This window comes from Panulirus ornatus, chromosome 14, assembly GCF_036320965.1.
Source record: "Panulirus ornatus isolate Po-2019 chromosome 14, ASM3632096v1, whole genome shotgun sequence".
NCBI lineage: Eukaryota > Metazoa > Arthropoda > Malacostraca > Decapoda > Palinuridae > Panulirus > Panulirus ornatus.
The window spans coordinates 2524874-2644873 of NC_092237.1; the positions used below are offsets into that span (position 1 = coordinate 2524874).

The window sequence follows — 120000 nt, forward strand, 5'->3', positions numbered from 1 at the left end:
CCAAATGTATTTAGAAGAATATGAAGATATACATAAGATGATGAGAGTATCCGGTGTGAGGGGTCTGTACTCAGTGACTCCAAGTGCGACCGGTTTGTTTGTGTCCGAAACTGTTCACATTGGCCTCGTGTCCAACTTACTTATACTGTCGAAAGGTGTTCGGACTACTGTATAATTGCACTGCTTCTCATCAGAAAATACCTCACTGTATATCATTTATCATATCATAATTCCTACTGAATCTTATATTATATGTAGCGAATACTTGAAATGTTAAGTTTATATATTGAGTATCTGGTGATTGTATGAACTAACAATTTGTTAATGTTATTGTATTATCAGTGTTAAGACGTAAGTATGCTATTCTGGGTATAATTGATTATGATGTAATTAACAGTTAGCTCTGTTACAGGTGTGAGTTACGGGTCCTGATGCGTCACAAGCTGTGTTACGGGTCCTTATGCGTCACAAGCTGTGTTACGGGTCCTTATGCGTCACAAGCTGTGTTAGCGTTATTATAGCTTTGCCCAGGGGAAGTGGGGGAGAGGGGGGGAGAGGGGGGAAGGGGGGAGACTTGCTTTAGAAAGGTTACTTGTCCAGCTGGGGGAAGGGGGGGTGGACGGGGAGGTTAGGGGGGGAGGAAGTGAAGCACGAAAGTCGTTGGAGAGAAATTTGATGTGGGGCGAGGAGGAGGGGGGGGCAGGGGGAAGGGGGGAGGTTATTGACCAAGGTCAAATCGTAAATAAGCAAAAAAGTCAATAATTAGATTACCTTATTTACTTCATTTGATTATTTACTGTGTATATTTTTCTGTACTTCCCTCCTCTTGCTTCCCTCCACCATATCGATGTGTCATTATCATCACTATTAATACTTAGCTCCACCTCAGCTGCTCCACCTCAGCTGCTCCACCTTAGCTGCTCCACTCTGGTCATTAATGTTAAAAAGAAATTGTCTTCCTGTTCGAGATTCAAGAAAGTTTAGAGCTATGAATATTCGAGCTATGAATATTTTTGGATAGAGGTGCGCGCCTATCATCATCCGCGGGCCAAGGCTTTCTTTTTCTTCATGTTGGAGCTCCAGTCACGGATAAAAGTCCACATCAAGGCCTCTCCTTAATTAGAATGTAGAGAGTTTGATGAAAGGGAAAATAAAGAGACAAAGGAAAGTATTCACGAATTTTGGAGGAAGTGAAACACTTGTGAAATATGCCAGGTCATACCTGTTGGGAAAGACATAAGAGAGTTCCAAAGCTTGGAGATGTAAGGAAAGAAACAGTTATCAAAACGGCCCACCCTTGAGCTGCCAGTGACCACAAGGTAATCATGTGACGCAGCAGCTGACCGAGGATCAACATTTTTACAGACAAACCATCGTCTATTTATGTACCACACGTTTTCTTTCGGGGGAGTCGCGTTTTCTGACGCTTGTGATTCCGAGAGAAAACCCGACATTGTCAGCCATATTGACTTAATGATACTTCAAATGTTACAGTCACATACATGAAGATAATCATTGGAAAACATGATCAAGAAGAAGATTGGTTCAGAGACGTTGCAGAGAATGACCGTCATGTGGTAGTGTACCCTACGGTTGTGTACCGCCGCAACCCGACCGTCGTGGTACAAGTCTGTCTGTCTGTACCTCAGAGATTTGCTAACCTCGCTCTCTGTGTACCATCCCCCCACCCCCAACCCCCCACACCCACCCTCATACCCATAGCACACGGCCCTGCACCGTCGCGCGACCCTGAAATAACTGTAACAAAATCTGGAAGTTTAAAGTCGAATCATTTCTGTTTTTTTTTTTTTTCTAAGCGACGTAACCCGGATGTAGATAAGACCGAACTCAGACCACAAAAGTTATCATGGTAGAGTTATCGTCAGATTATATCAGGGTTATGATTATCTGGTGTGCCTGCCGAACACAGGCCTCGGAATGGCATTTGCACATAGATACAATAACTAAATATAGTTCACATGAGAGATAGTATCCCTGCCAGCGGCTACAATGACGTGCTCAAGGGTCGTACCGTCGTGCTCAAGCAGTCGTACCGTCGTGCTCAAGCAGTCATACCGTCGTGCTCAAGGGTCGTACCGTCGTGCTCAAGCAGTCGTACCGTCGTGCTCAAGCAGTCATACCGTCGTGCTCAAGGATCGTACCGTCGTGCTCAAGGGTCGTATCGTCGTGCTCAAGCAGTCGTACCGTCGTGTTCAAGCAGTCGTACCGTCGTGCTCAAGAGGGACACAGGAAACTAGCGAACGTATGTGAACGCGTGCTAACGTAGACGACAATCACCCACATCGTCACGAAAGATCGTACACGACGCTGTGGTTCGTTGACCAACACCTGCGTCATCAAGCGTCGTTGACCAACACCTGCGTCATCAAGTGTCGTTGACCAACACCTGCGTCATCAAGTGTCGTTGACCAACACCTGCGTCATTAAGTGTCGTTGAGAAATATTCCGTCTTACTGACATTTACGTCTTGTGTTCAATATTGGTTTAGGGTGACTATATATATATATATATATATATATATATATATATATATATATATATATATATATATGACCCATGAGTATGATGGCTTGGTCTTTGACCTAATACCAAAGGGTCAAAGGTCAGGCCATCATACCCAGAGGTCATACAGTCGTGCTCAAGGGGTTAGACACCAGTAGAGTTACGACCCCAAACACCAGACAACGTCATCCCATCTTCTGTGAGCGAATAAATCAGGCAATCAGGACCAGGTAAACCACCTAACTACCCAACTAACCATTTGGACGAGAAATAACAACCCATTGCCTCATCCATAACCCCCCACTTCTCCCTCTCCATGTCACACTTGGAATCCCTCCTCACTCAGTCTCATTCATGAGTGTGTCACGGGCGGACTTGCGTCTCATACACACGTGAATGTCTTGCTACGTCATCTGTGCAAGACAGAGACACACACAGGGTCAAGACACGTAGGGTTCTGCTGTGTCTACGTATAGGTAGGTGGTTGGGTTGGATGTCAATAGCCTGTTAATATTAGCTTATCTTTCTATTCATCTTTTCTTATTATTGTTTCTCTGTATAATTCCTTCACTTTTGTACTTTTTTAATCGGCAAGTTTCCCTGATGTTTACCAAACGTATGTGATGATATGATTCTTGTATTGGTTTATGATGTTATGTAATAACCAACTGCAAATGTACTGTATTATATATATATATATATATATATATATATATATATATATATATATATATATATATATATATATATATATATATATATATACTTAACTACCTGGCCTTTGACCTGACCCGTAAAGGTTAGATAAGAGAACAGGTCATCATACCAGCGAGCAGCATCGTCTTGTTCTAGGGTCACATTGTCATTCTCGACGGCATTAAGTTACAACATGAGCCTTTTGGAAAGTATTGTTCGCTGACAAAATTGTTGAAGGTTTACTGCTCGCCAGCCGCGTTCGCCGCCCGCCCGTCCGACATTTTGTGGGAGCGACCGAGTTCAGCGACCAGAACCCTGGCAATGATTATTACATCAGTCTATTGAAAAACCAGACCCACAGAACTTAATTGTATTATTTGACCCTTAACCTATTATACCTAGCACTAATTAGTGTCGGTTTTAGGAATTCCTTTGGAGAAATTGGATATTATTTCAATAATAAGAACTTTAATGTTTTGAAAATAATCTGCCAGGGCAGGGCGGGGAATGAGGACCCTAAATAATTACTTTCCATCAAGACGCACATGGCTGCACTATACAACACCTCGACCACGAGAATAGTAAAGATGTCAATAATTTCCGGGTCGTCTTCATTATTACAATTTTCATCCATTATTTCTCAGTGAACTCATTACTCATTATGACCTCAGATCTATGCACTCATCTGGACTCATCATCTGTTCCTACACTCACAATTCATGAGGCACAGTGATCAGCCACCCCCCCCCCCCCCAACCCTCACACTTGGCCTATCAGATACATTCTCGTTCATAATCTCAACAAGGCACTTACAACCTTCTTCGTTATACTGAAGTTCGTTTACAACAAAGTTGCTGAACATTAATCAACTAAACATCATCATTAATGTTAGCACACATTCAATAAGTTATTTTCACATAGTCTAAATACATTCATATTTTCCATAGATATCACAAGTGATTTACACGTGATAGAGTGAATGAAAGCGATGTGATATACAAGGGTCAACGTGCCATCACTGGACTGAGCCAGGGCATGTGAAGCAGCTGAGGTCAACCAGGTACAGGACAGTGAGGGTTGGTTGTTGGTGGGGCGTTGTGGTCTCAGTACATTACACTTGACATCAGGAGAACCATTGTGAGCAAAGGAGGCCTCATCTTCGTCTATTCCTGGCGCTGCCTCGCGAACACGGGAAACGGCAAACAAGTGTAAGAGTAAAAAAGAAAAACTTTAAAACATTTGATTATAAGATTAAATCATTACGAATATCATTGACTGCAACACTTTCCATTCCTTGCCAGTACAGTGACATTTGTATACATTTATATACTTATCATTCATACTTTCTTCCTATATGTAACAGAATAACAAAGTATTTATATGAAATTTTCAACTTCGCTAAAATCATTTCCAAAGAGAATACGAAATTATCGTAAATCACATACATTACCAGAAATGTTATTGGTATATGATTGATACCTTTCATTATTATGAATTCAACAATGGAAGAATTTGAATAGAAACATTAAATGAGCATATGTTGAGTATGCTTAATGTTTTGTGCAAATTGTTTGTATGAATTAATATCATTGTTTATGTTCATACGACTTGGCAAGTTCTATTCGTACAGTTGCCAATCAGTCAATTCCAACAAAAGGCATAAACAATTGTCACTAATGTCTCTATTTATCTTTTTATATGTATATTTACAGAGTAATCATCAGGTTTTATACAGAGAACAGTATAAACGTATCATTATCCCAAAGCATTTTTGAGGCAATTTAAAATGTTGATTACCATAATTATTGTACCTTTCATAACGTATTGTACAGATATTGTCCAAATAACCTTTTGTTGTTGATAGCCAATACATCCAACAACGTGATTTATATACTGATGGTGGACCTCTCTCTCTCTCTCTCTCTCTCTCTCTCTCTCTCTCTCTCTCTCATGTTACCACCCCCAACACAACTCATTTGTTCACGTACGTCTGTATGTACGAGCAAACACTAATTTCTCCTCGTTGTTTTCCTCCGTTGACTTGAAGCCTTGATTCAATCCCTAAGAAGGTTAACTCCTTAATCATCCGCCAAGACAACCATGACCTCTATACGAGATAGTTTTCTACTAGGGAAGCCAAGTCATCCCCCTGGACGCCCTTCAGGATAACACACTACTTACCAACTCTACCCATCGATGCCAAATGCCGCCACACCGTTCAATCGCGATTTCTTGGCCCACACTGGACCACTAGTAACTTAATATTCACTAAAATCATAATTTGCGATTCCAACTCTCAGATTTCATGTGACAAAATATGATACTGTATTTTTAGATGCGTTTAATGAGTGATTACCGCCTCTTAATCTTGTAATCGTGTTGGCTTATTTCCCCGTGATCCTCGCATACATATATATACCTTTCAAGTTATCAACAAAACCCCGTTTTCTAATTTTGTGAACATATATAATTTTTGATAAAGAGACAGAGAGCAGTTACTCGTCGATCACACTCACTCTCTAAACTACGAAAAGTAGTTGTTAACGAAATATTGAAAATAGAAAACATAGGAAATAGAAAAGGTTGGATAGAGATAGACATGAAAAGAATATATATGCACTTTGTTCATATATATATATATATATATATATATATATATATATATATATATATAGATAGATAGATAGATAGATAGATATACGTATGTGTTCGTGTGTGTGATGGTAGACGCACATCCACCCATTCAGAAATCGTCCAGCAGAGGGGAGTGAGGGCAGGAGAGAGCCCACGTACCAGTATGTTCTTCGTGCAATTATGGTGGGTGTGTGAGCCTGGAGGGGGAGTCCTGCATGGGGGGGAAGGGGGCTACGCGCAGCAGGTGCAAAAAAAAAAAAAAAAAAACGCGCTGCTCCGCCCGCTGGAGATGGAACTTTCCTCTGCTAGACACGCCAAACCCATCACTAAGAGAAGATGTTAGGTTACTCTTAGCCTTGGTCGAGGGAGGGTTACAGTGTATGGTGTGGTCGGTGATAAACGATGAAGAAAACCCCTCCAAGGAGGGAGGTTATACTGGGTCTGGGGCTTTTTTGTTTTTGTTTTTTTGTCTGGTCAAACAAGGCTACAATCAAGTTCTCAAATGGCGAAGTTTTCTCTCAGTATATACACTCGGACAACTTCCAAATATATATATATATATATATATATATATATATATATATATATATATATATATATATATATAGTGACAACAGTGAGTGACGTCCATATTGGTGACATGCGTGAGTGTTCTCTGTTCGTTGTAAATACCGATTCGGTTTCTTAACAGATATCAACTTTGAACGAAACAAAATGTCATAAAAAACACATAATTACAGACATAGGAGGACCTTAGCGTTCCCGTAGCGAAGGTAAAATAATCTTAATTTTGACCCAATATTACAATATTTGACAAAGTAATGGTAATTCGAGAAAAATCAAGTTTTCCTTCCTCTCTATAAGTTCCTGGGTCCCTTTGCGGAATATATGTCACGCAGACAAGTTGAAGGACAATATTACGAAGAACATATAATTTATTATACCTTCCGAGGCCCCATCGCTCAGCTGGGGATATATAAAAGACGATGAGGCAACAGCCAATGATGAGATGCTTGCCTCCCTGTTTTCATGAAAGCTATCCATAATCGATTCAAAATAGTTTATTGCTTATACAACAAATTTAGAAAAACTTTGTGCCTTCTAGATCTGAATAGCTTTATTAAATCTCCTCTTGCAATTATTCTAATTTGAAATAAATTTTTGTATTGAAGTATCAGGATTATCTGTTTATCCGGTGATGAGTCTTCAACTCGTTGTTCCCGAGGTTGAAGTGACGAAAGTGTTCGATTTCTTAAAGCGACCCTTCTTGTAAAGTCTACATCATGTATTACTCCCACACGATTCTTATTCAAACTATGTCTATATCTGTGATGGAAATGATATTCAAAGAGGAATCTTGCTTTACTTGCACATAATGTCTTTTCTACTTGACGTCATTTACGAAGACTAAGCTCAGGTTAACACATTCGAAGCTAGTTTATGGGATGTTGCTGGGGGGCATTCTGCATTCGTTATCACCACATTTAGAAATGAATATTTTCTTTTTCCTTTATAATTGCAAACTTATGTGTAGATATAAGTCCACTTATAAACTCATGAAATTATATATGTTGCCTCAGGAGAAAATATCTGTTACTTTACCGACTTCGTTCATTTAGAAATAAGTAATAAAAACTGAAATTATCGTACAGGGTCCTTTGTACAGGCGTGAGGCGGACAGGTTTGGAAAGTCGAATAATATTTTTTCTCTCCTCCGCTGTCAGCGGCAAGATCGCTCCGGGCTTTAATGATGGGAAGCTGTAAAGTTAGAAAACAAAGAAGCTTTGGGCGTGTCGCTAGACAGACAGACAGATATACAAGAGAGAAAACTTATTAAATACAAGAGAACAAAGGAAGGTAATGATTAGAACCTTCTGATGTCATTATGTTTTTTCTCGGTCATGTGACCTCAGGGGTAACACCTTTGTCATGCTACCTGATCAGTAGCCTCTCATTGTTCAGTAGCCATCAGCGCTACCTGCTGCCTCCTCAGTAGCTACTGACTCTTCAATAACCTGTGTTGACTTCAGTAGCCCAAATGTTGACTTCAGTAGCCCGTGTTGACTTCAGTAGCTCAAGTGTTGACTTCAGTAGCCCAAATGTTGACTTCAGTATCTCCTGATATTCATCATTCAATGCTGATGATTCTAGTAACAGTAAAGTAGTGATAAGTGTGCTAGTAGTGGTAGTAGTAGTCTTAGTAGTAGTAGTAGTCATAGTAGTAGTAGTAGTAGTCATAGTAGTCATAGTAGTAGTAGTAGTTCTGTAATACTAGTAGCAGTGAGTAGCCTGAAGGACAGTGACCATACAAGTCACTGCCCCAGGCGTCACGGTGAAGTGTTCAGCAGTGCTACTGAATGGACAGTGCCTGGTAATCACGCCCTCTCTCCCTGTATCCAAGGGGGATACAAGGGTTCGGTGCCCCCCTGGCCTGTAATGGATGATGGGGGAAGACCAATCATGTGCCTGCAGTGTATGTGGATCCCATCATCCTCTCTCCTCCACGTCCCATCATCCTCCCTCCTCCACGTCCCATCATCCTCCCTCCTCCACGTCCCATCATCCTCCCTCCTCCACGTCCCATCATCCTCCCTCCTCCACGTCCCATCATCCTCCCTCCTCCACGTCCCATCATCCTCCCTCCTCCACCAGGATGACCAGACTGGGTTACGCCATCTGTCAGGTGGTTATGCGAGTGGAGGTGGTTGCCCCCTCTTGACCACGTCAGGCGGGGGGGGGGTCTCCCTTTGTAGCCAGGGGAAGGGAAGGAGGGAGGGTTGGGGTGGGGGAGGGGGGAGGGGAGGGGGGAAGAAAGGGGTGTTATCTCATGTCCTCGTACCCCCCCCCCCCCCCGGCTACTGGTAACAGTACTACGATGTCGCAAGGTCAGTCAGGTGTGGTGGCGGGGTCATATCAACGCACAACATCGTCCTCTGTCCTGGAATAGAAACGGGTGACAGAGCGAGCCAGATTCAATGGGTGGTCAGCCAACCTTCCCAGCTACTGTGAGGAGAGCAAGACACCAGCACGAGATACCATCAACATAATCTATAGAACATATATGTATATATATATATATATATATATATATATATATATATATATATATATATATATATATATATATATATATATATATATTTTTTTTTTTTTTCATACTATTCGCTATTTCCCGCGATAGCGAGGTAGCATTAAGAACAGAGGACTGGGCCTTTGAGGGAATATCCTCACCTGGCCCTCTTCTCTGTTCCTTCTTTTGGAAAAAAAAAAAAAAAAAAAAAGAGGGGAGGATTTCCAGCCCCCCGCTCCCTTCCCTTTTAGTCGCCTTCTACGACACGCAGGGAATACGTGGGAAGTATTCTTTCTCCCCTATCCCCAGGGAATATATATATATATATATATATATATATATATATATATATATATATATATATATATATAGATATATAGATAGATAGATAGATAGATATGATCCTTTGAGATTTGATGGAAACAAACGTTCCCAGTTGATGGTTAAGATTAACTGATGAAAATGAAGGAATCAGTAAAAACAGTTGAAGATTTGAATGAAACGAGCTCTCGATTGTTGGGGAGGGGTCCGCCAGAACGTGGGGAAACGTTTATGCTGGAGGTCCTCCAGAACGTGGGAAACGTTTATGCTGGAGGTCCCCCAGAACGTGGGAAACGTTTATGCTGGGGATCCCTCTGAGTGTAGCAAACGCTTTTGCTGGGGGTCTCTTTGAATGTAGTAAACGTTTATGCTTGGGGTCCCTCTGAGCGTAGCAAACGTTTATGCTGTGGGGTGCCTCTGAGTGCAGCAAACGTTTATGCTGGAAGTCCCTCTGCGTGTGGTAAATGTTTATGCTGGGGATCCCTCTGAGTGTGGTAAACGTTTATGCTCGGGGTCCCTCTGAGTGTGGTAAACGTTTATGCTGGGGTTCCCTGTGAGCATAGCAAACGTTTATGCTGTGGGTACCTCTGAGTACAGCAAACGTTTATGCTGGAAGTTCCTCTGAGTGTGGTAAACGTTTATGGTGGGGGTCCCTCTGGGTGTGGTAAACGTTTATGCTGGGGGGCTCTTAGTGTAGCAAACGTTTATGCTGTGGTGGCTCTGAGTGTAACAAACGTTGATGATTCCTTGCTCGTCAGTCCTGAGCACGTGGATCACATTCCAGTTTACTCGATATACCAACATGTACCACCGTACAATGATGGTAGCCTACACTGCAAGCTGTACAGCCGGTCACTGTACACTCAGGAGGTCACTGGACACTCAGGGGGTCACTGTACACTCAGGGGGTCACTGGACACTCAGGAGGTCACTGGACACTCAGGGGGTCACTGTACACTCAGGAGGTCACTGGACACTCAGGGGGTCACTGTACACTCAGGGGGTCACTGTACACTCAGGGGGTCACTGTACACTCAGGGGGTCACTGTACACTCAGGGGGTCACTGTACACTCAGGGGGTCACTGTACACTCAGGGGGTCACTGTACACTCAGGGGGTCACTGTACACTCAGGAGGTCACTGGACACTCAGGGGGTCACTGTACACTCAGGGGGTCACTGTACACTCAGGGGGTCACTGTACACTCAGGGGGTCACTGTACACTCAGGGGGTCACTGTACACTCAGGGGGTCACTGTACACTCAGGAGGTCACTGGACACTCAGGGGGTCACTGTACACTCAGGGGGTCACTGTACACTCAGGGGGTCACTGTACACTCAGGGGGTCACTGTACACTCAGGGGGTCACTGTACACTCAGGAGGTCACTGGACACTCAGGGGGTCACTGTACACTCAGGGGGTCACTGTACACTCAGGAGGTCACTGGACACTCAGGGGGTCACTGTACACTCAGGAGGTCACTGGACACTCAGGGGGTCACTGTACACTCAGGGGGTCACTGTACACTCAGGAGGTCACTGGACACTCAGGGGGTCACTGTACACTCAGGGGGTCACTGTACACTCAGGGGGTCACTGTACACTCAGGAGGTCACTGGACACTCAGGGGGTCACTGTACACTCAGGGGGTCACTGTACACTCAGGAGGTCACTGGACACTCAGGGGGTCACTGTACACTCAGGAGGTCACTGGACACTCAGGGGGTCACTGTACACTCAGGAGGTCACTGGACACTCAGGGGGTCACTGTACACTCAGGAGGTCACTGGACACTCAGGGGGTCACTGTACACTCAGGGGGTCACTGTACACTCAGGGGGTCACTGTACACTCAGGAGGTCACTGGACACTCAGGGGGTCACTGTACACTCAGGAGGTCACTGGACACTCAGGGGGTCACTGTACACTCAGGGGGTCACTGTACACTCAGGGGGTCACTGTACACTCAGGAGGTCACTGGACACTCAGGGGGTCACTGTACACTCAGGAGGTCACTGGACACTCAGGGGGTCACTGTACACTCAGGAGGTCACTGGACACTCAGGGGGTCACTGTACACTCAGGAGGTCACTGGACACTCAGGGGGTCACTGTACACTCAGGAGGTCACTGGACACTCAGGGGGTCACTGTACACTCAGGAGGTCACTGGACACTCAGGGGGTCACTGTACACTCAGGAGGTCACTGGACACTCAGGGGGTCACTGTACACTCAGGAGGTCACTGGACACTCAGGGGGTCACTGTACACTCAGGAGGTCACTGGACACTCAGGGGGTCACTGTACACTCAGGAGGTCACTGGACACTCAGGGGGTCACTGTACACTCAGGGGGTCACTGTACACTCAGGAGGTCACTGGACACTCAGGGGGTCACTGTACACTCAGGAGGTCACTGGACACTCAGGGGGTCACTGTACACTCAGGAGGTCACTGGACACTCAGGGGGTCACTGTACACTCAGGAGGTCACTGGACACTCAGGGGGTCACTGTACACTCAGGGGGTCACTGTACACTCAGGAGGTCACTGGACACTCAGGGGGTCACTGTACACTCAGGGGGTCACTGTACACTCAGGGGGTCACTGTACACTCAGGGGGTCACTGTACACTCAGGGGGTCACTGTACACTCAGGGGGTCACTGTACACTCAGGGGGTCACTGTACACTCAGGGGGTCACTGTACACTCAGGAGGTCACTGGACACTCAGGGGGTCACTGTACACTCAGGGGGTCACTGTACACTCAGGAGGTCACTGGACACTCAGGGGGTCACTGTACACTCAGGAGGTCACTGGACACTCAGGGGGTCACTGTACACTCAGGAGGTCACTGGACACTCAGGGGGTCACTGTACACTCAGGAGGTCACTGGACACTCAGGGGGTCACTGTACACTCAGGAGGTCACTGGACACTCAGGGGGTCACTGTACACTCAGGGGGTCACTGTACACTCAGGAGGTCACTGGACACTCAGGGGGTCACTGTACACTCAGGGGGTCACTGTACACTCAGGGGGTCACTGTACACTCAGGGGGTCACTGTACACTCAGGGGGTCACTGTACACTCAGGGGGTCACTGTACACTCAGGGGGTCACTGTACACTCAGGAGGTCACTGGACACTCAGGGGGTCACTGTACACTCAGGGGGTCACTGTACACTCAGGAGGTCACTGGACACTCAGGGGGTCACTGTACACTCAGGAGGTCACTGGACACTCAGGGGGTCACTGTACACTCAGGGGGTCACTGTACACTCAGGAGGTCACTGGACACTCAGGGGGTCACTGTACACTCAGGAGGTCACTGGACACTCAGGGGGTCACTGTACACTCAGGGGGTCACTGTACACTCAGGGGGTCACTGTACACTCAGGGGGTCACTGTACACTCAGGGGGTCACTGTACACTCAGGGGGTCACTGTACACTCAGGAGGTCACTGGACACTCAGGGGGTCACTGTACACTCAGGAGGTCACTGGACACTCAGGGGGTCACTGTACACTCAGGGGGTCACTGTACACTCAGGGGGTCACTGTACACTCAGGGGGTCACTGTACACTCAGGAGGTCACTGGACACTCAGGGGGTCACTGTACACTCAGGAGGTCACTGGACACTCAGGGGGTCACTGTACACTCAGGAGGTCACTGGACACTCAGGGGGTCACTGTACACTCAGGGGGTCACTGTACACTCAGGAGGTCACTGGACACTCAGGGGGTCACTGTACACTCAGGAGGTCACTGGACACTCAGGGGGTCACTGTACACTCAGGGGGTCACTGTACACTCAGGGGGTCACTGTACACTCAGGAGGTCACTGGACACTCAGGGGGTCACTGTACACTCAGGGGGTCACTGTACACTCAGGAGGTCACTGGACACTCAGGGGGTCACTGTACACTCAGGAGGTCACTGGACACTCAGGGGGTCACTGTACACTCAGGGGGTCACTGTACACTCAGGGGGTCACTGTACACTCAGGAGGTCACTGGACACTCAGGGGGTCACTGTACACTCAGGGGGTCACTGTACACTCAGGGGGTCACTGTACACTCAGGAGGTCACTGGACACTCAGGGGGTCACTGTACACTCAGGGGGTCACTGTACACTCAGGGGGTCACTGTACACTCAGGGGGTCACTGTACACTCAGGGGGTCACTGTACACTCAGGGGGTCACTGTACACTCAGGGGGTCACTGTACACTCAGGGGGTCACTGTACACTCAGGAGGTCACTGGACACTCAGGGGGTCACTGTACACTCAGGGGGTCACTGTACACTCAGGGGGTCACTGTACACTCAGGGGGTCACTGTACACTCAGGAGGTCACTGGACACTCAGGGGGTCACTGTACACTCAGGGGGTCACTGTACACTCAGGGGGTCACTGTACACTCAGGGGGTCACTGTACACTCAGGAGGTCACTGGACACTCAGGGGGTCACTGTACACTCAGGGGGTCACTGTACACTCAGGAGGTCACTGGACACTCAGGGGGTCACTGTACACTCAGGGGGTCACTGTACACTCAGGAGGTCACTGGACACTCAGGGGGTCACTGTACACTCAGGAGGTCACTGGACACTCAGGGGGTCACTGTACACTCAGGAGGTCACTGGACACTCAGGGGGTCACTGTACACTCAGGGGGTCACTGTACACTCAGGAGGTCACTGGACACTCAGGGGGTCACTGTACACTCAGGGGGTCACTGTACACTCAGGAGGTCACTGGACACTCAGGGGGTCACTGTACACTCAGGGGGTCACTGTACACTCAGGAGGTCACTGGACACTCAGGGGGTCACTGTACACTCAGGGGGTCACTGTACACTCAGGAGGTCACTGGACACTCAGGGGGTCACTGTACACTCAGGGGGTCACTGTACACTCAGGAGGTCACTGGACACTCAGGGGGTCACTGTACACTCAGGAGGTCACTGGACACTCAGGGGGTCACTGTACACTCAGGGGGTCACTGTACACTCAGGGGGTCACTGTACACTCAGGAGGTCACTGGACACTCAGGGGGTCACTGTACACTCAGGGGGTCACTGTACACTCAGGGGGTCACTGTACACTCAGGAGGTCACTGGACACTCAGGGGGTCACTGTACACTCAGGAGGTCACTGGACACTCAGGGGGTCACTGTACACTCAGGAGGTCACTGGACACTCAGGGGGTGGTCAGAGGACCATAGAGCCAAAAGGCCATAGAGTCAGAAGGCTACAGTGTCAAAGGACCATAGAGTCAGAGGACCACAGAGCCACACGGGCGGTCGTCAACCCTGGCCAGCAGCCACCACAGCAGTACCTGGACTTACGACACCTTCTACACCTGAACTGTTGCTTTTTCTTACCTTGTTACTTCACACTAGGGCGCTGACCCCGGGGTGTACACTGACCCCAGGATGCACAGTGAACCCCAGCATGACCAGTGCGTTCCCGGGAATACAGTGAACCCTGTGGGGACACTGTACAGTGGGCTCCCTAATCTATAGTCATCTTTTAAGTGTACACTGACCTCCAGAGTGTACACAGATCTACAAGATATACAGTAACCTCCATGGTGTATATTAATCAACCCTAGGATGTACAGTGACTTCTCTGGTGTATATTGACCAATCCTAGGGTGGAGTGACCTCCCTGGTGTAAACTGACTAATTCTAAGGTGTACAGTGACCTCTCTAATGTACGGTGACCTCCCGGGTTCACAGGTTTATTTCCAAGGTACTTGACTAATAAACCAGTGGTCATTTGTGTTAAGTGCGAGTTCCTTGCTGATTTCCTGCGTACTTTCCCTGGCAGTGACGAGAACTTGAACATTTGTGTTAGTTTTATTATATTCTTTAAACTACTTAAGTATCATTAGAAAGAAAATCCTTGACAAGCAAAAGAGGGAAAAAATACTATCTATTTTTTCCATTATTCCGCTTCACTAGTTGTCATTAATAAAGATTTCTAAACAAAAATCCACGTAAGAGTTCTTAAATAAATCTAGATTTGACCACGTCTGGATCCACTCAGGATCATGAAGCATAAAATCAATATCATTCATGTTCGTACGTATTCATGAATCTTATATGATGTGAAACAACATAATGCAATATCATTAGTAAATTCCTTCTTATTTGCTCTCTACATTGAGGTCTACATCTTTGCCCTGACAAATGGTAAATTCACGTCGACAATATTCTCTCCCTTTTGCTACATTTGGTTTAGTCTGCTATGTAGGCTGCCCCGTGACCTTTTGGTGTGTTCCAGAAATTTTGAGGTTGCACTTCGCACAGGAGCAGATTTAGGTGAGTTCCTTCTAGGTGCTAAGTTCTTCGATGATGCTCTACTTCTTTTTGTCAACCAACGATGATATAACCTTACTGAAGCGTCATCTCTATCGCAAAGCAACCACTTGCAGGTCGAGAACGCCATTTGGTTTAGTTACCCAGATGACGTTTTCTTTAATTAATAAGACAAATCGAATTAATTTCGAACTATAACTTACTCATTTTATGGCAACGATTTCCTATATTATCACTGCTATAATGATTATAATCATGAATGATTTTTTATCATTTCATATTGTGTGTAGGTAATTTGTTTTTATCATAAAGCGAAAATGATTGTAACTCCTTATAAGTCTGTGTCTTTGGGTTTTAGGTTCGTCAAACCCTAAACTTATTAACGACATTAATGATAACCAATGACCAACCACCCCAGATAGTCTCAGCCACCTTCTTCAGGTGTTACAAGATGATCTTCCTGCGACCATACACACTCACAATGTATATATGTCCCAGGTTCTTGGTTGGCGGCCGATAAGCTTAAAGCTCCAGCCAGCTTGTTTGCCAAAACTTTCTTAAAGTCACTTGTAAGGTCAGTACATGAAAGTTACTTGCAAACTCAGTTATAGTAAAACAAGAAATTAGAATTATATTCCCTTCACGAGCTACCTTTTAATCAGTTATCTAAGGATAATCACCAAGTCATTCATTTGTAGCCAGAAATGAGAAACTTGTGAGGACTGAGTGATGTAGATCATTTCATTCTGTGATGAAAATGTCGATAGTGGAAATGGCTTTGAAAATCAAGGTAAATATTAGGTTAGGTAGAGTAGAACAGCTAGAGCAATGTAGGAGGAACACATGTAGATTCAAGAGAACATATGAATATCTAACCCAACACGACCAGCTGTCAACTCAATGTTCTTACATTATGTGATACATTATGTAGTTCTGTGTGCTTCCTGGTCCTTGTATGCGGTCATGTTCTTACATTATGTGATACATTATGTAGTTCTGTGTGCTTCCTGGTCCTTGTATGCGGTCATGTTCTTACATTATGTGATACATTATGTAGTTCTGTGTGCTTCCTGGTCCTTGTATGTGGTCATGTTCTTACATTATGTGATACATTATGTGGTTCGGTGTGGTTCCTGGTCCTTGTATGTGGTCATGTTCTTACATTATGTGATACATTATGTGGTTCGGTGTGGTTCCTGGTCCTTGTATGTGATCATTTCCGTCTGACGACACAACACAGGAATATGTTGCAATTCCTGACATACGTCAACATGTGGTGTCATGCAGCATACGATAATGAAGTTCGTATCTTCAAACTACAACAATGAAAATTACAGTAAATATGAGTTCCTGAGCGAAGTATGGTGAGGTTGTTACCGTTTTTGTTCATCTTTTTTATGTTTCACAATTTTTACCTTAATGACCCTCATATCTTTGCTAATCTACATAGCCATTCCCATTTCTAACTTTTCTATCATCGTGAAATATGGAATAATGATTGGAATGATTCTCATCGACCAAGATTCTCACTTCTCGTACAAATCTCCGCTTTAACGTTATTTCTCAGAAACGAAAATATTGAAGATGAAGCAAGGGAAGCAAATAATTATCAAACATACACAACCCACACATCCATCTACAAGACGTCACAAAATTACATTACGTAAGGACCCCCGCCCCCCCCTCAGCCTCAGGATCCTCTTACTAGGCATGTTGCCCATTGGCCGTAATAGATTCATTAAAACAAATGCACCGAAACGTCGTCCCCTGTATACCACATTGCTCTACCTCACCCTATCCCCTGCACGCTTTTCATCCTCCTGCATGTTCAGGTCCCGATCACTCCAAATCTTTTTCCCACCATTCTTCCATCTCCAACCTGGTCTCCCAGGTCTCCTTTTCCCTCCATTTCTGACACATATATCCTTGTTAACCCTCCTTCACTCAACCTCTTCAACTCTCTCAACCATATTCTCCTCATTACCAAGCATCTCTTGCTATACTATTACTTGCTCGATGAACCTCCTCTCTTCACACCCCAAATTGTCCTCATACATAAACGTTCTAAACAGTTCTGGTAACATCACACACCCCTGCTGCAGACCGGCCTTCATCTGGTACACCTCACCCTCGTCTCTACTTCCACACATGCTGGACTCTTTTGGTAAAAACTCCTCTGCCTCCATTAGCTTTCCTTCTACGTCATACATTCGTAACACCTTCCACAAAGCATCTCTGTCATCCTTATCATATGTTTTCTCCAGATACATGCATGACACATACAAATCCTTGTTTCATTATTTCTTACAACTATTCAACACAAATTATACTGACCCACAAATTCTCTACCACCACTGGAGCGAGGCTGATGCTCTGTACATAACCGTTGAGTCTCATTCTCACGTCTCAGTATTTGGGGATACATTATATTACAGATCAGAGTATTATGATTTATACCTATCTCATAGGTATGCAAAAATCACAATAGAAATTGTTTCTTTTATTAAGCAATTTAGAACGAATAATATACTTCAATAATAGAATAATAGTAATACAAATAATTAAAAATTTATAAGCTAATAAAATAAATTTTAAGATATAATCTGTTTAGATGTGATAACTTTTAAAGGAAATTTAGATTAAAATTTTTTGTATATATTAAAAAAATATCTATATTTTAAATATATTAAAATATACACATGGTATTTACATATTTTTGCGCATTTCTCATAGTTATTGGTTTAATGTTAGAGGTAAGAAATTTGTTATGGGGAAAATCAATTAGATTATCGTATTCTATATTACGATCATAAATAATTCGATAGTGGAGAGGGCTATGAATATCAATGAAAATATGAGATCAATTAATACAAAAAAAGGAAAGAATCTTTGAGAAATCTTACTTGACATTCCCTTACTAGCTAACCTTTACCTAATTTTCAGTATTGTTAGAATATGTGATAATTATGGTCTCATTAAATGCACTTACGATGCATCATGTGCGTTCTCATGCGTTCGAAAACAGTGCACGAATTGGGTCCAGCTGACGCACATCACCATGTGGCGTCGAGCGGCACACAATAATAACGATATTCGTCCAGATCGACGATAAAAGTCCTATATATTAAGATAAATCTCAGCTCGCCATCTGCTGTGCTGGTGACTGTGTGTGTGTGTGTGTGTGTGTGTGTGTGTGTGTGTGCAGAGGATCTTTCTGGTGGAGTCCTTGCTTGGCTGTCATGTTAGTCACATCTTATATGTTTCTCAAGTTGGGGGTCTTATAATGTCCGTGGGTGACTGTCACTGTGACGAACAGTCGTCAAAAAAATCAGTCGTCATGGATTTTTGTTTACTTCCACCATCGACTTGCCATAGACTAGAGGATAAATATGGCCTGGGTCATCCTCTTTTTTATATTTAATTGAGAGGGAAGGTTGTATGAGGTCTTTGTGTGACAAGTAAGGTGTGTGTGGGCGCTTATAGATGGATGTATGAGTTATCTACAATGTGTGTTATGTCTACATAATGATTAGAACAAACATTCACTCAAATCATTCTATACAGCGAGAGAAATATAAAATGTGTATGGTAGACTTAGACGTTTCACTTACTTGTACATATACATCTTCGTATGTCCTCATAACCCTCATATTATATATACTTACTACCCCAGTAGTCACTTCTAACCCCAGGACGAACCTCCAACGCCCAGGAAGCTGGCCACGTCCACCGTCGGGTCCACACTTCATAAATCACCCCTGGGTTACCTCAGATCTCTCCCCTGCCCCTCCCCTTCCTCACCCACCCAGACCCCTCATTCTCCCAGTCCTCTCACTCTCCCAAACCCCAAACTCTTCCTGGGTATTACACAACTCCCTCCCCGTGGCCGCTCCCAAACCACGTGGAGGGGGTCACTGGGGACGCTATAGTGTCATGAGGAACACGACGGTATGACCCTTGAGCACGACGGCACGACCCTTGAACACGACGGTGCGACCCTTGAGCACGACGGAACGACCCTTGAGCACGACGGCACGACCCTTGAACACGACGGTATCATTATATATGTGATGGCCAGGTCAACACACCCAAGGGTCGTACCGTCGTGCTCAGGGGTCGTACCGTCGTGCTCAGGGGTCGTACCGTCGTGCTCAGGGGTCGCACCGTCGTGCTCAAGGGTCGTACCGTCGTGCTCAGGGGTCGTACCGTCGTGCTCAGGGGTCGCACCGTCGTGCTCAAGGGTCGTACCGTCGTGCTAATGGGCTTATATTAATCCGACTAACGAAGTAAATTATTTTCTCTCCATGAGTCTTGGCATGAATTATGACCATCTGTGGTCTTGGTCGTCCAGAGATCAATTATCATGTTATTATTCATTTACTTTTCATATTATTTCTGATGTGAAGAAAAAAATCAAACTGTAAAGACGAGCAGGAAAATAGGATGAAACCCTTACATAAATATCGAAGCCATTTTCCTGTGTCCCTGCTGAACAGCTGATCAGTAACAAATGTGTTCATACAGATAGACATACAGAGTAGATTGGTGTATAACAGATGATTATATACTGCTCACACACCACATTTACAAGAAACACTTCAGTCATGGTCACCAAACCTTAAGATGAAGGAAAACTATGAAAAGTACAAAAGTGCTGTAATGCTCTTTTGTTTCACTTGGAAATGGTAGATATAAGTAAAACATTACAAATACACAATCCATTCTCTAAACACTGCAGACTCACATATGATAACTGTCTAATTAATTGTTAATTTTAATGACATTACTTATAGTAATTTCTTCTCGATTATGGAGAGAACAACTACATTTCACGCACTTCACCAAGAAAAACAAAAGAACGAAAGTGTATTGTAAGTGTAAGTAAAACGTTCATTCCAGTACAACTGCTACATAACACTGGAATAAAGTGTGAGAACAGAAACAGTCAATACACTTTCATGAATGCAATTACCAATTAATGACCTTTTTTCAGCATCTTATTTTCTTAACGAATCAGCTGCTAATTAGCAGCCCCTTGCCCACAGCTTCCGGTAGGTTGGAATTAGATCAAAATGAAGTATGGATTAATTCATGTAGATTTTCCATGGCAGTATACTTTGTATTGCCTGGTGTTCCTTAATACATGTTTTCTTGCAAACTGATGTACATGAGGGAGTGAGTGGTGGGTGGGGAGGAGACTTCTGCTTTACCATGCAGCTTCCATCTATATAGAGTGGTGGGTGGGGAGGAGCCTTCTCCTCTACTATCATGTCTCCATCTATATAAATTGGAAGATTGGGTTATCATAAATGGTAATCATAGTTATCATTACTGGTAATTTTGGTTACCATTCCTGGGTTCCAGTAGATAACCTGGTCATAAACAACCAAGTACGTACGTACACCAACACACACACACACACACACACCACAGTATACTTCCATGTGCTAACATGTGAACCTCCCACATGGTCCCCACACCGTCAACACGTGGGTGTTGCGCAATACATTACTGTGGGAGGGAAGGGGGAGAGGGGGGCTGGGAGGGGGGTGTGGGCCTCCCTTTGAAGCGGTTCCCGGTTCCCATACCCCCCCCCCGCTCCTTCCACCCCCCCACCCCCTTACCCCTCCACTTACTCATTCTTAACATCAATAAATGTTCACAACAAACATACCTCTTGACATACTCTTATGTATATTAAATAAGGGCTAACGATCCTCCTAAACCCACAATACCCCAAGTTTAACCCCTTCTCTTAACCTCATTATTCTATTGTGAGAGAAATACCATCCCCCCCTACAATCCCCCCTCCCCCCCTCTTCCCCCCGTATAAACACTGGCCAGGTGATCCACGTGGTCGAGCCGAGCCCACGGTGCAGCGTTGGTCGGAACTCCCCGCACATCCTGTGGCCGGGTCGCCCTTATTGGTCTCTGTTTACTACGGCCAGTGAGTCTTGAATGAAGACCTCGTACCCGTGACGCTGGTCGCCCCTGAGGAGGACACGTGGTAACCAGAGGACACGTGGTAACCAGAGGACACGGGGTAACCAGAGGACACGTGGTAACCAGAGGACACGTGGTAACCAGAGGACACGGGGTAACCAGAGGACACGTGGTAACCAGAGGACACGGGGTAACCAGAGGACACGTGGTAACCAGAGGACACGTGGTAACCAGAGGACACGGGGTAACCAGAGGACACGTGGTAACCAGAGGACACGTGGTAACCAGAGAACACGGGGTAACCAGAGGACACGTGGTAACCAGAGGACACGGGGTAACCAGAGGACACATGGTAACCAGAGGACACGTGGTAACCAGAGGACACGTGGTAATCAGAGGACACGGGGTAACCAGAGGACACGTGGTAACCACCACATACTCCACCACATACTTCATCAAGCCACAGCCTACAATGTGGACAAGACTCCTCAACGCATACGTCTCCCCTGCCAGGAATATGTACACTCACACCTACCTACCTACCTACCTACCTACTTACCTACCTACCTACCTACCTACCTACCTACCTACCTACATACCTACCTACCTACCTACCTACATACCTACCTACCTACCTACCTACCTACCTACCTACCTACCTACCTACCTACCTACCTACATACATACCTACCCACCCACCTACCTACCTACATACCTACCTACCTGCCTACCTACCTACCTACCTACCTACCCACCCACCTACCTACCTACCTACCTACCTACCTACCTACCTGCCTACCTACTCATAGAATCCTACAGATGAGTGAGGGGGGCGGGTATGGGGGGGCGGCCCCCTACTTTCTCCCCCCCCCCTCCCTCCTTCCCCCAACCTGATTGTCAGCAACACAACACATTTTCTGTCGACAAAAAAAAAAAAACTTGAAATCCTTGTATACAAATTTCTGGGACGCCAAACGCCCCCTCCTCCCCCCCCCCATCAACCAACCCCCCTTTTTCGCAACTCAGCATTTCACCCCCTCCCCCCCCCCTACACAACGCTGGCCAGGGAGAAAAGAACATCTCGTTTTCTTGTGAACCAACTCATAATAAGAGGAGGGCGGGCGGGGGGGGGGGGGGGGTTGTGATGTCATCCCAGCGTCGTAAAACCTCCAGGTGGGCGTGGTGGGGGGAGGGAGGGAGGGAGGGAGGGAGGGAGGGAGGGGGGAGGGAGGGGGGAGGGAGGGAGGGGGGAGGGAGGGAGGGAGGGGGGAGGGAGGGAGGGGGGAGGGAGGGAGGGGGGAGGGAGGGAGGGAGGGAGGGAGGTAGGGGGATGGGGGGAGGGAGGGAGGGGGGAGGGAGGGGGGAGGGAGGGAGGGAGGGGGGAAGGGAGGGGGGAGGGAGGGAGGGGGGAGGGAGGGGGGAGGGAAGGAGGGAGGGAGGGAGGAGGGAGGGGGGGAGGGCGGGGAGGGGGTGAGGGAGGGAGGGAGGGAGGGAGGGGGGAGGGAGGGGGGAGGGAGGGAGGGAGGGGGGAGGGAGGGAGGGGGGAGGGAGGGAGGGAGGGAGGGGGGAGGGAGGGAGGGGGGAAGGGAGGGGGGAGGGAGGGAGGGAGGGGGGAGGGAGGGGGGAGGGAGGGGGGAGGGAGGGAGGGGGGAGGGAGGGGGGAGGGAGGGGGGAGGGAGGGAGGTATGTCATCACTGAGCAGCGGGCGCTACACACGGCCTGCACACCCTACCTCACTCATCTCTCCCATGGACACGCACCTCATTGTCTTATTTACCTGCCGTGACCTGCGTCCTGTGACCTGCACACTGTGGCCTGCGCATTGTGACCTGCGTCTATACGCAGTGTAGTGGGAGGGAGGAGGAAGGCGTCGGACGGGCGTGTGCTTGCCGACACGCTAAGCGACGCCGTGTGTACCAAACTGTTGGTGTGCTACTGACGCAGACCATCCCAGACTCCGTCCTCGAGGCACTGTTGACGCCTCTCTTCACTACCATCCCTTGCACACGACCACCACCACACGGGAGGACCTGCTACTGATAGTAGGGCAGCGCGGGAGGCATCCATGCGACTCCTGCAGGCGAGCCAGAGGGTCCTGCCCCAGGATACGACAAGGAGGCGACGCCGAAGGAGTCAGAAAGCCAAGGCAGGATGAAGGAGGCGCAGCAGGAAGAGGACAGTTTGATGCTCCTACTCGCTCCACTGTGGAGGAAGTATGTCGAACTTGTCAACGCCAGGGTGAGTATACTCAACGCCAGGGTGGGTATACTGTCAACGCCAGGGTGGGTATACTGTCAACGCCAGGGTGGGTATACTGTCAACGCCAGGGTGAGTATACTCAACGCCAGGGTGGTATACTGTCAACGCCAGGGTGAGTATACTCAACGCCAGGGTGGGTATACTGTCAACGCCAGGGTGGGTATACTGTCAACGCCAGGGTGAGTATACTCAACGCCAGGGTGGGTATACTGTCAAGGCCAGGGTGAGTATACTCAACGCCAGGGTGGTATACTGTCAACGCCAGGGTGAGTATACTCAACGCCAGGGTGGTATACTGTCAACGCCAGGGTGAGTATACTCAACGCCAGGGTGGGTTATACTGTCAACGCCAGGGTGAGTATACTCAACGCCAGGGTGGGTATACTGTCAACGCCAGTGTGGGTATGCTCTCAACGCCAGGGTGGTATACTGTCAACGCCAGTGTGGGTATGCTCTCAACGCCAGGGTGGGTATACTGTCAACGCCAGGGTGAGTATACTCAACGCCAGGGTGGGTATACTGTCAACGCCAGGGTGAGTATACTCAACGCCAGGGTGGGTATACTGTCAACGCCAGTGTGGGTATGCTCTCAACGCCAGGGTGGGTATACTGTCAACGCCAGGGTGGTATACTGTCAACGCCAGGGTGGGTATACTGTCAACGCCAGGGTGAGTATACTCAACGCCAGGGTGGGTATACTGTCAACGCCAGGGTGAGTATACTCAACGCCAGGGTGGTATACTGTCAACGCCAGTGTGGGTATGCTCTCAACGCCAGGGTGGGTATACTGTCAACGCCAGGGTGGGTATACTGTCAACGCCAGGGTGAGTATACTCAACGCCAGGGTGGGTTATACTGTCAACGCCAGTGTGGGTATGCTCTCAACGCCAGGGTGGTATACTGTCAACGCCAGGGTGAGTATACTCAACGCCAGGGTGGTATACTGTCAACGCCAGGGTGAGTATACTCAACGCCAGGGTGGGTATACTGTCAACGCCAGGGTGGGTATACTGTCAACGCCAGGGTGAGTATACTCAACGCCAGGGTGGGTATACTGTCAACGCCAGGGTGAGTATACTCAACGCCAGGGTGGGTATACTGTCAACGCCAGGGTGGGTATACTGTCAACGCCAGGGTGAGTATACTCAACGCCAGGGTGGTATACTGTCAACGCCAGGGTGAGTATACTCAACGCCAGGGTGGTATACTGTCAACGCCAGGGTGGGTATACTGTCAACGCCAGGGTGAGTATACTCAACGCCAGGGTGGTATACTGTCAACGCCAGGGTGAGTATACTCAACGCCAGGGTGGTATACTGTCAACGCCAGGGTGAGTATACTCAACGCCAGGGTGGGTATACTGTCAACGCCAGGGTGAGTATACTCAACGCCAGGGTGGTATACTGTCAACGCCAGGGTGGGTATACTGTCAACGCCAGGGTGGGTATACTGTCAACGCCAGGGTGAGTATACTCAACGCCAGGGTGGGTATACTGTCAACGCCAGGGTGAGTATACTCAACGCCAGGGTGGTATACTGTCAACGCCAGGGTGAGTATACTCAACGCCAGGGTGGGTATACTGTCAACGCCAGGGTGAGTATACTCAACGCCAGGGTGGGTATACTGTCAACGCCAGGGTGGTATACTGTCAACGCCAGGGTGAGTATACTCAACGCCAGGGTGGTATACTGTCAACGCCAGGGTGGGTATACTGTCAACGCCAGGGTGAGTATACTCAACGCCAGGGTGGTATACTGTCAACGCCAGTGTGGGTATGCTCTCAACGCCAGGGTGGGTATACTGTCAACGCCAGGGTGGGTATACTGTCAACGCCAGTGTGGGTATGCTCTCAACGCCAGGGTGGGTATACTGTCAACGCCAGTGTGGGTATGCTCTCAACGCCAGGGTGGGTATGCTCTCAACGCCAGGGTGGGTATGCTCTCAACGCCAGGGTGGGTATGCTCTCAACGCCAGGGTGGGTATACTGTCAACGCCAGGGTGGGTATGCTCTCAACGCCAGGGTGGGTATGCTCTCAACGCCAGGGTGGGTATGCTCTCAACGCCAGGGTGGGTATACTGTCAACGCCAGGGTGGGTATACTGTCAACGCCAGTGTGGGTATGCTCTCAACGCCAGGGTGGGTATACTGTCAACGCCAGTGTGGGTATGCTCTCAACGCCAGGGTGGGTATGCTCTCAACGCCAGGGTGGGTATGCTCTCAACGCCAGGGTGGGTATACTGTCAACGCCAGTGTGGGTATGCTCTCAACGCCAGGGTGGGTATACTGTCAACGCCAGGGTGAGTATACTCAACGCCAGGGTGGGTATGCTCTCAACGCCAGGGTGGGTATGCTCTCAACGCCAGGGTGGGTATACTGTCAACGCCAGGGTGAGTATACTCAACGCCAGGGTGGGTATGCTCTCAACGCCAGGGTGGGTATACTGTCAACGCCAGTGTGGGTATGCTCTCAACGCCAGGGTGGGTATACTGTCAACGCCAGGGTGGGTATGCTCTCAACGCCAGGGTGGGTATACTGTCAACGCCAGTGTGGGTATGCTCTCAACGCCAGGGTGGGTATACTGTCAACGCCAGGGTGGGTATACTGTCAACGCCAGTGTGGGTATGCTCTCAACGCCAGGGTGGGTATACTGTCAACGCCAGGGTGGGTATACTGTCAACGCCAGGGTGAGTATACTCAACGCCAGGGTGGGTATGCTCTCAACGCCAGGGTGGGTATACTGTCAACGCCAGGGTGGGTATACTGTCAACGCCAGGGTGAGTATACTCAACGCCAGGGTGGGTATACTGTCAACGCCAGGGTGAGTATACTCAACGCCAGGGTGGGTATGCTCTCAACGCCAGGGTGGGTATGCTCTCAACGCCAGGGTGGGTATACTGTCAACGCCAGGGTGAGTATACTCAACGCCAGGGTGGGTATACTGTCAACGCCAGGGTGGGTATACTGTCAACGCCAGTGTGGGTATGCTCTCAACGCCAGGGTGGTATACTGTCAACGCCAGGGTGGGTATACTGTCAACGCCAGGGTGAGTATACTCAACGCCAGGGTGGGTATACTGTCAACGCCAGGGTGGGTATGCTCTCAACGCCAGGGTGGGTATACTGTCAACGCCAGGGTGGGTATACTCTCAACGCCAGGGTCGATATACTGTCAACGCCAGGGTGAGTATACTCAACGCCAGGGTGGGTATACTTCAAGGCCAGGGTGGGTATACTGTCAAGGCCAGGGTGGGTATACTTCAACGCCAGGGTGGGTATACTGTCAACGCCAGTGTGGGTATGCTCTCAACGCCAGGGTGGGTATACTGTCAACGCCAGGGTGGGTATACAGTCAACGCCAGGGTGGGTATACTGTCAACGCCAGGGTGGGTATACTGTCAACGCCAGGGTGGGTATACTGTCAACGCCAGGGTGGGTATACTGTCAACGCCAGTGTGGGTATGCTCTCAACGCCAGGGTGGGTATACTCTGAACGCCATGGTAAGTAAACTCACAACGCCAGGGGTAAGTTTACTGTCAACACGAGGGGTAAGTATGCTGTAAACGCTAGTGAGAGCATACCATCAACGCCAAGGTGAGAATACTTACAATCTCAGGTTGAAGATACTATTAAAGCCAGGGAGATTATGTGGAAAAGAAAACTTTACACGCAACTTAAGTAGCCATTCGTATATATATATATATATATATATATATATATATATATATATATATATATATATATATATATATATATATATATATATATATATATATGCGTGTGTGTGTGTGTGTGTGTGTGTGTGTGTGTGTGTTGTATATCTCCCCTGATGATGTGACTATTACACGAAAGTGCACTTGGGAATTTATCGTGTTTCATTTTCCCCGTGACTTATATGTTTAGATACATAAAAAGTATGTGATTTTGAAATACAGAACTTCTGACAAATCTATGCAAAATATATCTGTCCTTCAGGATGACTGGTTAAAAGAAGAGTGACAGTGGAGGATCATACGGTCGCTCTCAGATTGTGTTCTTGAACATTATAATGAATATAATATGAATACTTATAATCTTGATAACGTAAAATAATTTTAATGTTAATGATTGTATTATTACAAATCATCTGTCATTATTATCATCATCACTGATATCATCATTATTATTATCATTGTTATTATCATTATTATTATCATCATTATTAGCATTTTTATCATTAGTAGTAGTAATAGTAGTAGCAGCAGTAGTAACATCAGTCGTAAATTAAATATGTGTTCAAGAACTGAAGTTAATCCTCCATTATTGTCTGATATTCGATACGTGAAGGCTATATTCGATGCCAGATACCACTATATATACATTGATAATACCCATCCATCACACGACAGTAATTCAGGAAACTTATTAATGACTTTTCTTTGACTTAATTATTGGCTTTGTCTTCCATAATTTGACAGTAAATAATGTCCTAAATGAGATTCTGTTTTACAGGAAAAATCAATCCACTTAGATAGATAGTCCTCAGGCATGTCTTGAAATCCCAAAACCCGACAATATATATTATTTGGAAATCATCACAATGAACCCTCTACATCTACTACTCATGCATATAATATATATGGATTGGAAATGCTAACCACCCACCAAAATGATAATTTTAGAAGCCCAATAATCCACCTTCTGCAATTTCCCGGTGCATGAGAGGAGAGAGAGCAGCTCTGTTGCCTGTGTCATTCGTCAAAATGTCTTCCCCAGACTCAGGGGAGGCTCGTGTAATTTCTCTCCTGTAAAAGATGAAAATTAAATGATCAAAGACCAGTTTACTAAAAATACTACTTTAACTTTTATGATGTATTTCTTTTTCCATAATTCAGTAATATGTATTAGATGCGCATGGAAACGAATGTAGACTTAATTTAGTTATCAGTTGTTCATCAATTATATTCCATATTATGGAAATACAAAGTCTGAAAGTTTGCTTATGAAAGACACTATATTTCGAAACCTTATTTCTTAAATGTGAAGTATCACGAATCTTTTCATAATGTGTACTAAACAGAATGATATGAAACCGATTATAGAACAAGTTTAATTTGAAATTTAAATGTAACGAGCGCAACGTTGTTGCCTTCCATAAAAAAATTGCTAGCTCACCATAATTGCATTTACTTGTACAATTGAAAATAATATAAACGATAACGAAATAGGTGATAGAAATGTAATCAGCACCATGAATAAATTCATAAAGGTTGAATGTGGTAAACAGAAGCACAAATATTTCATCTGAGTGTGCCGTAAAAGAAGGAAAAAAAATATTCCCTTTGTATCCCCCGCCGCACAGAAAACGAGTAGTATCTTTAGCATCTAATATATATTTTGTATTTTTATTTTAATTCACAATAATATTTTTTATTGTTATTTAGATAAGAATGAGTCAATTATATAATTATGGTGGCTGTCATCAGTAAAATAACAGATGATGGAAATATGTCATTCTATTTTTCATTATCTACCAGATTTCTATTTACATTGAATCAGCTGTTTAATACACGAAGCGAGCGTTGAACTCTGAATTTATGTCTATTTCCCTGCCAGGAGGAGTTACAGCAAAGAGTTCATTAATTTATAGGATCCTGCAGGACACAGGGAAGACACAGGCACAGGCGGGGTAAGTGGCGAGGACTCGACCTCGTCATGGGAATAAAAATGGACACTCAACAGTTTGTGGAGGGGGGGAATCTATTGTATGGCGTCTAGACGACCCCCATCATGCAAGCCGACTCCCATCATCAAGTTTGAATCCCATTACCCTAGTTGACCCCATGAATGAGGGGTTTCGAGGGAGGAGGTGACAAGTGCTGTCTTGACCACCTTACCCCATAAGTCCTCTAGGATAGGCTTCTTTAAGGAACTTCCAGCATGGATTGAATGGTGACACTTAAATGGATGAGGACTAGAGGGAAAGGGATTTAGAATTACTATTTAACCTTTTATGTACATTTGCATCAATTTCAACAACACATAATTAATCACAATATCAAAGGACAGTGTAGTTGCTGCTGTCGTTGGTTTATCAAATATCTATAAGTGACATGTATAATTTTGTCTCCATGTCTCTCAATAGATTCATGTAATATTTTATATTTCCTGAGAGTTGAAAATTACAGGAAAACATTTAGCATTTGTTATCCTTTCTAAGCTCAAGATACAAAAACCATTAAGTTTATTTGTGGTTTTGATGTTTGTTTTGACAAATTAGTTAAGTTTGAATTGTATATTCTAAGAAATATCTCATACAGCAGTTAAGGGTTTACTCTATAGTAATCTTTAATACATTAGATAGTTATGATGTTGAGTCTCCATTTTGTGAATGTGATTTTTTTCCTCATTCAATTTTCTGAAAGATAACTTATTTCAAGTACAATATACCCAAGTATATGATGATGCCTTAGAGTTTGTTTTGATGCTGGACTTTGATAAATGAATAACATGAAAAATATTTAAGAACACTTTGTTTCATGAAAAACTAAATGTTTTGTAATTTACAAACTCATCTCGTGTCAAGATTTTTGTGATAATGTGTGAAAGAAATAATTCGTAGTTCATCATTGTGTAAGTGCCCTATACAGTACACAGTTTATATCAAAATGAGAAAGGAACATCTGGGGATTTCATGCAAATATTTACTTACTGGTGAAAAGTGATTTTTCAAATGTCATGGTGAATACATGAGTATCGTACATGTGCTCACTTCTTAGTTAATGAATAACCAACACTTCCGATATAGTAATAATTCTAACATAAGTATGCTGATAATCAGATTAAAGAAATTTTGATATATAACTTATCCTTTGAAAATCATTTTGTACAAATTACGTTATTTGAATTGAATGCTAAAATGAACTTTTGTCACGTGTAGCTGCCCCTTATTCTTTGTTTTGTAGTTTTGAGGAGGCACTCAGGTGGTGACATAATTTTCGATTGTGAGTTACTATGGGTTAAGTTTGAATCATATTGAATTTGTAAAGCCATCTTAAAAAATCAAATCATTGTTCGGTGAGAGTATCATTTTATGAATTTTGTTTTTAATGTTGTACTAACTGAATGTTGATCTTGATTTTCTTCTCTAGAAATAGATACCATATCAAATAAGCTTATATATTTTCCATGAAGTCTTTTTTTTGACATTTTAGATTTGAATGTTACCAATACAATCATATATATTCATTTTTTTTATATAAATGTGCATTGCTATTGCTATTAGTTTTGAGTTACAGTTGCACTTTATTTTAGAATTTATTTAAAAAGCATGATTGATTAGGGTGGATGAGATATTGTTGACGTCTAAACTAATTCAACTCTGTCACCCTATATAAGAAATTTATGTTTTATACCTTTGGTAGTTTAATCATGAATCTGTCATCATCTCTGTCTCTGTCTAGAATGTTTTCCTTTCCACATGATTATTATAACAGATTTTAGAATAGTCCATTGAATCTTCAATCAGGTGTTTGTTGAAGTTTAAGGAAGTCATGAAATAAATGAGATGTACTCAGCATTTAGATAGCCACTCCAGATCTTCAGATCAGCTTTGCTTTAAGGCACCGACTTCTGTTATTGTTTATTTACAACTGATGGCTTTAGTAATTATTTTACATTATCACTGATGCTGCTGTTTTTGAGTGCTAAGTTAATCATTGATAGTAAGTTTGCTTTGTACGTGTACTTTTTTGTTTCATTTACTCAGCTACTTGCTCAGTAGATATAAGATTTAGAATTTTATTGCTTTTATTTCAATTTAGGTTTATTTTAGTTGGTAGTGAACAATAATGTTTACAGTTTTGATGGATAAACTGAATGGAACATAAAAATGAGAACGATTCAATATGGAGTGCGTCGTGCTTGACATTTCTTTTCTTGGAAGTCCATGGTATGGGTTGGCACTTCTCATTGCACACATTTTTATGAAGTCTTGAAGTGGCTGAAAGGTAATGGTAGAGCTGTGTAGGTTTATCCTGACACACATGTTAGTATCTTGCAAGTTTTGAAGGTATGCAAAATGAGTATACAAAAGCAATCATATCTGGTACAGTAAGGATTGCTTTCATGTATACTGCATTGACAGGCTCGGGTTAGAGTTTAACTGTTTGATCTTGACTGCAGTCATAAACTACATAACTACACAGTTACCCCATTTCTTGATAAATTCACCAGCAATATCATTCACTTCAGTTGCCTTACCACATTTAATTTTATGCAAGGCTAGAAGCAGTGAAAAGTTTTTACCAAGGATGTAAAGCATGTGTATAAGTAGGAAGAGAGGAGAGTGATTGGTTCCCAGTGAATATTGGTCAGCGGCAGGGGTGTGTGATGTCCCCATGGTTGTTTGATTCATTTTTGGATGGGGTGGATAGGGAGGTAAATGCAAGAGTTTTGGAAAGAGGGGCGAGTATGTAGTCTGTTGGGGATGAGAGGGCCTAGGAAGTGAATCAGTTGTTGTTTGCAGATGATACAATTCTGGTGGCTGATTCGAGTGGGAAACTGCAGAAGTTGGTGACAGGAAAAGTATGTGTAAGGAGAAGGTTGAGAATAAATGTAAATAAGAGCAAGGTTATTATGTTCTGTTGGGTTGAGGGACAAGGTAATTGAGATGTAAGTTTTTTGAATGGAGAAAATTTTGATGAAGTGAAGTGTTTTAGATATCTAGGAGTGGACTTAGCAGCAAATGGAACCATGGAAGCAGAAGTTAGTCACAGGATGAGGGAGGGGGTAAAGGTTCTGGGAGCAATGAAGAATGTGTGGAAGGAGAGAACGTTATCTCTGAGAGCTAAAATGGGTGTGTTTGAAGGAATGGTAGTTTCAACAATGTTATATGGTTGCGAGGTTGAAAGGGTAAGAGAGATGTGTGGTAATAAAAAGAGTATGGTTGAGAGAGCAGAAGAGGGTGTTTAAAAATGGTTTGGTTACATGGAGAGAATGAGTGAGGAAAGATTGACAAAGAGGATATATGTGTCAGAGGTGGAGGGAACAAGGAGAAGTGGGAGACCAAATTGGAGATAGAAGGATAGGGTGAAAAAGATTTTGAGCGATTGGGACCTGAACATACAGGAGGGTGAGAGGCATGCAAGGACTAGAGTGAATTGGAACGATGTGGTATACCAGGGTCGACATGCTGTCCTTGTATAATGATGTTGGTACAGGAACAGTTTGAAATAGCAACATTCCATGATTAGGGTATAAACCCTTAGAATGAGCAGTCAGTAGGAACATTAGATAGTAGCTTCTGCAGACACAGTGCTAGTGTTACCCTCTGCCAGTGGCATGTTAAGGTTGAGGCACTAAAGGCTAAGAAGCGGCACTGAAGTTCACTAGTTTTGAGACTCTATTGACGTGGCCACCCTCTTGAGGGAGTGCCATTTGGGAACAGGCATCAGAGATATAGATAGATAGATAGATAGATTATTATCATTATTATACTTTGTCGCTGTCTCCCGCGTTGGCGAGGTAGCGCAAGGAAACAGACGAAAGAATGGCCCAACCCACCCACATTCACATGTATATACATACATGTCCACACACGCAAATATACATACCTATACATCTCAACATATACATATATATATACACACACAGACATATGCATATATACACATGTACATAATTCATACTGTCTGCCCTTATTCATTCCCATCGCCACCTCGCCACACGTGAAATGACAACCCCCTCCCCCCGTATGTGTGCGAGGTAGCACTAGGAAAAGACAACAAAGGCCACATTCGTTCACAGTCAGTCTCTAGCTGTCATGTAAAATGCATCGAAACCACAGCTCTCTTTCCACATTCAGGCCCCACAAAACTTTCCATGGTTTACCCCAGATGCTTTAATGCCCTGGTTCAATCCATTGACAGCACATCAACCCCAGTATACCACATCGTTCCAATTTACTCTATTCCTTGTGCGCCTTTCACCCTCCTGCATGTTCAGGCTCCGATCACTCAAAATCTTTTTCACTCTATTTTTCCACCTCCAATTTGGTCTCCCACTTCTTGTTCCCTCCACCTCTGACACATATATCCACTTTGCCAATCATTCCTCACTCATTCTCTCCATGTGACCAAACCATTTCAAAACACCCTCTTCTGCTCTCTCAACCACACTCATTTCATTACCACACATCTCTCTTACCCTTTCATTACTTACTCGATCAAACCACCTCACACCACCTATTGTCCTCAAATATCTCATTTCCAGCACATCCACCCTCCTCTGCACAACTCTATCTATAGCCCATGCCTCGCAACCATATAACATTGTTGGAACCACTATTCCTTCAAACATACCCATTTTTGCTTTCCAAGATAACATTCTCGACTTCCACACATTTTTCAACGCTCCCAGAACTTTCGCTCCCTCCCCCACCTTATGAAGATAGATAGATAGTATGTGTTATTAGTATTCACTGGAATATTAGTACATAGGCACGTGTGTAAAAAGTTGATGTTCCTTACAAGGTGACCTTTAGCATTTGGAATGTGTTTAAGGTATTGGCTGATTATTTAGCTTTTCTTTCATCATAAAGGTAATCTTATTTTAAAGTTTGCTTAAATCCCAAAATATGGGCATCACAAAAATAATTACTGTTAATGTTTTTTTGTAAGATGGAAAGTATGGTAAATATAGGTTTCTAGGAAAACTTAGATAAGGCTTTCATAGGTTCTGTTGATTTTAAAACTTTTTCTTACTTTTACAGCACCCAATATTTGCAAAGATCACGTTATCTTTCCCTAGTCACTGTTTAGGTAAGGTCTTCCTCGGTTTTGTTAATTTTCAAAGGTGTCTCCCATACTTTTACAGTACCTTATATTTTCTGAGAGAAGCATAGCCCTCCCCACTATCACTGTAGGTGTAATTCGCAGGTTCTTTTGATTTTTAAGTGTTTTCTTTCCTTATATGGTACTCAACATCTTCCCAGATTAGCATAGTTTTCCCCACTATCAGTTGGGGAAGGTTTGCATGTTGGGCAATTTTTTAGTCAGGAACGTAAGTCTCTATATAACATGGGTTTCTATGACTTAAAGAATGACATTCTTCTATAACAATAGATCTCTAAGAACTTCATCTTGTCATTTAGCTAGGGCCTCTGATGTACACTGTCTTACTTATTTTCTGCTCTAGGAGTTTCCTTGTATCTTTATGAGGCTCCTGCAGGGCTCACGTCCACTGGTCAGGACCATATGCCTTAAAGTGCAGTGATGTTATGTGTCATGTACAGAGAGTGCAAGGCAGTTGTGTGGTAAAGGCTCAGTGTCTTCATTGTGGTAGTTCCAGTGTGGGTTTGGGAATATGTTGCAGTGGTGCTTGTGGTATTGTAGTGATGGGTGTTATCTAGAACCTAGATCGGAAAATGTGACTTTTGTGTCTGGGGAGTGTTGCTTCTGGCGTGTGTACGTCTTGTGAGATGGAGTTGAAAACTGAGTTGGGAGGTTGATTATCTAGTACTTGACAGGTTATTTAAGTGTGTATGTGTTTGGTTAGTTATAATTCTTGGGGTGGGGGGATCTGTGAGTAAAGTTTGCTGAAGTGTTAGGCACGGTTAAGCACTTTATTTCTATCTGGTAGTTGGTGGTTACTTGTATGATATTAGGTTTGGGTTGGAGGGGGTCTAGTGTTCTTGCATATAACTAGTGCTGAGCATGTTGAGGGAGGATTGTGTTGGGAAGATCTCTGTTTCATTGTGTAGGTATTGAGTGTATGTGGCTTCACTAGGCAGCCAGTGATAGTTCTGGGGGCTCTAATTTGTGTGGTTTTCAATTTTGTTGTGTTTGCTTTTAAGAAGTGTGGAAGACCATGCAGGTGAAGCGTAAATTAGAGTGGAATGAATGAATTGTTTGTAGAGGATGTTGAGGGATTCTTTTTCTTGTCCAGTCTGATGCCAGATAGTGTTGTGAAGGCATTTAGTTTGTGTGTGGTGTTTCTGTTGATGTTATTGGTTTGGGACATAAACATCATGTGTGTGTCATATGATGCCTAGAATGGTTGGTATATATATATATATATATATATATATATATATATTTTTTTTTTTTTTTTTTTTTGTCACTGTCTCCCGCGTTTGCGAGGTAGCGCAAGGAAACAGACAAAAGAAATGGCCCAACCCACACCCATACACAATGTATATACATACACGTCCACACACGCAAATATACATACCTATACATCTCAATGTACACATATATATACACACACAGACACATACATATATACCCATGCACACAATTCACACTGTCTGCCTTTATTCATTCCCATTGCCACCTCGCCACACATGGAATATATTTTTATATATATTTTTATTTATTTATTTATTGTGCTTAATCGTCGTCCCCTGCATTAGCGAGGTAGCGCAAGGAAACAGACAAAATAATGACCCAACCCACCCACATACACTTGTATATACATAAATGCACACACGCACATATACATACCTATACATTTCAACGTATATATACATAAACATACACAGACATATACATATATACACATGTACATATTCATACTTGCTGCCTTCATCCATCCGTGTCGCCACCCTGCCACACATGAAATAGCATCCCCCCACCCGTATGCGCACACTAGGGTTACCTTCTATGACAGGCGGGGAACATGTGGGAAGTATTCTTTCTCCCCATCCTATTGCGCTGATGCGAGAAACAGCGATTAAGTATAAAAGAAAAAGTCACCAAGTGTGGATATGTACATGTGTATATATGTATATGTCTGTGTATGTATATTTATATACATTGAAATGTGTATGTATGTATATGTGTATATGTGCATGTGTGGGCGTATATGTATATACATGTATATGTGGTTTGGTTGGGCTACTCCTTGTCTGTTTCCTCACGCTTCCTCGTTAACGCGGGAAACTGCTCGTGGCAGGGGTGTGTGATGTCTCCATGGTTGTTTAATTTGTTTATGGATGGGGTTGTTAGGGAGGTGAATGCAAGAATTTTGGAAAGAGGGGCAAGTATGCAGTCTGTTGTGCATGAGAGAGCTTGGGAAGTGAGTCAGTTGTTGTTCGCTGATGATACAGCGCTGGTGGCTGATTCATGGGAGAAACTGCAGAAGCTGGTGACTGAGTTTGGTAAAGTATGTGAAAGAAGAAAGCTGAGAGTAAATGTGAATAAGAGCAAGGTTATTAGGTACAGTAGGGTTGAGGGACAAGTCAATTGGGAGGTAAGTTTGAATGGAGAAAAACTGGAGGAAGTGAAGTGTTTTAGATATCTGGGAGTGGATTTGGCAGCAGATGGAACCATGGAAGCGGAAGTGAATCATAGGGTGGGGGAGGGGGCGAAAGTTCTGGGAGCGTTGAAGAATGTGTGGAAGTCGAGAACATTATCTCGAAAAGCAGAAATGGGTATGTTTGAAGGAATAGTGGTTCCAACAATGTTGTATAGTTGGGAGGCATGGGCTATGGATAGAGTTGTGCGTAGGAGGGTGGATGTGCTGGAAATGAGATGTTTGGGGACAATATATGGTGTGAGGTGGTTTGATCGAATAAGTAATAATAGGGTAAGAGAGATGTGTGGTAATAAAAAGAGTGTGGTTGAGAGAGCAGAAGAGGGTGTTTTGAAATGGTTTGGTCACATGGAGAGAATGAGTGAGGAAAGATTGACCAAGAGGATATATGTGTCAGAGGTGGAGGGAATGAAGAGAAGTGGGAGACCAAATTGGAGGTGGAAAGATGGAGTGAAAAAGATTTTGAGTGGTTGGGGCCTAAACATGCAGGAGGGTGAAAGGCATGCAAGAAATAGAGTGAATTGGAACAATATGGTATACCGGGATCGACGTGCTGTCAGTGGATTGAACCAGGGCATGTGAAGCATCTGGGGTAAACCATGGAAAGTTGTGTGGGGCATGGGTGTGGAAAGGGAGCTGTGGTTTCGGTGCATTATTACATGACAGCTAGAGACTGAGTGTGAACGAATGTGGCCTTTGTTGTCTTTTCCTAGCGCTACCTCGCACACATGAAGGGGGAGGGGGTTGTTATTCCATGTGTGGCGAGGTGGCAATGAGAATAAATAAAGGTTAGACAGTATGAATTATGTACATGTGTATATATGTATATATCTGTGTGTATATATATGTATACATTGAGATGTATAGGTATGTGTATTTGTGTGTGTGGACATGTATGTATATACATGTGTATGTGGGTGGGTTGGGCCAGTCTTTTGTCTGTTTCCTTGCTCTGCCTCGCTAACGCGGGAGACCGACAAAGCAAAATAAATAACTATAAATAATATTATTATTATTATTATTTTGCTTTGTCGCCGTCTCCCGCGTTTGCGAGGTAGCGCAAGGAAACAGACGAAAGAAATGGCCCAACCCACCCCCATACACATGTATATACATACACGTCCACACACGCAAATATACATACCCATACATCTCAATGTACATACCTTTCATACCTTTCGCCATCTCCCGCGTTAGCGAGGTAGCATTAAGAACAAAGTACTGGACCTTTGAGGGAATATCCCCACCTGGCCTCCTTCTCTGTCCCTCCTTTTGGAAAATTACAAAAAAAAAACGAGTGGGGAGGATTTCCAGCCCCCCGCTCCGTTCCCTTTTAGTTGCCTTCTACGACATGCAGGGAATACATGGGAAGTATTCTTTCTCCCCTACCCCCAGGGTGCAAGAGGTGAAAAAAAGGGCAAATGAGAGTTGGGGTGAGAGAGTATCATTAAATTTTAGGGAGAATAAAAAGATGTTCTGGAAGGAGGTAAATAAAGTGCGTAAGACAAGGGAGCAAATGGGAACTTCAGTGAAGGGCGCAAATGGGGAGGTGATAACAAGTAGTGGTGATGTGAGAAGGAGATGGAGTGAGTATTTTGAAGGTTTGTTGAATGTGTTTGATGATAGAGTGGCAGATATAGGGTGTTTTGGTCGAGGTGGTGTGCAAAGTGAGAGGGTTAGGGAAAATGATTTGGTAAACAGAGAAGAGGTAGTGAAAGCTTTGCGGAAGATGAAAGCCGGCAAGGCAGCAGGTTTGGATGGTATTGCAGTGGAATTTATTAAAAAAGGGGGTGACTGTATTGTTGACTGGTTGGTAAGGTTATTTAATGTATGTATGACTCATGGTGAGGTGCCTGATGATTGGCGGAATGCGTGCATAGTGCCATTGTACAAAGGCAAAGGGGATAAGAGTGAGTGCTCAAATTACAGAGGTATAAGTTTGTTGAGTATTCCTGGTAAATTATATGGGAGGGTATTGATTGAGAGGGTGAAGGCATGTACAGAGCATCAGATTGGGGAAGAGCAGTGTGGTTTCAGAAGTGGTAGAGGATGTGTGGATCAGGTGTTTGCTTTGAAGAATGTATGTGAGAAATACTTAGAAAAGCAAATGGATTTGTATGTAGCATTTATGGATCTGGAGAAGGCATATGATAGAGTTGATAGAGATGCTCTGTGGAAGGTATTAAGAATATATGGTGTAGGAGGAAAGTTGTTAGAAGCAGTGAAAAGTTTTTATCGAGGATGTAAGGCATGTGTACGTGTAGGAAGAGAGGAAAGTGATTGGTTCTCAGTGAATGTAGGTTTGCGGCAGGGGTGTGTGATGTCTCCATGGTTGTTTAATTTGTTTATGGATGGGGTTGTTAGGGAGGTAAATGCAAGAGTTTTGGAAAGAGGGGCAAGTATGAAGTCTGTTGGGGATGAGAGAGCTTGGGAAGTGAGTCAGTTGTTGTTCGCTGATGATACAGCGCTGGTGGCTGATTCATGTGAGAAACTGCAGAAGCTGGTGACTGAGTTTGGTAAAGTGTGTAGTAGAAGAAAGTTAAGAGTAAATGTGAATAAGAGCAAGGTTATTAGGTACAGTAGGGTTGAGGGTCAAGTCAATTGGGAGGTGAGTTTGAATGGAGAAAAACTGGAGGAAGTGAAGTGTTTTAGATATCTGGGAGTGGATCTGGCAGCGGATGGAACCATGGAAGCGGAAGTGGATCATAGGGTGGGGGAGGGGGCGAAAATTCTGGGGGCCTTGAAGAATGTGTGGAAGTCAAGAACATTATCTCGGAAAGCAAAAATGGGTATGCTTGAAGGAATAGTGGTTCCAACAATGTTGTATGGTTGCGAGGCGTGGGCTATGGATAGAGTTGTGCGCAGGAGGATGGATGTGCTGGAAATGAGATGTTTGAGGACAATGTGTGGTGTGAGGTGGTTTGATCGAGTGAGTAACGTAAGGGTAAGAGAGATGTGTGGAAATAAAAAGAGCGTGGTTGAGAGAGCAGAAGAGGGTGTTTTGAAGTGGTTTGGGCACATGGAGAGAATGAGTGAGGAAAGATTGACCAAGAGGATATATGTGTCGGAGGTGGAGGGAACGAGGAGAAGAGGGAGACCAAATTGGAGGTGGAAAGATGGAGTGAAAAAGATTTTGTGTGATCGGGGCCTGAACATGCAGGAGGGTGAAAGGAGGGCAAGGAATAGAGTGAATTGGAGTCATGTGGTATACCGGGGTTGACGTGCTGTCAGTGGATTGAATCAAGGCATGTGAAGCGTCTGGGGTAAACCATGGAAAGCTGTGTAGGTATGTATATTTGCGTGTGTGGACGTATGTATATACATGTGTATGGGGGGGGTTGGGCCATTTCTTTCGTCTGTTTCCTTGCGCTACCTCGCAAACGCGGGAGACAGCGACAAAGTATAATAATATATATAATAAATAAATATATCATATGCGCGTTCATATACACTTTATTCGTATGTATATATATATATATATATATATATATATATATATATATATATATATATATATATATATATATATATATATTTATATATTATTTATTTATTTATATAAATGAATAAATAAATAATATATTATTACATTTTCATACATATTTACCTTTAGTGAGGTAGCGTTAAGAACAGAGGACTGAGCCTAAGAGGTAAAAATCCTAACTTGACCCCATTCTCTGTTCCTTCTTTTGGAAAATTCAAAAGTGGATGGGAGGATTTCCAGCCCCCCAACTCCCTCCCCTTTTATTCGCCTTTTACGCCTCGCAGAAATATGTGGAAAGTATTCTTTCCCCATGTCCCCTATCCCCTGTATGTAGGTATCACAGACTATTCCTGCATGTGGTTACATATATATTTTATTCATAATTTCCTTGGACTTCTTTAAAGATAAGAAAGAGTCCTACTGTATCCAAGGACATTTTCCCAGAGAATCCCACAGGCCAAGACTGTGCTACTTCCAGCAGCAGGGGAATATGAACTCCTTTGGAGTGAAAAGTTCTTTGATGAGACTGTACTCTAAATGATGCAGCCTTGTCAAAGGTGACTTTTCACTTGCGGTGAAACCAGTTGCAGGCTGAAACTGGTAACATCTATGACTCCATATTTATAAATGTATATATAGATAGATATTCTAATCTTTATCAAGATATTTTTTGTTGCAAGTGAAGGAAAATAGTTATATAATGAGTAATAAATATAATGAAGGACATAGGTATTTATTTAAATTTCTTTTTTAGGTATTACAATTCCTCCTGTGGACAATGAATGAGAAGAAGGCCCATGAAAATGAGAAAGAAGGGCCACACACAGGTGAGGAAGATCTGCAGACGGTGCATCAAGAGAATGCAGAGCTTCAACAAGATCAAGTGGGATTGCAGAAAGAGACTGGTATGTTGGAGGATACGGCATTGCAGGAGGACACACAACCACATGAGGCCCTACCCATCCATAACACAAACCAACCAGAGCCAGATGGACCTAAGGAGCCAGGAGGGCCTGTCAGGAAACCGGGGTTTAGAAGTAAGTCAGGTATTGGTCCTCCTCCTAGACCATTTAAAAAAGCTAGATATGCATGGGAGATCAAGAACTATGAGCATACTTTAAGCAATATGACTCAGAATTTAGGTGAATGTTCAACAGATATACAAGATGACAGTCAAGACTCACAGTCTAGTGATGTGAATAGTGAGGGAAGTCAAGAAGATGGTGTGTTAGATCCCCGGGAGGTATTACCTGCAGGCAGCTTAGATAGAGCAGCATTTATGGATCCAAGAGCAAGGCCACGACCAGATCTCATGCCACCCATCATGCCAGCACCATATCCCACAACATATGGCATGATGGCAGCACCACCTCCACCTGATGCCAGTTTACGACCAGGTGACTGTTTAAAGGATGGCCAACAGGTTCCACCTGACCCTGATGCTGGTATATTGAGATGGCATACGAGACAGTTGTGTCGTAGCATATTTGATAACACAGTAAATCGAATGTTAGAGAACATGGGATTCTCACCAGTGACGGAAAAATGCCAAGGAATCCACCCCCTATTAGTCTTAAGCTTAAGTGATGATGAAGAACGAGAGGCAGAGGAGGCCCAACAGCGGGCATTAGAAAATGAAGCCCTTACTGCAGCCATGCATCACAAAGGACTTTTTATGCCTCCCTTCCATTATGATACATTAGAAAGTGGCACCACCACAGACTATGATTCTTCAGATGATGACAGTGATCTAGGAGAGGACCCAGGCCCAGATGACTTGCCTCATGACACTCATCTTAATATGACACAAATGATAAGCAGACCGTTACCTCGTGTACCTGCAATGTCAGCTGTGCCCACTATGCCTGCCATGCCTGTCATACCCAATGTGCAACTAGCCCCCCCAAGCTCCCAACCTACATACCCACACCTGATTCCGCCCCACCGGCCACAAGAGCCAGACTGTGATTTAGAAAAGCATGCCTGTGATGCAGCTGTACCTAGAAAAGATACTAGCTGTGGAAATGAAGAAGCTACCATAGACAACAATAAAAATTCAGTAGGGGACCACAGCGACTGCACAACAGCAGAGAGTGAAGAGAGCAGAGATAATGCAGACAGAAGGCAAGTAGACACTTCACACAAAGCAGAAAATGAGAATAACAACGATAAATTCTTTGTAGACCAAGCCATTAAGATGGCTATCAAGCAGCAAGGCTTGGGTTACCAGCAGGCGTGATGGCCCCATAGCATAGCTAGGTCAACAAGTTGAATTGTTCCATGCTTTTTCTGCCATCCCTTCCTGTGAGTGTTGCTGAATGTGTGAGTTAGACTAGTTTCTTGCTGGACATTGAAATGATGTTATTTCTAGATATGTTAAACTCTGTCATTTGTCATAATATTATGCTTTTTACATACTGACTTCGGGAAATTCTTTGCTGGTTGAAGTCTAGCATCCAGCGACTTCATGCTACACTTGTATTTCCTAGTCTTTTCAAGTCATTAATTATGTTATATTTGTTTCAGAGTATGATACTCATTAACTTAGGATTTACTTATAGATTCCAGCATGTCAGACTATTTCTGCTCTGGCTTTGAATGCTGATTTATATGAACAAAGTCTCTCAAGAAGAAATATCATAGAGTTGATATTATTAGACAGTCATAAGCTTTAATGCATTCAGAGTTATGTGAAGATGAAGCGGAGGAAATCAGTGAACAGTTTTATTTATACATAAAAGCAAACTTTGATCATTTGACTTTAGTTCACCATCTTTCTGTGCTTCAGCTTGACATACCATCTTCTGTTCATTATTGGATGGTATAATAATTGCTTGAATCATCCCTGAGTTCCTTGTTTCAACCAAGAAATCAAACTTGTTTATTTAGATCAGTAACAGTATGTTAATTGCTTATTTTCTGGTGGCCACTCCAGTCAACCATTAAGTCATATTCCAGAGACAAAAAAATCCATCAGTGAAATCCGCATTGAATTCTAAGGTTGAATTCACTAAGATTAATGGTGTTTTGATGCTTGATGTTTTGCAGTTTCTGGGTTTGTGCAAGGCAGCAAACAGATTCTCTTCTTTAGGAGTTTGCATTTATAAAGGTGTTTATTCACTCCTCCAACTTATCTTTATAGTTATAGTATTTTTCTTACTAATGTGTTCATATAAAAGGATATATTCACTTCTTTATAGCTGTTTGTTAGAGTATTATTTGGTAAAATTGCACTCTTAAGATAATATAGAACTTTACCTTTATATAAATTTAATGTTTAAAAACTACATGAATTAGTTTCACCATGGAATTCTTGTGAAAAAACTGATGGATTAAACTCTGTCTCCTAAACAGATCATGTTTAACAACACATTACTAGGAGCTTTTCAAATCTCAATTATTTTATATTATATAACAATAAACTAAAGGCATTTATTAGACTTTATGCCTGAAAAGAAGTACTAGTTATTAATAATCATTATTAATTTGTAAGTAATCATAAAGTTCATGTGGAAAGGCCTTTTAAAAAGGAGTTTACCGGTAATCATTTTAGGATCTGACATCCAACAAATATCTACTGGAAGAGTGATTGTGCCTGTAGCTGTTACTAAGGTTAATAAGTGCCATGTTAGCATGACTGGGTAACTGGGGTGTAAAGAGCTGATGGAGCTGTTAGTAAACTGGGTATGACTGAGTAACTATCCTGAAGGAAGAGTTACACATCTGAGTTAAAGTAGCTGGACTCTACTGGATTTGCAAGGGCAACTAAGCATCTTACGAACTGTTTAGTCCTTTTCAGTGATGCAGCCATGTTAGAGCAACTGCATTCAAGGATGATAGCAATAAATGACAGCATTTGAGCCCCATTCATGTGATTTGCTCACTATTAGGTGATTAATATATGTTAAGGAGGTGAAAGGAGTGTGTGTGTATGTGCCTGTGTGTGGATGTTTGTATGAGTTATTTACGGATGATTCCTCAGCAAAAGAGGGTTTGTGTGAACAAATTTATTCATATTGTACATAGTTCTACATTATTTAACAAAAGATGTGATGCTATTTTCTAGAGGATATGTCAGTTATTTTTACTTTATATATTATTTTTATTTTTTCCCAAATGCTGGTCATTGTAGGCAATAAACACATAAACATTGAAATTAAGGAAATTTATTCATAAGAATTACATTGAAAACAAATGAATATTCATAAACTGGAGGTACAGTTTTACACACACGCAGACTTTAGTGTGGGAAAAAGATCCATCTGTCCACAGAATTACTGAGCATACATTAGAAAGGAACGTGAACTCTATACAAGGGTTTGATTTATAAATAAAGGGGGAACTAAAAAACGCAAACTGTATCGGTGCTTTTCAACAAAAATAAGCCAAAATTTTTTTTAAGGTAATTTTAAGAAAACAGTTATGATCACAAGACATGTATAAAAAATTTTAGATATTTAGAATAAGTGGAACTTGCTAAAGCATATATATCATAAGCAAACAAGAATATGAGAAAAGATTTTACATGGCAGATGTCAGGGTATCATTTGCATATACATGTGCACAGATGCAAATCCACCTGCAAACAGATATTATACTTGCTTGGACATGGACACAAACAAAAACACACATGCATACATACACAGTGTTAAGGAGATTATGTTTGTGGATGCCAGAACTGCATTAAGATATATGGATAAGAAATGTTTTTAAACTACATTGTATTAGACTTAAATTAGTGTTGATCCCTAGTTTGGTCATCACATATGAAGAAGCATATAGATCTGAGAGAGAAGTTCAAACAGAGGACAACAAAGATTGTATTTCAGATATGGAAGCTGAGTTACAGGGAGAGGTTAGAGGTTACGAATTTACCCACAGTGGAAGAGAGAAGAATGAGGGTAAACATGATTAAAAGTCTTAGGTTTCTGATTCAAATGGCCCATGATGAAAATGATGGTTCTTTGAAAGAAGCATAGAAAAATCAACAAGAGGCCGCAGCAAGATATATGTTGGAAAGGATGTAGAATACCCCAATGATGATAGTATGTTGTGAATGAATGGAATAGGCCCAGTGATGAGACTGAATATTGTGTTTTAAGAAATGTAAAAAGTTGTTTGACAGTAGAGAAAGTTAAAGAGATATATCCCCCATCTGTGTGGAACTTCCTTTGTGTAGTGTATAGTTAGGTAATTACACACACACACACACACACACACACACACACACACAAAATCAAGAGGCCTTAAATTTATTCACCATTGAAGAGAGAAGAGTGAGGAGATCACATCCCATAAGTTCTTAATCAAGTTTGGTGACAGACAGTGAACAGTTCCTCGAAACATGCAAAGATAAAACAACCAGAAACTATAACGTGAAATTAGACAAGAAACTTGTTTAAAAAGATAAAAAGAAGTATTTTGATTGTATATTAGTTGTGGATGAACTGAGTGACAAAATTGTGAATGTGAACATTATAAAGAAGTTTAAAGTGTGTGATAGCAGAGAAACTTTGAGATGGGGCCTCACAAGTGTAGAACTTCCTTCCCTTATAGTACAAATAGGTATTACAAAATGACATTTACAAACTTGCATACATATAAACATAGGCACATAATCACACACAAATTAATGTACACATACATCATAATCTTATGCATGCAAATATACACATGTATGTGTATACTATTGCATGCACATGCATGAGTGCTGTTGTAATACACTTATGCAAGTATATGCTCATGCAGGACTGTTTATTGAATAATGATATATGCAAAATATGTGATGGGGGTTAGCACTGCTCGTTTATTCAAGTTCTCCAAAACGTGCGCTTAAATTTTGACCAAGTGGGATACCCACATTGGGGTGATTACATACACTTTTAGCTTTTTTTGAATTATCAAGCCAAAAAATTACATGGGAATGCAAACAGAACATTTATGTGAGATCATGTTCACAGACACAAATATACTTATTACAAGAACTGAAATGCTGAGTAGCACATAAAAAATGCTTAAAAGCACAAAAGCTGATTGCAGAGAAAGAGAAATGTACAAATGTTTTTAGAGCATGTTGAAAAGTAAAATGGTCTTGCCTTAGCTTCAGGATGTAAGGTATTGACTCTGCGGTGTATAAAACCTCATGGAGGATTTGCCATTGTAAAAGCATCATAAGCAAGCACTTTTGAACCTTTGAATTATATATTTAAAACAAAAGTAATTTCATAGATATGGGTTGGAAAGGTTATTATAATTTATTTTAGTATTTAGATGTATGCCTGTTATTTCCCAGAAATTTTGGTACCTAGTTCCAATTACTGATCTTCCTCCATAGTAATCATGGCCTTTTTCTTACTCTGACTAGATAAGAAACACAAACTTTGGGGTTTCTATTGGTGCTTTATTACAGGGAGATTTGAAGATCAAGTCAACATGCTAACTTACCTAAAGCCTCACAAAATTTTTAGGAAGATCTTGGGTACATGCACGTGACTTTCCTCAGATTTCATATGAAAGTTTTGAATGCTCAGTCGCCTCACTTTCATGTGACGATAGAGAATTAAAATGCCATCTTGGATATAGAGGTTAGCTTCTTCAACTAGATTGGGTATTTTATTTAATTTTTCATTAGGTATGTCATTTTAGGTATGAAATATTTACATGTACGGGTACAGAGATACATATGGTAATACTTTTAGTGTGGTATTGGAGAGTTCCAGGTGCATGGTTACTAGGTCTCCAAAAGCTCCTTGCAATCAAAAACATATACACATATGGATATTATAATGTTGAATTATAGGGCCTGTCATCAGAATGTGAAAGTAAACTATTTTCAGTAATGCAAGACTTGTTACATATGAAATGCTTAGGGCTATAACTTTAGTTTATATTCAGCTAGAATAGATTTTTCTATATTAGTGTTATTACTATAAAGAAATCATCTTTCCCTTTAATTTGATCATCAGGGTGAATTAGAGGAAAGATATATGTCCTTCCTTCTTATGCAGCTACACATGATTTAATGCTATGAGTGGTAGAACCTGTTAGCATATCTGAACTGGGAATTACTGACAGGGTCTGTAATAAGATTATAGGTGTATGTGGCCAGCCACTTCTTCCTGATATTTGTTGAGAAGTCATATCCTAATCATACTACAGAGTCCTTTTGAAACTCTTGACAGCCAGATACTTTTCCTCACTTCTGTAAGGAGAAGCTTCGTATGCTACATTTTGTAGCATTTACATTGTGCTTTTAGAGTAGGTATATGGGGGTATTTGTTAAAACTAGTGGGGAAACTTTTTTAATTTGATATTTACATATGAATCTTATCTTAAGATTATATATCAGAGATTTATGTTTTCTTTCAGATTGAACATTATGAGATAATATTGTGCTTTATATATGCCAGGCATGGAATGGTACCTATGCTTGACTATGTGAAGTTCTGTATTTAGGTCTTTTTTTTTAATCAATGTCATGTAGGTATAATCATCTTTCAACTATTAGAATACAAAACATGCTTAAGAGTCCTGTCAACCTTAATTACACTGAAAGCTATTTTCTATAGATCTCAATATGAAATATCATATTCAAATTCCAAGCAGTGTTATTTTATGATGCTAGCCATTTTACTGTGAAAGATGACTAAAAGGATTGTACTATTTTATTGTGATGTCTGTAGCACAAATTCAGTTCCATGTTCATCTTTTCTTTTTCTCTTTTTTTCTGTTTTTACAGTACATCCCATGCCTGTGTCTGTCAGGAGCCACAGTAAATATGTGTAGTTGTTGCATATTTTGGAATAGCATGCTTTTCCATAATTTTGTGATTTAAGGTTCATATCTGGAGGACCTTTCCCCTCCCAAGAAAATTGTGATTGAGATTTATTAAATGTGTGATATGAAATGAAATCCTTTGGGTTGTGGCACTGTCTATTTTCCAATCGCCCATGTCACAACCTGACAAACCTGTAAACAAGCACTGTTTCCTGAATTTGTGTTGATTACTATGGTAAGAAATTTATTTTGAATTCTTCATTTTAATTTTGATATTAATGCTAAGGAAAGAAAATCTCTCATGTGAAAAGGAGTTATAATCTGAACAGTATGGAAGTATGTAAAAAAATGTCATTTTATTTTGAGTATAAAGTATAAAACTAAAATTTTTTAATGTGTGTAAGTACCAAAATGAATTATATATTGACAAATTTTAGGTGACAAAAGTGCATAATACCAAATATTTTATGATCTCCTTGTGGTGTTTAGGGCATCACCACAAGTCCTTGTGATATGTTGTACGAAATGTGTTGGAATCTTCAAATCCTTAGTGCCATTTCAGAAGACACAGTTTCTACAGTATTGTTAACTAGCTTTGATTATGTTTGTAACTGCATCTTTGGTAACTGCTTTTTCCCCTTGGTTACAAATGTCAACAAAGAATGTTAGTTTTCAAGACTAGTGATGGACTTCAGTGTTCTTCATGATTATTGGCCATAGAATATAGAAATGCGTAATAAATGCTTTAGTTATTTCTTCTTATATCTTGGATGTTTTGACAGCCACAGCAAATTGTGTACTGCACCATAAACGTCGATGGTACAGTTATTGAGTGTCTGGTTAATAAGGAAGCTAAGTCAAGTTCCCTTGATGTATGATCTAGACATTGCATACGTTGTGTAGTTTCATTGTTTATCATTTAGTAAATATGGAATGACTGGTAAGTAAAGTACCATCTTGTTTATATTTAATATTTTTGATAATAAGCTGATTAACAGAGCTCTTGATATCCAAAAGTTGTCCAGATATCAGAGTTATGTAGAATGTGTTCTGGATATCAGTTCATTACTATTTAATTATTTATATATTTATTTTTCATTCAGTTTTTTATTTATGATTTTTTTCTTTCTGAGCCTGACAATGAGGTGAGGTTGTGTTCATAGCCCATGCCCAGGTTTCATTTAAATAAACATTACATGGGATGTTTTTGCTTGATCAGGTATAGTGATAGTATCCGAAATTAGGAATTGAAATTCATTGCAAAGAACACTGTCATGTTGCTAAATGCCGCCAACAGAATGAAAGTCCACCATTAGACCTTACTGCATAGCAATTAGAGACTTATGGTTTTTATGTTAAGAAGAGAATGTATGAACCATGCAACTGAGTGTTTGACTGACTCTTGTTTTATAGAGTGAATCCATAGCATGCATTTAGGTTTGGCTCCTTTGGGCACTGTACAGCTGGTTGCTTAGATTATTTACACTTCAGTGAATTGTGTTCAAAGAGATCAAAACAGATTTGAACATTGGTTAGTATTTACATCATGGTGCAAATAGTGAGCAACAACACTTAGGTCAGTTTTTACTGTACTAAGAGTTACAGCTGGTGTGAGACAGTCTAAGAAAGTTCATTGTATCTCACAGCAGCACCCTAATAAATTACTTTAGCAAAGAATGAAGTTTTTCATGGTGAACTTAGAAAATTTCAGCCATCATATTACAGGTCTGTAGAAGGGATTAATGTTAACATAAATGGGGTGAGTTTCTTTCTTTCCCAGGGGCTTAGGCTCAAGCATCAAGCCTGAGACAATCGCATTAAGTTCACATGCATGAAGTCGTAGAATAGATTGACAATATTAGTCAACTCCCAGAAGGGAATGCCAGTTTATGTGGTGCTGTGATTCCCTCTCACGTGGCTGTGCAGAGATGTTACAGAGTTTTCCTATTGAAATTAACTTTTCATGATAGCTGATTCTTGTGTTCAAGGTTACATGTATGCTGTAGTGCTGAGGGGCCCATAACTATGGTAATTTTGTCCTTATGTGGACTTTTTCATGTAATCTTCTGAGCTGTAGTCTCTGGTAGTTCACTTACCCTGGTCATGAAGGAGGTCATCAACCATAAATACGATGTATGTGTGTGTGACTTGTGAATGTTATATGCTATATACATACATAAAGGTACAGTGTGGTCATTCATAGAAAAAAATCCTTGTTTTTCCAGAATGAGGATTTAATGGTAATACTTAACACAATAAAGTGCTGTCATTAAGTCAGCACTTGAGATAATGGGGTATTAGGTTACTTTTCCTTTTGGAATTAACTCTTATCCATCATTTAGTGGCTAAACTCACTGAAAGATTCCTGATGCATTAATGGCTTTATTTCTTTTCATTATGGTCAACCCCACAGTTATGTTATAGGTATCTGTAGAGCTCTTTCTCAGTCGTCTATTGCAGTGATAACTTCTAACATAAAAACAGAAGATATGTTGTCTTTATGAGAATCCACATAACTCTTCCTATCTGATTACTCTGAAAAAGACAAACATTTTACATATCTTCCATGGCTTTTTGAGCAGAAGAGACCAGCATAAAAGAGTCAATAGAAGGTTGACACCTGCCCTCAGTTCTTGTTAAGGTTGCCACATGATTTAAACAGATTTATGACTTTCAGTTACTGTGGCAGGTGACTTAGTTGGTTATTTTCCCAGGGAATAGGGTTTTCCCACTGAGTTATAGTTTTTAGATATACTTTGGTTAACTGCTGTGTCACTTGTAACTACGAATGATGATGGTTGGGGGAAATTTCCTTAGAGCTCCACCTGTTAGTACTATTTGTTTGAATCCTACCTTGTCCATTCAGCTTGTTTTTAAGCTGTGGAATAGATTTTTTATGGTAGATTATGTAGAAGCAAAAGGTAACAGGTGCTTTAAGTTTCTTTTTGCGGGTTTCATGGCAAACTCCTTAAGACAGCCTTAAATTATATGTTTGATGCTTCTGTATAGGTGGGACTGAAGTGTCATTTTTGCCTATTCATCCTTGGTTAGCCTATTTACTTTGCAAATTTGTTGAGATGCTGCTTTGCTGCACAAGGGCACCTCACTTCTGATTTCGGTAGACACCTGGCATTGGCATGTATCAAAAGGCAGTCTCTTTAAGAGCTTAAGCATTCATGGAACAAACCAAAAACATTTTAATACTAACTTTGGATTATGGGATAAAACTCCTTCTCACTCTCTTCTCAGGTGAATTGGATAAGTTGGTTCATTGTTAGTCTAGGATCAGTCTTACTGCCATGAAGTGCAAATTACCCCAAGTAGTTCCAGGAGAGAATTAACTGTTTTAGAATTGTCTTTTTTGATACAAGAAACAGTTTCCAGATTCCAATTTCTCTCCTCATTGTTGGATCACCCAGTCAGTAACAACTGGCATAACATTGGAGTAAATGGAAATTTACAAGACTCCTTTATTCTTTTATTATCAGTGGTGACAATGGTGTTCCTTGGAAGGGCAATGAAGCTGTAATTGCTCTGTATTTATCAATCAGTCCTTGGTTTTTATTTTCTTAACTATCTTAGTGGTAGAAAAGTTTTTCATATATTCTTTTTTTAAATGTTTGTTGGTTTAAGGGAACTCAAGAAGTGTTTCACTGTCACTCCAAGGCTTACAGCTTCATGTGTGAATTCTTAAATTTGGTGTGTTTTCAAAATCAATATTTGGTTTTCATTTAGAGGACATACATATTGATATTTTTAAGAAAATATTGACATTTTTATTCTTTTAGAATTTTAGTAATGCACTCATGTAAAAGTATCTAACATTTTAGTTAATGTTCAGTGAAATTTATTGCATATCACTCTGTAACTTGACACACTTTTACTTAATCAAAAGAACTTTAAAGTGATTATTTTTTTCCGTAGTGGAGTTGGCGTCATCCTAGGTTGGTGTTTAAAAAAGCAATAACTCGGAAAATCCAGGCAGTTGAATTTATGGTCAGAAAGGAAATTAAAAGCATTACTTAAAACATACTGTGTCCATAGCCCTTAGCCAACACAGTTGTGATGTACCTTACTTAGAGATTTTAGATCAGACTGATATATGTTTTTCTTACATCATAATGTTTGCATACATTGTTTGAACAATATCTGTCATTACTTTACTTCCATGAAACAATAAAACAAAATCCCTGAGCATGACATCAGAAACCTCCTGCTGGTTTATGAAGTTCCAGTATAACTTCACCTTGTAATTTTATACCCTATATCCAGGAAGTATGCCCCTTATCTCATGTGCAAAATACTAGGGTCATTATTTCATAATGTCGACTATAGTTTCAAAACACCAGCTGCTGTAGTCTTTAGACAAACTTTGGAATTGATCATACAAAATGTTTCAAAAATTTGTATGTTCTACTGAAGGAACCATATTTGTCCTGCTCCTAAGCTGAAATTCCATCCATTTTATGAGGACTTTTAGTTATCTATAATTATGTAGTATCCATTTATGAAATATTTTTGGACTGAAGGCCATCCCATACTTAATAGTTAACCTTTACATACCTGAGAAACCTTTGTTCTTATTTCCCAGTAAAAGGATGAGCAATTGATCGTGTTGATTTGAAGGGTGGAGTCTTCAGTCTATTGTTGGGCTTTGAAAATAAAGTTTAAAGCTTAGAACTCTTATCTGAACCTTTTAGCCTAAATAGGATAAACTGAGAACATGCTTGCCGCCTCACTGTCTTTTTAGTTTGCTGAGATATTTACTGTCTTTAGCTTGTCAGTCAGTAATTATAACTGAAGCTGGGCTAATATATATTGATGGGCTTTGACAACATTGCAGAGCGATCTTTAAATTGCTGTCATTTGCTAACAACAATATGGTTGTTAGTGATGTTGAGACTATTCCCATGTAATGTTTTTGGTTGAAACCTGGGTAAGGGTTATAAGCACTAATGCCCTTGATGTAGGCTAATCAGTTTTACGAATGGGTCACTTGGACTCAAAACCTGTTTTTGTTTAGTTTGTCACTGTATGGGAGACTAATGGTTACTACTGTTTTTTGTGAATGTCCTACCTGCCAGATTTATATATGATAGACTTTCTGTCAGGGGTAAATAATGCCTCAGCCATTGAGATATTCAGAATAGATTCAGCAGCTGTTATAATACGCATTTGCAGTCAGGGACATTTCTCTCAGAAGTTTTTGGTCACTACTGTTTGCACAAAACATTAATTTTACAATGGTATCTGTATCCACTATGCCATTTCCTGTGTTACAGCAGGATGGTCTCTCTATTTTCTTCAATGTTCTTGGATAACTTGGGAATATATGTGCCATCAAATAGTAATTTGATGTATTATACAGTAGTAGTATTTATTGTTTTTTCAAAGTATATTTTATATTGTAGAGACTGATGTCATTTACACATCATTGCTTAATTGAGACATCTTTAGAATTGAATTTATTGCTAAAACCCTTCATGTGAAAAGCAGCTGGATATTATGTAACCATACATAGCCTAAATTGTGAAACTATTTATTTGTATTTTCTAATTATGCAGTGTTAAATAATGTAGTGTATCACCAATGCAGATTAAATGTAAAAGTGTTTAATACATGATTCATTGAAAAATCTTGTACTTGTATAGCACAAAAGATTGCAATGTTTATTACTTGCTAATGGTAATACTTTTAAGACACAGTCATCTGACTGGTCCACAAACACACACTGACCACATTCTTTCTAGTGTGAGAAAAGTCCCATTTTTAACCTCCACTTATCACCATGTAAATTAATTGTAAGTATCAGGGAAAGGTTAATTAATAGCTAATGAATTGTATGTCATGTTATCACTGGGATAGCACAAAACCATTTAACTGGGGTAGCACAAAACACAATGTAATTACAGTAATTTCTTATAGTCTACACAGCTGACTATCATATGATCTGTTGGTGATCTGAATTATGAAGATATTTTGATTCATGTTTATATATATATATATATATATATATATATATATATATATATATATATATATATATATATATATATATATATATATGCCACTGAAGAGCTGGTACTAGAATTTTCACCGTGTTGAAGATGGGAATAGAAACATTGAGATTAACGGGCATTTACAGATTGTGTTTGTGGTGTAAGGCTGTTGGAATTGAAGGTATGCCAGCTTTAGTTCCTTCTCTGTTTATACTGTATCATAGGGAACACTTTATGTACATAAGTAGTGTTTGGTATACTGTCCTTTTGAGTACTGTGTCAAGTCTTTCAGTTGTCTTTTTTTTTTTTCATGGTTCAACATTGTGACCAATGGAGGTGTGATTTAGAAGAATGGATAATGTGGTTTATAATTATGTTTCTCCCCAGAATATTCTTACTGGATGTTATTGCCAGCCTCATTCAGCACAGATACTACACCATTAATAAAGAGTAGCAAGCATCAAAGCATTTTATACTCTGCACAGCTGTATGAACAGTGGCTAACTGTTGAACTGACTTGATTTGCCACATACACTTTGAGAGAGATTTCAATAAGGCACTTAATTTATGCATTACTTAGAATGCAGTCCTTATTAGAACTCCATGTGTGGCTCAGAAATGTCATTGTCATCGCAGATGCTCAGTATACACAGTATCAGCTTAAATTTAACATCACGGTCTTTATATTGTTCAGTGGAATGACAAAGATGGTCATTAGTCATCTTCAGTTCTAGTTGAAAAAAAATATATATGTAGAATGTAAATTATTAGTTCAAAGGAGGTGCTGATTAGGTCCAAGGATGCAGACCATGGCAACTTATCACACAATAGTTACTAAGAGCTTAGGCCAGACTGCAACAAATCATGGTAAATTTCAAGCTTTTAGAAGACAATTGCATGTCTTGCCAATTAAAAATCATTGACTAGATATTAAAAGGTCATCACATTAGGGCTGAGTGTCTTCATCAAGGTCTATATTTTTTGGAATATTTAGATGCCTATGGATTCATAAGCAACCAATTTTTTGGAGAAAAGAAGAATTTTGTTCTTTATCTCATTTTGTATTTCTTAAGCTTGCTATCCTCAGGTGCTAAACATCGTGTTCATTCATTTAGAAAATCTTTTTTAGTTCATTTTACCACGATTTCAGTTATTTAACCCAATAATTATAAATAAATGTTACTACAGAGTAATTTTCTTATCAAATACTTTTGATTTAAATGCAGTTTCAGTCCAAAGACAGTTTCACCTGGTGCAAAGAGGATTCATAATGAAATCAAAATAAGTAAAATATAATGTCTGCATTACAGTAGGTAAAGCTGAAGCACTAATGGATGGACAGTGTCATTGCATAATAATGACAAAAGTTCAAGTTAACTAATGAGCTAAAATTAGCCAGCCAACGAGCATCTCATTTTAGTGATCCAGTGAGGAGCTAGCCATCACTCATGGAGTATCATGTTTTTTGAGTTCATATATTTCTTTTTTCTAATATTTTGCCTAAACAATTTTTGTAATTGGGGAACCTATTGGCAGGAGACAAAACATGTAAATATTCATAATTTTATAAACCTTTTATCTGCATTCATAAAAAATTTAACAGTTGACTGTCTCACTGCATAAGAAGATGCAATAATAGGGTCCCTAAGACACTAAATGACTGTTGAGAATAACTTATACATAAAGCTTTGCGAGACCTCACGAACTGGACCATACTCATTGTTCCACGAAGTATGACCATGTGAATTATGTACATGATTGGTAGCTTTATATAAATTTTATTGTTGGGGTTATAGGGAGAAATAGAAAATCTGTGGCAAATGCTTTGTACTATACCCTCGGCTGTAAAACAAACTAGAAATAAAAATGTTCTAGTATATCTTTCTTTTATTTAAATCCTGACAGCATGCTAGTATAAAATCTGTACAAATTTTATAAAAAGCTGATAAAGCAGTTCATTATGCTATGAATATGAATGCCATATTTACTTTAAATACAGAAAAGAGGTCTTGACAACTTGGAAAGATGACAAAGTATTTTTTTTATGTCTAACTGCAACTCTGCTTTGAGGGGTTACATCAAGAATGAACAAATAAATGTCTCAATTACAAACATATAATCTCCAAATGTTGTGTAAAATGTACTGAACTTAGAGACTACTATGTACAGAAAAGCCTCACAAACTACTTCAAGGGTTATTCATACAACTTCATGTGCACTGATTTAGCCCACTGACAACACACCCCCTGTACACCATATCACTCCAAATCATTCCGTCCAGTTCTGAATGTTCTGAATGTTCATGCTCTGATACTCAAAGCTTCTTCCACTTCAACCTTTCTCCTCCTCCTCAGTGTACCTCAATCAAACTGAAAATGCGATAATACCGTGCAGTAACAGTGATGGACAAGCTAGCACTCAACACCAGGACCAGATGAACTTCCAACAATGTCTAAAAAAAAAACAGAGATCATTTACAAAACCATCAATGCTGATGATGAGATAAAATCCAGTTAATGGCAGTACTATAAATCCAAAAATCTAATGTTTCTATCTAATAATCCCACCTAAATGTTCCTCCCTACTACTATCCACTGCTATCATTTTGCCAAAATGCAGGGCTAGCGCATAGTTCTCACAGCAGGGAAATCTATAGTCACAAAGAATGAGCTGCATGAGTTAAGTGATGTCAAGGGTTACATGTGACACAGGGAGATTGTATGTTTGTCGACAGAATGCCAGTAATCCATGTGTTACTGAGGCATAAAGAAAAGAGAGCTACCAGGATCAGATGAGTGCAACTTGACAAACACTAAAATGCTGGCTCACTAAGCGGATGTCACTAACCCTCCTGATACCCAGGCAGGTAGTACTGGTAATATACCTCCCTGGTATGTTACAAAGATATAAGATGTTACAAGAAAAAGTGAGTTTCGAATTGTAGTGTGCCATAAAGAGAGAAGTACACATTCACTTGCTATATACAAGCTTATTATAAACTGACAGTTAAACAATCTATTTTTATCACCAGAAATATGCTATATACAAGGTTTGCATTTAAATGCTTTAGCACGAACATTATGTGCATCATATGTTTCATATCATGGGTATAGCAATGCATCTTGTGAAGTGTGGCCTATCACACATCAGATTGCACAGGGAGCTTATTGTGTGAGGTTATTCTTTCCTCAAAAGTGAACGAACAGGAACACTGACAAATTCAAAAACTCTATAAATCTGTCAAATTCTTTCAATAGCAAGGATCATATGGACAGTAAACAATCCATAAATAGAAAAAGTAAAAAAAAAAACGTGATCCAGAATATACAATATTTCAATGTTATCACTATAACAATAGGTCTTATACGTAATATTACAAACTATACCATGGCTGGCTTCTAAAATGACCATTATAGCTATGTCAAGCTCCTTACATGTGCTCTACATTTGCCCTAAATATTCTGCTCCTCATGCTGAAAACTATAGTTTTTATTAGTGTGTATTACTGTACTTATATACTTTGTCAGTAGTCTGTCAGATGTGCCTTAGATGCAAACATTTTCAATGGTTTTATTTTGAAATTTCTAAAATTGGGAATACTGGGTCTGGGGAATTCACATAGAAAACAATGATAAAGCAGTGACATTGGCTGTGGCAGAACAAGGAAAACAGAGCAGTGACCTTTGGAAGCTCGTGTGCCATTTTGGCAAGATGTGATTGCAAGCATTCAAAGTTCAGATTTTTTCAGCCTATGGATATTTGTACTGGATATCTTCTGTATACTTTTAATAGCCCCCTATTGTTAGATATTCTAAAGTCTTGTGTTAGATTCTTCAAAGGTTTAATATTCTGATGCTTGCTAAATAGATATACTTTTCCTTCAATGGTTTTCATCTACCTGTACAATGAAAACAAGAAACTTTACAATTTACATAAGTTTCTGTTCAGATCCTAGCAACCAGGGTATTGTATATCTAAACTGAGCTGAATATGGAAATGCATATGTAGGTTTTTGTGATACTTAGCACCTGTCAAAAAATAATACAGGACCTTCTACAAAATTTCATAGTATCTGATATTCAAAGTCTGTCTCTGGGCTTGCTACCTAATGAAGGGTAGATACTTGAGCTAAAAACAGATTAAAGTGGTACCTGCTGTTCAGATAAAGTCTATTTATAGGCAAAGCTCATAGTGTCTATAGCTCACAGAGTCCAATGAAGAAACATGTAAAAGCCCTTCACTCTTTATCACTTGAATATGAAAAGGTGAATGATGGACAAAGTAGTGACTTAAAACTCCTTGTACTCTTTAGTCCAGAATGCAGAGAAAGACATTTACCTATCTGTTCTTATGGCAACAAGCGTGGGATGAATTATGGAAAAATGTGCAATGTTTCATAGCAGCTATGTTTCCTGAATTTAAAGTTAGCCAAAATATAATTCTTATAGAATCTCTAAGTATATAAAAATCTCATTTATCTATTGTATATTAAAGTCTCATTTATCTATTCATAATTAACCTGGAACCCCTTTCTTGAAAAGGTCATAGATTTACATAAAGTTACTCAAGGCATGCCTCCTACTAGCTATTTCACGTGGTTCAGTACTTTTCAACAATTAGTAAACAATATATCAAACCTTGTAGGCATTTCGAATTTCTGAACCAGCATAAATTGCTGTTTTTTACATTATTCATCCTTTGTCTCACATCTTAAAATACCCAGGGCCTTGTTTGGACAGCCACAAATTCATATAGGGAGTGTAAAGATAACTGAAGAGCTACACTAGTAAAATGCTGTATTAACCAATATCATTACTGAAAAGAAAATACATTATAGAAACAAGTCCAACAGTATATACAACAATAATACTAATATCCCAGGGATACATCACTTCTAACGTATTTATATTCTTATTTATAAGTCCAGTGGATACATTTGACAAAAGGAAAAATAACAAAGATTGGCTGTTGATAGCCTGGAAGGTAAGAGGCACAGACGACATTCCTGGAAGCACATCAGACAGTGTTTCTTCAATCAGCGAGAAGTGTGTGAGAACTAAAATTGTGAAAAACATCTGCAACAGGAAATATGTACAATATCAAAAATCATATTTCTATGCATGAATCCTGTCTTTCTAGTCCCTGAATACAGAAACATGATGAAAATTAATCAACAACAAATGTAAAAGTTGAGAGTATGGGAGCTGTGGAACTGTGACAGTCAAAGCCATTATCACATAATTTCAGTACTGATTCTTTATTTCAAAAGGCTGTCTGACATAAAAGGACACATTCAACCTGATTCTTTCTGAAACATGTCCCTACCACCCTAGCACAAATCCCTAATCTTAATCAGAAACTTCCCCATTCCTTCCAATATAAATCCAAAAATATAACAAAAGACAGTCTTAAAGCCTCACTAAGGCAAGGTGTAGCAGCCTAATATTGTCCAGATGAATCATATTATATCATACTAAGTAATCTAATGAACAAAGGCATTTGATGAATGATTTGTTATTATGAGTGATAATCTGGTAAAGTACAATATAAAGGAATATCTTATGTCAAAATACTTACTGCTAAAGCTATAAAAGTAGGATTGCAGAGCCTTCGGGATGGTAAATCAACATACAAGTGTAAACCTGCTAAGCAGGTACCACTCAGTAGCATCATGATGAAAAGTGAATTTGATAACTTTGTGCTACTGTCCCTGCAAAAGATAAATATCTATTTGGAAAGTGGGCACATACGGATAGGAGAGGCAAAATTCTTTTCTTTAATCACTTCCTCTAACTTAGTAAGGGAGCATCAAGAACAAATAAAAAACAGCTTCATATGTACACATCCTAGCTGTCATGTATAATGTACTGAAACCAGAACAAACCACTCACAGCTAAGCCCAATGGAGGGGAGCATTCCATGGTTCACCTTGACTCCTTCATATGCCCTGGTTCAGCTTCCTGACAGCACATCACTCCAACACACCACATTTATCTAATTCTCACTATCCTATGCACACATCTCACACTGAAAGCTCAGACCTCTGTGCCTCAATACTTCCCTCACTCCATCCTTTCATCTTTTCAGCTTCCAATTCTTATAATCCTCAACAGAGAGGTTTAGAGGTAGAACTCTGAACCCATAACACAACAAGGACAACGTGCATCAGTCTTATGTTATACTCCATTTCCACCCTTCATGAGGGTGACCTTTTGCAAGAGGTTTAGCTTACTAAAGTACAGGGTTTCAAGACAGCATGGCTGGAGCTGTGTACACAGTAGACGAGAAGATGAAATTAGCTAAGTTGCCTAGCTCCAGATTGAACCAGCATCTATTGGATTGTAATCAATGTGCTATCATGATGCGCAGTATGTATGGTGTTCTTCCCTTGTGTGTACACATATTCGGAAATCCAATCAAGGTAATATCTGCAAACACACTAACCTTTCCTGCATGAAATAACGAAACTTTGCTACTGTGCTAAAAGAATGCATACAGATGACAGTGCAACTTTGCCTAAAGCAAATAAGCAGTACACTCTGATGCACTGTAGAATAATAAAAATATAATCTATGCACAGCAGGAAAGTTGATGTTCTCATGGAAACAATTTTTATGTAAACTACACTTTTCTGAATTCTTAATATTCAAAATGACATACAGGATATAAATTTCCACTATTTCTAATAAAGAAATAAGGATAATAAACAAACACAGATGACAGAAATCAGTGAACAAACACTGTGTAAAGACAGAAAAAAATATACTGTGTACTGAGACTGAAACACAGAAAAAGACAGCATGTGTAAAAAGTCTGAGGTGAACCATGGAAAGGTTTGCAGAGCCTGGTTGTGGATAGGGAGCTGTGATAATGGTGCATTACTCATGACAGCTAAAGAATGGATGTGAGCAGAAGAGGGCTTTTATCAGTTCGCATGTATCAGTCATGCAAATATTACTTCCCAAGTGCAAATAATAGACACTCCTTCATAATAAAGTACAAAAAACAGTCACCTGTTAAATAAAAAAGCTCCTAGTGATGCACCAAAGAAGTAAAGAGCCATATATCCTGGCATAGATACCAGCCACTCTCTGTTGGCGAGGAGGAACGTTTCTCGTGTAGCATCACTAAGAGTCCATGAGCCACCACTTCCAACTGTGAGGTACAGGTGATGACAGACACAAAGAACAGATGCCATCAAGACATTACCATTACAACCAAGATGCCCAACCAAACAAGTACATGTAACCTGGAAAAATAATTGAAAACCTTTTATCAACCTCTGCTACCTACTGTACATTTCATCATGCCTTTATTCTTACATGGTAGCCATAAAATATCTCATTACCTCAAAAATCTTGCACTCTTTTATTTAACTATTTTGTTATCTGAAATACTTCAGAACAACTATCATAATGAACTACAGCAGTAATCTTGATACATCTTACCAGGACAGAGAGACTCACATTACTTGCTGAATCACTTTACCCCTAAAAGGTCTCAATCACAAAATGTGACAATAACTGAGTTCGTTGTAATAAAGAAAAGGGTCTAGCATGGAAAATATCTGTGACATACACAGACAGCACTGATGGGCCAGCTGTGTGACATACACAGACAGCACTGATGAGCTTGTTGTGTAAAGGAAAACTGCATATCACAGTCAGCCATATAAACTACAACAAACTCTAGACTATGATTCAGCTTCTTATGAGAAACTAAGAGATAAGCTTTCGTAGAAATAACACAGCTAAAACGGGTCACTAAATATTTAGATGGAATGAAAATTTACCTTGATAAATGCAAGCGTGAAGAAGAAGTTTCCATGTACGCCATATTCAGTTACATGGTGCTGGTAATCTGATGCTCTGACCAGTGCTAGCCTTAACAATCCCAGCACAGTGAGGATAACTCCATCTCTCACAACCAATCTTTAAAAAATTGATAAAGCAAAACCTAATATATGATACAAAAACCTAATGCACACCAAACTTTATAATTCAAAATGAAATATCAGGATGTACTTCCAGCCATAAACCTGTATCCACACTTGTCTTTAGAAACCTAATCACATTCTAGTGATATCAAAAAATTTCATGTGAAATGAATGCATATTTTTCTAAAAATTAAGTTTGATCATGACTCAAAGAGAGCATCTGCAGTCTGATCTATATGATATTTTGATAAGCAACTCCAACACAATACTCTCCTGAAACTTTCAATACATTTACTAGATTCTTACTGTTCTGATTGTGCTTCCAAAATCTTACTACAGAGTAGCTGTTATGATTCAAGTACCTGACAGTGATATATTACCAAGATTTGATCCATAGGACTTTCACTAAGTTTCAGCATTTACCTTTCTGAATAAACCTCTACAAACTTAACAGGATTAGAAGTAATGTTAACGTAAGTTAAACATCATGCTAAGTTTTAGTTTTGATTTTAACTAAAAAATACTGGATCATGAAACTCACCTGTGTGGTGCTCTTTTCCTTCCTTCAACAATGCCATTTATAATGACAAACCCAGCTGCACCAACATCCATAAGACTGTATCCATACTCTTCAGTCTTAGCAAACCTATGATACAGACTTAAGTCATAAATCTCCAAAGTTGTACTGAAGATATTCTCAGCATAAATATAAATATCAGGTTGCAAGAAAGTAAGCCTATCATATGGAACAAATATCCAAGCCCTACTGCCAGCCAGTGGGGTAGGGGATCTTTGCTCTGCAAATTCAACTCCTAAAAAAGTCGCATATCCCTATACATTGGTTATATCAGACAGAAACTGGAACATAAGTATATCAGACAGAAACTGGAACATAAGTATATCATAATAGAATCATACGTGAACAAATAAGGCCATTGCTTGTTTGCTCCAAATGCTACCTTCCTTAAACAGGAAGTGGCAAACAAGCATAATAAAAATGGATACGAGACTGTAATTCTGGTACCATCAAACCTGAGATGAGGATAACCATAACAAATATGACTGTAAATGATCTATATATCCACTTTCATTAATATTACTTACCTCTGACATATGGCAGATCAAGGGCATACAGTCTCTCACTTCACTGAAACATGTCCTCAACCCATGATCATCCTTAATAGTACACTCTTGCATGACATGCATAATCAAAATGGATGTTTCAACAATACAGTATCCGCAAAAGGCCTTGTCCTCACCCATATAATTTCAGAGGCGATTCATGGCTAACGGTTATTGTGGGAACAAGCATATGATGCTCTGAAAGTGAAATAATTGTACATCTGGTTACTGAGACTAGTGTTTCTAATAGTGCGACCACCTGCAACCCACCTCAGTGTTTCTTAGGCTATCGTGAGGAAACAATGTTCATTCTTTACACATCAAGGCTGCCATTTCATTTTGGCAATTTTGCTTCTGGGCACTGCATTTCTTACACCTGTACTTCAAGATGGGTGGCTCTTACCTTTCTAAGGATGAAAAAGACTGCTAGGCACACTGGGTGCTTAGAATGCTTGATTAGGTGGCTGTTTCCTGCAACACCTTATCAGTACCTCACCTCAATCAAGTGATCAAGACCCTATGGAACCAAAACATGGATCTGGAATATCTCAGGAACCTTGACAATTCCATGTCCAGGTGTCCTCGGACGGGAATCAAGGCCAAAGGAGAGATGACAAAGTAATAACATATAAGTGTGACATCACCTCTGAAACGTAAGTTGAAGAGGACAAGGTTTTTTTGTGGACAATCTATTTTCATTACTCATCCCTAATTAGTGTCACATCATCTGCAACACTATGATTAACACAATGGTGCCTTTCAGAAAGTTAAAGGTGAAAAAAGCTAACATACGTGATAACACTTTCATGTATCCATTACAACATTTTGACATGTGGCACTATAGTGAACCTAAGTTTGTAATCATTATTTTTCTAGTGTCACTGGAACAAGAGTACATCATGATTGGAAACCTGTATTAGGCATTTCCCTAATAATCAGCCACAATATGCTACATTCAAAGATAAATGGAGATGAATTCAACAGAAAGAGATGAACACTACAAATTATCTTCTCTTGCTAAATAATTTTCACACATACCTACGTGGAAAGGAGTGAAAATCAACAGCAAGAATGGCAATTGCTGTAGCAAGACTTAAGACAGCCCTTAATGATGTCACACACCCTAGATACTGAAAAATAACAAATTCATACCATAGTTATCATGGACTATGGTAAATTAATAAAAAGATCATATAGCAACTGGTTCTTCATTACATAATGAACAGTTAGCTGTATTCATGAAGTATATTCGATCAAATCTTTAAGATTCTTTTTTCACAACCTAAGCTACTGAGCTGATTGCTGAAATATAAAACAATAAAGAAATAGAAAACCCATTAAAATTATGCAATACAAACCTTTCCTTCTTTTCTAGTATCACTATTTACAACTGGTTTTATGGATTTGATGAGGTATACAGCTACTCCTGAAAGAATCATAAACCCTGCACACACTTCCAAGGTGTAATCTGCCAAGACTGTAAAACTAAGTGTAAGAGGAACAACAAGCAATGTGCTCTCCAGGAGAAACCAAAACCTGTAATGAAATCATGCAGCTCATGTTAGCATTCTCTTTAATAACATAATCAAAATGTCAACCTATTTCAGCAGACCTTATGCCCTAAAAAATATGGGAAAATATGTCTTGAATTTGTAGAAATCTGCAAAATCTGGCATATGGTCAGGTTTTCACCTAACCAACTTATACGAATATGAGGGGATTAAATTTCTATGGAGAGTTATATATTTTTCAAATGGTAACAGGTTTCATAAAGTATGATCTGTTCAAAGTAAGGCTGAAATTTAAAAACTTTGGGTCGATTCTCAAAAAGTATAGGACTTACAATAAATTACCCTGTTTTAATCATGAAACACTATCAAAAGTTACAGCAAAACCAAACAAACAACATGTACTTTTAAGAGTATAAACATTCTAGAGATACTAGACAATAACTTCAGCATTTAGAGTTTCTACCTAAAATAAACATATTATGATGAACAAAAACAACTCTTTTTCTTTTCATTCTATCGCATCTTAATCACATATCCTCTATTTTCAAAGAAAAGTTATCAAGCATTACAATATCACTTTCAATATACTGTTTTCAATTTGAGGACACAAAGCTTCTGTGAAATCTGAAGATACTCCTATAAAGTTTAATACCTCATAAGTAATCAGGAGATAACAAAGCATGCTATATCTTTGCTGACATACTGGTGGCACTTGTGTCAAGCTGACAATGTTATGTCCATGAACAAAGAGGCTAGTGCATTTGATCCTTATCAAAATACTACTGTTTCGCAGCTTACTCAACCACTACGAGAGGAAATGTTGAAAATACGTAAACTTTGCATGTAAAGTATTTTCATCAATCCTTGAGTATTCATAACCTAATTTTTTTACTCATTCATTCTAAATACTGATCTAATCTAATGCTTTTTCACCTCCAATCATTCCCAATATTAACTTTATATATATGATTTACACAAAGCAACAAAAAATCTTTCAGTATAGCTTTTCCTGAAAAGTTAGGTTACAGTTTCTTAGATCTGAATGAAATCAAATCTAACCTAAAACATTCCAATGTTTAGGCCAGAATGTAAGTCAGGGCACAATGTTTCTTCTAGAATATCCCATTCAACACAATTATTTTTGATTGGAATTTTTACTATACAGGCAGTTCAAACAAGCATTGACTGCTCTCATATACATTCATTCATTCTCTATAATAACATACTGGTTCATAAAGTAATTACATTCAGTCATTTATTACTCCTCTTACCATCCTAATCGTCCTTGCACAGCAACAACAGCAAGCACAGATGTGGGGATGATGGGGTACAGAGCCAAAACAAGGTCAAAGACAGAGGAACCACTGTGGCCACTAACAAAAGCTTCATGGGCCTCACGCACTGACCCTGGTAAATGTATTAATATATGTATATCAGAAAGTGATAAAAAAATTACCTAAATACTCCTATGTAATAAAATCATACTGCTTATCTTTATCTGAAAACAATCATGAGCAACAGCTTCTACTGAAACTCAAAGCATTGCTACTGATAGCAATAAGATTTTTTTTTATGAATCTAGTAAATTTCAATTCAAGAGAAAAAATAAAACCTCTATTCAGATTATTAGACAAATAAACAATGCAAAACCAGCTATTTTTAATTCTTACATACAGTGGGATCAAGGCAGAAGATACTAATGAACTTGCCAGGTGTAAGTCTGGCTTAGAAACATGCCTAAGTTCATCAACATTTTCAAATATTCCTTAATTACAGCTCTTAATGTGTTCACTGATACCATAATATGGGTAATATTTGTTCCTTGCATGAATACCTTCCTCTTCATCCATGATAAAAAAAACAGTAACTGTCTGGACCTCACAGGACTCAGTCCTTTTTCTTTTATGTCTAGGGCTTCAGTCACAGACAAGACTGGGCCTTAATTGAAATATAGAGAGGATTATGAGAGGTAAAAAGAAGAGACAAAGGAAAGTATTTACAAATTCTGAAGAAAGTGAAAAACCCATTTTTTGAAATGCACCAGGTCATAGTTTTTGGGAAAGACATGAGAAGGTAGAGAGTTCCAAAGCTTCGAGGTGTAGGGAAAGAAACAGTTGTAAAAATAACCCATCCCTGAGTTGCCAATGGCCACGTAATAATCATGTCACTTAACAGCTTGCCAAGTGTTGCATGGTCTAGCCAGTAGTGGGGCACATGAGCAGCCAGCCCTGGGGAGCAAGAACCAAAGTAATATCTATAGAACAGGATAGTGAACCAACACTGTGGCATAGGGCATGAGGATTAAGTTCTGAAGTCAGCCTGGGAGAGTTTATAAATCAGACCGTTTTTGACTTAGCTCTATCAAGTAAGGATGGAGAGCTAGAACGACCCTAGAGGTGAGAGCAATACTCCATACAAGGACAATTCAGTCCTTTGTATAAATGGAGCAACTGTTCAGAAGAAAAGACGTTTCAACATTTAAAAAGAACTCCCTGTTTTTCTGAGGCAGACGCAGCTATTTCTATAATGTTAGGTCTCCAAGAAAGAGTATGTTCATTGAGTCAAGAGGTGGAATTGCAGAACTATCGAAGGAGAGATGAGAGTTGTAAGGAGTTTTCATTAGAGATGAGTAGAAACTGGGTCAGCAGTAAACACAAAAAAAGCATGGTCATAGTTGAATGTGAAGCACAAAAATCACTTTTCTGTGTTTACCACTAACAGGAAGGACCATTTTTTAATTATGTATCATTTTTTTTTCAATATTTTCCCCATTACTCTAAGCCCTGCCCTCTTTACGAGTTGCTCCACATCTTTCTTTCTGTGGTTCTAAGAAAGTAAGATGTAAATTCTAACTGCAGTTATATATTCTACTGACTTTAAAGTTCTCTAAGTTCAAAACTATAAACAAAGCATTACTTATCATCTCCACTTTTACCATCTAAACAACCTAACCATTTATTGATGACTTTAGGAGTGCAGGGCAATGGACAGTGAAATTTTATTCATAAGTATCAATATCATTAGACCTAAAGTTAGCAATTTCTACTTTTTTTTTTGTATCCTACCATGATATGTCAATAATGGGGAAGGCTATGAAGATTACAAAAAGTGTTGGGGCAAAATAATGTAAAGATGGGTAAAGCTTTTCTAAAAAGGTAACATCACCAAACTTCCACAAACAACCAAGATCAACTTTAACATTATGGTACAGTCCGCTTCACTGTGCCTCTAACCTTGATAATTACCACTCAACCTCTCTTTCCATAACCCAGGCCACAGCTTTCCCTAACTGTGCCCACAAACAAACCTACTTTACCAAGACCTACAGTCAAGTCAAGTCAAGTCCACAACACACCCACGGCCTATCCAGGCCACACACAAGGACGAGCCTAACCCAATCCAACAGCAGAACCTAACCTAGGCCAAACCACTGTTGCATTTGACGTACATCACATAGCTTAGCCAAGCCCAACCCACTGCCAAGCAGAACACAGACTTATCTAGAACGTAACCTAACCTACAGTATGGCCTATTCTATAGTCAAGTCTGAGACGGTATCTCTGGGGATAAACAACCCTAGTCGGAAAACTGATCACTTTCTCATTTCTCTTAAACAAACTATCTTGAAAATAATCTCCTTGACGTGACTAACCACCATGCACGGAAGAAGACATCAGGGTTCGATTTATCTTAGTATTTTCATAAAGAAATGACACAAGAGCCAGCCAGCCAGCCAGGCGGCCAGACGTCAGGACACAAGGTTTGTTTACCTACACACAATGTTACCAACGCCATGATTCACAGTGTTACCAACCTGCTCAAGGGAACAATAATTACAATTTAAATGCAAATTATTCTGTGATAATTCGTGTGTGTGCATCTACCTGATAGATTTTATGAAGTTGAAGGCTATTACTCTCACGGTTTACTCTGTTGATATAATACATGAAAACACTTAGGAAACTTTACTAATGGCAGTCTCAATATCTGTGATTCGTTTTATGAGAATATTTGACTTTTTCTAACTAAAATCTAACATTTTGTGCTGTGATCCTTGGTTACGTGCCACCTATTAACTTTTTCCTTTCAATATCGCCGTTTCCCGAGTTAGCGAGGTAGTGCCAGAAACAGACGAAGATAAACCTCATGCACACTCTATCCGTCATGTGTAATGCACCATAACCACACTTCCCTACCTACAACCAGGCCCACACACCTGGACGTCTCACATACCCTGATTCAGTCCACTGACAGATTGATGATCCATGTTTACCCCATCGTTTCAATGCACTCTTATCCCTTATTCTCCTCCATGGTCAGGCCCCGTTTCCTCTAAATATCTTTCACTGCGTCTTTCCATCTATCAGAAGTGGAGGGAATAATGAGAAATGGGGAGACCCCTATTCGTACTGAAGTCTTTGTAACTCATCAAAATTACAAAAGTTCTCACAACTTTCTAATCCCAATGTTCAACAGTAGGAATAAGAAATTAAGACCTTTCCTTTCTTTTCTCTTATATGTTCATTCATAACACTCATCTCTGGTCCATTATAAAGTTATGTGCATAATATTCGCACAAGTGTGAGTCTATGCATGTAGGACACACAAATATACAACATGGCTAACACATCAAAAACTATATAATCAAAATAAAAGCTTTGCATCATCTGGGAAGGTTGCGACTACAGATGCAGGAGTAGGGAGATCATGAAAACCGGAGTCTGATGGTGCTACAGTATGGGGTTGGCATCGCTGGTTCCCTGTGGCGCAGCTTCAGGGGTGCAATAAGCTAGAAACAAGTGATGCTGCTGCACAAAGACTTGAAACTGTCTTGATGGCAGGGATGTTCCAGTAGAACAGGCCAATATGAGTTCTTTGATGCTTGCGACACATTTTGAAATCCAGCTGATCATGTACACAAAACTACTTGCCTCATCCAGAGATATGGTGACACCTTTGTACTGTGCTACCTTCCACAGGATTCCTACATTTAATTAGCAATAACTTTGCAAAGAAAAATGCCTGGTGGGCAAAATCTGTTATTTCACTTTCTTAAGGAGAAACAAAGATAGAATGAGGAAGGCAAATGGGAGGTAGAACATACAGTATCCCATCACATTATTACACTTTGACATAATTTCAAAAGTTCATCTTGTCTCTGCTACTAGGTGTAACACACCCTTGGGTTGCAGGAGCCGCTGTTAAAGGGTCCTTGGGTAACATTAAGAACTTTTCAGAAAGGGTTGTTGGGGCAATTATAGATATTTTCATTTACTTATGATTACCTTAACATCAATTTACTAAGACTGCACTTCTTCCAGTAGCTGAGAAATGTAGACTCCTTTTGAAGAGACAAGTTTTTTTTTATGAGAATGTACTCCCAATGACTCAGCCTTGTGGTGTTACGTCAAGCAGGCAAAGTCAAATAACACTTACAGTAATTATAGACATATGTAGTCTATGTTTGCTCATGATCATGAAGAAAATTAAATACATCGAAGGACTTACTGTGTTACATTTTTACTCATGGTTGTCAGCAAATACTAGATCACACACATTACTGTGACATACTATAGTATAGTTTATGTATTCAGTCAAAAAAATATTTGTACACTGTTTACATGTAAAGGCATTATAGGTTTCAAAGTACATTTATCAAAAGAATTTTGGTGAACATGATGAATTGTAGTACACTACTCCACAGAGTATGAATCATTCAATAAAGCCAGGACAGTCTTGGATAAATATTGTAATCAACACTTCATTTTGGAATGAGTGGTCAAGATAAAATTATCACTTTCAAGGAAATGATACAATGGCTGTTTGGCTTTGTATTCTGTTGGACAATCGGTATATATAATCAACTTTACCAGTTAGTGTTGAGTTCAGTGGATATTCCACTATACTTTCAGTAGCATCAGTTTGTGTTCTGATGAGTGTGCCTTACTGGTGATACCTATTTCAATTTTTTTTATTTCATGAGCCTTGTTGATGTTGCCAACTTATTCACATCTAAAGGCCATCCTGAAAACAGACAGCTGACATTTCACTTCCCATTCACTAAACATGGTATTCCAGATGTGAAACAGTCTTTGTTCTTCCAAGCGCATATTGTCGCTGCTGTTTTAGTGGTTTCCCATCTTTATGAGTATATCTACAAGGATAAAACTTAACCAGTATGAAATCAAACTAAATATTCTAGCAATTTTAATTTTGATATCATATGGAAGCAAACCTATACATTTATTTCAGCTCAATGAAGTAAGAGAGACATTTGAGAGCAAATGATGAACCTCCAGCAACCCTGGGCTATTAAAAAGTTTTCCTCTACATTCCTTTGCTGTACACCAAAGATGCTTATTGGAAGTAATTAGTGCACTCAGTTTTCTTAACTGACTGTCTGCAAGTAGGCCTTCAATTGTCTATCCATGAAACTTTTGGGTCACTACAAATATGCAACGGGTATACAAGGATAAAAAATTCAATGTATTTTTATTAGAAATATCAACATTCACCATAATGTTATTTACAATTTTTTTACACAAATATCTACAAGGCTTCTTGTATGAGCTCATTCAAAATTCTGTGGCTTGAGATCAAATAACAGCAAATCCACATTATGCAGTAATGGATATTACCAAATTTCATATCTAACTGTTGGTGGAAAGTGTGAAATAACAATAATCACATGATGTTTATCATGCGATGCCCAAAAAATGTAGATATGGAAGCTTTGTATTAAAACATGTAGATAACTGCCTTCAATATACTAAACATGACTTTCTATAATCCTCCTGTGATTCATTATATAAAATATTAACTGCCTAGTTATATAAAGTTAAGATTTGTATTCTCAAACTGTCCACTTGCTTTTGTAAAGACATTAAAACCATAATGCACAGCTACATTTCTGGTAACTAAGGCATGAAATAGTCATGACAGTTAAGATAAAATTTCTTAAAAGAATCCATATCTAGCTCTCATTGCTAGTTTTCTTTAGAGTGACAGAGAATGATGAAGAAAGAGATAACAACAACCTGAGCAAAAATATCAATATGTAAAACTAACAAAGTTTCGAACACAAAGAAAATAGGGATAAGTATAAATGCATTACCTGATATACTGAACAATAATAAACTATTGTAAAAACTAAATCATAAAGGAGTAGTTTAGAGAAAAAGATAATGCACAGAAGTACTTTTTCAAAGGGAAGATAACATTCTGAGGGGATCTACACACTTGTTACAGGAGCAGGATTAGACATCATTGTCTGAAGAACTTTAATTTACATAAATTTTGTATTCGGAAGTAGGAAAACTAAATGAACAACAATGTATATTGGTTCATTTAAATACTGCAAGCAGTCATAAAAGTTTGCTACTTCAGCCATGAAAGAAGTTTCAGAGTTCTCAATAATATATATATCATCATTATTATTATACTTGATTGATGCTTCCCACGATAGCGAGGTATCACCAGGAAACAGACAAAGAAAGTGCAGGGGGAAGGGTGTGCCATTTCATGTGTGGCAGGGTGGTGACAGGAATGGCTGAGGGCAGCAAGTATGAATATGCACATGTGTATATATGTATTTGTCTGTGTATGTATATGTATGTATACATTGAAATGTATACGTATGTATATGTGCGTGTGTGGGCGTGTGTGTATATAAATGTGTATGTGGGTGGGTTGGTCCATTCTTTCGTCTGTTTCCCTGTGCTACCTCGCTAACACGGGAGACAGCGACAAAGTATAATAAAATATATAAAATAGAATAAATAATATTCATTGCAGTATACCGGGGTTGATGTGCTGTCAGTGGATTGAGCCAGGGCATGTGAAACATCTAGGGTAAACCATGGAAAGTTTTGTGGGCCTGGATGTGGAAAGGGAGCTGTGGTTTCGATGCATTACACATGACAGCTAGAGACTGAGTGTGAACGAATGTGGCCTTTGTTGTCTTTTCCAAGCGCTACCTTGCGTGCCTGTGGGGGAGGGGGGGTGCTGTTTCATGTGTGGCGGAGTGGCAACGGGAATGGATGAAGGCAGCAAGTATGAATATGTACATGTGTATATATGTATATGTCTGTGTATGTATATGTATGTATATGTTGAAAAGTATAGGAATGTATATGTGCGTGTGGGCATTTATGTATATGCATGTGTATGCGGGTGGGTTGGTCCATTCTTTCGTCTGTTTCCTTGCGCTACCTCGAGGTAGTGCCAGGAAATCAGACATATATTATTGAAAACTTTGAAAGTTTTTTCATGGTTGTAGTAGCAAACTTTTATGTCTGCTTGCAGTATCTAAACCCTTATAGATTTGGGGGAGAAAGACTGGAAGAGGCCACAGAATACTTAGTATTTGGAAGCTATCTTGGGTAAGTGTGGTGGTATGAAAGGAGAGATATGGAAAAGAATAGCACAGGACAGAAAAGTAATTGGGTCTCAACAGAATAATGATTTTTTTTTCCATATTTGACTGCTGTTTCCCACATCAGCGAGGTAGCAGCAGGAAACAGACTATGAAAGAAGGGTAGAGGTGTAAATATGGAAGTGAAGAAAGCATTAAGGGACAGCATAGTCCTCTTGACCCTAACCTATGCAGCCAAAATGTGGACATGGGAAGAGTCACAGAGATCAAGAATCCAGGCTGGGGAAATGAGTCATTTGAGAGGAGCATGTGCTACGATTAGATGGAATGAAGAAAGTAATAAATGGGAGTATGAGAGATTTGGTATGGCAGGGAATGAATTGTGGAGTGGTAGAAAGGGTGAAACATAATACTTTGAGGTGATTTGAGCATGTGGAAAGAATGCAAGACAGGGAGTTTAAAAGGTGGGTATATGATAATATGATCAGAGTTTTTGTGAGAGGATGAACACCTGTGACATTGGGAAATAAAGTGGAAGAGTACTGGAGAGAGGAAAATGGGGGTAGAAGGTGTGGAATAGTATATGCGAGGGAGGCATGTGAGGACAAGAATAAGCGGAGACTCTTTGCCATGGTTACTCCTTTGATGGGAGTTCCCAGGGGAAATATATGTCAAAGATTAAGATGGATAGATATACATATAAGTGAAATACTGAAATAATTAATGTAGCATCTAGAAATGAAAATTATGTACTACTAAAAATCATTAATAGTCATGTAGTACTGATATACATTCAAAATCTGGATAGTCATTGTCTGAAAAATATTTGTGTAATGTATCTTTTTAAGTTTAGGATATATCAAACACTACACATTTTTCAAAACGAAAAATGATGTTTGCACTATTTCCAGTAATATTAACCCTTGTTGTAAAATGTTGTCGAACTTACAAATGCAGCACAATTGGTAATATCATCCGAAATCTATCTTACAACCGACTTCTGTAAACCACTATACAAACATGTATATATCAATGACAATCTGATGTCAAGAAGTTACAGGATTAAAAACATGACCACTACATATTTATCACAGTTTTTTAACTCTGTCGAGATTTTGCAGTCTTTGGTATGGTAATTAGGTAAATCATTAACCTGATACTCTTCCTGGAATCTTATCTCCTTCAAGAGTCTATTAATGGTAGTACAGCACAGTATTTACTGGAGACTAGTATACTTGAAGTAAGCTTATACTCATATTTACTTACAATTTCATGATGGCAATACAGTCTACAATACATTTCAAAATTCATCACTAATATCGAAAAGCTTTATATACGATCTTTAAAAGGACAACTGTTATCTCCATACTGCTTGAAGTATCACTAAAAAGCTCTTGTAAATATAAGCTTTGTATATATACAGGCTTTTGATTATTTTTTTCATACGATTTCGCCATTTCCCACATCAGCGAGGTAGCGTTAAGAACAGAGGACTGAGCCTTGGAGAAAAACATCCTCACTTGGCTCCCTTTTCTGTTCCTTCTTTTGAAAAATTTAATATGGAAGGGGAGGATTTCCAGCCCCCACTCCCTCCCCTTTTAGTCGCCTTCTACGACACGCTGGGAATACAAATTGAACCACTATCAACATCATTTCAGTGATCATTTTACAGAGCTTCACATACACCTTTCTAAAAGGAATAATATCAAATTCTTGTGCCCCTTAAAAAATGCTTCATTTGTATGGATGACTACCAAAGGACGGAGAAAAGCAGCAAGTCAGTTCCATACTACAGTAAAATCCATACACTAAATTTACAAACATCTAAAATATAGATATCAGGACATGCCTTCTCCCTATCATGGACTGTGGCATGTTCCCTGTATGAAAGCTTTGATTTGCATGGGGCCTGAACACATACATGTAACCCCTACCCATGCCAAAACCTCCCTGCCAACCCTCCTTGGCCATGGAATCAAATTCACTTTTCAAAGGTGAGATGTGGAGAACATTTCAAGTCGTTTTCCTTGGTTTACTCAAGACATGATTAACTATAACCTATATGAAACAACTCAGTCTGTAAATGAAACTGTAAATGGTGAAGCTGAAGAGCTCTTTGTAAAATAAATGATCAAGAATGCATACAAGGGAATTTTTACATTGTCACTAAATTCTGACAGACAATACAGATATGGCGGTTGTGGATGAAAATGTGACCAACATTGTTACAGTACTGTAAGCCACAGGTAAGATACTTCTTCCTGAATCTTAAGTCAAGTGATTCATGAGGTTTAATACTGCATGAAAGCATCTGGTGCTGTACACTAAATACTGTATGAACTGCAAGTAAACTGAAACTAGATAGCAATGTAAATCATAACTTTCATAAGTTTATACAGAAATCATTGTTGAATTAAGTTATTTGATACTGAAATACAAATATTCATATTCATTTAAACACTTTTCTTTGCTGCTTACATGTACCACTGGAGTTATCTTCACAGCCAGAAAGCATAAATCTCAATTATGTATAGCACAGGGGGGCAGTGACCAGCACCACACAGACATACACACACTGAACAAGAGGATGTAATGCACTCAAGTTAATATTACTTCATATTATATCTCAGATGGGGACCTAAATATTTTAGCTGTTCCAGTAACAATACAGTTGTCAGTTTTTATATGAAGCAAGAACTCTACCTTATGTACTGTATTTACAATCAACAAGCCATTTTTCATGCATACAGTTATGTATAACAGGAAGTCTGTGGCAATTACAGGGGAATAAGTTTGTTAAGTACACCAAGAAAAGTGTATGCAAGAGTAATGATTCATTGAGGGATGGAAGTAACTGAATATATAATAAGTGTGGAGCAAGGGAGTCTTACAAAAGGTGAAGGGTATATGGACCAGAATCATACCATGAGAATTATTCTTGAAAAGTATCTAGCAAAAGGTAAGAAGCTGTATGCAGCTTTTATGGATCCGGAGAAAGCATATGATTGAGTTGAGTGGAATACTACTTCATGAGATGTGTTCAGAATATATGGGGTAAGGAGACAACTGTTAGATGGTGTGGAAGCCATTTGTAGAGTTGCAAATGAATGTGTAAGATTGGAGAGAAAGTTAAGCAAAATTTTCTGTATATATGTGGGTGTGAGGCCTTTTAACATGTATATGGATGGAGTGATAACAGAAATGAAAGGAAAACTAGGGAAATGGGGTGTACAGATGAAGTATGGTGGTGAGGTATGGTGGTTAATGATGCTTGTTTGCAGATGAAACTGTTGTTTGCTGAGGGCAAAGAGGAGTTGCAGAAGGTTGTAAGTATGTTTATAATGTGAAAGCATAGGCAAGAGAAGGTAAACACAAGTAAAAGTAAAGTAAAGATATTTGAAATGATATGGAGTAAAAGCATAAATTTTTTCAAAGCCCAATAGAGTGAGAGAAGAAGGTGTACCAAACTGTGTCATAGATGATGGAAGAGAAAGACTGGAGGAGGTGACAAAATTTAAGTATTTGGGAGCTATCTTGGGTAAGTTTGGTGATATGGAATGAGAGATAAGGGAGTGAGCAGTACAGGGTAGAAGAGCCACTGGGTTAGTTATTAGAATAGCGAAGGGTAGACGTATAAGTATTGAAGTGAAGAGAGAATTTTGGGACAGCAGTTCTCTGGACCATGAGCTATGCTGCAGAAACATGGGCATGGGTTGAGTTACAGACGTCAAGAATCCATGCTGCGGAAATGAAGTTTCTGAGAGGAGCATGAAGTATGACTACATGGAATGAAAAAAGTAATGAGGGGGTGTATGAAAGATTCAGCGTAACAGGAAATGCAAAGGAAATGAATTATGGAGTGGCAGAGTTGGTGAAACAATAATTTGAGGTGGTTTGGCCATGTGGAAAGAGTGCAAGACAGGGAGTTTACAAGGAGTGTATGATTATACTATTAAAGGGGTTGATATGAAAGGAAGACAACCTGTGACACTGGAAGAGTGGAAGAGTACTGAAGAGAAATGTGGGAAGAATGCATGGAATGGTGCACGTAAGGCAAGGAAGGAATGTTCGGACAGGTATAAGTGGAGGCTTTTGCTGTGGCCATCCCCTTGATGGGAATTCCTGGTGAGAATGGGCATCAAAGATAAAGGTAGATGGTCAGATAGATATAATCTCATGCAACATTCTGTCAGTTGCTCTTGGGCAGGATCTTGTCAGCATCATTTTCATCTGCCAATTAGACACACATAATACCACCTTGAATATTACCTTTCTTTTTATTTAAAGGTCCTCAGAAAATTCCCAAGAATTAGCTGGGTTTTGTAACCCTGGCCTTATTTTCAACATCAGCTTGGCACATTTTCTCTAGAATTGCATGTTGCCTCACAGATTTCAATGTAAAATTCCGTACTAGTCTCAAATACCTATCGTTTTAGTGACATTGACCATATTTTCAGGGGAGCCACAGAGGTTGTATAGCTATCAAGCAAAACACTGTTTTGTATTTATACATCACTGAATCCCACAGTAATTCATGGCTAATTTCATTGGCAGGGTTTGATCAGATTATTAGGCTTTGATGAACTCATCCTCTTTTACAGGGATACTACAAGTTGTGCTCAAGGTATCTATTGCTTGCATAATGCATTTCTCTGAATAGCATTAGCAAAAGTATTTCATATTTTACACATTTCCTCAGGACCATCCCTAGAAACTATATTTTGAACTAGACTTTATTCAAAAAAGTTTCAATGGGGCTACTCAAGTTATCAGTGTTAAACGATGGTGTATTTTTCTGTAAGCAATCATATTATGTCTGAAGTCCATTCTATTATCCTTCTATGTCCTGAGGTGGTCTGATATGTTGATTACTGTATTTTCGTAGACTCCATGATGCCGCTGAACTACAACTATTCAGAGCAAGAAACAACTAACTCATTATGAATTCAGTTTCTGAGGGGGTAAAACTTTTGTGCATTTCTTAAAAAGTATTTGTGCTCTGTATACAGCATTCTGTAATCAAAAATACTAAATACAAATACCATTTAGGAAAGATGGCCTGATATTTCAAATAAATAATGATGAATAATTACTGAACTTGCTTGAAATATCCCTTCTTAAAAAGTGAATATACCATCACATATGCTTTAAATTATTCATGTAAAGCATTTCAAGGCCTTACATATCAGGGATAAGTAACAGTCCAACAAACTTATGTACCTTGGAATAAAGTACTGTTCATCACACTTTTAAAGTTTAAAAATGCATAAAATATATGAGTTATGAAAATGCTTTGTGTGATTTGTTATTGTAATTGATTATAATGTCTAGCGTACTGTAAAAATCTAATAAATTATGAAAGTTGTAATATAAATTATAAAATTATAATCCTTAATTAAGGCATAATCTAATGGTTGATCTACTTCTTAAAATATAATCCTCCAGTTTTGACTTGGAAGAATTGGTCAAAACCATACTCTTACATTATTTTCCATGATCATTTTTCTTCAACATACAAAACACTAAATAAATTTCCACCATTTTCCTTGCATGAAAAATTTTCAATCTTGTGACGACTGCATCTAAATACTGTAAATTACTAAGTGGGACAAAGAAATAGTAGTTTATGCCATTGACGGTTCTTTGGCCAGTCACACTGTAGCACCACTACACATTCTTACAACGAAATTTTCTGGTTTCTCAATCTTCAATAATCATGTATTACTTCCACCTCATGTATTACTGCTACCTATTTTCATCTTTTTACATCTACCATCAATTATTTCTCTCTTGTGTTTATCTAATGATGTAACAGTAGTTCTCTCCCATTTTTGCTCTGAAGGGCAGTGGAACTTGTCTCAAGGGCATGAAAGGAAAGCATTAAGCAAAATTGCTCATGAAATCTGCATTAGTACTGGGTGTTTGGCACTTGGAATATGTAAAGGTGGCCTACAACTGAAAAGTAAAGAGAAGATTTTGCCTTCATTATCCTATTCTAAATATGGTCAATACTGTAGCAAATAAAATTCACAAAAAATTATAGTTCTGCATCGCATATCAATAAACAAAATAAAGATATAGCTGTAAGTACTAGCTTAGGACTGCTAGCAACTTTGGTGCCACCATAGCACATGTGGCACTAACTTAGCTTGTATCTTCCTTCAATCAGTAATATGATGTAAACTGACATGTTAAAGAATGGGTCAGCCATACAAAACAATAAAATATAAGAACTCTTAGTAACTCCATTTTCCTTTTGCCAAAGATAACAACTCTTAGTATCCCCATTTTCTCTTTGCCACTACTTTTTTCCACACACCATAACTGATTAGCATCAATATCTTGTAAATCACAATAAATTTCCAAAAGCTTTGGCTGGATAAATATAAATAGACACTACTATTAAACATGGGACATAAAATAACATACATCAAACAACTAAAACTCTGCCTTACCCTTGTGTAACATATGACTGACATACATTACATAAATATTACTCCTTGTATCTTCCTTATATTAGAGCTGATACAAAAATTCATATAGTGAATTGTATCTCCAGCTTCTTTCTCAAATAAATTAATACAGATACATAGCCATCATATAACATCTTCCTTTTATCCTTGAGTAAAGTATGACTGGTATGCGACGCCAAATGTGCCAGAGACAAACCATGAGAAGATACACCACCAAGTTGTAAATCCAAACACTCCACGGTAGAATTCAGTGGTAAACACCTGAAAGTGTAAGGGTGCTTAGTGAGACAAAGTTAGTGGATGTGCATTTCTCAAGGTTAAATTAACCCATGAAAAGAAAAGATGATATCCTTCTGTTAATCATAATAAAGAATTAAAAAGACTGACTTCTTTGCCTTCAAAAGACTAGCTTCTTCACCTCTTCTGTTCCAAAGTCTTCATCCACTACATACCTTCTTTAATTCCTCCATTCCAATGGTGAGTATTTTTGTAGCTTCCATAACAGTCTCAGCATCTTGTAAGGTTGGTATGGTAGCTACTCTCTCATTCTCTGAGTCTGGTAAGAGGCCACATTCCTCTGGTTCATTTACTCTTCCTAGTAATGCTCCCCAACTAAGTCCTCCTGAGAGACAGCAATGATACTTTAGCATTCCACAAATACTGCTTGTCTGCTATGTGTAGACAATGTAGTTGTCAATACAATAAATGCAAATGGGAGAACAATGGGGAAGTTATATGGGTTTAAACACTGTAACTACATTGCTCAGCAAAACAAATACAATTTGAGATACCAACACTGAAAAGATATCAAACTGCTAGAGTTCAAGGGAGAATAATCAAGAGAGTAAAGCTTGAGCTTGGAGGAAATCGTTTTTCTCAGTTTTCAGATGATTTCCAAAAATGCCTTAATTCCTCCCTCTGAAGCTTGCTGGATTACATTTCTCACCAAGTCAGGGAATAAAGCTATGTGCAACTCAAAAACGATGTAAGAAGAAGACTGACTATTTCAGCAAATCTACTGTTTAATTTTTTTCACATTTGTTTGCTGTTTTCAGACTTGGAGAGTAGCATCAGGAAGGATGAAGCAAAACAGCTGGATTTTCAGAGAGGTATAAGGTGATTATTTGATGGAAAAAAAAAGCTACCTTAATAGAAAGGAATAGAGAAAACAGATCTGAGAAGCCTTTTTGAAATGGGTTGGGGCTATCAGTACTGTGTCCCAGGGCTTGGTACCACTGCTCTTTGAATCCATATACATGACTTGTCAGAAGGACTGGGCTTATATCCAAATAAATCTTTACGGATGATGCTAAGGTCGTGAGAAAAAACATTACAAAGATTTCATCACATTACAAAGACAACTTACTCATGTTCAAAAGTTGGGGTTATACATGGCTGATAAGTTCAACTCAGATAAATACAAAAAGATGAAGATGGGACACGTGGAAAAAAAAGCCTCGATATGAAATAAATCAAGCAGGAAACAAACTATAGGAATCTGTGTGTTAGATAAGTAAGACTTAATGGTTGAGAGTGCTTTTACCTGTCAACAGAACACTATGTCAAGAGAACTGTAAATAAGACAAACTATCTACTAGCAAATATGAAATTTCCTTTTAAATATATAGATAAGAAATGTTCAGCAAGCTATTCTCAACATACAGAAGACCTAAATTGAAATATGCTGATCAAGTTTGGTCACCATGCTTAAAGGGACAAATCACAAACAGCTGAAGAAAGTTCAGAGGTGAGCAATAAACATGATCCCTCTGACAGTTGAATTAAAGTGAAGGGTTGGAGGCCATAAATGTACCTAACAAGGAAAACGAGTAATGAATGAAGAGACTGATCACAATGAAGTGACGGATCATACTGTACACAAAAATGTCAAAAGTTCTACAATAGCAAAGAAAATTCAAGACATGGAGTCCATAAGTATAAAAGTCCCCACCCGCACACTACAATTAGATAACTATGCACATTCTCACAAACATCAACATATGCAAGCATTTAAATCATGGCACAATATATATATGAAAAACATTTAAACTTACCTAAAGTCTTGAACATAAGGGAGAGGAAGAGGCAGAGAATGACTGGAGCAATGTACTGAAGGGTTACAACACACAGGTAGTAAAACACTCGTGCTATCTGTAACAGAAAAAAGTTCATTATCCACAAAGATCATAAGAAGACTTCATCCAAATGTATAATGGGAAAAAGTTGGTCAGACATGCAGATATGCATACACCTGTGTCTTCAACCCATTTTAGGGCAGCACCATCTTTAACCTTTTCCTCCACGACTTCACAAAATCACAACCCATGGCATATCCACCCTTTCTTACTCAGACAACATTACTATCATATCACATTATGCCAAAATACAGGGATAAAAGGAGACTTTTGCCATGGCCACCCTCTTGATGGGAGTTCCCAAAGATATAGATAGATAGATAGATAGATAGATAGATAGATAGATAGATAGTAGATAGATAGATAGACAGATAGATATATCAACAAACCTTTTTCTGCAGTTCCTTGTTTGTGATGCGGCCTGATTCTTTCTTCTGTGCCTCAATTTTCTCATAGGCAAGATTAAGATAAGACTGTAGGTAGTAGGGCATCATCCCCAGCCGGACCACACCCACAAAAATAATCAACACAATTCGAAGAATGTCAAACATGTCTGAGCTCATTCTGTAAATGAAAATTTATATTAAATAAGCATGAGGAACCCAAAAGAATGGGTTTGACTGAAAACATTACTTCTTATATGATCACATGGCAGTGATATCCAAGGTTTGGCTGTGGGTTTAGGAACTTATAAAATCTTGCAAATTAATGAAACCTTTATTCAAATCAACACAGGGGTCCAAGCCATCTCAGATCAGCTGATGGGATGCCCAAGCCCATCAACCTCTGTCCAACTAACTGTACAAGCCCCTATCAGAGCTCATGGAATAAAACTTGTACAGATGCTTTCACAACTTATGGGCCCATTTCAACATCTATCACAGTGATTCAGGAATATCCTTCTCTGTACACTGTGATCCTAAAACATTTCTACACAATCCTTGAAACATTCCCTCACAAATGCTCTTCAGCAGTCTATCCCTCCTCATACTTGCAGTTCTACTCTCCACCTAGCTATACTCATTCTGGTGAAATACAGAACAGTTTTTGGTCATTCATTCTTTTTGAATACGTACTTACTATTTGTGTGTTAAAGGGAAAAAGTTTATCATTTGTGTTGCCCCATCTCTAAACTCTTTATATCCTGTATGACCATGTCTTTACTCCTATGTGCATGTATACAAACACCCCAACCTAAGCCAGGTGTACAGTATCAAAAAATTCCTTTAAAGTGGAAACTGCCATAAGACCAATGAATGCAAAACATCTTTAATAATCATAATGATAAAACTACTTACATAGGGTAACTTCGACCTGGCCATGTATATTCTGTGAAGTACCGTCGTGAAACAGGCTTGATCCACATCGTCACCAAGAACAGGGGTGCCACAAAACTAAAGTGGAACAGCATTCGTAGCACCTTACTCTCAGTGCAGTACCTACAACGTATGTGTAAATCAAAGGTATCATATCAATGGAAGAAATATACTACCAACACTTCATTACTTTGTGATTACACATCATTTATATGGTCAAAAGGTTAGAGAACATTCTGTTTTGGTCAGAATGTGAAAGATAAACATGTTAATGACAAGTCTAACAGTTGGTTAGCAGTACCAATTAATAGCTGATCAGATAATCATACACAGTGGCTATGAACTCCAATAAGAAGGCCAAAACCATGACAAAAAAATCTACGGAAAACCTGAGATTAATGCAAAAAATGAAGGCAGAGACAGAAAAACTATTCTTACACATTAAGGTAGAAATCTTCACAATCGCATATATCAAACATACATCAAATGTACATTACAGAAATATAAAACTCTGGAAAAATGATATGGAAAATTCAAACCATCCACACCAACCCAGCCCATACACATAAAGCACTTCTAACTCATCAACAACACCCCTTCTCCCATAGAACATAAATATATTCATGAAACACTACTAAAAATGAGCCAGAAACTAAACACTTCCCTAGGCAGGACAGCTAGGAAAGTCCCAGGCACAATCCACCCTAAAACAACTGTTCACCCACATTTCATTCCCATGGACATTCAGGCTTAGTTCACACTTTTGATGCCTTTTTTTTTTTTTTGCCTACCCCAAGTATATAAAAAACATACCATTTTCAAATTCATTAAGAGAAAGTGTGCAAAAGGAGAAAGAATAAAATACATGTGAACAAATGGAAGGTAATGAAGTACAACTGGGCTATGAGACAGAGCAGTTTGAGTGTATTTTTGAAGAGTCAGAGTCTAAAAAGGCTTGAGCAAGCCACAAAACTACAAACTTTGCAAGGCCTGAATCTGATGGAAAATGATGTTGCTCTTACACAGATGGACCTCAAGGCAATGTCTCTCTCACTTTGTTTTACAATAAAAGCAAAATAAACCAAAAAATCTAATCAGGTGAGAACCACTTAGAAACCTACTTCCTTCAGGCTTCTATCTATCTATCAATCTATGTGCATCTCTTAGGCCCATTACCAAAGGGGGTGGCCATGGCAAAAGTCTCCATAACTGGTAAACTCCAGTGCCACTTCTTAGCCTTTAGTGCCTCACCCTTAATAGGCCACTGGCAGAGGACAATTCTTGGGCATTGTTTTCAGAGGCTCCTACTTAATATTTCTACTGAATAATACTGAATGTGTCATCTTATGTTTCTGCCAAATGTTCCAACTACTACTTCTACCTAATGCTCACACCTAATGTTCCTATCTACTACTTACTCTTACTGTTTTTAACTAATATTCCTATCTCATGATCCTAACGACTGCTTCTAATTTTCACTCCTACCATTTTGCCAAAATATGAAAGTGCTAGTGCCTAGTGCTCACCACAGGAAAATCTAGAGTTATGAAGAATGAACTGCGGGAGTTTAATGTTGTCAAGAGTTATGTGCGACAAGGAGAGATTGTATGTCTGTGAACAGATTGCCAGCAGTCCATGTGTGGGTGAGTTAAAAAGAAAAGACAGCTACCATGGTTGAAGGTGTGCAACTTGACAACCATTAAAGTGCTGGCTTGCTATGCAGTCATCAATAACCCTCCTAAGAGATACCCAGGCAGGTAGTACCAAGAATATACCTTCCTGGTTGGTGACTGCCTACCAACTACTACTTATAAGCTCCAGAAATAATAAATGACTACATACTATGTTGCTGAAGTATGCCGCTTCTGCATAGTTGGCATGTAAACTTTGGGATAAGTTTAACCGAGGAATCAACTAAAGTGCTAGTGCAATAAAGTAAGCTATCCGGTGGGGGTAGTAGGTGTTAACAGTCACACATGATGAAATGTCCCTTACAGGATGTAGAAAGTTCTTTTGGCTCATAACAAGTGAACTCTTTAAGGCCACTCAATTGAAGAATGGGGAAAGTACTCTGACTGGTAGTGTGCCTTTCTATTTACTGCTTGTTTTTAGGACTTTACTTTAAGAAAGATAAAAACTATCTGTCTCAGAGAGTTGTTGTCAGAAATGAAGACTTACAACAAATGAAAACAATTTTTGTTCATGTCACCCACCTGAGAGAATCCCAGTGCATCTTGCCTAATCTGAGTCCAGGGAATGTGAAGAATGCACCAATTAATGCACAGAGCATGGCAAGAACAATCTTGAATGTCACTTTGGATGCTGGACCACTGAAAAAGGGTTTATATATATATTTATTATCTATCTATTCATTTATTATACATGATCTCTGTTTCCCACATCAGCGAGGCAGCGCCAGGAAACAGACGAAGAATGGCCCATCCACTAATATACACACACACATATATACATAAACGTCCATATACACACATATACATACCAACATATACATACACATACACACACAGATACATATACACATGAACATATTCATACTTGCTTGCCTTCATCCATTTCTCTCGCTACCTGCCCCACAGGAAAGAGCATCGCTAGCCCCCGCTTCAGCGAGGTAGTGCCAGGAAAACACACAAAATAAGGCCACATTCGTTCACATTCAGTCTCTAGCTGTCATGTGTAATGCACCGAAACCTATCCACATCCTATCCACATCCAGGCCCCACAGACCTTTCCATGGTTTGCCCCAGATGCTTCACATGCTCTGGTTCAGTCCATTGACAGCATACTGATCCTGGTATACCACATCATTCCAATTCATTCTATTCTTTGCACACCTCTCACCCTCCAGTATGTTCAGGCCCCAATCGCTCAAAATCTTTTTAACTTCATCCTTCCACCTCCAATTTGGTCTCTCACTTCTTGTTCCCTCCACCCCTGACACATATATCCTCTCTGTCAATCTTTCCTCATTCATTCTCTCCATATGACCAAACCACTATGATACAAATGTTGAGTAAAAATATAAAATTTTCACAACTGCTTTACAACAGATGGATCCTTTTACCACTAACTGTACCAGGAATTAATATATCCTAATTTCACAAACTATTTCCCAATTAGTATGTAGGTGAACAATATGACACAAAGGAAGCCATCTACAGCAGCAACCTATAAAAACAAAATTGTCAAGATGTTAGTCACTATGGTATACTTAATGACTGGTCTCTTTATCATATAAAAGCTTCACTTAAAATATGCCTATTCACTCTGAAAAGTAATATGGTACAGCATAAAACACAAGAAGAATATGTCCTTTGGATCTTCATTTAACTTTATACAGTAACAAACTTTAGGTACATGTCTTGGCACCTGGTTGTAATCGTCTACAGCCATTCTAAAACTTTTATGGACCTAAAACCTGCAAGACTTTCAGTAGAAAAAAATATCTGATCATGGTCACCTATCAGAATAATAAACACAGTAAACTTACTCAGATGGTATGCCTTGAGCTTTGAGGAATGCTGCAGCGCTAGAATTGAATGTTGAGTATGCCATATCGAGGCCCAGTTCCAGCTTGCTTTCATCAAGGATCAACATTCCTAAAGCTATGAGGAGGTATGTAAAATATGAGAGAACAACCATGGCCTTTTCTCCTCCTGAGTCTTCGCCACGGAAATAAAGCATGCATAGTGAAAATAAGACTTTACTGAGGACTGTGTTAAGGCAAATAAGACTTGGAGTATGTGTAAAAGCAAAATATATCAATGATATCAACCTTAATGGAAGCAAAACTATCTTCATTCCTAACTTAGTTATGCATGAATTTAGTCTAACTATATTAGGAAGATGACTTAGCAACTCAAAGCTCATATCTCTGACTACTGAATAGGATAATTACTACTGAAACCAACTAACTTATCCAAAAAACTTGTTCTCTTAACTCTTATGCATTTAATATGGCCAAACAGAAAATAAATCATGAGCATTGCACATGACAGCTAATAATGGATGGAAACGAATGCGGTCTTTCTTTCTTTCTTTGTTCCTGGCACTATCTCATTTATCGGGGAAACAGTTAACAAGTATTATGACTTACTTTACACTAGAATCACCATGGACAAACTATCCACTGAGCCTTTCTGTAGCTGGTTTTCTGTGATGGTTGCCATCACATAGTAGTACCATATCAACAACTGATGGTCATTTCATGACTTCATATTTTGCTGCTGATAATAGGGATTTCAGTGCAGAGAATAATGTAGATAATGAAACCCTAGTTGAACTTTAAGATTCATAGTAATCATTAACAGTGACTGGTTGAGAAGAGTTGTTGCAAATAACCTTAACTCACTGTTTGTAATGTTTATCGTAAGATAAATTAATTGATGATTAACATAAAAAAAATTTGAATAATTGTGAAATTCCCTGACCTACTGTGTCTGATTTCACTGAGGAGGCAAAATTGTAAAGGTTTGTAATCACAGGGATAGGACATATACTTTAGAATACACCCTATACGATGTGGATAAAGGGAGTGATCACCAAAATGAAAGTGAATAAAAGGATACAGTGAGAAGCCAACAGCCAACAGACACCAGACCATGCTCAGGTTTACCTCAGCCTTAGGAGGGGCCACTGCCATAAAGATCTGAAAAATGAAAAATGACTCAGAAGCAGATACTTAACTCATAAAAAGAAGTTGCTATAGGGCATAATTCAAAAGTTTACAAAAATGGAAAAAAATCTAATTTGCTTTTTTCTACCACATTTCTACATTTCTGAGAGACATGGGAGGAAATTCTCCTGTATACATTATGTTACCATAGACACATACTGTCTACTGCACGAAAAATATGCTTTGCTTTGCACCACGGTGAGGTTTTCCAAGCTTAGATAGAGCCTGCAGAGGATACAAGTGCTCCAAGGCACTTTGTCTTAGTCTGTGTACACTATGATTTTTGCAGAACTTTTTCCTATCAAATTTCACATTTATAGGTCATGACTAAAAAAAACAGGAATTCAAGATGTTCCTGATATTCACATTTTCAAGGAGTATAATAAAGAATTCAGTCCTTACAGTACTTCCTTGAGATATGAAGTCATTAGTGGCAGTGGAGACTGTACTGAGTAATGTATGTAATACAATGTATCATGTAGAAAAAATGTACATAGAATTTCATTTCCCAACCAATTTGAACAGAGGCTTTAGAACACAAGTTTTCAATGTTTTACAGTCAGACTCAAATAAAAGTGGCTGTACCAATAAAGACTGCACAGCCACACATAAAATCTTCAGCCTCCTTGCTTAATGCAACTTCACATGAACTACTCACATTACTGTTTCCAGGAAATGGAATTCAGTCCTGTCTTTCCTAAAGAATAAATGATAATCTACATCTTTAATTACTGGCATAGGATCTAATCATGGCAATAAGGTTCAATCAAGTCTTAGGTTTAAGAAAAAAGGAGGGAGATAGAATATGAAAAAAGTGTGTCCAGACACAAAGTTAAAGAAGTATGGATGTACAGTGCATGAGGAAAAGTATCATATCTAGTGTGACATCAGTTTTAATGAATCACAAACAGAAAAGTAATGTTGATATGAAGGGTGTAAGACAGTTCCAAATACTTCCTTAACACTCCTAATTCAGAAAAGTAGTACTTCCCTGACCAGTTGATAACTACATAAGATTATCAACCTATCTTTAGAAACAAGTCTTATTCCTACAAACATAAATGGCACATAAAACAACCATCTTCTAACATACCTGCAGCTAAAGTAATCCACGTAAGTGCTGAAAACCTATCAAAAGCATTCAAAACATCTATTCAAAAACTCTACATGCTGACCTGGTTATCACTTTCATAGTGTCACTTCCCTGCATAAAAAATCAGCTTAAAAGAAGTATTGCCAAACAAACAGCCAATCAAGCTACTACCTGCAAACAATTTGTATGTTTCCTATATGTTGTTTTGTCTTTTGTTTGATAATGATTTTACTTGCAATTCATTACCTAAAAAGAGCTAATTTAATATAATCATATATAATTATCAAACTTTTACTGTATATAAATCAGGTACTCTACCAGTTTGAGTAGACCTGGGACCAACTAAACCTTCTGCTCTCTTGCAAGTAATCATCTCTATCAACTGCAAGAATATGTTGCTTCATGATTTTCATCGGAAGCATAATTACCAACCTTTAAGCAGGGCTGCCTTAATTTTCACATTTATGTGGTACTTCAAAACTCAGGCAACAAGTAAAACAAAGAATAGCAATTAATATGCCCAATAACTTTTGACACATACCTCAGTAATGATATACACCACTGCTGCGCAGAGTGAGAAGTCAAGAAGCCACTGATACTCCGTGTAAAACTTGAGTTGCATCACTTCACCAGGAACCATGCATGAAGTTTCCAGGGTCAGATCAAGACTCCGAGGTACAGTGAATGTCCCATCATCCTCAGTCGTTCCTCCTCCTCCTTTGTTGTTCCCCTTTCCTCCACCTTTCCCTTTTTTTCCTTTATCCTTTGGAACTCCTGCCAAGCTTCGTAGCTGCTCATCAGTAGGATGCAAGTAGTACATCAACCTGTTCCAGAGGTGTTGTGTAACAGATATTACTGATTTCAGTTTTGTTTACAATACAAACCAAACATTTCATCAACCCAAATATTCTGAGTCTTGGAAACAAATAACAAAAACTTTATGGTATATACAAAAGAGAATCCTTATGCATAAAACCAAACTATATTGCTGCTTCATTAAAAAGAGAAAAATATAAAAACTAAGTGCAAAAAATAGTTTAAGTAATTCATACCCTGTGCTACAGAGGAGCCATCGAGCCAATGAATAATATGATATAATGCGAGAGAACACACTGACCATCACCATTGTCACTACCAACTGCACCCCAAACACTGCCTGAAATGCAAAATGGAGCTTAATTTGATGACCACAATGTTGAAGCTGATCATTAAATATGTAAGTCTATTTCAATATATCAGTCAAAGGGATAAGATCTAAATATTTCTATTTGTAATCAAATCATTCTACTGTCCTTATGTACTTTCCAGTAACCCAGACATAACAGCATTATGGATGAAAACCATTTATGAATTATCCATAAAAGTAAATATCAATTTCTTTAGCAAGAGAGACAGTAAACCATATCACTCCTGCTAATAATGAAGAAACCAAGCAATAGTTAACTACAATAGCAGTTCTTGTTTTCAAAAAATTAGCAGTCAGAATGCTGATTGTTATAGTAGTAAGTTCCCAAAGCTAGTTTCACATTTGCAGAAACTGATAACTTACCAAAAATTTACATACCCTTAGTCAAATTGCCAGCACAGTGTCTGTGTCTGACCACACACTATCAGTTTCTATATTTTTACTAATACTATATTCTAATTGTAAAAACATTATTCAGGAATTTGGCTTTTCCCTGTCTGAATGACCACATAAAAACTGAATAAGGGCTCATTATTGTTGATCTTCTACCATCAAATACCTAAATACACTAAAATACAAAAACATTTAAGGTTAATTCATCTGTTTAGATATGAATCGAAACTACTGTGGGATATCGAAAGAGTTGCAGAGCATGATTTATGGCATTACATTCAATTCTATTATTCCATATGAGGTGACAATGCATAAATTTATGAACAGCATGAAAAATAAGGATATATATAATGTAAAATGGGGAACACAGTTGTTAGAAATCCAAATTATCTGTGAAAACCTTACGTAATCTCCTTAACACCAGAGGTTTATCTTAATATGTCAATATTCTCGTCGAAATGTACCACATACCCATGACTGCGCAACACACCAACTGCCAAAAAATGTCACCGAACAGGTAACAGACAGAGCGCCCTTGACAACACCACACAGCCTTCCCTCAAACAGCCACTCCTTTTGAGTGAATGTGTGTTTTTCTAACATAAGTCTAAACCACATCTTTAGTATTATTATCAAGTGACCTCTGATAGCTTGAATGTCAATCTTATTACATCAGTTGTTTCTTTACTAAAGTCATTAAAAATATAACTGTACTGCATCACCTCTGTATGCCAAGATTGGAAGCGTGAGTCTCACTACTCTTTCCTTATAAATAATATGGTATAAGATGACAATTTGTCTCCTTGTCTGGTTGCCTTTCTCTGTACATCTTCAATACTTATCATATCCTTCACACTGGAAGGATACCAAATGGAAAGAGCAAATTCACAGGGGGGGGGGGGGGAAGGTTTCCACCAGGCGCTAACAAAATAGTAAGTATCTTCATCCAAGATTTGGAATATTCTTGACAGTTCCCATTGGCACCCTTAATCATGCCATCAATATGCACATCAAGTTTGAAGTCCATATACATTCCAATATTCTTCTCAAACTTATAAATCCTAAACCCGTAAGTCTCACCTATCCCTGTCGTGTCATGCAAATTGCACAGACAGTTGTGGAGCCTCCATTTAATTTCCTATTGGAAGCATTTTACAATATAGCATTACTCACTATCAAAGGCAGTTTCGAAGGGCAGATAAAGTGTCAAATTAATCATCTACGAACTATCCGGGATAAGATACTACTTCCAATGTAGAGATCCGAACCCTACTGAGTTGTGGTCATGAACATTAGCCAGACTAGGAATAGATTTCAATTCTGACCCACAAGTCAACATCGAGCTTGATGTAGACAATATAGTAACCTACAAGTTAACCAATACATCAAACCTGCATATGAACACTGACATTAGGTAGTCACTCTTGTCACATCTTTGCTAACTGTACTGTACAGTCAACCCAATCAAGGGAAGAACCATTGGTATTCTATTACAAAATATAAACCCCCATCCCACCCAACTCTGAAAAGTAAGATATAATACAAGGATTCACCACAGGAGATGTACATTACCATGTCGTCCACAGGGTCACGGCGTCTGCTGCAGCCGCTCGGCTATTTTGGTTAGTGTCCGACCTGACCCACTCCCAACCTCCTCACTATACCAAGGATATCAATATCTTCCTCCTTTGATTAACTTCATGATAGTATTTCACATCAGAGTCATCATTTAAACCATGAGATCGTGTCACTTTGTTTTATAACGATTGTTTTTTACCGTGTAAAAGATCAACTACTGTGCATGATAGTAATAACTAAGGAGACACATAACTCAATGTTTGAATAAATGAATAACTCAAAATACATCTATAATCAGTCTAGTTATTATCTGTCTGGGCATAAAAATTGTCACAGATATATATCTTTATCTTCCTGCAGGATATTGAATATTTTAATCCTGAAAAATACAAGGGGAATACTGTTATGAATCTCCTTTAAGGAAATAGAGAATTTTAGCAACACCATAAAGCTTCTTGAAGCTATTATAGCAAAATCAATTAAAAGGAAGAATAAGATTTATTAAATTCAAGGCTTAGATGTAATGAATTATCCTTTCAGTTAGAATTCTAGACTTTTTATCCATAATATAATCTTGAGTTATTGGTATGATCAGCTGACAGCATTATACATTGATGTCGTAGGCATTCGATATTCCTGTCTTGTCTGTCCTGGATGCTGACATGAACATTGAAATGCCTCGAGATGGGAAAGTAGCCGAACTGTGACCTCATTATTGCCTGTGGTTGCAGATGTAAGTCATATTGATAACTTACGTTACACCAATAGATTATGTTTTTATGTCCAAGGAACTATTACAGCTTAAGAAAATGACAAGAAGAAAAACATGACCCTGAAAGCTAATACCAAATGTCTTACGGAACTTTTAGCATTTTTCCATATATATATATATATATATATATATATATATATATATATATATATATATATATATATATATATATATATCAGGACAACTGGAAACCCCAATTATCCTGTTATAATATGGCAGTGAAAGTCGTATCCTCTTTACAAAATTAAAGAAAAAAATTCTCAACGTCTGAGTACTCCATATTCCTTGATAAGTGTCATTGAGATGCAATACACGTCTCTGGATTATATTATGAAAAGTTGAAACGTCTATAAAAGATTTGATTCAGTTTGCTCAAATACATCCAGAGTAAATTAACAGTTGGTTTAAAAGAATGATTTTACATCAGTTCTAGAAAAAGAAAATATATCAAAATATTGCTTCAATCATTTTGGTTTTCGAGACGTGTATCTTTCTTATTGTGTCTTATTTTTTTGTATTGTGCATATTGCACCCTGCTGACTCAGCATTATTATGTGCAAACTATTATTTATAACTTCTAAAATGTAAATATACAAATCGCAGAATAAACTAAATTCCTAATGTCAGTTTACGATTTTATTGTAGACTTTTAGACAAAACAAGTATCGACTGTTGAACAACCATGTGTTAAATCAAAATTACTATCATTTATATGATATATACGTAATGTCAAAAGATTATGTTTATTCACCCTCATGGTGGATGTTGAGGAACGTTAATATTTGAGGTAATGTACGAAGACATTCTTTTGTCTGACTATCATATATACAATGTACGATGAACACATGTCACAAACACGTCCAGGTCGTGAACAATTGTTGCAAACGCGATGGCTGAAGAAAATTTAAGTAGACAGGTGAGCGATAATTGTATAGAAAACTTTCTAGTTATCATCAGTTGTAAGTTACAGTTGACAACATTTCCCCAAAGTTTTATATTACATGTTAATTAGACTTTTTAATTACTAACATTCTTATTTTACATGTCTCCATCAGTGTAAGAATGATTAGGGATGTTCCTGTGAAAATTAAACATTAGGTTAAAGAATGAAAAATCATAAGAGGTTGGTAGGGGTGAATTTTATTTCTTCATCATGAACTTAGAAGACTTGGTAAGATAAAATATAATTGTTATATTTCCATCAATTTGTCATATTGGCTCATGTTTTATATTCATATTCTAACAGTGCTTTTGTTTTCCTACTCCACCTTATTATGGAATATATTCCACTAGTGGGCTAGACTTTGGTAGGTCAGGGGCTGGAAGGTAGACCCTGTAAGATGGGAGTGTGGGAAGGTTGATGGGTCATTACTTGTCACATGGGAAAGACAGGGAAGGGTAAGACCTCCCTAACGATCCCAGTGGACTTTGGAAATTTACACTAATTATTTTCTTAATAGTTTTGATGTCCTTAAGAGTCTTGATACTGAATAGTACTACCCAGTCTCCTTAGTTTAATTCATGTGGAATTTCATATTTATTTTGAAAACAAGAAAAAATGCAGTATACCATAGTTTAGTTGAGGATATCTAAGAAGACTTTTGAAAATTGAATAGCTAAATTATTTTAGTCAAAATACACCGTTTTGGGATTTTACGAAAGTTAGATCTTTACTAAATTCAGACTCTTAAATATATTTATCTGGAGAGTAAAAGATAAACATGTTCAGTCTTCTCATCTAGTATAGAATTTTTTTTTCCTGCTCATTACTTCAAATACAAATAATTTCTCAAGTATATATATGATAAAAACCACATACAGAATGCTATAACTACTTTTTTTTTGGAAAGGTTCTGTAAATGATTGGATGATGCTAATTGTTTTGTGTTATTTTCAGAAGTGTTGACATAAGTTGTGTGTAGTGATGTCATAATGTTTCAGGCTGATGAGGTTGAGGCTCTTTCCTCCATATATGGGACAGACTTCCATACAGAGAGCACTGAACATAAGACATACAGTGTGGATATAATTGAAGGGAAGTTGATGTGTCTCCTGCAGGTAAGATGGAAAATTTAGTCATTGAAAATTTTCTAGAGTAGATTAATACTTATGTCAAAATTGTTTCCAAGTGGGTTGTTATGTAAGTTATTTCACTTTCTTTTATTACAGTAGACATTTTTAAAGATTCTCAGAGCCTTAGAATTGTTTCCAGGGCTCATGAATGAGTGTATGAATTTATTGTTACATAGAAAATTATGCATGTTTGAATTATTAACAAAGGTCTTTACCATTTTTTAACATTTCCAGAGATACCATACTTTTGTTTAGATAATGCAATCTGATTGAAAGAGCTAACCAGGATGTGTTGAAACATTGAGAGGCTGAGCAAAGACTAGAGGCATTCTGTCAGAAGTACAGGAAACAAGTACGAAAGTAAGACTGAAAGGGACATGGAAGGGAGTGTGGGAGGCTTTAGGGTGTCAGGGTCTGAAGGGTCAGGAGGATGAGAGGCATGCATGAAGTGGAATGAACTGAATTGTTGTGGTAAGGGGAGGGAGTGACTTGCAATGTGCAGAATGAGGGCATATGAAGCAGTCAGAATAAACCATAGTCTGTGGTGGCGTGGTATGGTTAGCTGTGTATTTTGTATATTATATAACGATTGAATAGTGGAAGTGTGTACATAAGAGCTTTTTTCTTTGCTCATGGTGCTGCCTCATTAAGGCAGAAAAGGCAAATAGATATGAAAAAATTGATTTACCATTTGACATGGGAAGTAGTTCTTTCTTTTGATATTTTTTTAGTAAGTTTTCAATTAGAGACTAGTTTCTTAAAGAATCTTTTAATTCAGAATAAGTCATGTAAATGTTTTTATCACATTGTCATTCAAGTTCTAATCGTCTTACTCAGTCTTGTATGTTAAATCTCAAGAGATTTACCATGTTAGCATTCTATCTTTCATATCTGTACTTTATTTCGCTTCAAAAGTGTTACAGACAGATTCCCCCTCTTTAGTTGGACTGCTTTAAGAGTCTTTCTCCTGTATACTGAGTTTTGAAACTTTTCCATATTCCATATTAGTGCCTGTAATTCAGAGCAAATTTAGATTCATTATTGTATGATGACCGAGATATATCAGATAATCCATATACATTACTTTATTTTGAAACCATTCTCTCTAGATGTAGTGAAGTGCACCACATATTTTTGTATTTAAAAACATTATAGCTTTAGTATCCTCAATTTGTGCTTTGGAATACAAGTGTATGCTATAAAGTTGGATGCCTCAACATGTTGATTTGTAGAATATATTATCAGATAACTAGTATAATTTCCCCAAAAATGGTTGCATGTGCCTAAAACAAATCATATTTTATTTGCTTTTATTATCAGTAACGGCTACCTTTCATATGAAAGGGAGAAAAAAAGATATTATAAGGTAGATGAAAGTATTCAGTTACTGTTTTGTTCTTCCATACTGTGCACAATTTTTTAGGTGACAATGCCATTGGACTACCCAGGAGAATCTCCTCCCATATACATGTTGAGTGCACCATGGCTGAAAGGACTTCAACGTCAGGAACTTTGTGGATACTTGGAGGAAATATATCTGTAAGAACTTGAATTTGGTGATCTGTGAAGAGAATTCTGCTCTTATTTTGGTAAAGATTAACATGTAGTCTTGTATAGCTTGAAGAGGAGTATTTGTAAATATTTTGTTCACTTTAGGGTCTTTTGCTATGAGTACTGTTACTCTTTTATTTTTAGTATAATGCTTGCCTTTTGAATATTTCAAAAATTCATGGTATGATTTTTGATATCAATGAATAAGATTAATGCCATTATTAGAATTATTACAACTCATTATTTCTTATTACATGCAGTTGATAGGCTTTTAAGTATTTGTTTATAATTTTGTGTACCCTTAGAGAAAATGTTGGTGAGAGCATCATCTATATGTGGGTGGAGAGGATACGTCAGTTTATGGTGGAGCAAGGAGAACTGAATGAGCAAGAGACAGGAGAACTGGAGGTAAGGTATTGTTTGATAGATATATCATGAAATGTTGATAGACAGACAGATGTATGTATACCATGGTCAGATTCAAACTTTGGGTAAGGTGTCCAGCTACCATGGCCACATGGAGATTATAAGACATAAGCACTGGTTGCCCAGTGTTTTCTCATGGAGTTGAGGTTGGGAAATAGCAAGAAAACACTGGGTGACCTATGGCTATGACATTTAACTTCTGTGTGTCTGTGGTGGCCAGGTGCTCTACCCAGGGTTTAAATCTGACCCATGCTGTCAATGGACTGAACCAGGGCATGTGAAACATCTGGAGTAAACCATGGAAAGGTCTGTGGGCCTGGATGTGGATAAGGAGCTGTGGTTTTGGTGCATTGCACATGGCAGCTAGAGACTGAGTGTGAACAAATGTGGCCTTTTTTTGTTTGTTTTCTTGGCGCTAACTCGCTGAAGCAGAGGATGGTGATGCTGTTTCCTGTGGAGAGGGTTAGCGCCAGGAATGGATGAAGGCAAGCAAGTATAAATATGTACATATATATGTATGTAATGTCTGTGTATGTATATGTATGTATGCATACATATACATGTATTCCTATGAGTCCACAGGGAAAATGAAACATGATAAGTTCCCAAGTGCACTTTCGTGTAATAATCACATCATCAGGGGAGACACAAGAGAGAAATATAAGTCAGTTGATAGACATCGAAGAAACGAAGCTAGGATGACATTTGGTAAACATGTTTACCAAATGGCGTCAATGTGCTGTCAATGGATTGAACCAGGGCATGTGTAGCATCTGGGGTAAACCATAGAAAGTTTTGTGGGGCCTGAATGTGGAAAGGGAGCTGTGGTTTCGGTGCATAATACATGATAGCTAGAGACTGATTAGGAACAAATGTGGCCTTTGTTGTCTTTTCCTAGCGCTACCTTGCGTGCGTGTGGGGGTAGGGAGGTTGTCATTTCATGTGTGGCAGGGTGGCGACGGGAATGAATAAAGGCAGGAAGTGTGAATTATGTTCATATGTATATATATATTTGTCATACTTGATTGCCATTTTCCGCATCATGAAAATTTTTTGAATGTTGTTTTTGATGGACTGTGAAGTTGCTAAGAAAGGAACTTCAAACTGTCGGTTGTGTAGTGAATGCCTCATGTATCTTTTCAGCTCAGCTTAAGTTTAGCATCTGCAGAGCTTGAAGATACCTCTGAGGACTTAACGCCATGTCCAGAAATATTTTCAGGTGAAATTATTTCTGACCGCAGGAGTCATTTCCAGCCACATCTTGCAACCGTTAAGTCACAGGCTCAAATCAGGTACTGTATTTGGGTTTCTGTTTTTCCTTTGATTATAGATGAGCTGACTTCAAAGATATGTTTGTAGACGTTTGAAATGCATTCTTTGGCAATGAATTGCATTTAAATTGACATTATCTTTTGATTCCTTGCATAAATGCTTAACAGGAGCAGAGTTTAGTGTGTAGTTAGACTTACTGTGTGTTACTGATAACTAGCAGAATAATAATATTTTTCCATGACAATGGAAAACTTTCTTGGTGGATATGATTTACTGATGGTTTTTTGTTATTTTTCCTCTCTTCAAAACTGATTTAGTTGATGCTTCATCATCCATATTGTTAAATTTGCGTAGATATATGTTTACAGAAGCTTCAACGAAATTTTTGAGATGCACAAAAAGCAATGTCTCTCGATCACAAAGATCACAGATATTACGCTTTGGTTGTATGTAGTGCTATTGATTGCTCTTGGTTAGATTAGATTGCTTGTACAATATACTGATTAATTTTGTTTGCTATTCCAAAAGTTTTGATATTAAGTTAAGAACTTTTTGCAGAAACACTGGCAATGAAGAAGAGGGTATGCAAAGAGAATGTGTTTGTAGCAGGAGGGAGATATGGTTAATGGATGAATTAAAGATTATTTATTGGTGGTGCATCATTGATCCTTTTTATTTTTGTGAGTTTGAAATGTTGCATGACACTTTAACTGTGTAAACTTTAAACATACCATAAGTTACCATTTATGATGAAGTTGTCCTTATACTAAGTAGAAACAAAGCTATTGATTTGTCAGTTAGCACAGGAGAGAGACTTCCTTGAAAGCAAATGTAATCTCACTCCCATAGGAGGGACAGTTCATTCAGTGTCTTGATGTAGTTTCATTTACGCAGAAGAGTGTCCTCTTTGCCTGGGAAAGTTAAGTTCACCATCACATGAGCATTTCCAGTTTGGGAAAGATTTGCACTATAGATTTTCACTAGAGATATCAGTAGATAGTATATGTAGATTCATAAAAAAGTGCATTTTGGAAGACACTTAGATACACTCCTAAGGAAGAGATGTCATTTTTGGGAAATGTACTGATTCATTAACATAGGAGAGATGCCTCAAAGGATGGCAAGACCCTCATAGGAGTGATGCCAGTTTTGGAAATGCATAGATCTGATTAACATGGGAGAGATTTCCTTTTAGGGAGTTGTCTAGATTTATTAACATAGGAGAGATGCCATTTTAGGGATGTAGGTATATTCAGTTTACAAGAGAAATGCTTCACTGAGGGATATATGAGCGATATTTTACTTGGGGTAAGATTACATTAGAGGGACAAATGTTAGGTTTACCAAAGGTGTCAGCACTCTTCAAAGATTTTACCAAAGGTGTCAGCACTTTTCAAAGATTTTAAGTTAATTTCTGCTTTTATTTTATAATTCTTGATTTGAATAATACTGTTCATTTCTGCTCTTTATTATATGATTCTTGATTTGAACACTACCGTAGATAGTCAAGCCTCATGTTATTGATATGTTTAGTTTCATATCTGTGGAATGGCTATTGTATATGCAGTGACATCTAGTCTTCATTTATTGAATTTCTTTACAGCTCAGTGAATAGCTAATAACACGTTTGTCATGTGGGGGTTTATGAGGAATTATCTTTGCTAAACCAATATGTTATGAACTTAGATTTGAAAAAAAGAATATATCCATTATGTTTCTTCATACTTGCTCGTAATTTAACCTTTTTGCAGAATAAGCTTTAATTAATGTGGGTTTCTGAGTGAATAGTATCCATCCTAGGATACTGTGTAGGCAGTAACACTCTCCTCATCCTCTCCATCTCTGAAACCAAGCCTAGCTTAGAATGGGAAAACTTTTTTTTGTTAGTCAAGGGCATAATGTTTGTTTCGTAATGATTAGAGCCAAGACTGATCTTGTGCTTACCCATTGTCAGTTGCCTTTGAATTTGGACAGAGTTTTTGATTAAATATTAGTTGTCTCTAGGTTATGATCTGTAAAGTGTTAGAGTAACTCCATTGATCTGCTAATAATATTTCATTTATGTTATTGAGATGTGTTTCACCTTCCTCACCACAAAAGATCTGGTTGCCTGTGAATGATTACTAGTTTCTGTAAAGGTTAGTAAGGATTGTAGGTAGCATATAGCAAGATGGTATGGGAGGTTACATGTCCCCCTTCATGTTCTGTATTACTCTCAGATTTTTATTTTTGCTGAGGGAAATTTTCCATATTACCTGTTGCAGTGGACTACATTGTACTGCTGGTAATTACCACATATTTTTTGTTTACTACATTCTGATATTTTTTATCTTTATCTTATAGGCAGGTACTAAGAAAATTATATGAGAATAAGAAGATTGCAAGTGCAACTCACAATATTTATGCCTTTCGGTTTGAACCAGAGGGATCTACTTGCATAAACCAAGATTGTGAGGATGATGGAGAAACCCACGCAGGAGGGCGAATGTTGCATTTGCTACAGGTAGATATGATTGATAGAATAATGTTAGTAGAATACATCCTCTAACCATTTTATTTGAACATTAGTTTTGTCTTATGTAAAAATTATAGAAATGCCCTGATGTAAAGTATTTTTTAGTAAATCAGTCTGAGATTTTTTTGTTCTGTATTGTTTACTTTGTTGGATTCTCAGTCAGAGACCTACTAAGATAAGGCTCCAATGGACAGTATATACTGCTAAAGCCTTGGTTATTAAATTTATATTCTTATTGAGCACAAACCAATGGGGTTCAGGGGCCTGGCCAAATTTTTTCTCTGATTTTCAACCATAATGGTACCACCTGCTAACTTTGCTTTTGTTGGTAGGTTGAGATCTTCCCATAATTTACTTAGGCTAAGAAAAGGCTTAGCAGCTTGCCTTCCTCTCATGCAACTGCCTAGAATTCTAGTAGCATATGTGCCATTTCAGTGCGACAAAAATTGTTTTAGATAACTGTATACATGGGTCTCAGGGAACAAAAAAATATCAGAAAAGCTTTTTTAGTTGCTTATATGATAAGCTGTCAAAAGGACTGAAATATAAGGCAATATTCATTGTCTTATTCTTCAACTTTGGTGACAGGTCAGTGACAGCAACCTGGGCTTTCATTTAATGATGATTGACTTGCCTGAATCTGAAAATTTGAGGAAAACAAATATGGATCTCAGAAGAATGAATTAGTATTTAAAAAGATAATTTTTTCTGGAAGTAGCAAGAGAGTTTGTTTAATTTATATTTTTCTGCAGTGTCAAAGACCAGCAAGTATGACACTTACATAGCTAGTATTGATTGCTACTATATATTGAACTGGTATCTTTCAGCATTGTTACAGTGGTGTTGTCTTTCTGAAAATATCCTAAGTTGAAGCCATTGCCATAATGGTGTTAATGATGTAAAACAATCATTTCTTCCATTGATTTACAGTTTTGGTATTGACTTTGACTTGTACATTTTTTTTATAGTTATATTATTATGACCATTATAGAAATATTTATATCAGGCATGCATGGGATAGAGTAAATTGGATTTGCTGTTGTTGGACTGAGACAGAGCTTATTAAGCAGCCAGGGGAAGCTTCAGGAATGTCTATATGTTTTGGCTATGGACTTGGAGCCTAGATTTAATGCATTATAGAGGACTGCTAGATACTGGATGTGAGCAAATTAGGCCATGGTTCTCTTGTTCCTGGTGCTACCTTGCTACATGGGAAATGGTGAGCAAGTGTGAAAATAAATAGTTTCAATTCATACTTATTGTGTAGGCACCAGATTCGGATCTTTGACAAAAATGTAAGTTAAACCAAGCTCCTCCTATTTCACTCAGAATGTTGATGATGGCATGCATATCTTGGATGAAAAAGTGGACTATTTTTTCATGCTTGTTTCAGTATTTCTCTCTGTATATACTGATCACCTCATATGATAATCAAATCAGTAAAATCTATTGAAAAATATTTTTGATAGAGCAGCATAATCTTTGACTGTTGAGATTTATGGGGAATTAAGCATTTGATAAGCACTGATATGTCACTGTACTTTGCTTTGAGTGCAGGAAGTAGGAAACAGGATAATGGTATGAAATAGATAATAAGAATATAGATTAACTTATCATCATTTCCAAGACCTTAACCTGATTATTTTTATTCAGATTCTTGATGCTAAGGATGTGCTGGTAGTTGTAACAAGATGGTTTGGAGGTATACTTCTAGGTCCAGACAGATTCAAACACATCAACAATGCTGCTCGGCAGATTTTACATTCTTGTGGTTTTATCAGTACACAAGTTGATAAAGGTAAAAAAAGTAGAAAAGGAAAATAGCAAAAGATGATTAATCAAGTAAGAATAAAGAACATGAAGAAAATCTTGTGCATTTTATTTATCTTTCAAGTGATTAGTCACACAGTGGAAATATAGATTTCAGGTGGAAACAGTATTTTAAGAAATGCAAATAAAATTCTCTCTGATTGCTGCTCGAATAAGTTCATACTTCAGAAGTCTTTATAGTACTGGCATTATGCAAGCTGGAGCTGAAAAACGTTTTAATATTCACATGTATATACATACATGTCCACACACGCACATATACATACTTGTACATTTCAACGTGTACATATATATACATACACAGACATATACATATATATACACATGTACATAATTCATACTCACTGCCTTTCTTCATTCCCGTTGCCACCCGCCACACATGAAACGACACCCCCCCAACTCCTGCACGTACATGAGGTAGCGCTAGGAAAACACAACAAAGGCTACATTCGTTCACACTCAGTCTCTAGCTGTCATGTATAATCCCTGGGGATAGGGGAGAAAGAATTCTTCCCACGTATTCCCTGTGTGTTGTAGAAGGCGACTAAAAGGGGAGGGAGGGGGGGGGCTGGAAATCCTCCCATCTCGTTTTTTGATTTTCCAAAAGAGGAACAGAGAAGGGGGCCAAGTGAGGATATTCCCTCAAAGGCTCAGTCTTCTGTTCTTAATGCAACCTCGCTGATGCGGGAAATGGTGAATAGTATGAAAAAAAGAAATATGTATATATTTATATTTATGTTGGAAAGGATCACAATTTTGCGTGTGATCAAGATATTCCTATGAGTCCACGGGGAAAATGAAACACAATAAGTTCCCAAGTGCACTTTCGTGTAATAATCACATCATCAGGAGAGACACGAGAGAAATAAAAGTCAGTTGATATACATTGAAGAAACGAAGCTAGGACGCCATTTGGTAAACGTGATTGTCCAAAACATATGTTTTGGACAATCACATGTTTTTTCAAATGATGATGATGTGATTATTACATGAAAGTGCACTTGGGAACTTATTGTGTTTCATTTTCCCCGTGGACTCATAGGAATATTCATATTTATATTTGTTTATTATACTTTGTCGCTGTCACTATCTCCTCTGTGTGTGTGTGTGTGTGAGTGGATGAGCCATTCTTTGTCTGTTTCCTGGTGCCACAGCACTGATGGAGAAAACGGTGATCAAGTATATTGATAATAAAAAACTAAAATATATATGTGAATGGAATTTTTATGTTGATCAAAATCCAGTTATTTATGGTAGAATTGAGAAAGATGCACTGATTCAAAATAAAAAGAATAGGTCACAGAAATGCTGTAATTATGAAACAACATTGTGCATTAAACAAGACTGTTGCTTAAGGTGCATCTGAGTGTTAATTATTACGTAGCCTAACACTAGAATCTGCACAGTTGTATAATGATTGAAATGTTGAGAAGTGGGAAGTCATTAATCAGTTTCTGGTGCATTAGGCTTTGTTTCCATGGCCAGATGTTTGGTTTGGTATGTACAGGAATGCAGTCACTGACCAGTCATCCAGCACCTATTGTATCATGATTGTTGTTATAATCTTTTTCTTAGAAGTTGAAACTACCTGTAGATTCTGTTTAGTACTGTTTTAGTCTGAGTAGAATATCTTGGTAATCTGAATTAACATAAAGAATGGAGAATGAAAACAATGCTTCTGAATACTGAAAAAGTTTTGTGAATGTGATGAACTCTGACTTCTCGTACCACCTATGACTTTAGCCTCCTCTTCCATCCTGTGACTCAGCTAAGCCCTTGTGGTTCCATTATCAGCCAGGTTCATTCTCTCTTACCATAAGCATTCCACTTCCTCCACACCTTCATGTAATCTTACACTCAAACTATCCTGTCCCATCTCACTGAACCATGCTGGGACATAATTTTGTATTTACTTGCTAAATCTGTCTGATCACTCATTACTGTATATTATATGAGTATATTATATGACACAAAGTAACACCCATGCATAAGCATTTTCAGTTAGACAGTCACACTAATACACACTAAATGCAAGTATATATTCTCGTATAAGTTGATTATGCCTTCAGTTATCTTCATGGGCATACTACATTTTTCTCCATAATCATGTTGTACAGTAATTCAGTTGCAAATATATTACTCTTGTATTGTGGATATTGTATTTGATTCTTCGTCTGTCTTGCTTTAACAGTTGTCAGGTCTTATAGAAGTTTGTATGCTTTTGTAGTTTTTATTACATTCTAATGCTACAACTTGTTAGTCCTTGTCAATTTATTGACAATATTTTTTTCCTCCTATAAGTATTAGAAAGAAGTAGTACAAGATGAGCTTGTTTTATATGACTTTTTACATTTATGTAACATATCCTGTTACATAGAAAGGTAACATGGTTCATCCATATTCTCAGGACCTTAATCTTAGATATTTTTACATTTCTGTATGCTTACAGTGCATATTTTAGTGCATAAACTAATACAATGCAATGAGGTTTAAAACTAAGATATCAAGGAAAGTCCAGAGATAGGAACTGATGAGAGTGGAACTACATTTTTTTGCTGTGCAAATAGGTAATTTCATTTGGTTTTGAGGCTTTTAGAGGATAATTAGTAGGAGGTTTTTATATTTTTTTTAAGGTTGCAAATGACTGGCCTTTGTCGAGATGGGTACTGTATTTGGATGGTTTAAGTTAATTTTGAACTAGCTGCTCTGAAAGACAGGAATATGAAGCATAATTCTTTAAACCTTCTTTCTGTGCAGTTTACCTTTGACTAGAAAGTGACTGAAATAACTATGGGAAAGGGAGGTTAACTCTCTGGGTAGCAGAGTTGAGCTTTAGAATATTGGGATCTGGCAGAAGAAGTAATTTTGAGCCCAGCAGTTTGTGTGCTTCCATGTTCCATCTATGGTTATGATGGCACAGTTAAGGTCATTTCTTGGCCACATTCCACGCCAGTGCCAGTTGGTGAACCCCACAGGATCTCCTGTATTTGGGAATATGCAAGATATTAATATAAAGGCTTTACATGAAATGAAATTTTTTTTTATAATGATTGCAAATGTCTCAAGAGCTGAAGTAATGAAAGATTTTAGTTATTAGTGGATGGCACTGTGAGGTCTGACATAGATTATATATTGAAATTGAATTTAAGTAAAGAAAAATTTTAATCACCAGCCTTTGGAAGGCTGGTCTTTTAACCTTAGATGTGATGCTTGTCAGTCTAGCCAGCGTAAGTAACATTGTGAAGCCTGACTAAAGTTATGGTAAAATGAATTCACCTCTTGAGTATCACATCCTTTGTTAGCCGTTGTTTATGTTTGTTTCAGCATTGTAATAAGTGAAAATGTATACCTTAGAACCCTTGTGACTCATTAATCATGTCATGCCTTTTACTGGCCTTAAATGAATTGGTTAAGTAGACAAGAATTATTTGTAAGGGATTCAGTTGCTGTTAAGAACTTACCTTCTTCATACTTTTGATCACATTTTGTTGTTAAAACTCACCTTCTTCATATTTCCAGTCACCTTCTTTTTCAAAGTCTGAAACCCCAATAAGGGCATCCCACACACTGTGTTTGATCAGCAAGTTCATCAGCATGTCATTAAGATCTTGTTTCTGCATGGAATAGCATGAAATTATGGTTAATTATGCAAACTGTACACTTGATTGGTACTGTGGCATGTATAAAGTAACTCATAATGATGCTGTGAATGTGCAAAATATTTCAGGAATTTAATTGCTTTCATTTTAAGCCTGAAAGATTGTTATGAAGTACTTTAAACAATTTCCACACATTTTATATATCATACAAAGAAAGTTGAGGATGACATTGACTCCTTGGCATTGTCCTTTGAATTTGCATTTGGATTCAAAGTAATGCAACGAAGTCCTCAAAAAATGTCTTTTCTTTATGGTCTCCAATCCTATAGAATTTTGCCAACAACCAATCTCAGTCCAGCTCACCCTCCTCAGCCATCTGTTACCTACTCCATAGCTGTAAGCTACAGCAGAGTCTTGGCCGTTACATACATGTCTGGAATTTTCACATGAAGTATGCAGAAATATCTCAGAGGGACGTAATATCATAGATTTTTTACGAAATCCTGTGGCTGGACAATATCAGTTATCTTTGAAAGCGGAGAACAACTCTTGAGCGCAAACCTCTCAACCTACTTGGTCTCCCATACTTAAGTCTGTCAGATGCTTTTGATTGCTACCAGCCAGGGGAACACAAGTCTTTGTCCTTCTCATTTTAGTTTCAAACTGAAGAGTTGGTGAGCTACATACCATGGTGAGGAAATATTTGAATGGGTAAATGTTACTGTTAGAAACAAGTATTTTCTCGTCATCACTCCTCCCCATTCCTAATTGTAGAATCTTATATAAAGAATGTAAGAGACTACAAATCCAGGCAATCCTTGTATCATCTATGAGCATTTCACTATCGACATCAAGAATGTAGCAGTGAAGAAAATCATAATAGGGATAAAACCTGTCAGTTGCCAGAGCCCACTAGGTAAGGGATGCACCTTTAACAATTTTTAACCTGAGGAACCTCTCACTCGAAGGCATTGGTAGGAGAGACCTGTGGGATTTAGTGGCTGTGTGTTACACTTGAAAGTATGTGGATGATTGGTGTTGGCCCTTCCATGTCAACATCATTCTAAGTGTAAGAGAAGGAGAATCTGTTCTTCCTCCGTGGATTTACATTCTCATTTATGGTGCTCACAAGTTCACAGTCTCATTTACTGTGTTTACAGGATGAATCCTCCCTGGGAGAAGTGGAGGTTTGAAGAATGAGAAAATTTCCTCTTAGCAAAGGATTCATCTGAGCAATCCTTCAGGTTTACACCCTAATCAACTGCTCCGTTTCTTTCCCATTTAGTTTTTCTTTCCTTTTCTTGTGGATGGCAGGTGAGATCATTCATTCCTACAGCATTAGGAGTGGCCTGGGACCTTGTTGTCAGAAGTTGTGTGGAACTAGCGACGTTCACTACACAGAGGAACATTAGTGGTGGAAGGGGGGTTAGATAAGGGCCTTATGGTTGGTTCAATAACGTTTTCTTCATATAGGGAATCAGGGTTGCTATTTACTGTGCTCACAGGACTCCCCATAGAGAGAGAGAGAGAGAGAGAGAGAGAGAGAGAGAGAGAGAGAGAGAGAGAATATTTTCCACTATGAAGCATTTGTTTGTATGCCCAAACCCTTACCCTGCTGTCTATCATGACAAGACTTACCCTGACAGAAGGTAGTCGACCACCATTCCTGGTACAGATCTCTCTAGCTTCAAACCCGTTCTTGCGTTGCTTGGTCATGAAGCGAATATACTGAGTTCCGTACAAGTAGAAGCCTTCAGCCTCAGCTGCCAGAGAGGAAGAAAACAAACATACATCAACACTGCCGACTTAAAACACATTTTTAAAAAATTTTCAGCATTTCACATAACATTGATTGCCTGGTAAATGTGGGATACATCAGGGAGGCATCATCACCAACACAACAGATACTCACTTCTCCTCTTGACATAGAGATTGTATCCAGTGTTCTTGACAGGAACGTTGCCCACAGTAATGTTGTACATAACGCACCAACGCTCGAACTCAGAGATGGCGTACGCATTACACAATGAATCCTGAGATTACAGGTCACAAGGTACAGGTCAGTACACCTATTACAAAGTGGGTGATGGAACAGAAGTTTGAGATTACAGGTCACATATTGCAAGACACGGGTCATAGGTTAAGGGTCACCAGAATTGGAAAAAAAGGGTTTTAGCTTTATACAGTAGTGGTTTTAGCTTCTTTCATACTATTCGCCATTTCCCGCCTCAGCGAGGTAGCGTTAAGAACAGAGGACTGGGCCTCTGAGGAAACATCCTCACCCGGCCCCCTTCTCTGTTCCTTCCTTTGGGGAAAAAAAAAAAATTAGCTCACAGACTTGTACATGTTAACAATAATCTGAGTAAAGGTCATCATGTGCCACCCTTATCTTACCCTCTCCTGGTATCTCTGGGTCACGCTGGCCCCAACTACCGCTCCAGGCTTACTCACTCCACCTTTCCCACGTCTGTTATTTCCCCTTCACCTATAACCGTTACTCATTTGTCTGTCGTGAGTCACACATACCTGGACACACTTGTTGTGGCATTCCTTTTGATTTCTGGCTTTGATTTTCTTAAAATAATAAGGGATCCATTTGTTAGTGAGGATGCCGGTGGAGAAGTAGTCTCCTGGTACCCCACTGACGGGGTCTTGAACCACCACCACCAGCAGTAGCAAGCCCATAGGCAGGGTCGCTTTGATCGACATGCCCTTCTGCAGGATACAAAGAGTAGATCATAAGTGATGTCAGTATAAGGATTTCCGAGAAATGGCAGATGGTCGTGTAGTGACCTATTTGTTTACCTGTTCATAGTCCGGGGAGGGAGTTCTACACTTGTGAGGTCCCGTCTCTTGAACTCTCTACTATCACACAAGTTTTTCAAGCTATGTGTGTCTGTGTGTGTGTGTGTGTGTGTGTGTGTGGAAGATGGGGAGCTTAGATTTGGTAAAGTGTGTGAAAGAAGAAAGTTAAGAGTAAATGTGAATAAGAGCAAGGTTATTAGGTACAGTAGGGTTGAGGGTCAAGTCAATCGGTAGGTGAGTTTGAATGGAGAAAAACTGGAGGAAGTGAAGTGTTTTAGATATCTGGGAGTGGATCTGGCAGCGGATGGAACCATGGAAGCGGAAGTGGATCATAGGGTGGGGGAGGGGGCGAAAATTCTGGGAGCCTTGAAGAATGTGTGGAAGTCGAGAACATTATCTCGGAAAGCAAAAATGGGTATGTTTGAAGGAATAGTGGTTCCAACAATGTTGTATGGTTGCGAGGCGTGGGCTATGGATAGAGTTGTGAGCAGGAGGATGGATGTGCTGGAAATGAGATGTTTGAGGACAATGTGTGGTGTGAGGTGGTTTGATCGAGTAAGTAACGTAAGGGTAAGAGAGATGTGTGGAAATAAAAAGAGCGTGGTTGAGAGAGCAGAAGAGGGTGTTTTGAAATGGTTTGGGCACATGGAGAGAATGAGTGAGGAAAGATTGACCAAGAGGATATATGTGTCGGAGGTGGAGGGAACGAGGAGAAGAGGGAGACCAAATTGGAGGTGGAAAGATGGAGTGAAAAAGATTTTGTGTGATCGGGGCCTGAACATGCAGGAGGGTGAAAGGAGGGCAAGGAATAGAGTGAATTGGAGCGATGTGGTATACCGGGGTTGACGTGCTGTCAGTGGATTGAATCGGGGCATGTGAAGCGTCTGGGGTAAACCATGGAAAGCTGTGTAGGTATGTATATTTGCGTGTGTGGACGTATGTATATACATGTGTATTGGGGTGGGTTGGGCCATTTCTTTCGTCTGTTTCCTTGCGCTACCTCGCAAACGCGGGAGACAGCGGCAAAAAAAAAGAAAAAAAAAAAAAATATATATATATATATATATATATATATATATATATATATATATATATATATATATATATATATATATATATATATGTCAAGTTGAATGAAGGAGTCACGTGTTGGTGGTAATCATTGTTCAGGTCAAAGGTTAGGCCATAACCTACGTAAGGGTTGAACCGTTGTCAAGAATCGTAATGTTGCACATAAGGTTTTTACCGTCGTGATAATAGGTATATCTATAAGTTCAGACCCAGTCGATCTGAAAGGACGAAAGGTAACTTAGATATCAGGGTGGCGCAGCAGCGGGCTGACAAGGAAAAGTTGATCCAGGACCGAGGAAGGTCTGTTTATGTGAGAGGTAGGAGAAGTGAGGCAAGTGGTGTTGATAGTGGTAGTAGGCAAGGGAGGAAAGAGGTTTGTAAGAGAAAAAATGGGAGAAATGAATTGGAAAACAGGCAACAGACTAATAAACGAGTGAGACAAGAAACAGACCAAGCTTAGACAGTTGAACAGAGGAACAAGGAATGAAGTGTTCAGAGGACCTGACCCGGGAACGGTCCTGTGGATCAGCCCGTCAGGGGGCGAGCACATCATTCAGGTAATCCCGCAGGTTGGGATGAATAAGCGAGGATATAGAGACAATAAGTGAGTGAATGAGAGGTACTGAAGGGTAAGAATACAGTCTTGTTTATTCACAGGCGTTTTACACCCCTTTTCCTCGGTTGGTAGTGCCTCCTGTGAGAAAGAAAGATCTCTTATTGTTGTAGGTTTCCTCCATGTACATTTCTCCGAAGCTAAACTGTAGAAGGTAAATTATGGAATGAGACATCGTTGGGTAACTCAAACCGAAATCGTCATTATCAGTCGTCCTCCCTACCTTTATGTTCCCCCTCCCCATGTATACATGTTCCCCCCCCTGCCGACCTCCCCCACGCCGGCCGGGGCGACAGGTTGGCCGAGGGTGGTCGCGTTGGCCGAGGGTGGCTGCGTCGGCCGAGGGTGGTCGCGTTGGCCGAGGGTGGTCGCGTCGGCCGAGGGTGGTCGTGTCGGCCGAGGGTGGTCGCGTCGGCCGAGGGTGGTCGCGTTGGCCGCCTCGGAAATCTGTTGATCCGAGTGCGTGTGTAGTGGGTGCGCCCCTGGGCCTAGACTGCTGTGAACCTCGGCCTGGCTCCCTCGGCCTTGTTGGCTACGAACCTGTGTCCACTATGGCAGTGTGTGTCTTGGCTTTGTATATTTCTGCTCCTCCTCCTCCTCCTCCTCCTCCTCTTCTTTGTGTTCTCCTTTCTCTCTCCTTACTGTAGGCCCTTCCTGTATATTGCCTCTTCCTGGAGTAACTTCCTCCTGCTCCCATGCCTGTCGTTGGTGTTAGTTTGAAGTTGACACACTCACCTACTCTCTCTCTCTCTCTCTCTCTCTCTCTCTCTCTCTCTCTCTCTCTCTCTCTCTCTCTCTCTAAGTCTTCTTGAGTGTCTTTTCTTCCCCTCTCGTCGGTTGTTAGCGCCCTCGTTCCTCCCTCACTCCTTCCATCGTCAACCCTCACCTCCATCACCTTCCCCTTGCTCACCTTACTGGACACGCCCCTACAGCTTCTTCGGCGTCGCCTGCCGTAGGTTCTGACCTCCTGCCACCACCACCCTGACCAGTCCAGTGTCTGTGTCGTCTGATTGGTTCCTCTCAATACCGATCCTTTTTTTGTTTTGATTTGATTTTCATAATGTTTACGTCTCTGTGGCTCTCTCCTCACATGGAGTAAAGTGCCTTTATGATTACAGTTTCCTAGTTTAACTTTTGATTAATTTCGCTGTTTTTACACTTCGCTGTTGCTACACTTCGCTGTTGCTACACTTTGCTGTTGGTGCACTTCACTTGTTTTATATATCCAGATCTGTATCTTTGTCAGGACTGATTACTTTAATTTCCCTTTGTCTTCTAAATATTTTATTTTCTACACCTTTATTTCTTAACATACATCCACCTTTTTTCTTTCTACTTGCAGAGCAGTCAAGGACCCCCAGGAGCTGTCAAGAGGCGCCAGAGCAATCACAGACCCCCAGGAGCTGTCAGGGAACCCAGAGTTCCAGGTTCGTGTCTGAGCCAGCACAAGTGGACAACCATCCCTCCATGCTCATCCTTGGTGGGTCTCATGATGGGGAACATGTCGTGCAACCCTTCATGTCATTGCTTACGTGGGTGAACTCGGGTCAAATGGGTGACCTTGGAGGTTAGCTAGCTTCTGTACTGAATGTTGAGAGAGAGAGAGAGAGAGAGAGAGAGAGAGAGAGAGAGAGAGAGAGAGAGAGAGAGAGAGAGTCCAGTTATATTGTGTTATATGATTTACGATACTCTGCCACGTAGTTTACCTGTGTGATCTTAATCAGTCTGAGAGAAGGATCCAGACTCCTGCTGGAGTGAGGAGTGAGTGAGGAAATAACAGATCCATGCTTGTTATTTCCCAGCAACTCTTTCGCTCGCTGCTCCTTCGATATATATATATATATATATATATATATATATATATATATATATATATATATATATATATATATATATATATCTATATATATATATATATATATATATATATATATATATATATATATATATATATATATATATATATCTATATATATATCTATATATATATCTATATATATATATATATATATATATATATATATATATATATATATATATATATATATATATATATATATATATATATATATATATATATCTTTTCATGGGGTACACCGATAATAATAATTAAAGGAATATCAATATTATCATAGATTAAGTATGTGTCCAGCTGTGAATGTAAGTGTGTTATCTTGTAATGATAACGAAGTTGTGTTATTTCTTAGCCCGTCTGTGGGTCCAGCTAAGCGGACACACATGGTCAGGGAATTACAGCTTACCGGGCTGGTCTTAAAGCTAACAGCCAGCTGGGGAGGTAGTTGCTCCAGATGGTACACGAGACAGCTGGTATGGTTGGTAGATGGTGTTATCTAGGTCACTGATGGAGCAATACTGGCCATCACTTGTACCAGGAAAGGTGACCACGTCGATCATGGCCCACCGACCCGCTCGCTCAGTACGCCGTCTGCGCGTACACACACACACACACACACACACACACACACACACACATATATATATATATATATATATATATATATATAATTGTCCCACCTTAGAGAGTTAGAGACAAACGAACAATGGCTTCATTTGCACATATACATTCTCTCTCTCTCTCTCTCTCATGTATAGTGTTTATGTATAAACATTTTTTCTTTCTTTTTACTTTCATTCTTGGTCACTGTTTCCTGCGTTGACGAGGTAGCGCCGGGAACAGTCGAAGAAAAAGGCCTCTCTCCCTCACATCCATAGATAGATCGATCGATAGATAGATATATGTAGGATATTTATACAACTTAAGTATTCTGTATATTTGTTATATGAAGAAATATCATTAGGGTTAGACTCGGGACCACAGTAATGTTCTTATGTTTCATAACTTTCGTTTGTTGTATTACATAAGTTAGTAATGTCTAGAGACACCATGAAGACGTTTAAGGCGAGGGCGGACGTGGCCGCTGTTTCCGTGGTGTTGCTAACAACACAGGGTTGTGTTTACGTCCGCTAGGAGATGGCTACCGTGGTTGTCTCCACACGCCAACCATGCCGCAGTGAACCCGTCAGTCAACATTTAGTACAGATCAATACGATCACGTTATGATCGTGTCAGTACTACCCCACGTTACGGTCAACAACTCGAAATCTACTTTCCACTTGAAGGGTTGACAACCCCAGCCCCGTCTTCTACCACGTCAGCCCACATAACCAAGTCACCAACACCCTGGCTCAGCCTTCATCAGTCAAGGTGGAGAACATTTGGGTTGATTTATACAGTCGAGTTAAGCAAGACTCCTGGCCAGTTTAATGATGACATGAATGTCAATATTAGCGATAATGATCTGTGACGTTTGGCAACTATGCCATGTTGCCATCATCCTCAAAATGCATTATTTTTCTTAATGTCATATATATATATATATATATATATATATATATATATATATATATATATATATATATATATATATATATATATATATATATATATATACAATCTTATGGAAGTCTGTCAGTCGCCCAGCTCTCAGTCAATCTCCATCATTCGTTTCTATGTTCCTACTATCTGTTTTCTACAACTTCCTCCGTTTTCTTCCCTCTTCTATCAAGTGTAGGACTACCTTCTGGACCTCCTCTGAAAAGACGTATGTGTGAATATATGAATGAATACATCGCTGTATGTCTTTATGTGTTCACACATGTATTTGAGTGTGTATTCTTGAGTAAATGTTTTTTCCGTGCTTCTGTATATGCATTCTTATTGATATATATATATATATATATATATATATATATATATATATATATATATATATATATATATATATATATATATATATAATTGGGTTAACACACATCGTACAATATATCTACGTTTGGGTTGTATAACCACAAGTGTCGTCTGCGCCCACTGGCCCATCAAGTGTTGTGGGTTGTCTGATTAAACCCGAGGTGTGTGCTAGCTCCCGTGTGCGTGTGTGTGTGTGTGTGTGTGTGTGTAAAACGGGGTTGGGGTTTTCTGCTGGTTACCTACTGTTCCACAGAGAACGGGGTGTGTGGGGCTCCCGTGTCCACCTTCAGTATTAGTCAAGTGCTTCTTCGTAAGGCATCCGGCCCGTACACACGTACATACACTAAGGTTTCCGGCTTCCACACATCTACATACACAGATATCCGGTTCTCACACACACACACACACACACTCACACTCACACACACACACACTCACACACACACACACACACACACACACGCTGGGAACGGAAGCCACAGTGTATCAGTAAGCTTTGGTGTTTAGCATTTTCTTGGGCACTTCTACCGCCATAACGAGTTCTTATTATGGTAACGAACATGGACAGCTTTTGCTGTCATGTCACACATAGCTTGACTATGTGGGTGAACTGACACGTGTACCCACGTACCTAACACAGCCAGCGAGAGGCCAGGTGTGGGCCCACTTCACCACAGGAACATACAGTATTTACCATAGTCTGGATTTGTTTATTTATTTTTGTTTGTTATAGAACGTCTCTCATGATCGTAGGATCCTCGTGTAAGTCCGGGAGACCCTGTAGTTCATAGACTGCGCAGTATCAGCAGCAGGGAAAGTATGAACTCTTGCGGGATGGGAAGTTTTTCAGCGAGGCTGTAGACCCGCCCACGACGGGAGGGGCTCGCCCCAGGTAACATTCGACTCACTGCGTAACCAGAGATAGGCGGAATCCGGTAACACCTCCCAGTATGGATGATGACGCTAATTATGGACTCGCTAAATACAAGCAGTCGATGTTGTCTGCTTCACGTGACGTCACGACCCGATCGCTGCTCGTATCACGAATCCGGATCAGCGAGGCGGGCAAACCTGGTATCCGGATGACTGTGATCGGTTGAGATGAACGTTTACATGTTACCCAAACCTGACGCAAGAGCAAGCCAGGACTCCCTGTACCAGGGTCTTTCTGGGGGGCATTGTACCCCCTGAGTACCAAGATAAGACTCTGGGGTAAGATGACCCGACCTTTGACCTGACCCTTGAGTGTCATACTTAAGGGTTGTCTGGACGGGCCCAGTGCTCGAACCCGCGTGGTCCTGGTTGGTACCGTGGTAGCCAAAGATCATATTGATTTGAGCTCTGGTTGAAGCGTTCGCTGGCAGCAGTCACTCTCGCCCAGAGTGGTCGCTGTGTCAGGGCGTGTGTACGGAGGGGTCACTCCACAGCTGGTGACCCTGAGATGACGTCATGTCTGACACCCCGTGATGACCCCCAGCCCATGTGACCTACTAAGAAGTGAGTGGAGGTCATGTGAACCCACGAGGACTAATTCTTGTGCTCTTGTAACGTACGAAAATCAGGTCGTTTGAAGCCAGTTGAGGGTGGTTGTGTTGCGTGTGACCTTTGACCTGATTCTTAAAGTAAAGGTAAAATAAAACAGGCCATCATACCGAAGGGTCGCACCTAGTGCTCACGGGTCGTACCATCATGCACACGGGTCGTACCGTCGTGCTCACGGGTCTTACCGTCGTGCACACGGGTCGTACCATCATGCACACGGGTCGTACCGTCGTGCACACGGGTCGTACCGTCGTGCGCACGGGTCGTACCACCATGCACAAGGGTCGCACCATCGTGCACACGGGTCGTACCGTCGTGCTCAGTGGTCATACGGTCGTGCACACGGGTCGTGCCGTGTGTGGTCGTCTCTCAGCCAGGGAAGAGAAGACAGTAAACCGATCTGGATTGTCTTGAAACAAGTGAAGGTGTTATGGACTCACCAGGTGTTTGTTGGCGTTGTCTTTGTTGTCTGGTGCTGAGAATGTCTTTGTTGTCCACCAGCTTCTTTGTTCTTGTTGTTTGTTTGTTGTCCTTGTTGGTGTAAGGTCTGTTACCAGCAGACACAAGGACGCCAGGCAAACAATGTAGACCCATAGTGTCGGCTTGGTGAGGGCGTGACCCCCCCCCCCCTCTCTCTCTCTCTCTCTCTCTCTCTCTCTCTCTCTCTCTCTCTCTCTCTCTCTCTCTCTCTCTCTCTCTCCAGGGGGACACCAGACATAACTTATCTCACAAATCTTTTCCTTTCATCATAATTTAATCTCCGTAGAGAAAGTCCCCTCCTCCTCCTCCTCCTCCTCCTCCCCCTGTACTTTTTTCTTGCGTTCTCCTGACGAAGCTTTTAAATAATCAGAACTTGCTAAGTTGTGACGCACTTGCCCTCAGAACTTAATTATTTACAAGATAAATGATTTAACACATACGTCACTGCTGAGATATCTTTATGTGTTCTCTCTGCTCCTACCTGGCTGGCCAAGGGTTTGCGCCGTGTGGCATTGATCCATATTTCTTCAAGACATTATTACCTCACTGGGGGACAGAAAGGCCGGTTTCTTTGCGTAAGATCCGGATTTTAGGATTTCTTTTTATTTTACCAAATAAAAGCTTTTATGTTTGTATCATACATGAAAAGATTCTCTTCTTATTTTCATTAAATGCTTTTCAGGATATAATTTTCATATTTTTTCGAATTTTTCTGTACCAATGTCTTCTTGTAAGTGCCATTTCTTTTTATTTTGTCTTCATCTAATATCGTCTATGCAATTCATTTCCTCTCTTTTCTTATCTCGGATTTTAGATATTTTCGATCTGTTTATAGAAATCACTCAGGGTTTTTTGTCACTGTTTATTGTTGGGAAAATACAACCGTTTTCTGTAAGAAAATAGAATTGAAATCTGCGTAACACATGATCTTAACCTAACCATCAAGCTACTCACACTTGATCTTATGTTACGTTGCTGCCCCGGATACTGTGGCGGAGGGAGAGTTATAGTGGAAGGTTACAGAGCTGTTCAGTGGGGGACCTGGGACCCGGACCTGGGTAGAGACCTGGAGCCAGGTTATAGATACAGGGACCTGCCTTGTCTTGAACATGTCTTGTAGTTTATCCTGGTAGGGAACACATGACCCACAAGTTCCTCTGGTGGGGAACTGGCAGTGAGGACCTGTGGAGGTAGGGGATCTCGAGAGCGTCATTGCAGACAACACCTTGACGAGAAGTTCCTCAGGTAGAGAACTTGTAGATCCTAAAGAGAAACACCCGAAGGAAGAGTTCCGTAGATAGAGAACGTCATGTAGAGACCACAGAGCCGGCCTTCTTCAGGTAGAGACCTGGTCTCTAGGCCCTACCATAGTGGAACCTTCTGACGACTGGTGAGTAGCGCTTTGACTGGAACATCCAGGAACTGTGGAGAGGGAACACACTGTTGATGACGGCATAGCAGGGCATCGCACGGTATGATACTGGACATAAGTGTAGGAGGATGCGCTGGGTATGATGATAATGACGTACGTGATCATGACGTAGATGATAATGACGTACGTGATGATGACGTAGATGATAATGAAAGCCACGTGATGCATTATAGAATGATGATGATAATGATAATGATAATTTTGGGTCATGGTAATAATTGTTAAGTTTCCCGAGGTATGGCAGTCTCTCTCTCTCTCTCTCTCTCTCTCTCTCTCTCTCTCTCTCTCTCTCTCTCTCTCTCTCTCTCTCTCTCTTGCAAAAGCGTTTTAGAACTTGGTAATAATTGAATGTTGATGGAAATGATCTTTCGTTGAGATGAAATTCATATTGATTTCTGACAAATTTATGTGTTTTTCGATCTCATTTTCTTGAATATTTGTACTATTTTTATTCACTAAAGTCAAAATTAGGTTGAAAGAACGACTGTAATGTTATGAGTTATTATTTGGCCGTGGAAACATTGGGTGGACTTGTGCCGTGTTCTGATGTTTATAATGAGTGTGGGATGGGTGATGGCAGACGGCAGGGTGGGTGGACTCCCTCGTCTGGTGCCTTATCACAGCTTTCCTTTCCCTCCTCCTTCTATCTACACTGCACCTGGTAGGGGCTCCCCTTCCAGTGCCTTGGCAGAAGACTTCCTACCATTACAGGTTGGGACTTCTCTTCCATTGCCTCTACTATTACTGGAAGGGTCTTCCCTTGCGTGCCCCTCCCGCTACCACTACAGTAACTGGTGGAGGTTCCACTCACCTGTCTGGCTGGGGCCTGGGGACGGGCCGGCTGGCGCTGCGGGACGATAACACTGGCACCTCCATCTCGTATACTTCCTCAGGTCCGTTGGGGTACCGCTGGTACATGACGTTATCTGCGGAAGGACGGAATAACTTACGTGAGCACGACGGTACGATCCTTGCATACGATGGTACGATCCTTGAATGCGACGTTACTTAACCCATTCAACACGACGGTTCGATACTTTGGTTCGACGATACGACCCTCATGGGCTTATAAGTCAGAGGCCAGGCCATCATACCCAAAGGTCGTACCGTCGTGTTCAAGGGTCGTACCGTCGTACTCAAAGTTAGGGTCCAGAACACAATCGTTACACGATAACCACTTTATGTTTGTCAATGTTTCTTCCTCACATCTTCTCTCAATACAAATCTAACTGTTGATAGACATGGCTACAGCATACTCCCTGACATGTTATCACTTGACATTGCACTTTGGAAGATCTTACGGAAAACTGATATACATTTTTTTCTATTACGTCTTTTAAGATGGCGTCAGGAAAAGGAAGATGACTTACCCTTACCGAAGACGGCTGCCCTGGTCACAGCCAAGCAGATCATGAGAAACACTGCCACCACCTTCACGCTGGTCATCCTGCCGGGTCTAGCTCTTGCCTGGCCCAGATATAACGAGGATGCTGGACGAGGGAAGCAGGTAGGTTATATACCCCGTAAACTTGTGCCTCGCTTGTATCCAACAGTAAACACTTGCACTGGAGTTGTTCTGCACGTGTCCTGCGGGTTGTGAGTTGTGAGCTGGCGGTGTTGGCTATCTGCTGAGGGATCAGGAGGGTGTGTGGTGAGGAGGTGGTGATGGTGAGGTTGTTTATATACTGTGGCTACAGAGCAGACGGCGGCCGGGTAGGATTCCCCAGCAGGATGCGTGACGTAGGATGCACGTCCCAGGAATGATCTAGGATTCCGTGAAGTCTGGCTCGGCCATCCTTCACCATCTGTGGCAGGATGAGGCCAAACCTGTGACTTCATTCAAACACCATTTCCTTCTTTCATTTCTTGGTTTGTGTTATCAGTGAATGAAATGGTTTAGGTCCACCCCCATCCCCCCTTTGAAGGTGCTATGTATTCTGCGTATGTATTCTTGTGTATCCAGTCAAGTGTGGCGTGCATATAGATCGTAGCACAACGTTGGAAATGCATTTTGGTGGAATTTCGTTGACATGGCAGGTGGTGGGGAAGTGTGTGCTGTTTTTTTAACTGGGTAAATGTAGGTCAGATGCTTGGGATAGAAAAAAAGGAAAATGATATAAAGCCAC

The 120000-nt window shown here is 39.7% G+C and overlaps 5 protein-coding genes across 10 annotated transcripts; 2 read left to right on the forward strand and 3 right to left on the reverse strand.

The window, feature by feature from the left end:
- Positions 1 to 23282: 23282 nt before the first annotated feature.
- On the forward strand, positions 23283 to 56193 carry LOC139753155 (uncharacterized). Of its 2 annotated transcripts, none has more exons than XM_071669328.1 (2): positions 23283 to 23743; positions 41294 to 56193. In XM_071669328.1, the coding sequence occupies exons 1-2, from the start codon at positions 23657 to 23659 to the stop codon at positions 42776 to 42778; spliced, it is 1572 nt and encodes a 523-aa protein (XP_071525429.1). In that variant the 5' UTR covers positions 23283 to 23656; the 3' UTR covers positions 42779 to 56193. The 2 variants fall into 2 exon arrangements, with proteins under 2 accessions (XP_071525429.1, XP_071525430.1); XM_071669329.1 differs by lacking the exon at positions 23283 to 23743 and adding an exon at positions 29286 to 29430.
- LOC139753157 (uncharacterized) lies at positions 56184 to 69242 on the reverse strand. Of its 2 annotated transcripts, none has more exons than XM_071669331.1 (9): positions 69117 to 69242; positions 66155 to 66290; positions 64731 to 64908; positions 64411 to 64502; positions 62792 to 62896; positions 62107 to 62245; positions 61328 to 61563; positions 59892 to 60024; positions 56184 to 59389 (listed from the first exon to the last, which is right to left on the reverse strand). In XM_071669331.1, exons 1-9 carry the CDS (start codon positions 69148 to 69150, stop codon positions 59114 to 59116), a joined length of 1329 nt encoding a protein of 442 aa, XP_071525432.1. In that variant the 5' UTR covers positions 69151 to 69242; the 3' UTR covers positions 56184 to 59113. The 2 variants fall into 2 exon arrangements, with proteins under 2 accessions (XP_071525432.1, XP_071525433.1); XM_071669332.1 differs by lacking the exon at positions 69117 to 69242 and adding an exon at positions 68536 to 68669.
- A 2119-nt stretch (positions 69243 to 71361) lies between these two features.
- On the reverse strand, positions 71362 to 92257 carry emei (transmembrane protein 161-like emei). The gene is made up of 11 exons (XM_071669333.1): positions 92119 to 92257; positions 90020 to 90123; positions 89509 to 89791; positions 87768 to 87847; positions 86690 to 86905; positions 85395 to 85511; positions 83164 to 83304; positions 82255 to 82429; positions 81785 to 81881; positions 80183 to 80352; positions 71362 to 79991 (listed from the first exon to the last, which is right to left on the reverse strand). The coding sequence occupies exons 1-11, from the start codon at positions 92119 to 92121 to the stop codon at positions 79872 to 79874; spliced, it is 1506 nt and encodes a 501-aa protein (XP_071525434.1). The 5' UTR covers positions 92122 to 92257; the 3' UTR covers positions 71362 to 79871.
- A 464-nt stretch (positions 92258 to 92721) lies between these two features.
- LOC139753159 (protein IMPACT-B-like) lies at positions 92722 to 102601 on the forward strand. 3 transcript variants are annotated; one of them, XM_071669336.1, is made up of 7 exons: positions 92722 to 92857; positions 94838 to 94954; positions 96393 to 96508; positions 96826 to 96928; positions 98090 to 98238; positions 100562 to 100721; positions 102387 to 102601. In XM_071669336.1, the coding sequence occupies exons 2-7, from the start codon at positions 94940 to 94942 to the stop codon at positions 102555 to 102557; spliced, it is 714 nt and encodes a 237-aa protein (XP_071525437.1). In that variant the 5' UTR covers positions 92722 to 92857; positions 94838 to 94939; the 3' UTR covers positions 102558 to 102601. The 3 variants fall into 3 exon arrangements, with proteins under 3 accessions (XP_071525437.1, XP_071525435.1, XP_071525436.1); XM_071669334.1 differs by lacking the exon at positions 92722 to 92857 and adding an exon at positions 93659 to 93812; XM_071669335.1 differs by lacking the exon at positions 92722 to 92857 and adding an exon at positions 93696 to 93812 and having other exon boundaries at positions 94794 to 94954.
- Positions 102602 to 103306: 705 nt separating this feature from the next.
- On the reverse strand, positions 103307 to 113062 carry LOC139753160 (collectin-10-like). Of its 2 annotated transcripts, none has more exons than XM_071669338.1 (6): positions 108968 to 109291; positions 108689 to 108877; positions 108075 to 108195; positions 107801 to 107925; positions 106066 to 106177; positions 103307 to 105544 (listed from the first exon to the last, which is right to left on the reverse strand). In XM_071669338.1, the coding sequence occupies exons 2-6, from the start codon at positions 108869 to 108871 to the stop codon at positions 105396 to 105398; spliced, it is 690 nt and encodes a 229-aa protein (XP_071525439.1). In that variant the 5' UTR covers positions 108872 to 108877; positions 108968 to 109291; the 3' UTR covers positions 103307 to 105395. The 2 variants fall into 2 exon arrangements, with proteins under 2 accessions (XP_071525439.1, XP_071525438.1); XM_071669337.1 differs by lacking the exon at positions 108968 to 109291 and adding an exon at positions 112913 to 113062 and having other exon boundaries at positions 103308 to 105544.
- Positions 113063 to 120000: the final 6938 nt, after the last annotated feature.

Bases quoted from the DNA above. Each gene is read 5' to 3' on its own strand.
- LOC139753159 (XM_071669334.1), top strand. From the start codon at position 93,786: ATGGCTGAAGAAAATTTAAGTAGACAG. The intron at 96,509-96,825 runs GTAAGAACTTGA...GTGTACCCTTAG, and splicing joins TACTTGGAGGAAATATATCT to AGAAAATGTTGGTGAGAGCA. The intron at 96,929-98,089 runs GTAAGGTATTGT...GTATCTTTTCAG, and splicing joins AAGAGACAGGAGAACTGGAG to CTCAGCTTAAGTTTAGCATC.
- LOC139753155 (XM_071669328.1), top strand. From the start codon at position 23,657: ATGAAGGAGGCGCAGCAGGAAGAGGACAGTTTGATGCTCCTACTCGCT. The intron at 23,744-41,293 runs GTGAGTATACTC...TTTCTTTTTTAG, and splicing joins TCGAACTTGTCAACGCCAGG to GTATTACAATTCCTCCTGTG.
- LOC139753160 (XM_071669338.1), bottom strand. From the start codon at position 108,871: ATGTCGATCAAAGCGACCCTGCCTATGGGCTTGCTACTGCTGGTGGTG. The intron at 106,178-107,800 runs GTAAGTCTTGTC...TATTCCATGCAG, and splicing joins GTCGACTACCTTCTGTCAGG to AAACAAGATCTTAATGACAT. The intron at 105,545-106,065 runs GTGAGTTTTAAC...TCCCAAATACAG, and splicing joins TGACTGGAAATATGAAGAAG to GAGATCCTGTGGGGTTCACC.
- LOC139753157 (XM_071669331.1), bottom strand. From the start codon at position 69,150: ATGGATCATCAATCTGTCAGTGGACTGAATCAGG. The intron at 66,291-69,116 runs GTATGTGAGACG...TACATTTACCAG, and splicing joins TGTCAGTGGACTGAATCAGG to GGTCAGTGCGTGAGGCCCAT. The intron at 62,246-62,791 runs GTGAGTTTCATG...AATTTTTTAAAG, and splicing joins AGGAAAAGAGCACCACACAG to ATTGGTTGTGAGAGATGGAG.
- emei (XM_071669333.1), bottom strand. The intron at 89,792-90,019 runs GTATGAATTACT...CCTCTGGAACAG, and splicing joins TGGCTCCTCTGTAGCACAGG to GTTGATGTACTACTTGCATC. The intron at 80,353-81,784 runs GTAAGTTTAAAT...GCTGTCTCTCAG, and splicing joins CCTTATGTTCAAGACTTTAG to GAGGACTTAGTTGGGGAGCA.